This window comes from Neomonachus schauinslandi, chromosome 9 (genome assembly GCF_002201575.2).
Source record: "Neomonachus schauinslandi chromosome 9, ASM220157v2, whole genome shotgun sequence".
Taxonomy (NCBI): Eukaryota; Metazoa; Chordata; class Mammalia; order Carnivora; family Phocidae; genus Neomonachus; species Neomonachus schauinslandi.
Window position 1 is genome coordinate 137,281,759 of NC_058411.1, and position 142,725 is coordinate 137,424,483.

The 142,725-nt window shown below is 47.8% G+C and overlaps 2 protein-coding genes and 1 pseudogene across 4 annotated transcripts; 1 reads left to right on the forward strand and 2 right to left on the reverse strand.

Moving 5' to 3' along the window:
- Positions 1-3,945: 3,945 nt before the first annotated feature.
- On the reverse strand, positions 3,946-18,903 carry LOC110572194 (annotated as a pseudogene).
- On the forward strand, positions 18,685-115,327 carry ABHD2 (abhydrolase domain containing 2, acylglycerol lipase). Of its 3 annotated transcripts, none has more exons than XM_021680662.2 (11): positions 18,685-18,802; positions 42,778-42,878; positions 45,095-45,294; positions 77,253-77,428; positions 80,083-80,250; positions 93,172-93,355; positions 101,837-101,929; positions 104,633-104,743; positions 106,124-106,193; positions 107,691-107,775; positions 109,362-115,327. In XM_021680662.2, exons 3-11 carry the CDS (start codon positions 45,101-45,103, stop codon positions 109,556-109,558), a joined length of 1,278 nt encoding a protein of 425 aa, XP_021536337.1. In that variant the 5' UTR covers positions 18,685-18,802; positions 42,778-42,878; positions 45,095-45,100; the 3' UTR covers positions 109,559-115,327. The 3 variants fall into 3 exon arrangements, with proteins under 3 accessions (XP_021536337.1, XP_021536338.1, XP_044773738.1); XM_021680663.2 differs by lacking the exon at positions 18,685-18,802 and adding an exon at positions 31,674-31,757; XM_044917803.1 differs by lacking the exons at positions 18,685-18,802; positions 42,778-42,878 and having other exon boundaries at positions 44,282-45,294.
- Positions 115,328-121,172: 5,845 nt separating this feature from the next.
- Positions 121,173-130,296, reverse strand: RLBP1 (retinaldehyde binding protein 1). The gene is made up of 7 exons (XM_021680535.1): positions 130,285-130,296; positions 129,886-130,014; positions 128,208-128,412; positions 126,616-126,794; positions 122,856-123,014; positions 121,829-121,939; positions 121,173-121,515 (listed from the first exon to the last, which is right to left on the reverse strand). Exons 1-7 carry the CDS (start codon positions 130,294-130,296, stop codon positions 121,357-121,359), a joined length of 954 nt encoding a protein of 317 aa, XP_021536210.1. The 3' UTR covers positions 121,173-121,356.
- Positions 130,297-142,725: the final 12,429 nt, after the last annotated feature.

Here is a 142,725-nt window from a genome sequence, read left to right on the forward strand (position 1 = left end):
TGGTGACGTGCCCAGCTGTGGTAGTCATCCCTCCTCCGGATGCCTTGCCCTCCGGAAAATGTGGCTGGGCCCTTGTGAGGTCTCAGGACTCAGGGAGTTTGGGCTCTGAATAATAAAGAGGCAAAAGGTCTTGAGAGTCACAACTCTTTCCACTCCAGATTCTGTAGGGCCAAGGAGGGAGGTTTGTTTTGCTTTGTTTTATTAGAGAAGTCTGTTTTGTTAGCCCAGCAGGCGACTTGAGGGGAGGTAAGGCGGAAGGAGTGAGGGGGGCTCCCATGCCCGGGACGCACAGTGCTTCACGGGTTTGCAGGTGATGGAGAACTCACCCAGGTCGTGGCCCCATGGCTCTGAGTCTCCAGACCACCAAGGTAAGCCAAACTACCCATGGCTCCCTGGGCCCTGCACTCTGGGTGACCTGCAATTGTTTTGTGAATGAATTAATTTGTAAATGAGTAAGGAAGAGAGTGCAAGAATCATAGTTCAGGGCAACTCTCTGGTCACATCTACTAAATAAGCTTCCACCTCCTTCACCACGGAATAAGAGAGAATTTCCTTCTCAAAGACCCTGGCCCTAGACTTGGTGGTCTGTTTTGTCTGCTTCCCCTGCAGGGCATTCTGTGGGCAGCCTGGCACCTTACATACACAAACTCACTTTAGGAGGGCCCAGGGAGAGATATTTGTAGTATGGAATTGAAACAGTTTTCAAAATGTGTGTGCGTGTTTTAAGTGTGTCAATTATCAATGGCTCCATGACAAACAGCCTCAAAACTTAGTGGCATGAAACAACCATTTTATTGTGCATTCTGCATGTCAGCAGTTAAGACGGGGCCTAGCAGAGGTGGCTTGGCTCCCTGATGTCTGGGGCCTCCGCTGGGAAGACTGGAAGGCTGGAGGGTGTCTCAGTGGTTGGGGGCTGGAGTCATCTGGAGGTGTCTTCACTCACATGTCCGGCCATTTGATGCTGGCTGTTGGTGGGAACCTCAGCTGGGCTGTCAGCCAGAGAACACCTACACGTGGTCTCTCCATATGGGCTAGTTTGGGCTGGTCGTTGGGATCCAAGAGAAAGTGTCCAGGAAAGCAAAGCACAAGTACATGGCATTTTCATGATCTGGTCTCAGGAGGCACAGAGCATCGCTCCTGCCATAATGTATTGATGGAGGCAGTCATATAGTTGCCCAGGGCCAAGGCGTGGGAGAGTGGCAAGTTTCCAAAAGAACACGTCAACAGGAGTTACTGTGTCCATCTTTGGCAAACACAATCTGCCATGCTTTTGCTTTCTTTTTCTTTAGGTTGCATAATTCACACACAAAGGAGAAAATATAACAGGAATAGTTTAGAACTCTATAATTTTATGTCTCCCTGACCCCCAACCAAAAGCAAGCACTCCCCTAAATTTTGCGTTAATCGTGCTCTTGTTTTCTTTATAATTTTGCCACCCCAAGTTTATTCCTAAATAATATACTCTTCGGCTTTGCCTATTTGCAAATTTGGCAAAAACAGAATCATACAGAGGTCTTCTTGGGTGATATTGCTCATTTGCTTTTGTACCTGGCAGGATGGGCTTAGTTATGCTATGGTTACAAACATCACCAACATCTCAGCGGCTTTACATCTACAAGCACTTACTTCTCACTCATACTACATAGTTGGTGTGGAGTGGCAGCTATTCTGCTCTGGGATCCAGGCTGAAGGAGCAACCTCTGTCTGGAACATGGCTTATCTCAGGGCAGAAGGAAAAGAGAAGATGGTGGGCCAGGGGCTGGCTCTTCAAACTCTGGCTCAGAAGTGACCTGCGTCAGTTCTACTTACGTTCTGTTGGCCGAAGCAAATCACAAGGCTAAGCCTAAAGTCAGTGGGGTTGCAAATATAATCCTTATATAGGTAGGGATCCCAAAGGAAGTAGCCCTGGAGAAACAACAAATATTTTGGATAATAACACAATCTACTCTAGTACTTCCACTGTTCGCAAATATTTGTTTCCCTCTTTTCTGCAAAACAAACTCACTCCTCTCAGGAGACAACTTAAATTCTCATCTAAACATGGCGCCAGACTTTAAGCCCAGCATTTCATGATACATCAGGTCTGGATGTGATTCCTCTGGATCTGGAGATCTAGATCTAAAAGGCCTTATCCATTCCTTTCCATGAACAAAGGAGCAACAGGGATGGAGTAATCCCAATCCATTTAGAAAGGAAAGAATGGGGAACATAGTAGTCACTGGTCTGTGGAAATCTTGAAATTCCCCTGGGCTGCTACCGATCCTGGGTGTAGGGAGTGTTTCTTGATTAGGTCCTAGTCCTGCTCCCAGGGAGAGGGGAGATCCTTAGGCTGTTGTCCTTCATGGCCCTTGGCTCTGACATCTTGGAGGTCCTTCCTGTTCTATATTCTTCCTAAAGAGAGGACTGCGAGGTTTTCCCAACCTGCTTTTTTGTGGAAGATTGTATTAGTATTAAAAACATTAATTGCCCCTCTCTGTGGGTCCCTCACTACTGGAGGCTTTTAAGTGCTCGTCCCATTGATGACAAAGTTGGTAATGTGACTCTCTTGGCCAATGGCATGTGAGCACAAGTGACCAGAGTCACTTCCAAGTAGAAGCTGTATTAGGGTGGCTAAACATCTTGATTTGTCCAGGACTACTCTAATTTTAGGGCTGATGTCTTAGGTCCTAGGAACGCTTAGTCCTGGACAAAATGGGACATTTGGTCATCCTAGCTTTAAGAATCATTCTGTGGTCAACCATTCTCTTTTATCCTTTTCCATGAGGCCAGGAATGTTCTAGTTTTAGAAGTCTCCCATGAGCCTTAGTCACAGAATGAAGAGGAGATGCAGCTGACCTTTATGGACATGTAATGCGAGCAAGAAATAAACCTTTGGGGTTGTGAGCCACTGAGATGTCAGAGTCATTTTTCTGCAGCCTTAGGTGTAACCTAGCTTAAGCTGACTGAGAGAGCATGACACAGTGTTTTTTATATTCACCTATTCATTCATCCATTCACTGTGGATGTCCTGGCAAGCTCTGCCTCATCCTCCCCTCCCTAAGTTTATGCTGAATTTCTCCTTGAAACTCCGGGACTGTTGTGAGTAGGGTTGCCAGAAAAAATTCAGAACACCCAGTTCAATTTGAACTTAAATTGAATTTAAATAATAAACAATAATTTTTTAAGCAATTTTTACCAAATTTAAATTGACCAAATTTACTAAATTTAATTTTTTTTACTAGTAAATACTCTAAATTTAAAATTTTTACTATTTAAAATAATTATAACTAGTATATTCCAAGCAATATTTGGGACATTCTTACACAAAAATTTATTTCCTGTTTCTCTGAGATTCAAATTGTACTGGATGTTCTGTATTTTCACTTGTCAAATCTGGCCAACTTAGGCAACCTTCTGAGGTGCCTTGGAAAAGAATACTCAGAAAATTCCTTCTACAGAGAGGCAACATCATGGAGTGGAATAGTCCCTAAAATTAACTGACCATCAGATTTACCGGGGGTTTCATTTTTTTTTTTTAATTTTTTAAAAAAAAATTTTAAAGATTTTATTTATTCATTTGAGAGAAAGAGATAGCAAGAGAGAGCACAAGCAGGGGGAGAGGGAGAGGTAGGGTCCCCCCCAGCAGGGAGCCCGACACAGGGCTCGATCCCAGGACCCCAGGACCATGACCACCCAGGTGCCCCTACTGGGGGTTTTTAAAGAAGGAACATAGGCATGACCTCAAGCCTAATGAATTTGAACCCTGGGTGGGATACCTAGAGAATTTGTACTTTGTGTGTGTGGTTTTTTAAAAATTCATTTAATTATTTATTTTTAAAGATTTTATTTTTTTTTTAAGTAATTTCTACACCCAATGTGGGGCTTGAACTCATGACCCCGAGATCAAGAGTTACATGCTCTACCGACTGAGCCAGCCAGGCTCCCCTATTTTTTTTTTAAGAGGCTTTAATTCACTTGAATTTTTCTTGGATAAAACTGTGTGGTGGCCACAGGTGGAGCCTGGGTCCTCTGCACGGAGACTCCGGTGTGGGTCTTTACAAGATGTCGGTGAATTCCTGATAGGGAGACTTGGTGAACATTGTCTCTTTCCAGAGGTCAGCGGCGAGAGAGCTGTAGGTCTGGGGAGTGGCACCAGAAGGGGTCTTGGCAAAGCTCCCCAGGGTGGCAGGGCAGCCCGTGGCTGAGGGGTAGCCATCGTCAATACCGGCCATCATCAGTAGCTTCTTGGGCACAGAGATGATGCCAGTGCCCCTGGTATCGGGGATGAGGCTCATCAGCACAGAGCCACAGCAGCTGATCACCTTGCGTGAGCCACGGTGGGGCTTGCCCATCTTGTTCCCCTGGGAGCCTTGCCCACCACACAGGGATGATGGCAAGCTTGGCCACGATGATGGCAGCAGCTACCTCCTTGGAGCACTGAACACCCAGACCAACATAATCTCCGATGGCAACAAACGCCTTGAACCTGGGCCGCTGACCAGCACAAGTCTGCTTCTGCACAGTCTTCGAGACCTCATCCTTGAGGGATGTCCCCGGGAAAGAGTCAGTGATCTCAGATTCCTTGATGGGCAGGAAGAGATCAATCTCCTCCAGGGACCTGATCTTCTTGTCCTTCTTGTCATTGACCCAGCTTGCTGATGGGGAACCGCTCCTGGTCCTCAGCCTTACAGCTCCCAGCTCTGGGCCGAGCCCCACCCCCAGCCAGGGCCCCCCAGCCAGGGCCCCCCCCCCGCCAGGGCCCAAGCACAGCACCAGCGCCTTTGGCCATTTGGTGTTTTCTTGGAGGCAAAGCCGGAATCTGTACCTTTTTTTTTTAAAGTAAGCTCTACGCCCAATGTGGGGCTTGAACTCATGATCCCAAGACCAAGAGTCGCACGCTCTTCCTACTGAGCCAGGCACCTTGAGTATTTGTACTTCAAAACCAAAAGCTCCAGAGTTGATGCTGTTTGTCTGCCACATTTGGGAACTAGAGGTTTAAGGCAATGCTTCTCAAACTCTAATGCATGGATGAAGCACACAGGGGTCTTGCCAAACACAGATTCTGATTCAGGAGGTGTGGGGTGAGGACTGAGGGTCTGCAATTCTAACGGTCCAGAGACCACACCTTGAGAAGCACAGCTCTAGGGGGAGATGTGTAGGCTTCGGAATCAGGCCCACAGGAGTTAAATTCCATCCCAGCAAGTGGGCTGACAGATTCCTTATGTTTGCTCTCCCTCTGACTGTATAATAGAATCACCTGAATGATTTTAAAAAATCAGATGCCAGTGATCAGATTAAACCAGAAAAGCTGGGAGACCCAGAATCACATTTTTACACGTTCCTCAGGTGATTCTGACGTGTAGCCAGGGCGGAGAGTCACTGACACACTTTGAACCATCTCCTCATTCCAACAAGAACACTGTGAGAATTAAGTAAAATAAAGATGTAGGGACACCCGGCTGGCTCAGGTGGAGGAGCACATCACTCTTGATCTCAGGGTTATGAGTTTGAGTTCCATGTTGGGTGTAGAGATCACTTAAAAATAAATAAAAATAAACAACAACAAAAAAACAAGGTGCAAAGGATCTGGCCTGATACAGCCACTCCAGGGGGCTGTGCCAACTACTCCCCTTTTTATCGCTGCTGTCTCTGGGCCTGTCCAAGGCCCACCCTCCCATCCCACCACCACCAAAAATGGCAAACCTCATCTTCTTTGTCATTTTGCTTCTGGACGGTTGCCTCCTCTCACTAGCATCTTTTTTTTTTTTTTTTGATTTTGTTTTTAAGTAATCTCTACACCCAACATGGGGCTCGAACTCACGATCCCGAGATCAAGAGTCACAGGCTCCACACACTGAGCCAGCCAAGCGCCCCTCACTAGTGTCTGAAGTCTGTTTCCTACTGGCTCTTCCCAATGCCTTTTAAAATACTCTGACCACCCCCATCACTCAATCTTGCTGCCATCGTGTTTCCAAGGGGGAAAGGGCTTATTCTGTCTACCCTTGATCCTGTACTTTACCACATAGACACCCAAAGATAAGCAAGAGTGAATAGTCAAACCCAAAGTCCTTTTCTCAGTGACTGTTCTCCTTTAGTTCAACTGAGCAAACATCTTCAATGCCTACTATCACTGGGGTATAAAGATGAGTAAGTCACTATCTTTGACCGCAAGAGGTGGGGTGAAGGGGTAGGAGTGGCTAGGGGCTATTATATAAGTCAATCCTATTGGTGAGATAAGAGCCATGACATAAAGTGTGAACTACATGGGTTCTTGACCTCAGCACCCAACCTTAGCACAGGGCCCTGAGCCTGAATATTTTTTGAATGAATTAATGAATGATTGACTGAATGAATGAACGCCACAGGAAGATGAGGAAAGGCTTTACCCATGAAATGACCCTGTAGCAGAGTCCCAAAGATGAGTCGAGTTTTCCAGGTGAGGTAGTCTATAGGTAGGTATTCCAGATGGAGTCAGAGTTTTGGGAGCAAGAAATAGCATGGCACATTCCAGAAGTGTCGGTGATGTAACTGGTGGACATGGAAGGTGTGAAGCCGAATGGGAGGAGGAAGGCTGGGAGGTAGTTGGAAAGGAGGTAGAGGAGCAGAGAGATGCTGAAGGCCTTCCTGTGCCTCTACGAAGAGTTAGAACGTGGTCACTGGGGAATGGGAAGCTGCTCCTGGGTTTTAGCGAGGGAATCAGGTGAGCAAAGTAGCATTTCAGAAAGACAGCCTGGCAGCAACTGAAGCTACTAGGAGGGGTTGAAACCACTTGGGAGGAGTGTATGGGGGAGAAGAGTAGAGGCCTGAGGACAGACTGCATGGCTGAGTCAGCCGCGGGAAGAAGGGTCTGTAGTGCAGCCTGATGGGGAGGCAGGGGAAAGCAGGGGTGCCTGCCACTAGTCCCAGGCTACCCAGAAGTCAAGTACGGGGGCTGGAAACCAACTGCTAGGTGTGGCAGTGACTGGGGGTCATGGTGACCTGGGCCAGAACTGTGACAGTGGTGCAGTCGGGGGAGAAGCAGTACCTCAGCCATGGGCGCCACAAGAACGTTCCCTCCTCCCTTGGTATCCGTGACCGTGCACCTGAGCTCTCCTCTGTCCATCTTAGTGCAGATACAAACTTAAAAATATGGAACCATGGACATCAATTACTTTGCGGGCACACTGAATGTAAGTTTTCTTCTTTTTAAAAAAAACTTCTTATTTACAGGGTGCCTGGGTGGCTCAGTCGGTGAAGCGTCTGCCTTTGGCTCAGGTCATGATCTCGGGGCCCTGGGATCGAGTCCCACGTCAGACTCCCTGCTCAGTGGGGAGCCTGCTTCTCCCTCTCCCTCTGCCTGCCGCTCCCCCTGCTTGTGCTCTCTCTCTCTCTCTGTCAAATAGGTGAATAAAATCTTTATTTAAAAAAATGTTCAAACATATATGCAAGTAGAGAGAATAGTACAGTGACACCCAGGTAATCACCTCCCACCTTCAACAGTGATCAACTCCTGGCCAATCTGGTTTCATCTCTATACTCACACCCACATTATTTTGAAGCAAATCCCAAATGTCACATCAATTCACTCATAAACATGTCAATATGTACCTCTGAAATATACAGCCATTTAAAAATCATCACAATACAATTAATAGACCTAAAATCAACAATACCTTAATATCTCATCTGAGATGCAATGTGTTCAAAGTCTCTGATGGTTTCATTACTTTTTTTTTCCAGTCTGTCTTAATAAGGATGCTAACAAGTCCCATATGTTGCATTTGGTCAATTTGCCTCTTAAATTTCTTTTAAATGTATAATTTCATGGAATCCCCTCTGCATTTTTCTTTGCATTTTACTCGTTGAAGAGGAAACAGTGCAGCTGTTATCTTGACAGTTCTTTGGTTAAAAGGGTATGTCCTCTAATCATATGGCCTCATTCCCTTCTGCTTTCTTTTGTCTTAGACTTTGTAGTGAAGTATTACCTATCCACAGAAAAGTACATGATCTGTAAGTGTGCGGCTTGGTGAGATTTCATAAATGAACACACCTGTGTAACCACCACCCAGATCAGGAAACAGAACATTACTGGACCCCCTCCTAATGCCCTCTCCTGGTCTCTACTATCCCACAGAGGTGACCTGACTTATTCACACTATAGATTCGTTCTGCCTCAATATAATTAGAATCATGCAACACGGTCTCTGTTGTGACTGGCTTCTTTTGCCCAACATTATGTCCGTGTTGCTGCTTCTAGCTATGGGTTTTTATTTTCACCGTTGTAAAATATTCTATTGAACATGAAGATGCCACAATTTGTGTATCCGTTCTAGTGTTAATGGACATGAGGGCTATTTACAGTCTTAGGCTATTATAAACAGCCCCACCACGAACACTGCCATATGCACGTTTCTTTGGGCGCACACTTGGGAATGAATGTTATGTATGTCCTTGACTGCTTAGGTTTTAATTTGGGCTCTATCGCATACCACCTGTGTGAGCCCATTGGTTCAACTCTCTGGTCTCAGTTTTCTGATCTGTAAAATGAGGGTAATTATCATTAACGCTGTGGCATTACTTCGAGGATTAAATATAAGAAAACATATAAAGTTTTTTAAACCGTGCTTGGCTCTTAGTCAGGGTTAATAAGCATTAGCTCTCATGATTTCCACCTTTCCAGCGGTACCTTCTCAATTTCCCTCACTCCTGCCTGCTAAGAGTTCTGTTCTCCCACATTTAAGGTGACCTGATCTGCTTTTCTCTTTCTCTGGAATTTTCTATTCTCGTAACTTCTGCTATCTTGTGTGTGGGCACCGTTGCGAAGTGTTACACAAAACGTGTGATGGCAAAATTCCTTGTCTACAAATAGAAAGCTCGACCTTTTGCCTACTCTCCAGTCCTACTTTCTTGGTCACAATGCACTATTTGTCCTTTCCCTCGAATAGATCTGTTACCGCCGTCTCAAGAGAGCACATCCTCTTCCATAATAGAATCACCTTGGAATCCTCTCTGACCCTTCCCTTCCCTCCGGGCACCCCAGATTTAATCTGCAGGGAGGTCTTGATGAATCTGGCTGTACCCACACCCACTCTTGTCCTTTTTACTCCCTCTGTCACATTCAGATCTTTATCACTTTCCGTCTGAGCCGGTTCGGTGCCCACCGCTTCTTCCACCTGGCGTCAGTCTCTCCTACTTCTATATTACCCTGAACACTACCTCCAGACTAACTAAAGTACTGCCTCATGATAAATCATCACAACAGGGCGCCTGACTTCTGGAATGGTGGCATGAGTTGCTCCATGAACCTCTCCACAGGGAAACAACAGTAACTGGTGAAAATTAAAAAAAAAAAAAATCAAAACCAAAACCATAACAATTCACAGTCTCTGAAAGCCATCTTAAGAGCACAGAGCAAATTAAGAAATTTTATTCAAGAAAATTCACTAAATCTCGGTGAGAACAGTGAGAGTCAGCGACATTTGAGCCTCAAACCTCTCCTTACCTCTCTCCTGTCCCAGCTCGGCGTGGTGGAAGCTCCACTCTGGGCAGGTGAAGCCAAGAACACAGGGCTCCCTCCTCCCTCGGCTCTCAGTGTCCCCCAGAGAGGCAGGCTGCCAGCATTTCTCATCCCCTCCAGCCTCATGTTGCAAAAGCTCTATTCCAAGCAAGATTGGCTGAGAGGACTGGTGCTCATCGCCTCTACCTTGCTCCCATTCACAGGACATAATCTCTACCCCAGGCATCACAGGTTGAAAATACTGGGGCCTCAATCACCTTTGGCCCCAGCTTGCTCACAGGGTAGATATTCGGGGTGGGGGGAGAGGGGAGGCAAGCCAACAACAGTAGAGTCTATTGCCCTTGTCCAGCACTCTATTCATAAAGCATTGTCGTCGCTCTAAGAGAAGAAGGCCATTGTCCCTGCCCACGCTCCCCATGTTCTGGAGCAGTGGTTTTGCCTAGGAGGAGAAGCAGGCCATAAGAACAGAGAGCTCCAAAGCTCACCCCAAGGAAACTGACTTTATTTGGAATACAGTGTGGGGAACTTCAAGAATAGACTAGTCTCAAAAACAATGGAAATGTTGTTGGTAAACAGCTAAGAGGAGCCTGGGAGCTCCATTTGAGCAAGAAGTTAAACTGCTGACTAGCTAGATGTATACTAGAGAGAACCAGGGAAAGAGACAGTATGGAGAGCCCTCTTGGCTGGAATAAGCCTCGTAGACTACCCCTGGAAAGGGGCCCAGATTTAGTTGGACAAGAGTGTGGAGGAGTTTATGCCCCAGGACAATGTTAAACCCAGTAGAGTAACCAGCCAGCATCTGGGGGAGGCTAACAGCTGGATGTGATACCAAAGGAGGCAGATGGCTTAACAGAGAAATCAGGTAAAGAGACAAAGTCTTGTTGGGTTTTGTTTTGTTTTTCTAGATTTTATTTATTTATTTGAGAGAGAGAGAGCACAAGCAGAGGGAGGGGCAGAAGGAGAAGGAGAAGCAGGCTCCCCACTGAGCTGGGAACCTGACATGGGGATTGATCCCAGGACGCTGAAATCATGACCCAAGCCAAAGTTGGACACTTAACCGACTGAGCCACCCAGGCGCCCCAAGAGACAAAGTCTTGTTAAGACCACTGTCATCCCAGAGACTGGGCACATATCCAAGGCTGTACCCTCTGAGGAGTGACATCAGAGTGCACACTATGAGGGAATTGATTTCACTACAACAGTCAAGCCAAGTCACTGAACAAGTAAGCAAGCAAACAACAACAACAAGCCCCAGAGTAGGGAGGAATCTTTATCCAAAGTTACTTAAAATATCCAGTTTTCAAAGAATACTATGATACATGCCAGGACACAGGAATGTATGACCCATTATACAAGAAAAAAATCAGGTATCAGAAACCGCCTTTGTGAGGGTTCAGATGTCAGACTTAGCAGACAAAGACTTCAAAGCAATTGTTATAAATATGGTCAAAGAAATAGAGGAAACCTTGTTTATTTTTTTTTAAAGATTTTATTTATTTATTTGAGAGAGAGAGAATGAGAGACAGAGAGCATGAGAGGGAGGAGGGTCAGAGGGAGAAGCAGACCCCCCGCTGAGCAGGGAGCCCGATGCGGGACTCGATCCCGGGACTCCAGGATCATGACCTGAGCCGAAGGCAGTTGCCCAACCAACTGAGCCACCCAGGCGCCCCAAAGAAGCATTTGTTCTTTTTTTTTTTTAAAGATTTTATTTATTTATTTGACAGAGAGAGAGATAGCGAGAGCAGGAACACAAGCAGGGGGAGTGGGAGAGGGAGAAGCAGGCTTCCCGCCGAGCAGGGAGCCCAATGTGGGACTCGATCCCAGAGGAAACCTTGTTTAAAGAAGTAAAGAGGGCGCCTGGGTGGCTCAGTTGGTTAAGCCACTGCCTTCGGCTCAGGTCATGATCCTGGAGTCCCGGGATCGAGTCCCGCATCGGGCTCCCTGCTCGGCAGGGAGTCTGCTTCTCCCTCTGACCCTCCTCCCTCTCATGCTCTCTGTCTCTCATTCTCTCTGTCTCAAATAAATAAAAAAAATCTTTAAAAAAAAAAAAAAAAAAAAAAAAAAAAAAAAAAAGAAGTAAAGAGAGGTCTAATGACAGTGTCTCATTAAGGAGAGAATCTCAGTAAAGAGAATTTATAAAAGAACCAATGGAAATTCTGGAGTCAGAAAGTTCAATAACTGAAATGAAAAATTCTTTAAAGGACCCAGAGGGGCAACACAACCTTGAAAAAAGAGAACAAAGTTGGAGGACTCACACTTACCAATTTTTAAAATCTTACCGCAAAAGCTACAGTAATCATGAGAGTGTAATACTGACCTAATGAGAGACATATAGATCAGAGAACTAGAACTGAGAGCCCAGAAGCAAACCCATACATCTCTGGCCAACTGATTTTTGACAAGTGTGACATTCAATAGGAAAAGAAGTGTTTTTCAGTAAATGGTGCTGGACAAACTGGACACTCACATGCACAAGAATGAAGTTGGGCTTCTTCCTCACATGACACAAAAATTAAGTCAAAAGAGATCAGAGACCTAAACGTAAGAGCTAAAACTAGAAAACCCTTAGAAGAAAATACAGGAGTAAATCCTCATGGATCTTGGATTAGGAAAAGCTTTCTTCAGTATGACAACAGAAGCACAAAGAGAAATAGGTAAACTGAACTTCATCAAAATTAAAACTTCAGTGTTTCCAAGGACACCATTAAGAATATGAAAAGACACCTCACAGAATGGGAGCAAGTATCTGCAAATCATGTATCTGATAAAGGACTTGTACCTAGAATATATAAAGAACACTTACAACTCAATTAAAAAGAAAGGAATAAAATATGGATACATGTTACAATGCGGATGAACCTTAAAAACATTATTTTAAGGGGAAAGAAGCCAGTCATAAAAAGACCACATACTGTATGAGTCCATCTACATGACATGTCCAGAATAGGCAAGCCTATCAAGACAGAAAGTAGATGACTGAGTTGTCTAGAGCTGGAGGGCTTGTGTTTGGGGGAAATGGGGAGTGACTTCTAGTGGACAAGGGGACTCTTTTTAGGGTGATAAAAATGTTTTAAAATCGATTGTGGTGATAGTTGCACACTCTGTAAATATATGAAAACCTGTTGAATTGTATACTTTAAATAGGTAAATTACATGTGAATTATATCCCAATAAAACTGTTAAAAAAAATAGTAATAGCAATAGTTATCACTCATAGAGTACAAACAATATACTGAATACTGTAATTAAGCATTTCATGCACATTATGTCATTTTCCAACATTATGAGATGGGCATTATTTTCTTTATTCTATAAATGAAGAAATCGAGACTCATAAAGTCTTAGTTCACTTCCCTGAGAGAACACAACCAATAAATGCCACAGGCTGAATTTAAATTCAGATATTTCCACTTCTAAAGCACATGTTCTTCAATTCCTTCTTATGGCTTAGAAGAAGATAAATCTAACTCCTTTCCATTTCATTCAACAAATGTTACCATCTACTGTGAGCTAGGCCTCATGTTTTTGAAAGCAGGTTGAGATGTATCACAGGTGATCTTGAGAAAAAGCTTAACGTTTCTTATTGTGGTAGAATATACAAAATATAAAGTTTACCCTCTTACCCACTTTTAAATGTACAATCAGTGATATTAAGCACATTCATATCATTGTACAACCATCACCACCCTCCAACGCCAGAACTTTTTCATCCTGCAAAACAGAAACTCTGTACCCTTCACATAACAACCCATTACCCCCCATCCCAGTCCCTGGTAGCCACTATTCTATTTTCTGTCCCCATGAATGTGACTCTCCTAGGTTCCTCCTATAAGTGGAATCATGCAACATTTGTCCTTTTGTGACTGGCTTATTTCACTTAGCGTAATGTCTTCAAGGTTCACTCATGGTAGAGCATGGGTCAGAATTTTCTTCCTTTTGAAGGTTGGACAATATTCCATAATATGCCTATGTTACACTTTGTTTATCCATTCATCCGTCAAAGGACAGTTGGGTTGTTTGCACCTTTTGGCTATTGTGGATAATGCTGCCGTGAATGTGGGTGTACAAATATCTGTTTGAATCAAGTAGCACAGGGAAGAACATTTTAAAGTTTAATAGTTGTGACATTATTTTCATGTAAAGTAGAATAAAATATAACCAGCACATCAAGCCTATAATATCACAGACATTATTGCTCAGGTGTTCAGGGTTTCTCACCTCAGCACTACTGACATTTGGGGCTAGATGACTCTTCGTTGGGGGGGGCTGTCCTGTCCAGCAACACCCCTGGCCTCTACCCACTAAATGCTAGCAGCACTCTCTTTAGTTGTGACAACCAAAAAACACCTCCAGATATTGCCAATGTCCCGGGTTGGGGGTGAACTTGCCCCCAGTTGAGAACCACTGATTTAGTATGAGGCAGAAGAAGGTATGTAATTTAAAAAGTGGGTGAGTTTAATGAAACTATTAATAATAACCAGGTAATAAAGAGATAGGTTCAAAATTATGCAGGTGATATGCAGATGCCTGGAGCACGCTATATACTGTGCTAGGAAGTCCAAATACTCAGGCAGCTGAGATGAGGCCATGAACTCAGATGAAGGCATTAACTGCCATCTATCACGAGCCCTATCTACCTTTTCATCTTCTCTCCTGCCGATTCTCCACTTGGACTCTTCTCCAGATGAAACAACTTGTATTTTTTTTTTTTTAAGATTTTATTTATTTGACAGAGAGAGACACAGCGAGAGAGGGAACACAAGCAGGGGGAGTGGGGGAGAGAGAGAAGCAGGCTTCCCGCAGAGCAGGGAGCCCGATGCGGGGCTCGATCCCAGGACCCTGGGATCATGACCTGAGCCGAAGTCAGACGCTTAACGACTGAGCCACCCAGGCGCCCCGAAACAACTTGTATTTTTCCACTTAAAGGCCTCTGTTTCTGTTGTCCTCACCTGCTGGGAATGCCATCTCATCCCCACCCCAACTTCAAGGCCCAGTTCAAATCTCCAAGAATCTAAAACAGGAGAAATTGTTCCTTCCGCTGCATAATTGTTCACAATGTTGATTGTGCTCTATTGCTTACTGCTCAGTCTTTTTGGTATCTCTTCAAGTATTTGTCCTATATTGAGATGGGACTTTGGCTTATTGTTCTGTCTATCTCATTCGTACTCCATGTCCTGTGCAGTAAAAATATTTACTCTCTTGTTAATTAATTCCATATATGGAAAAATAAAATAGAGATCTCTCGTAGGATGTAAACAGCTTTAAAATAGCTCAATAACATGAAATTATGCAGGAAAGAGTGTGTGATGCACTTATTTAATGTGTCAGTTTTATTGACTCCTTTTGAGTTGATAGCATGAGGAACTCAATTTTTATTACTGTAATTAAGGATGACGTCAAGAAGAGGAATGCATGGTGACTAAGAAGTCATCTTTAGCCAAACACCTGTCTGATACTCTGTATCTGATTATAAGGCTGGAACAGCTTTTTACCCGTGTGTGTGTGAGTGCGTTTTACGAGCATTTTCAATGCTAGGTCCTATGTATGTAAGTACTACCATATCATTTATCATCCAAACTGAGACCATTTGAGATGAAAGGGGGTCACTATTAAAAATTTTCCAGGGCAAGAGGCATAACCCAAGACTCTCCTGGGCATAAAATCACCCTATGCATTTTTTATAGACAACTTCACATGTAGGTTTAAGAAAGCAGCCTAAAACATAAACTTGCTATTCAGCACTGTTTTAAATAGCCAGTGGGAAGCTTTTTCCAATAACAAAACAAGCCAAACCCTTGAATTTCATCATAGTTTGTCCTCATGCAATTACTGCGTACTGGGACTTAGAACTTCAAACAAATTTCATCTCCATTATCAATGAGCAGCTAGCCAGGAAGTCTGGCCATGGAGAACTCTGACCTCCCTTCCTAGACTTCACACAGGCAGCACTGGGTATGAAAAGAATGTAGCAATCTTTGACTCCTGAGAGCTGGTGCTCTCAGGCCCTCTGAAAAATTTCATGAGCATCCAGGCTGCAGTTTTTAGCACTGTTTTTTTCAGCCACATCCTTTTGACTTCCCTCTCACTGATTATGGTGATGAGGTCTAGTCTCAAAAACCTTAACTCAGTCCTGGGAACCCTCTTTTGGTAAGGATATTCTAAAGGAAAAGTTTCACCAGCTGGTAGATATTGCTAGTAAGAAAATCCTGCCGGTGGGGCATCTGGGTAGCTCAGTTGGTTGAGCGTCTGACTCTCGGTTTTGGCCCACGTCATGATCTTGGGGTTGTGGGATTGAGCCCCACGTCTGCTCCACACTCAGTGGGGAGTCTTCTTGAGATTCTCTCTCTCCCTCTCCCCCCACTTGTACGTGCATGCTCACATACACTCACACTCTCAAATTAGTAAATAAATCTTTTAAAAAATAATAATCCTGGGTGCCTGGGTGGTTCAGTTGGTTGAGCGTCTGACTCTTGATTTCAGCTCAGGTCATGATCTCAGTCAGGGTTGTGAGATCGAGCCCCACCTTGGGCTCTGTGTTCAGCTCAGAGTCTGCTTGAGATTCTCTCATTTTCCTTCTGTCCTTCTTCCCACTCACGTGCTCTCTCTCTCTGACATAAATAAAACCTTAAAAAAAAAATAATCCTGCCTGTGTTGGAGGAATGGATAAATGGGAACTTTCCGTACTTTCTACCCAATGTTGCTGTGAATCTGAAACTATTTATTTGTTTATTTATTTAATTTTATTTACTTAATCTCTACACCCAATGTGGGGCTCGAACACACAACCCCAAGATCAAGAATTGCATGCTCTTCCAACTGAGCCAGCCAGCGCCCCGAATCTAAAACTATTTAAAAAAATAAAGTGTATATGAAAACAAACCCTGAATTCTGTGGTCTCCACTTCTGAGGGACTTAAAAAATTATCACCTTAGAGAAAGGTTCTTAAGTGGGCTCATTCTGTGCATTTTTGTTCTTTAGAGGGAGGGGCATAGAGAGAGCAAGAGAGAATTTTAAGCAGGCTCCATGCCCAGCCCAGAGCCAGACCTCACGACCCTGAGATCATGACCTGAGCCATAATCAGGAATCCGAAGCTTAACTAACTGAGCCACCCAGGTGCCCCGCCACCCCCCTGTGCATCTTTCTGAGCCATTGTGATGCAATTGTGTTTTAGAATTCCTGAACTGGATGGATGTCCCTTTCTGGAACTCTTGGCTGAAGCTGTGCCCCTGACGTAGGGGAAAAAATCCATCCAGTAGAGCAATCTACTCCTAACAGCTGCTTTCTGTGGCTCTGAATCAAGCCGGAGAAATCTTCCCGGATCTCAGGAGCCACTTGAATGCCTTGCCAGACCTAACGAGACATCTCAGTCTCCTTTAGCAAACACAAGCAGGAGCAGACCTGTATTGGGCCAGTTTCCCCAGTACGTGTGCAGACATGGCATGACCACCAAGCAGTACTATTTAAAGACACGAGAACTTGGAAAATGAAGCAGAAACAAGTGTGCCTTCATGTGCGTGTGTGTGTGCCCGAGCACCACACACACACACAACTGGCAACAGATCTAAAGCTCTTTTCTGGTAGCCCAAGCTGTGTTAATGCAAGAGTCAGAACCCTGGGGGTCCTACTGAAGCCTGGGTTTTTCTTTTCCAAGCTGGAAGAGAATATAGAGGAATAAATTAGTACTGACGTGTGACTTTTTTTTTTTTTTTTTTTAGGTAAGGTGGCAACTGACTGAAAAATACAGCATTGGCAAAGGATTCTTTCTTCTCCTTCACCCTGGAACACCGTGGGTGTGGGTTCTCTCAAAGGCAGACCCAAAGGGTCTGAGGCTAAATTCAGGCCAAAGAGGTTAGTTCTGTTCACACTCTAGGACTTCCACGCCTTCAGAATGGGGACTGGGCTTCAGGAGTCCTGAAAGATTTTATGCAGTGGTTTCTGGCTCAGTGCTGATCACTCTTCTATGGGTTATTTGGTCATCCTCCATGAAACTTGAGCCACTGGACACTTGGAAGGCTGAGCAGGAGGAGGAAAGTTCCATTTTTCCTTGTCATAGTCCTGAAATGTTCTGGAAAAAATGTAACATTGCTATGAATACCACTTCCCTTCTCTCACTAAATGCTCCTCTCCCATCTCATCCCGTGCTCTCTCTCTTCCAGCCCTACCATGCTCTGGTAGGGTGGCCTTGTCCATCCTTAAAAGGGGTTGCATTTCAAGTCAAGTGTTCTATTCTTGGTAAAGCACATGCCACTGCAAAAGCAGTTTCAGACTCATAGAATTTTAGAACTGGGCCGAGTTCCATGGACTCATGGAGGTGAACGGGTGGGGAACCGGTCTTGATTACATGCCTGCTGAGTGCTTACCACGTTTATTTAAATCTCCTTGTCAACTACTATTGTTACTGCCAGTTGCCAAAGAAATCAGGGTGCATGCAGAAAGGTTAAGTGACTTCCTCAAGACCACGCAACCAGTCTTGAGTCAACAGCAGGTCTGACTCACAGGCTACTTTCCTCCAGCTGCCTCCCACTGGGCTAGGGTCATCTTGAGAGCTGGAAGGGCAGTGGGACAGTGACAGGTGGTCCACACTGCCCGGCATGTCCCCATCACCCTAACCCAGCTGGAAGGAGCCAGAGGCTGTTTTCTCCACATCCTTTCCTCTCCATGCGGCTCGGTGACTCACTCTCCCCCCTCCTCTCTCCCGGTCACGACCGGTGAAGTGCGCTGTATTCTGGGCTACGGGTGAGTTAGTGGGTCGGCCTGGAGCCGGCAGACTCCGCAGCTGACCTACCTAGTGGGCCACCTTTCTCTCAACTTCACAAGACACCTGACCTTACCCAGCCCCCCAAACAAGCTCGCAGTCACAATTACCTCCCTCTCCGCACCCCGCCCCCATCAACATCAAACATGACCCATCCTTTAGCCCCCACCCTTTTCCCCGCCCCCTCCGGGCCGGCCTTATCCAATAGCGTCTCAGCCCACGGGCTAAAGACGTCAAAGCTAACCAATTGTGGAGGGCTTCTTCGCCGACGGTTTCGCCTCCACTCTGAGGAGCAGCTCCACTGACCAATGAGCTACCCGCCGGGTGCAATGAGCTCGCGGGGCTCGTAGAGCAACGGCTGGGCCGCCCAATGAGCGGGCGGGTTCCGTGTCAGGGGCGTGGCAGAAACGGTCGTCAGGGGCGTGGCGGCAGTTGCTTGGGCGGGGCCGGTAGCGGCGGGAGCTGCACTGGCCAGGGGTTCCGGCTGCATTTCCATGAGCGCCGCCGGCAGCCGCGGAGCTGCAGGAACCCGGCTGGGAGCAAGCGGGGCCGCGGTAGTCAACCACGCGCAGGTAAAGCCACGGCTGAGCGAACTCCGCTAAGCCGGGATCGCGCCCGGTATCCGTCGGGCCAAACCCCTAAGCCCCGAGGTCCCCGTCGTGGCTCGGCCCATCGCGCCGCTGCCTGTGCCTGTGATCCTCCCGGGCCTGTCACCTGGCGCCGCAGGGGTCCCGAGGGCCGGCTCGCCCAGTGGCGGGGAGGGAGGCAGCCTAGACCGCAGCGGGTGGGGTACGCCTTTCTGAAAGCCCTTTGTCCCCTCCTACCTCGGGTACCGAGGATGGGGACATCCCTGACTGCGGCCTCCCTGCCGGCCATCCCTCCATCGGTGCTCACTCTTGGGACCTCTGGGGTCTGGGGAAGGGGTCTGCCGACCCAGGCCTGGTGCTAGAGGTCTGGGATCCGCACCTGGAAGGAGAGGGCCGAGGGGCCTGATACAGCTCCGGGTATCCGGGGGCCCTCTGCGTTTCAGGGCTCCGGGGCGCACCAAGGACCCATGGGTTCAAGCTGTAAGGAGGCAGCTTTTGACCCAGTCGGAGACGCGCTTATTGAGCTTGGCCCCACGCCAAGCACTGTTCTAGGCGCTTCGTGGGCTTTACCCACAGAGAGCTGTCCAGCAGTGCAAGCCGCTGTGCCTCGACCTTGGAAGTGTCCAGGCAGAGGCCAGATGACAGCCACCTGTCAGGGATGCTTAGAAAAGCCTCTCAAAGGAGGGCTGCATGACCCACCTGTAAGGCCCTTCTCCACTCACAGATGCACTCTGGGTGACCTTTAATGCCTAGCTTGAGAAGGCTATTTCTGGGGGTCTGTTAGTTGGGAACTGGGTGTTGAATTCACCATAATGAATTTTGTGGTCTCAACTCTGAAGAGTGGGTGTCAGCAAAGAGAATGGAGTATACCAAGAAGATAAGGTTTATTTAGCCATCATGAAACTCTGTAATTAGAACTACCCTGGACTGCATTTCTTGATCTCCCCCAATTCCTCTCTTTTGGTTGCCCCCCTCCTCCAGTGGGTCAGTTTCACCTGCATCCCAGTAACCACATCCAAGGGCAGGTTCCAAGAACAGGCTCAAGAGACCGGGCCTTGGACACTGTAGGTTTGGCACAGTTAATGTGCTCTGCGTCCAGAACTTTTCCAGGGCCGTTTCATTACAACCGCATTAAGTCGAGTCCAAAGGAGAAATCATACAGTACCCCTTTCATTACTCCCTGTCATTTGCCTGAATGGAGAGGACATAGTAATCTTCTGAAGGTCAGGAGGCAGAGAAAGAACCTGAACATAATTTGTTGCTTGTTTCAGGATGAATTAATCTTTGAATAACCAGTTAGAAAGCAGACCAGGTCATAGACTGTGGATGGTCAGCATGGACTTGGGGGCGTTTTAGAGCTGACGATCCCTTAGTTAGAGGTCACCTAATCTGTCTTTTCAATGCACAGGTGAGGAAACTAAGGCCCGCAGAGGTCACAGGGCTGACTGGTCATTGCAGAGCCATGACTAAGGGATGGTCTGTTGACCCTGGAGTTAGCCAGTGCATGACTTGTATTTTACTTGCACTCTCGGTCTATAAATTCTAGAGGGGTCCGGAGAGTTTAGGGCACAGATTTTGGTGTGAGTGCCCGGATTGGAATCCTAGCCTTACTTCTTACAAGCTGTAACCTTGGGCAAGTTAGCTAACCTCTCCATGCATCTGTTTGCTCATCTGTCAAACAGGAATAATGGTGGTACTTAGATTGGAAGGTTGTTTTGAGGATTACATGAGTTACTATATCTGAAGCATTTAGAACGGTGCCTGGCACATAGTAACCACTATCGATTTGCGAAATACGATGTTCTGTTGCCTTTTTATGCCTTTTTTTTTTTCCATATCTACCACGCAGTATTTTCTATCAGGAACTAATTTTTTTTCCTGTCTCCTGCCCCCAATTCATTAACCATATTCCAGATTTCATTGTCGCATAAACGTCTGTGGGGTTTTTTCTAAGTCACACTGCATTTTTAAAAAAATCGTATCATTCATTTTCTCTGTTAGTCCTCTCCTTGTAATTACACTGCTTTTAGGCGACAAATCTCTCTTATTCTCTTTAAAAAGACGGAAAGAAATCCTTCAAAGTGATAAACAAAGTCCCTGATAATACCAGTCTTCACAGCATCCTTCCAAATATTAGTTCCCTCTGTTTGGCCCTCCTGCCCGTTTGTCAGTGTGATGCAGCTTGATTATAAATGGATGAACATTTTTAGATTAAGATTTCATGAGCCACTGTATTAAGTGCTTTTTGGAAGTTCAAGCATCGTGTGTCAAATGCATTTAAGCAAGTTACTTAGTCATTCAAGCAGGGGGAGCACCAGCAGCGCTGCGTTGCCTGGCAGGAACACAAGTGTGTGACTGATTTCTGCTGGTAATGTAGCTTCACTGGTTTTTCTCTTCTCTTCTCGAGCTTGAAATAAACGGGATGGCAAGTACAATGGAACAGCTTTTCCTCTCCCTGTAGTTGGAAAAGTTCCCTTTCTTCTCTTTCTTCTGTTCAGCTTCGTTTCCTTTATTGTCTTCACGGTTTTGATAAACGCCTTCTCTTCGTTTGCCAGCCAGTTCCCTTTGAATTGGAAGATACCTGTCACCTTTATTTGCCGGCAGGAATCCGGTCACCTTTGGCTTTCCCTTCTCTGTTTTTGTGAGTTTTCTAGGATGTACCAAAGATTATCAGATTCATTGATTGGCACCTTCTTTTTTTTTTTTTTAAAGATTTTATTTATATATTTGAAAGAGAGAGGATGAGAGAGAGAGAGAGAGCACATGAGAGGGGGGAGGGTCAGAGGGAGAAGCAGACTCGCTGCTGAGCGGGGAGCCTGATGTGGGACTCGATCCTGGGACTCCGCGATCATGACCTGAGCCGAAGGCGGTCGCTTAACCGACTGAGCCACCCAGGCGCCCCTGGCACCTTCTTAAGAGTTGATTCTGAGTTTTGGGGTTTTGTTTCTGGACATTCTATAGAGCTCAGCCATCTTAGAATAATTGTTTTAGTTTCTTTGTGTGTTAATATGGGCCCCTTTCTCTCTACCTCGCTTTCTTCTCCATAACATCTTGGCGAAAGGCTTCTCGTTTGCTGTTATTCCTTAATTCTTCCACTTAAACCTTTCTCCTGGTCATCTCCAACAGAGCCCACAAAGAGTCTAGTGGTTCCCCTCTGCCCAGAATACAAGATAGTTTTCTTTGGTCCTATGGGAGACAGGGGTGGCATCTGTTTTATTTTTTGCCTAAATCCCGATTCTTTGAAAAACCCTAGCAGGGAGACTTCCAAAGTAATAGAATCTCGTGTGGCAGAATTTCTGCTATGATCTTCTGCTAGCAGTATCCTGGTGTTTATTGCAGTGTGGGTTTTGATTACTCCTTGACCAACTTGAGAGTGTGGATGACTCGAGCATGGGGTGTTGAAGCCTTCCTGTTCCATTTTGGACTAAACTGTCCCCAGGAGCAGAGCCCTAGGGGTTCAGGCTGCCTCTGGATGTGGTCTGGCTTGAGAATTGTATATAGCAGCTTTTCATGTTCCAATCTCTTTGTCCATGCATGGACATTTTTTTTTTTAAGGATTTTATTTATTTATTTGAGAGAGAGAATGAGAGAGAGAGAGCATGAGAGGGGGGAGGGTCAGAGGGAGAAGCAGACTCCCTGCTGAGCAGGGAGCCCGATGCGGGACTCGATCCTGGGACTCCAGGATCATGACCTGAGCTGAAGGCAGTCGCTTAACTGACTGAGCCACCCAGGCGCCCCATGCATGGACATTTTTAACCCCTGTGCTGCTATTTTTGTGTCGACACTGTGTGCATGCTGACATCATCTCCCTGAAGGATCATTTTTCATATCTGCATATTTATTTTTGTTGTCTTTGTTCCAGGGCATCATGTTTTGGGGATTAAACGTTTTCTTTTTATAAAATGGCTGGTGTGGACAGGTGATCGGGCCTGTCGTTATCCATGAAGCTTGGGCACTAGACCCCATTTGCAAGGCCTCCTTTTCCCATCTTTTGTAATAGTGAAGTAGCAGACAGGTGAAGAGCTTACTAGAGAACTGGAACATCGATACCTTGGGTTTCCCTGTTTCTGATTTTCTTTTGTTGCCTTTAAGTAGAGGTTCACTAAGTTCAACAAACAGAGCATCTGGTGTGCACCAGGAAGACAGTTGTGTGTTCCGTTTGCTGCGTAAGGACTGTTTTCTTTTTCCTTTACATTGAACACATTTTTAATGTTTTTAAATCAAATTTTAAAAAATGGGTAATGCATTTGTATGATGAACGAAAACGTTCGAAAGGCACAAAAGGCGAGACAGTAAACACATCTCTGTCCACCCCTGACTCCTGCTACCTACTTCTGTTTCCTTAAGAAACGACCAGCGATACTGATTTCTTCTCCTCCAGGGGTGTTCCATGCACAGCCAGGACATTATACACAGCCATTAGCAAATTCATCATGATTATCCCCTTCCCTTTCACACACATGGTAGCATACTATACATGCTATTTGGAACCTTGCTTTTTTTTTCACTTAATATTTCTTGGCAGTATGGAAAGAGAGCTCTGGTGTTGTTTTTTATGAAGGTGGTCTATTTTAGATGTCTCCTTTCCATTTCTAAGGATGCTAAGAACCAGTCTTACTTAGGCAGCAGCCTCACGTGGAGATCCTAAAGCATTTTGTGGATATTTAGGGGCAACTATGTTTCTTCTCTACATCCCATCACTCTAAGCCTGAGAAGAGGCCAGGTGAGGTGGAGCGCTTCTCTTAAAGGTCATCCTAGGGAGGGAGAATGGGAGCATTGGAGAATGAGGAGCAGTGGACCTTGGGCCCTTCACCTTGCCCTCTGCGCAGAATGTGCTGGAATTTCCAGGGAAAGCTTGCTGTGTTTTCTCTGGTCTCGAGAAGGCTTCTGGCCTTCCTAATACACATTTCAGCACCTCTGTCACATCCAACCCTGGCTCCTGCACCGTGGCGCTGGCTCTGTTGGTCCTCGCCCCAGAGCATCCGGAAGGAACCCCGCACCTCACCACCGGCCTTCCTGTTTGGGTGGCTTTGTTCAGTGCCCCCCCCCACCCCCCCCAGTTTCTCCAGCAAAGACCAGCTCTCCCACCTGCACCTCTGTGAAGCATCTTTCCTAAACCAACATTTGGGAATGTAATTTTAGTTGTTCTTAGGAGTGTTTCCCAAATTCTCTAAACCGTTTTAACCATTTCCAAGGTCTGAACCTGATATGGCCTGGCCAAACTTTCTCTGATGGTGACTCAAAGAAGAGTTTCGGGGTTCTTCATACTTGAATTTTCTATGGCTGCACTTATGTGTTATATAACCGCACGGAATTAAACACGGCCCGTGGTCTTCTGTGGCTCCCAGATCTTGCCTGTTGTTCTGTTTCCCTCTTTTCTTCAAATGTACCTTAATCTTCATCATGCTTTCATTTACCTCTGAGTCTAATTTAGAGTCACCTTCAAACTGAACTGAACCGCTAAGGTCTTAGTCCGCCAGGCTAATCTGGAGTCATTGCTTTCTGATCTTTGCTCAGTGCTGGGTGTCCACATTATCAACCAGTTTGTCAGTCATACCCTAGATACTGTGCTTTGTGATAGGAGAGGGAGGTGGCCTTATCAGTTTTGCCTTTTCCAGTCCCCCCGGGGGTAAAAGAGAGAAGCTTTGAAAATCGCCCCATTTGTGCACAATCAGTCCAAACATCTATTCATGTACTATTCCCTTAGTCATGTCAGAGCATAAAAAACAAAGCAGGAAGTCCAACGTAGGATTGCCAAATTTTCATCTTTTCAGAGAAGGAAATAAAAAAGCCCTGTCACCTCCTCTGTTGCCATCTTTTTATTTATTTGTTTGTTTATTTTTATAAGATTTTATTTATTTTAGAGAGAGAGGATCAAGAGAGGAGGGACAAGCAGACTCTGTGCTGAGCACAGAGCCCGATGCGGGGCTGGATCTCACGACCCTGAGATCGTGACCTGAGCTGAAATCAAGAGTCAGATGCTTAACGGACTGAGCCACCCAGGCGCCCCTTGTTTGTTTATTTTTAAGTAAGTCCTGGGCCCAATGTGGAGCTCGAACTCACGACCTCGAGATCAAGAGTCGCACGCTCCACCGACTGAGCTAGCCAGCCGCCCCTGTTGTTGCCATCTGTCGAGAAAAGATATTTTAACACCAAAAATGTGGGAAGGTCAGTGTCCCAGGATAAAGAGCAACCTTCTAAACAGAACAGATTTAGATTGGTCAAAAGGTTGAGCTGGTGGAGATGGAATCATGGCGTTGTGGGGCGGGCGGCGGGGGGAGGTGGGGGCCGGGGTGCTGAAGAAGAGGATTCTGTTCAAGGAGGTTTCTACTTTTCCGGTTTCCTTAAGCAGTGCCAGCTGGTCTCTTGCTGGGACCCCAGGCCATTCATGCAGCCCAGCTGGCCTAGTTGCAGCATGGTCTGGTGTGGGTTTGTGTCCAGTGTTTTCAGGTGATATGGACCACACAGTGTTGATCCGCAGTTGCAGCACCTTAGAGCGATATGAGCCAATGCACTGGGGGTCTTGATTTGTTGATGTCCAAGGTGTCATGCTGTGGTTCTTAAGGACAAGGAGAGGGGGAGGCTGGGATGGGACCCCAGCCACTCATTGGAATTGAGACCCTCCAGTGTATTTTCACGTCGGTCTTTTGAAGCATATGCTTAAACTTATTAAACTTTCAATTTACTATGTCAGGTGGTGCCTCGTATTATTTCTGAGATAGATTGTGACTTCTCATCTGCATCCCCATGGCACTTTTTGCTCTACTCCAGTAGCACTGTGCCATTCCATCCCAAGTCAAGGATATTTCCTAGAGATTCCTTGGGTTCTTCTTAAATTAAGAACACTCAGACTTTTTGGTTTTCATGTTAACAATAATTGGAAATATTTCAAAAGCCTGTCCTAGATCATTGGGATAACCTCATTATATCTGGGTCCAGCCACACGGCCTCCATGCCCCCCATTTGTGTGTGAATTTCTCATGAGTTGGAGCCAGGTAAACTGCTACAGAGAAAAGTACAGAAGGACTTAGCATGGAGAAGATGAGTAGCATCAGGGGCGGCCAAGGTATAGCGCAGAGCCCTGTGCCGATGAAGGGTGCAGCAGGGCTCCCAGCAGAGAGGAGGGGACCTGAGAATGCAGTTGTCACACGGTGCCTGGTGCTCAGCCACAGGACCTGCCCAGGACGGGGAAGGAACACGGTGCCATGGTTGCGGGATTTCAGGTCTGAAAAATGGTGTCAGGGTCCCCTGGCTGGTTCAGTGGAAGAGCTTGCACCTCTCGATCTCGGAGTCGTGAGTTTGAGCCCCACATGGGGTGTAGAGATTACTTAAAAACAAAGAAACTTAAAAAGTTTCTAAAAAATGGCATCAGCCTCCTTATATTAATGTAGTTAATCTGACCTTTACTGTTTGAATAATATTATTTGTATTTTTTCGTACATTTGTCTTGGTCCCCATCATAGTAAAAGTGCAGAAAGAAATTTATACCGAGTTTTATGTTTGTACATTTTAAGAAATAGTATAATAAATCATAATTGAATAGAAGTAACTCAAATTTAAGAATTGTATAAAAAGCCCTCAGGGGATCTGGCAGGACTTTTTTTTTTTTTCCCCCTCAGAGGGGGGCCGTTTAGCACCTGAGTTTAAAAAACCCCAGCGTAGGAACCCTAAGCTCTGTGGAGCAGAGGTTTTCAGTCATATTTGTGTCATGCGCAGCTCCTTTCTGTGTGCTGAGCACTTTGGAAATATTGAGTTGAAATGAAGAGTTAGTTTGCATCATTGGTGTCCTGCCCTAACAAGAGCCTGTTTGTACATGCGGCTGACGCTAAGTGTCTACACTAATAGAAGGGGGCCCTCCAAAAGTAATTTCTTTCGTTCTTTTGGCTTGTTTAATTTTGGAGTTAACTTTGGAGTTCATTTTCTATTGAGATTTGCATGACCTGCACGCTGTAGTGGGAGCAACCTGCGACTGTTTGCCGTGAGTGTCTATTATTTACCATAATCGTCCCAAGGACAAAGGAGTCTTGACTATCGCTGAAGTTGGGTGTGCACTTGAACCTCAGGGACTATGGGAGACTATTTGTAATGTGGCTAAGTAATCATTCATTCATTCATTAGCTTTGGTTATGGGAATTTGAAAGATATACAGAAATAAAATCATATAGTGAACCCCCATGTACCCATCACCTGTTTCAACAGTGATCAGCTCATGACCCCTCCTGACTCCTCTGTTCTCCTAGCCACTCCCTAGCCCATATTAATTTGGAAGTAGATCCCAAACGTCATGTTGTATCTATAAATATTTCCATGATACCACCTAAAAATAAGGATCCCTTTATTAAACATGATTATAATACTATTCTTACACTTTAAAAAGTAACAGTGATTCTTTACTATAACTATCTAATCAAATTTGAACTATCTGTTCAAATTTCCAATTGTTTTGAAATGTCAGAAATGCTTTTCTTCTTTTTTTAAAGGTTATATTATTATTATTATTATTACTATGAGAGAGAGAGTGCTAGCAGGCAGGGAAGGGACAGAGGGAGAGGGAAAGAGAGAATCCCAAGCAGGCTCCATACCCGACGAGGGGCTCGATCTTCTGACCCTGAGATCATGACCTGAGTCAAAATCAGGAGTCGGATGGACACTCAACCAACTGAGCCACCCAGGTGCTCCTCTTTCTTTTTGATATGACTGGCAGCATTTTGTGCATGTTGTCTTCATCCTTGCTTTGTTCACTTAATGTGGAATGATGTGTTTTAGCAAATTTCCACATGCATTGTGCTTCATCCTATTAACACTCTCAGGTATCTAATTATGACATATTCTCACTAAAAATTGAGGGAAACATAGTATTCTTAGGAGCGTGTGATTGTACTGGAGGCTTTCATTTGTTCAGCAAATATTGATCAAGCCCTCTCTCTGCTGGGCCTCTGCCGTCCAGCCCTTCCGTGGGGCCTGCACACCCTCTTCCCCACCACTGGCCCATGCTTGGCCCCGAGGCCACTATCCATCAATGCCTGCTGAGCTTCCAGGTCCTCACAGCTAGCTCCCTGTGTGGCCTGAACTGTGTTCCCACCGTGGACTTTAGCTTCTCAGCTTCCAGATACCTTGGCTGCCATGCTCTTCTCTATTCTGATCATGTAAATAAAGCAGTCACCCTCTCTTGTCAATGACATTGAAAAATGTGCCCTTCTAAGTAGTAAGATGATGGGAAATGCCAAGTAGCTTATAGCGAAGGATATTTTCCCCAATTTGGAAAACACAGCCCCTTTCTCGGGTCTATCATTAGTATCAGTCATCAGTCTATTTATTGACTCTACATAGAAAGCTGGATGTTGCCAGAGAAATATTATCTTTGTCACCAAAGAGCTTCTAAGAGGAATGCAGATTTTTTTTTAAGGCTCTCTTTGAATGGGAGAGGTCTCAGAGAGCATCCATCGATGGGGCTGGGTACTCAGGATCCACCCAGCTCCACGAAGGGCCTCTGAGATGGATAGGTGCCTTGCCTCTCTCTTTGTATTCCTAGAGCCTTACCCACGGACTGGCACCCACCCTGGGCCTCAGTTTCCTTGCATGCATTAATAATAACTCACAGAACTATTGCGAATACTAAATGAGGTAATGTCTGAGGATGCACTTTGTAAACAGTACATTATATAATCGTCTCTACTGTCAACTTCAGAGCATTTCGTGACATGTTTGAGGAATAACTGAGGTAATGTATTTAAATGACAAGCATTTGATAAACTGTAGGGTTACACAAATAGGCATTTTTCCTATCACCTTGTTCTGCCCCTTCATTTTCAAGATATAGTGACTTCATAGCACCAGCCAGAGCTACTAGTGGGTCCCGAGGTGAGGGTCTTCAAATCCTAACCTGTGGTTTGCAAATTTAATCTTTCCTCTGGGTGGCTGACGAGAGGCTCATGGTCTGGAATGGGGACAGGAGTGTGTACACATGGGACTCACTCGTCCCCCCGGAGGAGATGGTTAGATTGGATTGGTCGTGATCACTCACAGGCAAGTCTGGGAGCTGGACTAACCAGGCTTGACGCCCCGAACATGTGGCTCTGGACTGCGATTCTCCAGCCTTGTTGGATAAAGCCAGCCCCTTCTCTGCCTTCTCTGGTGAGGACACCACTGCCAAGTTATCAGTGTGTTTGCGTTTTTAATTTTTATTGTAATAGCAAGACATTCCTGTTACCCCCATTTCATGGGTAAGGAAACTGAGGTGCAGAGAGATTAAGAGGCTTGCCCAGAGTCACACCGTCAGTAAATGGGACAGTTGCCCTTCAGGCCAGGTCCGTCTGTCCCCAAAGCCTGTGAATCCCTCTACCCTGTTGTGAGTGGCCTCACTATCCCGACATCATGCACACCCACAGAAAGCATCTCGATGAAGTAGAAATCTTTGCAACAACATTTGTTCTGACCTATTTACACAGACTTGTTTCAGATAACATAGATATTTGAGGAGGGATTTTTCCATTTTCCTTAGATGCCAGAAAGGATCCCTATGTTACAATTCCACCAACATTTCGGGGCGCCTGGGTGGCTCAGTGGGTTAGGCGTCTGCCTTCGGCTCAGGTCATGATCCCACGGTCCTGGGATCGAGTCCCGCATCGAGCTTCCTGCTCAGTGGGGAGACTCTTCTCTCTCCCTCTGCTGCTCCCCCTGCTTGTGCTCTCTCTCTCTCTCAAATAAATAAATAAAATCTTAAAAAAAAAGGGCGCTTGGGTGGCTCAGTTGGTTAAGCGACTGCCTTCGGCTCAGGTCATGATCCTGGAGTCCCAGGATCGAGTCCCGCATCGGGCTCCCTGCTCAGCAGGGAGTCTGCTTCTCCCTCTGACCCTCCTCCCTCTCATGCTCTCTGTCTCTCATTCTCTCTCTCTCAAATAAATAAATAAAATCTTTAAAAAAAAAAATCCACCAACATTTCAATCTAGGTTAACCTAGGATTAATTGTATTCAAATTTATATTTTCTGGATTATGTCATAAGCTCATGTGTATTGGAAAATACCATAGACAGTTTTGTTGCATTGGTTGTTTTGGAGGAAGTTAGCAGAAATTTGAGTCTTGTAGTGGTATTTCGGTATTTAGCTGATTGCCAACAATCAATGGGTAGCTTTCTGTCTACCTCTTCTTTAGGTGCCTTTCCTTCCTTCTGCTACCTAAAACAGCCTGTTTGGGCTTTGAATTCTCTTTCTTTATGTGTGAGCAGTTTTTGAAGTAGATTAATTTATAGCTCTTTGGACCTGCTAAGATATGCTTTAGACAAACAAGGGGAAACGGTAAAAGAAATATGGTATCACACAGTAGCTTCTCTGAGTGATGGAAAGGGGGAAACTTTGATTTAGATGGATGGTTATTTGCCTGAACTCCAAAATGTTCTTTAAAATATCCAAAAGCTGCTGACAGCCCAGGTCACATTGAGCTTTTTCTTTTGCTCCACGGTAGTGTGGCCGGTACTCACAAAGACCTGTACCTTTCAGCCTAATGTAGTAATCTCCTCGTGAGACAATTCTGCTCAAGGAATCAGAATGGTGATGCGTTAGGCCTTCCCACAGACTCAGCTAATAAATATGTGCAGAGCGCCCCACTGCGTGCTCAACACCATTACGTTTTTTTTTTAAGATTTTATTTATTTGCGAGAGAGACAATGAGAGAGAGACAGAGAGCATGAGAGGGAGGAGGGTCAGAGGGAGAAGCAGACTCCCTGCTGAGCAGGGAGCCCGATGTGGGACTCGATCCTGGGACTCCAGGATCATGACCCGAGCCGAAGGCAGTCGCTTAACCAACTGAGCCACCCAGTCGCCCCAACACCATTACGTTTAAACTTGTGTAGAATTTACACGAGGATTGAATTAGAAGGGCATGGACCAGAACCCCCAACGGAGACAAAAGGAATATGAATCATTACTTTTATGGAGAGATGAGGCTAGTTATGAAATTTTTTAGTTATGAAAGGGTGTTTGCAAAATGCAAAGATGGGAAATGGTATGATTTTTAGGGCCTTAAGGGGATGGACCCCCAAAATGAAGATTCCTGTATAGTTCAGCAGGTCGTACAAAACTATTTGCATGGTAACATTTTGTGTTAACTATATTTTAAAAAAGAAAAACGATTTGGATGCCATTGAGGGCTTACAGTGATATTCAAATGGCAAATGACAACGCTCGTCCAACGTCCCATGGATCGGGTTACAAATAAAGGCTTCTCACACCTCCTGCCACATGCACCCAGACCCTCCAGCATTCTTGGGCCTTGGCTAGCTCAGCCTGGGAGCCCAGCCTGATGTCTGCACCCCAACCCTGCTTCTCACCTTCTCTCCTGTCCCATCTCTTCCCCTGGGTCCCTAGCTATCTGAGCCCACCTCCTTCCTTCTGCTTCCTTTGTTTGAATTCCTCTAGTATTTGTAGTTGGCACTTTAGGATTCTGTACTTAAAATATGCATGGAGTTGTACTATTTCCCAATTAGAATGAAGCTAATGCCTTTGGTACCCTTGGGGTGCAGGGTGGAAGGTCAGAAGAGGGGTGTGGATTTGCATAACATCCTCCTCAGCCCTGTGGTATTGACACACTTTTGGGGGGGGGGGCAGTTCTGTCCTCTTTACTTAACAAACCACTGCTTTATCCATGAGGGTGCTTCCAATTTATACAGGTAAATCAATTTTTGAGAAATGGGATCACTCTCTTTCCCAGTTATGGAGAAGCAGTTCCCTCATTTCTGATGTAAGAATCTTCCCTGGTGGCTAGTTCCTCCTCTCAGGAGACACGTGTGCATGGGGGAAGCCCAGGGGAGGAGGAACCTCCATAAAGTGAGCTAGTGGCTGAGACACACCTGCCTTATGGTACGCAGTATTGTATAGATTTCTCCTGTGGCGTTGGGTGGAGGTAGACTGAGGTGGACTGCAAGCAGATGCATGGCTGAAACAGGTAAAATACAGGCTGATACAGACAAAAACCAGAGGGGGAGACCGCTGGGATAAGGGGTAGCAGTTGGGACTTGCCCTTGGGCCTTAAAAAAGGCTGAGAAAGCTTGCTTCCCAAGGAGGAGGCAAGACTGGGAGAGGCCTGGAACAACAGTGAGATGTTTGTGTTGGATGAATGAGGAGACAGAACACTTGAGGGTGTGAACCCACTTCTGTCTGTTTATTTCAGAAAGCAATCTATTTAGCAGAGACCTCAAGATATATCAACCCTTTCTGTCTTAGAGCTTTTGAATTTTTATTTTTCTAGCTATTTCAGTGTCATCAGTGAAGGATCTGATAAAGCCAAACTCAGGACAGCCTGGGGGACCAATTCCAGCTCTTCATGTGTTTAAAGTCCCTAGCTATTGCTTTAAAACTAACATTTTTATCATCTTGAAATATTTAATAAGGCAGCTTTCCTCTAAAAAGCTCAAGGCACTTTACAAACTTTATCTTGAGTATATCTGTGGGTATTTCATAACCATAAAGCTTTTTTTTTAACCTACATAATTTCATTAATTACTTCCCCTTAATAACCTGTAATGTTTGTAAAAACCCCCCCCCCTCCTATTTCATAGAAGAAAAAGCAAACTTTCATAAAACTTAGATAATTCACCCAGGGTTGCCCAAAATCATTTGGCAGAATCTGAACTCAAACCCAGATCCTCCGATTCTAAAATCTGTTGTTTGATTATAGCACATGGGCTCCTAGGGTAAACTCCAAAATCCCCAGAGAGGGCAAGTGATCTGCCCAGAGTTGCACAGCACAGCATGTGTAGAGGAGAGAATAACTCCAGATGCCCCTGGAAGCCACTGGTGTGGAGACACAAATGGGATCCCTTCCCTCTTCTCAGAGCCAGAATGGTGGTGGTGACCTAGAGGCTGGGGACGAGGCTCCGTTGAGTGCCCAGAAAGAGCAGGACTGATGGCAGACGCTAGGTAGGGCCTCCATGGAGGTTGGGGCTGGCTTGTTTAGTACCCCCAGGTGGTGATTATCTCACAATATCCTTTCTTTCATTTTTAGCCCACGGGCCTGAGTGTGAGTCCGTCCTTCATATTAGCATTTAACCAGTGGAGTTTATCTTCTAAGACCTGGGCATTTGTCACGTGGAATCCATGTGACCTTTAAGCCTGCTGCCCTAAGCTGGCATGAGGTCCTGTTTCTACTCACAGTGTCCGAGGTACTTATAAGACAGAAATAAGTAAAGCATGCCTTAAAATGCCATGCACATTGTGTACCCTTGCCTCCAGAACCTTCTTGGTCTTGGAAGGGCAAAGAGCCCAGAACCCTTCCTGCTTTCTAGGCCTGGGTTGAAGGGTCTGGTGGCTGAGCCCCGAGAGGAGCTCTTGCCCCCACAACTGACAGAATTCATCATCAGAGAACCCCAGATCCCAGAGGAGCTGGAGGGCTGGCGAGCTAGCCCAGCGGGCAAAGTCTTTCTCCCTTGGGGAGGGGCAGAGGGCTTGACCTGCTGGTCAGGTCTTCTCACACGTCTGCTTCTTGACACTGCGTGATGAAGGGCCAATGCCAGAGGTACCGTGGGCTGCATGTGTGATGCTTTCATTGTGGGGTGTGCCCTCTGTGTCTTAGCCACGTAGCCATGCTCTGCTTTGGCCCCGGGGATCTTGGGAAACCAGAGTGCTCAGAAATGGGGATTCCCAGTTACTTTTATTTTCTCTCTGAGGGTAGCTTGTAAGTGTCCTGTTTTAGCTCTGGGTGAAACTTCCTCTTCAGTGTCAAGGGCTGTGCCAGGCACGAACTAGGGTCTTGCCCTCCCGCCATTTCCTCCAGTCTCCTGGTAGTTTGTTTGCAGACCTAGAAGACTGGGCGGGAGCCGTACTATTCCCAGGACATGCTCAGGAAATTTCTTTTGTGCAGTAAATCTGGAGAGGCTCTTCTCTTCGATTGTACCCTTCTCTTAAAAATTCCAGGAAACTGGGCACTTAGGTTTCTTGGGTTCTGGCAAACTTGAGATTTGCTTTTGATATTACAGAAATTACTTAGAGTGTAAGTTTTTTGTTTTGTTTTGTTTTTTAACTCATGACCCTGAGATCAAGACCTGAGCTGAGATCTAGAGTCAGACGCTTAACCCACCGAGCCACCCAAGCGCCCTACACTATAGGCGTTTTAACACAATGTGTACAGTGATCCAATATCTTCATTAAAGTGCCTGTCCTTTTAGAAAATTCTAGGCTCTCCATAAAGGAAACACCCGGCTTACGATTTTTTTGCTTGTTCTCAGGTAAGGATTGAATGGTTTCTCTGTGGTAGAGAAAACAATTTTGCTGGTGATTTTCCTAAGTGCTTTATTTACCCCTTTGTGTCCAGTGGGAAGCCCAGCACAGTTCCAGCAGGGCTGCTTGCTAAGGGCAGAGGCCAGCCTCCTTTCTGTGTCTGAGTCAGGGCCTGTAAAAGTGCTCAGTTAAATGTGCGTGCTTAACTGTGACTCAATCTCCAGCTATTTTTAGGTTAGTGATTTTCTTTTGGGAAAACTCGTGGGTTAGTAGCCATTCCTGACATTTAAATGTGAGGTTTACATTTGCTCGCATAGGGTAACTTTGCTCTTACTAGGAACTTGGAGGACATTTTCTGAAATTTCAGCAGGTTGAGTATGCGACCCTATGATTTTGTGGAAGACTATGGTTAAATTAAACAGCTAACACACGAAGAGGTGATCTCAAGGCCTGAATTGTGGCCACAACTGAGAACAAAGTGAGCATACATGTATTTAATTATCTGTAGATTCCTCCCCTTCTCTGTACCAAATTGTGTGTGACTTCGGACAGTCCCTTCGTTTTGTAGCACCTGATTTGTAAGAGCTGCTGTGCTAGATCACCAAGGGGCCTTCTCGTCTCCCTCCCCTCGGCGACTTCCCTGGTGCCATCACTGTGTGCTGGTGGCCACCCAGTCTGACTTGCTGAAGGAGATCTAGTCGAGGTCCGCAGTGCTCGATATTCAGAAATAAATAAACTTCTCGTGGCGTCTGTTGGAAACAGGATTGGCCCCGTCATTGCCAGGGCCCTCCATCACTTCAGGCTTGAGGCGGTCACCCTGGGGACTCCTCCAACAGAACCCTCCTGGGGAGAACAGGGAGGCCTGGCACAGCCTGCACATGCCGAGATGGTTCTGTGAGCTGCCGGCAGAGGGGCTCACCCGGGGCACTGAAAGCTCACTGTGAGCGAGAACAGGGCCTGAGGCAGCCCAGCCGTCGGAAGGGCACGGTTCTGGGTAGCCTGGGATGTCCCTTGGCGCCTTCCGGCCCTGCCTCTGACTCGTCCCGGCCCCGTGGCCGTGAGGGCATGGCTGGGCTTTCTCCTAGCATCTGCTCTGCGCTTGTTTCTCTCCTGCTAGGGAGTTGCTTTTCATTTTTATTTATTTATTTATTTTTTCTCTTCTCTAACTGCTGTGACTTCTTTAGGGAAATGGCAGGTAAAGTGGGGGAGAGACTGGCCCTCTTCCTCCCGGCTTTCTCCTCAAAGATATCACATTGCCTCCATCTAGGGTCGACGGCGTTTTTTTCCTAAGCTGCCACCAACAAAGCTAACGGATTGGGGTGACATGAGGTTTTCGTCAGCAGTGTGCTGTGGCCTTCCGCTGTCCTTCTCCTGACACTACTCACGGGGCCATTGTGAGGAGCGGAGCCTGTCCGAGGCTTCCAGTGCTGGCCTAGGGTCTTATTTCAGGGCACTGAAGAGGTGTGTCAGCAGATCCAAGCCAGGCAAGAGTAGGTTTACCTGTTTAAAAAAAAAGAGTAGTTTTACCTACAGGAAGGGGGTGGGGGTGAGGGGACAGCCCTTCGGTGGGAAAGGAGGACCCCCCCCCCCGGCATTAGAGAGACGGCTCCGGGCTGTGCACAGCTGGAACCCCTTTTAGCACAGAAACAAGAACACGTCTTGGAACTGTTAACACAACTTGGTGAAGAACACTTACTATCCAGTGATTCACGAAGTTCAACATGGTTCCCCGGTAGAGGAATCAAGAAGAGTGTGTCCTGGGGGTAATTGCAGACTTGTTAGAGGAGGCCCACCCAGTCAGCCAGCCAGTTACTTTTTGGTGCAGTAACCCCTCACAGTGCCTCTGTGTCAGGTAGGAAAGAATATCTTTTGGGGTAACTTCTGCCAGATGGGGGAGTTTACTAAGGAAAACTGGAGGAGAGCTTAGTAGTGGTGATGGTGCAGCTAATATTTGGGGGCACTTACCGTATCTGAGGAGTGTTATAAAATCCCATCTCTGTATCAACACATTCGGATGAGGCCCAAGGACAAGCTCCGTTAACTGGTGGGGCCAGGATCTGATACTGGGCCAACTCAGTGCAGGGCCTGGACCTAAATGAAATCCCCATCCACACCAAAGTGGAATAGGAAGAGAGAAATTCTTTAGGAGTTTGGTTCGGTTTGGTTTTCCTTACGAGGTTTTCCTTCCTTTACCGTGGGACCCACAGAAGTACCGGAGCTTATTCGTCAGGTCCTCTTGGGTTGCAAGGGAGGGAGACACCCCCTCCCCAGATGTCTCTGTCTCAGGGTTTCCATAAGTCACTGGTACTAGGAGAGGAAAAGGGTGGTCTGACAGCTAAATCACAGAGGCAAAGAAGCCAAGCCAATAAATATTTGTGCACAAAATCCCATTTGTATTGTGTTAATAAGTAACCTGTGACTGTTCATTGTCAGTTAGCTGCTTTGGGTCTGAATTGGCTGGAGCTTGTCTGGGTAACAAGGAACCTTTCAAGAGGACGTGTCAGAGGGTCTCTTCAGCCTGGAAGGACAGAGGTGGGAAATTACTGAGTCATGAGAGGTAATTGGGGCATATTCTCTCACAGTTCTGAGCAAGCCTGAAATCAAGGTATCGTCAAGTGGGTTCCTTCCCGAGGGCTCGGAGGGACAGTCTGTTCCGGGCTTTTGTTCCTAATTTCTCTTGGTTGCTGGCAGTGCTTGGCATTCCTTGTCTCGGTGATGCTCCGCTCCAGTCTCCACTTCCACCTTTAAAAGGTTTTCCCTGCATGTCTGTGTCTCCGTGTCTAAACTTCCCAGCCCTTACAAGGACACCAGTCCTGGGGTTAGGGCCGACTCTAAACAGTGTGACCCCGTCTTAACTTAATTACATCTGCCAAGGACTGATTTCCAAAGGAGGTCACATTCACAGGTCCCAGACAGACGTGAATTTTGGGGGGCGGGGACACTATGCATCCCACACACCATGTAATGAATTTTCCATGTTTGAGGACTCTGCTTGGTTTTTTCTTTCTTTCCTCACTGTAAGTTTTGTATCGTCAGTGAACATTAATATTCTGAGGCTGAAATCATCACTCACCCATGCAGGTGGAAGGAATATGACAGAATCATGGGCATAAATGGCACGGCTGAAAATGTATAACTGTTTAACTTACTTGAAGGAAGAACAAAGATCATGAGGGGTGTCGTTCTTGGGAGTTTTGTTGTTAATGGTCCACAGAGTAAGCTGGGAGGCGGGGGCTGTCTCTTATTACAGAGCACAGAGAGATTTTCCTGTGCTATTTAGCCAAGGACTGCAATTCTATCCCTAGAATCTCAGAAATTTCAAGCCGTAGGAGACCTTTGGCATCATCTGCTTCTAACCTAATCCTCTCGTTTTATGGTTGAGGTCCTTAGGGTTAAGTGACTTATTCAAGGTCACTGGCTAGGAAGGAGCAGAGCGGACGCTAGGACCCAGGTCTTAGAACCCCAAGGCTGGAGCTTCTCCCAGCCCAGGGGCCCCATCTCTCCCTGCATCTGTGTGTCCATCTCAAAATAACACCCTTAGCCATGGGAGAGCAGTGAGAAGCCTGGGCCCTCGCACTGGTGGAAAGACTAGTCAAGCACATCCTAGATAGAGACCTAGGCACTACTGAAAGTTCCTACAGGGGTGGGCATTTTGTGGCCCTTTGCACCTTAGGTTGCCCCGTTAATGTACAGCCGACAGAATTTTAACTATCAATTACAGCATTTTATGAGTAAATGCACTCATAAAATGACCGGTGGGAGAAGGGGAGGTGTGGCTCTCTGGTGCGCAGTGAGCCCAGCCCTAGGTCTTCCTTTCGAGGAGGTGGGGGTGGGGTGGGGGTGGGGCAATGCTTCCTTTCTGTCTTGCACACACCCAGCCCCCCTGCTGTTCTGTGTGCCTTCTTTTCCCCACCTGGGCTGCCTGATGTTCCTATTAACCGGCTTTTGCCTGCCCAGAAAAGGGAGAGGGGGCATATGAAATAGTACAATGGCAGCTTACTTTGTTATGTCTGGAACAAGTTCAGAATATTAATATTTTGTGGCAGGTCAAACCTGGGAAGAGAGAACCCCATAAAATCAAATACTGCAAGATAAATTAAAATGGATGTCAAGGGTTTTGTTCTGAAATTGCCAATTCATTAATGCCTGGTTTTATACATGCACGCACACGCACACACACACGTATATATATGGATTTAATATGTGTATTAAATATGTATTTATATATAATTGATATAAACTGTAAGTGCACATGCACACACTCTCTTTCACACTTACACATGCTTCTTCTAAATCCTATACTCAAGTCCCAGTTGTAAATCTAGCTGCTCCATGAGTCTTTCCCTGCTTAATTTTTTCCTAGACGAATATATTCTTGTCCCCAAGTTTCTGAAGTATAGAGAGCCTTAAGATAAACTTCTTTTCAAACCCTCATGCACTGTTGGTGGGAATGCAAACTGGTGGAGCCACTATGGAAAACAGTATGGAGGTTCCACAAAAAGTTAAAAATGGAACTACCCTACGATCCAGTAATCACACTACTGAGTATTTACCCCCAAAATACAAAAATACTAATTCAAAGGGACACATGCACCCCTTTGTTTACTGCAGCATTATTTACAATAGCCAAGATACGGAAACAGCCCAAATGTCCACCAGTAGATGAATGGATAAAGAACATGTGGTATACATATGCACACACACACACACACACACACACAATGAAATATTACTCAGCCATCAAAAAGAATGAACTCTGGCCACTTGCAACAACATGGAGGGAGCTAGAGAGTATTATGCTAAGCGAAAGGTCAGTCAGAGAAACACAAATACCATATGACTTCGCTCATGTGGAATTTAAGAAACAAAACAAATGAACAAAGGAGAAAAAAAAGAGAGAGACAAACCAAGAAACAGACTCTTAACTGTAGAGACCACACTGATGGTGACCAGCAGGGAGGTGGGCGGCTGGATGGGTGAAATAGGGGATGGGGACGAAGGAGTGCACTTGTCGTGATGAGCACCAGGTGTTGTATGGAAGTGTTGAATCACTATATTGTATACCTGAAACTAATATTACACTGTATGTTAACTATACTGAAATTAAAATAAAAATTTTTAAAAAGGTTAACTTCTTTTCTCCCTAGGTGAAATGAGAATTCGACTTCATTGTGGTCCAATGCAATGTTTAGCGTAGTGCTAGGCACACGGTAGGTTGCCGGGTCCTTGAGCCACTGAAGTTCAAGGGAGGTAGCCCTGGGGACATGCGGTAGAACTGCCCTGCTTCTTGGGACTTCTGGTTCAAGCCTTGGATCAAGGGTGCATCTTTGGACCATAATAATTACAAATCTCTCATAGGATTGCCTTCACTGAACTGAATTCCATTCAAAACTCTTGGTGTTTTTTGAGGGTTGAGGAAATTAATTTTCTACTGCATTTGCTGTTAAAAAACGTTGTAGGAGGACATTGCCTATCACGTCACTCAAGGTCCCCTTATATAAAGTCCCACAAAGGTTTTTGTTTTTGTTTTCTTAGTGATTCTGTGTCAGAATCACTGCTTCCCCTTCTTATCTGTCTTGCTTTGTGGGATAAGAACACAATCACAGTACCTTTCTTTCCACTTTGGAGAACCAGGGGTTTGACTGGGTTTCCCCTCTTTGCTCTTGTAGTCAGAAAGTTCAGGTCCGTTCTAGGCTTACTCACATCCGTAATTGTTGTGTGTGTTGACAGAGGTGTTTTTCTTGTCGATGTTCGTAATACCTTCTTAGATTTTTTTTTTAAGATTTTATTTTTTTATTTGACAGAGAGAGAGAGCACAAGCAGGGGGAGCAGCATGCAGAGGGAGTAGCAGGCTCCCCCCTGAGCAGGGAGCCTGATGCGGGGCTCAATCCCAGGACCCTGGGATCATGACCTGAGCCAAAGGCAGCCACTTAACCGACTGAGCCACCCAGGCACCCCCCCTTCTTAGATTTTATTAGTTGCTATCTTAAGGCTTTTTTCTGAGAACGATATTATTATTATGGATTTTGGAAAAGAGAAAAAAAGAAAAATTACCTATACTCTAATGACCCAGTGATTGTAGCATCCAGAAAGATTTGGTATATAGTATTTCCTTCTGTGTTTTTAGAAATTGCAGACTAGGGGCGCCTGGGTGGCTCAGTCAGTTAAGCATCCATCTCTTGGTTTCAGTTTGGGTTGTGATCTGGGGGTCAAGCCCCACATTGGGCTCCACACTCAGCGTAGAGTCTGCTTGTCCCTCTTCCTCTGCTCCTCTCCCCACTTGCACGCTCTCTCTCTCTCTCTCAAATAAATAAATAAATAATATCTTTTTAAAAAATTGCAGACTAGAAAAGTCTAGAAGTAACAATGGCTTAAACATGCGAGGGATTTTCTCTCCCATAAAAGAAACCCGGAGGTAGGCAGTCTAGGTCTGACATGGTGGCCCCATGAAATCATCAGGGACCCCAGGCTTCTGTCTTTCTACTCTGCCATCCTCTTAATGTGGCTCCTAGAGCAACCTTAAGGTCACTTCATGGCCCAAGATGGCTGCTGGGGTTGCAGTCACATCGTCTGCATTCCTGGGATACATGAAGGGAAAAGGGTGGAAGAAGAGTTAACCTCCTGCCTTTTAAGGAGGCTTCAGAGAAATCAGACCAGCACCTTCAGAATTGGTTAGAATTTAGTCACATGGACTCACCTACCTGCAAGGGCAGCTGGGATCTACAGTTTTTTCCAGTGAGGCAGGCTCATTTTACAGGTCTCTGTTACTAGGGAGAAGGAGAGACTTTTGGGAAGCAGTCAGCCATCTGCCACATTTCTGGGTTGTTCTACATGCATTTCCAGTCAGCATTTTGTTGAAACCTCCTCAAATAGTTTGTGGAGAAAGTCAAGATAGATAAACATCCATGTGAATAACAACAAAACACATCACATCTTATGTACCACTCTGTCTTTCTATAATTTTTTCTGTGAATTTATTATTTATACATATACTGATTAGTGTGTTTTGAATATTCAGTCAGCACAGACTTATCCAGGGCCAGAGGGATCTTAACACAGGTTTCTCCAAGGGTCCCGTATTCGGATGGCCACAGGACCCCCCCCAGCACCATGAATGATTAGGGGGGGGGGGGGGGGGGGTCCAGTGTTGGGGGCCACGATAGGGAGTGGTGGGGACTGTGGCAGCACAGAGATCGCAGGCCCTGTCTGGAGGGGGCAGCTGCCTTTCAGCTCCATATCTTGTTCTCAAGTGAGAACACAAGCTCAGTGTTGCCAAATCTTGTATTTTTTTTTTTCCAAGAGAAACCAGAAATTCAGATTTTTATCTGAAGTCCCCTGGTGTTTATAACTTGGTGGCTAATGAACTTAATTTTTTAAAATGCTAGTCAAACACAATGCAATCCCATGGGCTGCTGATTTAAGATCTTTGGTCTGTTCCATCCTTGTTTTCCAGTTGGCAGCCGAGCCCGGGAAAGGTCAAGTGCCTTGTGATGTGGCTGGAGACTTTGCTCTTTGTTCCTCACCTCAACAAAGCCTGGTCCTCTGTGGCTAATTTGTCTCAGAATATGAAGAAATAATAAAAATTTGAGGTTGAGCAAGACTCCTCTGAAGGTTAATTGAGTCTCCCTTTCAAGTGGCTTTCATTTCCTTTTGAAGTCATTTTGATGTGATGGAATCAGAGAACCCTGGGCTCGGATCCCAGCTCCGCTCTCACCGCTTTGTGACTTTGGGCAAGCCGCTGGTGTCTCCTCTGTCTCTTCTGTCCCTTCGGTTTTCTTTCTTGCCTGCTTTTGTCTCTCTCTCTCTCTCTCTCTTTACTTTTCCTCCTTACAAATAGCACAGCATGGTGGTGAAGAGGAGGGCTTCCGGAGCCAGATAGGAATCCTGGTTTCTCTACCTACTAGATGGGTGGCCTTGGGCAAGTCACTCAAATTTCCTATGCCTCAGTTTCCTCGTCTGTGAAATGGGGATAAGACCAGTACCGACTCCACAGGGTGCAGTAAGGATGGCAGAGGTAAAGTAGCACAGACAGGGCTTGGTGCACATAGGTAGCGCTATATAAATACCAGCTGTCCCCTCCACCCCCACCCCTTTCTGTTTTCTGCTTTGGAGGCCATGCACTTACAGGACAGTGGGCCCGGCTCTGGGTCCCCACTCACAGAGAGCACTTTTAGCTCCTGGCACCCCCAGCGCCCGGCCCCCAGCCCTGACCCAGACCCCTGGCAGGCAGTGTGACTTCCCACTCTGTGCCTTCAGCATTCTTCTGCTCCTGGTGCTGGGCTTCCAAGCCCATCCATGCTCACAGGCTTCTCTCTCTCAGCTCACATTTCACTTGTCACTGCTCGGTGTTTGGGAGACAAGGGATGCATCAACCCACTGCTGTCTTGACCTCAGGCCTTGCTAATAAGTGATCTCCTCGGTCGCCCAGATGATAACACTCAGACGTTGGTGAAGATGACTTTCTAAGATAAAGCGTGAAAGCCGTATGGGTTTGCTTTAGCCAGAGTTCTGAAGGCAGCAGATAACTTGTCCTGGAAACCAAAGAGCCTGTCAGTTTGGGGCTCCACAAAGACGTCCCCAAGCAGGTTTGTTCAGATGGCCAAGCGGCCAAGAGTGTGGCACTCATATTAACAAAAGAAATGGTCTCTCTCCCCAAAGACTTGAAATGAAGAGCGACTTAGACCGTACTGTTAGTTTAATTAAATTGCTTCTTTCTCATCCAATGGAACGTGACCATCCAATCTTTTCAGCTTTTAGGTTAATTTGAATAGGAGATCTGACCCGAGTGGCCCAGCTGTACAACTCTTCAAGGACAGTCAATATTTGCAGTAGAGAGGAAGAAGGGACATAGGTATGTATGGCCCAGACTTTTTTTTGTTTCTCCTCTTCACTTCCCCTTATGTTAGGAAGTAATGAGAGGAAGTGGGGATGGCGGGAGGGACTTCATCTTTTAATTCCATAAAATTTCAATTCTTGACCAACAAGGAAACCTGTAAAACCACCTGCTGCTTTTCTCGGTTGTCTTTCCAACAAAGGGGACGGGAAAGAGTGTGTTACCAGCTTCGTGTCAGAGAGACTTTGGAACTCCTGCTGGACCTTGTTTGGGGCCTTGAAAAATCATATTAATGAACAGCAGCGTTCTGGGTGTTTGTCTGCTGCCGGTTTGACTGGCTTAGGTGGCAGGGCACCCGAGAGGTGGGGGACCAGAGCTGCAGGGGAAACCTGTGGAGCACTTTGGGAGCTGTGTACGTTTTTAGGCCACACGCCCCTTGGAGAACCTGATCAAATCTGCAGATCGTCGATCTCAGGGTCGTGAGATCGAGCCCTGCGTCGGGCTCTGTGCTCAGCGAGGAGTCTGCTTGAGATTCTCTCTCTTCCTCTGCCCCTCCCCAGAGCACATGCTCTCATGTGCTCTCTCTCTCAAATAAATAAATCTTGAAATCTGCAGATCCTTGCCACAGAAAACCACATACACACAAACCTTTACATCTAATTGCAGGGGGTTCCTGGACCCTGGAATCCTGTAGGGAACCCACAGACCCCAAGTGAAGAATCCTGTTTGAAGGGTTTATAAATAGCCAGCCTTTCGGGGACGTGGCCCCAGGAGCGAGGTGACACTTCTCCAGAAGTTAGGTTTTAAGGCAACTTTCGGATCATAAAGGTTCAAAGGTTGATACAGTTGAAAGTGTATTTTGAGTCAAAATCATGTAAGATCCATATTTTAAAATTATTTTCTTGCCCCCATGGTGGAAGGCTAGTTGAGCCCTGATCTTTCATTGCCTTTCCTCACTGAATTGGGACCTCTGTCAGAGGTCATCGGCAGTGTGTTCAGTCCTGTATTTGCCAACGTCACCTTGACCTCAGGGAAGGGTTTCTCGGACCCCTTTGGCCTCCCTGCAGATCTGTAGAGAGTTCACTCGGTCATGCCCCGCACACGTTTTCGGGAGGTTGTTTTGTCTTGCCCATTCTGGCTGCATTGTGGGCCACCAGAGTTCTCGTGCTGACTGTTTTTAGCAGAGGCTACTTGACACCATTCCAGAGAAGCTGTTGCCATAGCTACCTTGGCTGTGAGTTACCATTTTCTCCTTTTTGTTAAGCTCGTGGTTTTCCTGATTTTTAAGGTAACACCTAATGTTCTGCTTTTCTCCTGAGCAGCAAGGAAAAAACTGGATTTTTGTTGCTGTTACTTTTGTTGTTGTTGATGTTTGGAAGGTGTGTGTGTGTGTGTGTGTGTGTGTGTGTGTGTGTGTGTGTGTGTTGTGTATAAGGTAAAGCCACCTCAAAACAAAATATCAGGAGAGCTCCGGGCAAAGCCAGACCTGCATACACGTTTTCTGCACTCCCAATTTTTAATTTTGGTCTGGATTTTGGACTAATGGCTATCGTCAGATACCTTCAGTGGGGAAAGAAATTGCCCGGTTCCATTTCACACTGCCTGAAACCTAGGCTCAAGGATCGCTGCCCCGCTCCGGGGCCGAGTGTGAACTTGACTCCAGCACCGGGGCTGCCCCCTCCCCCCGCCAAACCAGGAGCAGATGGCCGAGTCAGACCCAGCTTGCTTTGTTTCCTCCTCCTCTGGCAGTGGGGGGACCGGGGGGGTCGGTGAGCAGTACCGTCACACCTGTGGACAGTAGCGGTCCCTCCCACATTTCTGTCCCGGGCTGTAAACATGGTGCTTCACAAACACCTGGTGCAGAACCACTCAAGGCTGCCAGCCCACGGAAATCCGTGGGCCACCTCTAGTCCAGCTTGAGCCTCTGGCGGGACTTCTTTCTCCCGCTCCCCAAAGGATGCTATTCTCAACATTTTCTAATTTGCTTCCCTTAGAAGAGCTCATTCGATTTAAAACAAAACAAAACCTGACCCAGTTTATCAGTGCACAAGCCTGTTTGTGATTTGGGTTGTTGCCAGGCCACTGGTGGCCTGAAGACACTGATGGCCATCGCCCTAGGTGGCCCTATGAACATACCCAGATTGTGACTTGTCATCGGCTTTGCCTCTTAGTGTGGTGGGCTCCGCCCCTCCTCAGTGTGCTTCTAACCCTAGCTGTGTGCTTCTGCTCCCCAGATCAAGATGAATGCCATGCTAGAGACCCCCGAGCTCCCGGCCGTGTTTGACGGGGTAAAGCTGGCTGCTGTGGCTGCCGTGTTGTACGTGATCGTCCGCTGTTTGAATCTGAAGAGCCCCACAGCGCCGCCTGACCTCTACTTCCAGGACTCGGGGCTCTCGCGCTTTCTGCTCAAGTCCTGTCCTCTTCTGACCAAAGAGTGAGTAGACCCCACACCCACCGTATGCCCACCCGCTGGTCTGTTTGGCCGGTGCAGTGTGCAGAGAATCTCCACACACTGTGTCCCTGTTGATGTCCTCCGAGTAAATCTGTCTTCCCTCAGGGCTCAGGCCAAGCCTGGGGCATGAAGCATTCCCTGCTCTCCTGGGTCTGAATTCCTTCCACCTTGCTGATTATGGCTCCTGCACTGTTTGTGCCTCTTCAAACGCCGTTCTGAACGGCAGATGCCGTTCTGCCAGGCATGCCTTAAGATGGCAGCTGCTTCTAGAACTGTCTTACTAAACGGTGTCCGCTCAGCATGAGGACTAAACTCAGTGGAGTTTCTCATACTCAGTGGACAGTAATAGGGGCGTTCCCCCTCTCCTGATATAACTTTTCATCCCCTCTAGGGGGTTGGTGACATTGGGTAAATGGTTCTCTTCTCAGAGTGGACAAGTGGGCAGCAGATGCATATGAGAGGTTGGGTTCTTGCTTTGTCTTGTGCGATTGTCTAGTTGATTTTTATGTGCTCTTAGCCAAGGCCAAAGAGCTGCCATCATGGGCTTTGGGTGTTTAGGGTGTTGTGTGGAGTTTTCTTACTTTTAAGAGTGATATCAGGACCCGGAAGTTATTGTGAAGTCGAGAGTGACTCATAAGTCAGTCACGTTGCCTGATACTTGTGGGGAGTGCTGCGTATGGGATAAGTGTCGTCATGTTGACTTTGGAACTGCCCCTCCTGGGGGGGGGCGCTTTATATCACCGTGTGGATAGAGTAGCCCCACAACCGGGCATTAGACCAGGCGTTCTTATTCAGCAGGGTATGCACTGAAAAAGCTCCTCATCTAATAGGGTGCACAGAATCTGTGTGCTTTCCACTTCGGCTGGCATTTTTCTTCATTACTTCATTTAGAGAATTCACTAGTCCTGACTGGCAAGTGACATTTGCACCTATTCTCATATTGAGTGGGACCCAGCTAGACCCAAGTTCCTGGGCTATCTCATTTTTAAAGAAAAAAGTGAAAGTATTGGGTCAATATGTAAGTTAATAACATAGATGAGTGCAAAGTTCTACCCAGCATGGGTTCCTGAGTAGCTAGGGGAAGTCACGGAAAAGCCGCTAATGTCCGGGCTCAGGAAAAACATCATGGATGGTTGATCCCATACTAATTGTTCAAAGTAAAAAAAAAGTTGATTATGGCAGGTTTTTTACCTCTTTTCATGTTTTCCTTTTAAAAAACAACTCAGAAACATTAAATCCAACAGTTCTCTTTGCTCTTTTTCCTCCCTGGCACACTCTCTCCCTGAGCCTAAGATGCTGGTATGGCGCCACGTGACTCTCTTGAGATGGCCGCACCCACTCTCCTGGTGTGGAAGTGTGTCCCTGGCCACAGATCTCCTTGAACCTCGTGGCGGTGTCCACCACTGCACCACCCCTGTCGTTAACCAGTCACCTGCTCCCTCCTGGTGAAACCCAAATTAGGGAAGGGTAGAGATCAGCCTTAGTTACTTAGCTATGGTTTGAGGGTAGTTGCAAAGGGACAAGTTGCCTAGAAACTGTTCCCTTCCAAGACCCATCCCTTTGAGAAGAGGACCAGCCTCCTCTGAGCATGTTGGAACATTACTTAAACAGCTAAATTCTAAACATCCAAGCTCTCTTACTTGAACATGACAAATGATCAAAGGACAAAAGGATTCACTTTTTCCCCTCCATCTTTTAACTAACCTCTTATTTTATTTATTTATTTAAGTAGCCTCCACGCTGGAGCCCAACACGGGGCTCAAACTCACGACCCTGAGCTCAAGACCTGAGCTGAGATCAAGAGTTGGATGTTCAACCAACTGAGCCACCCAGATGCCCCAACTAACCTTTTATTTTTTATTTAGGTTCTAATTTTAGGAATAACTATATCCTCCACTCATGTAGCTTCTCAGCAGAGTATTTTCATGTTACCCTCTTTTGTCCTTGTTCCTGCATTTTAAATTTGTTTCGTATCTCTCGTAGATATTATGCATTTAATCTTCTTAATGACTTTTGAAGTTGTACTGATTTTTCCTCTCATTTTGAGGAAACTTCCCAGGAGCAGAGAGGATGACTAAAACCACTGGTCCCCCTCTTATCCATGGGGAGGTGGACTGACTTCTCAGGGTACAGAGGAGAGAAGTGAGCAGAGAGCAGTAAAGGGTCAGCCCGAGATGAGAGTCTTTAGCAGGACTGGCCCCATAGTGGCCTTCTAATTCCCACGTGACCCTCTTTCTATTTTAATCACTCTGTCGGAAGCCACTGTCCTTGATGTTCTTTCTCTGTGTCACATTTCTGAAACAGCCTCCCATATATCTGAAGCTGAGGGCAGGAAACATGTCTGTTATGGGTAAAAGTGCTTCTCCTGAGACTTTGAAGATTTTTTTTCCTAGAGGAAGCCTGTCTGCAGCCTTCACAAACAATTTTCTGGCCTAGAAAGTTCAGTTAACTGATTTACTGCAAGCTAATGGTGTTACTCAATAACCCTGACTGAAGGCAGCCGGTTATTATGACTTATGTGTGGAATCAGAGCATATCCCCCTGCTGTTCTGGTATAGAAAAAAAAGCCGATGAAAGGTGAAGATTGAAAACATGTTATGAGAATAAAGTTTTTTCTTCCTCCCTTTCTGCATTAAAGTTAGTTTTTGAATCTGTTTTATGATCATCTATCTATCCAAAGATACATTAGAAATGCATCTTTTAATGTCTGGAGGAAAACTTTGCTTACAATGGGATGATGTTTCTCTTGTTCACTTAGCAACAGATCAATATTTACCTAGTGATTCACTTTTTTTGTTCTCAAGAAATGTTTGCTTTCAGTGGAACAGGCGGACTAAAGCTTGGTTCAGAAATTATGAGAACATCTAGATGATGCTACAAATCTCCACTTTTTTCTGAATTAAAAATTTAATGTGTATTCATTTTCTAAAACTGAAAAATAAAGCACATGAAAAGCATCTATAATTCTCCTACTCAGAGATGTATCCCATTATTACTTAGGTGATCATCCCTTTGGGTCTTTTTCTTCTGCAGACTCCCCCTCACCCGCCCAAATCAGGGGTCTATATAGTGTTGGGTGGCGGGCTTTATGCCATGGACATTTGCCCACAATGCTGTGTATGTTCTAACAGTTGATTTTTAACAGCTGCAGAATTCTGTCAACCATTCAAATTTCCTAAAGGCTGTTGGCAGCAGTGGTGTAGAGAAAAAGCCTTGAATTGAAATTTGGACTAGAATGGAAACCCAGGTCTTCTACTTCTAAACTAGCCACAGAAACCTGGACCAAATGACCGCCCTCCTGGCCCTTGGTTTCCTCCAGTGTAAATTGAAACAGGCAGCGCTCCTGTGATGCCCTTTAGCACGAGTAACCTGAGTTAGTACCACTGTTGTCATCAAGCATCAGATAAGTCCACTTAGATGAAGGATCCTGGGGCTGGGGGTTGTGGCTACAGACTAAGGACAAGAACCCAAAGAGAAGGTTTTCTTGTGTATCTGCCCTCTTCGGTTTCCATCCCCCATGTTCTAGGAAGGGCTGTCACTAGCCCCCTTGGACTTTTGTTTTTTTAAGGACTTCTTTTCCCCCCAGTCTTTTTTGTGCATACATGTTTATTATTTAACAAAATTGATTGATACTTATACAAACTGGTGGGCAACTTGAAAATTTCAGTTAGAAACATATCGTGTAAAAAATTCCGCTGATAAATTTAATGCCATTTCATTGTATAAGGCATCATAACATATTTAACCAGTTTCCTATTTTATTGGGTATTTTTTTTTCCATTTTTACCTCTTTGTAATTATAACCATTGCTGTGGTGGATGCATAGATAGATCTGATTGCTTCCTAGAGTAAATTCTTGTTAACATGTTTGCTATAGAAAAAGATGTGCTCGGGCGCCTGGGTGGCTCAGTTGTTAAGCGTCTGCCTTCGGCTCAGGTCATGATCCCAGGGTCCTGGGATCGAGTCCCACATCGGGCTTCCCGCTCTGCGGGAAGCCTGCTTCTCCCTCTCCCTTCCCCCTGCTTGTGTTCCTGCTCTCGCTATGTCTCTTTCTGTTAAATAAATAAAATCTTTAAAAAGAAAAAAAAAAAGAAAAAGATGTGCTCAGTTTAAGGAATTTTACATATATTGCCAAACTGTTTTCCAGAGGGATTTTTACAGGTTATAATCTCAGCAGCATAGTTGGTTTCTCTTTTCTTCATATTTTAGCCTCTGTTTTCTCATCTGCAAAACAGGAATAATGATAGTAATACAATTCTTTCCCACTTCCTAGGCTCGTTGGGAAAACAGATTGCAATAGTATGTGAAAATGGTTTATATAAGGAATTAGAAGCTTGAAGTTCCAAGGTCCTGGTGGGAGTTTTTTCCAGTAACCTGCCATTCTGTGTCTTCCTGTGGCTTCTTTCAGCCCCTCCTGGGGTTGCCCCCTCCACCATTGACTTATTCTGTGCTAGACATCAAGCCAATCACTTTCATTCAGTACAAATAAGAGAGAGAGTCTGAAAAGGTGATATTGTGACCCACTTAACAAGTCAGCTTATGCAATCGCATCTCTTACTGTCTACTTTATCCTTAAAGCTCCACATGCCTTATTAGTTGGAAATAACATCTCCCCTCCCAGATTTTCCAGCCTGCTCTGTGTAAGGCCCGGAAAAACCCAAGGGGTTATGTAATCTAAAGGAGGGGGATGGGTCATTCCCTCTCTTTCTAAATACAATGGGTATTTTGAGCTATCATTTACATAAAGTACAATGCACAAACCTTAAGTATACAGTTGAGGACCTTTTGCATATGTATTCACTTGTGTAACTACCACTCCCTTGGGCTTTTACAGGAGTGTCCTGAGTCACCTCCTTGCCTCTGCCCCACCCATGTGTCACAATACCACTTGAATCGACTTCCTCAAGCAGGCCAGCACCTAACATGCCGCAGGGTGACCCCAACCTACCTGTGGCATTCTCCCATTGCCCACTCAGTGTCTGCCTCCTGAGCTCCTGCCCCGGGCTAGTCCCAGATCCCCTCCTTTCTCTCTCTACCAAAGTGCCTCTTCTCCTGTAAGAAAATCTTAGCATCTATTCTGAGAAACTTTCCCTGATTTCTCCCTTTCCTCTTCAGTCAGAATGAGCCCCTCTTCCTTCTTCCTACCTGTGTGTTTCCCCAGCGTGTACCTTCTGTGTCCATGTAGCACATCCTTCCTTGTTTTGGGGGAATTCGTATCTCTCTTTTCTTCGTCAGTAAAGTAGGTGTATCCCAAATGCAGAGCCACGCTCTTGTTGAGACAGAACAGGATCCCTAGCGCTTCCAGATCTTAAGTATAATGCCATTCTGTCTCTTGTTTTCCATCGACAGGCGTAGATGTGGGATGTGCCCCTTTTGGTGAGTGTCTTGGGTGGCTGGGCAGGAGAAACCACATGGCTGTCTCCTGCTCATGCAGCCAGCCCTGCCCAGGGGTGCAGGCGCTCCAGGAAATCAGGTGTGCCTTTAGCTCTGATGGAATTTTATTTTGGGGGAGGTCACTCACCCTGTTTCTGAAAGAAGATGGATTGTTGTCTCAGTCTTAAATTAAAGCAGGGCAACCCCAGATAGGCATAAAGGCAGTTTGCAGCCTCCACCCTTCCCTTGGGCCTCCTCGAAGTTTCCATCACCAGGTCCTGGTTAGGAAGTGAAGATAGGAAGCAGGTGCCCCATCTCTGGAAGCCTGCTGTTGAAATTTATAGATTCCCTATGGGAACCCAGGCTTCTGGTTTTTCACTCATGAGCAAGCCTGTCGGTGTGGGTCGTGGTCTAGCTAAAGATGAAGGCATTCAGGAGGAGCATGGTAGAGTGCTTAGCTAATAGACCAGCCAAGAAACAGATGGTTGAGATGCTTTCACTGGGCACAAGAGACATCCAGGAGCCCCTGCAGGGTTTGGACAAGGGAAGCAGTGTGATCAAAACCACAGCCACACGTTTGTGGGCCCTTTCTTTCCTGGAGACTAAAACGTACTAGCTTTCTGCTGCAACCAGCTGCCCCCTGTACTCAGAAGAGCTGGGTGTTATTGTTCTCTGTGGGGGGGAAAGTACCTGAGATGTGGGGTTGAGGGCCCTACCCATTCCAAACCGAGCTGAAAGTTGAACATCGTAGCTGCCTCTGCATGCATGGCGCCCTCCCTGCGCATTTCCTCGTTGAGGCTGCTTCAGGTACTCGGAAGAGAATGGCAGAAACATCATGACCTCTTTCATAGACAGTTCATGGGTTTGTGTTCTGGGCTTTTCCCAGTTTCTTCTCACTCACTCACCGGAGTGCAAACTCCAAACAAGAATCCTATTGAACTGTTCTGTTCATTATAATTAGTCCCCATGTTTGGTTTCCTGCCACGAGTCTTGGTTAACCAACATCTGAGGATCTACTCCTCGGATTCCATTGTTGGAGGTGTTAAAGAAGGATGTGTGGGGTTTTTTGGGTTTTTTGTTTGTTTGTTTGTTTTAGAGAGGGTGGAGAGGGGTAGAGGGAGAGAGAGAATCCTAAGCAGGTTCCACGGCCAGTGTGGAGCCCAACACAGGGCTCGATTTCACGACCCTGAGATCATGAGCTGAGCCAAAATCAAGAGTCAGAGGCTTAACCAACTTAGCCACCCAGGTGCCCCAACGAGGATCATTTTTAAAAATTTTTCACTGTAGAAACTTTCCAGAGGCACTTTTTTTTTTTTACTTGGTTTCTGCACAGCTATGCTTCCTAATTATTTCTGAGACAGCAGAGCAGATCAGCTTTTGGTTTTTCTCTCAGACAGTATCAATTCCATCCCTATTGCTTCATACATCTTCTACTTCCTAACAGTAAATATTCATTTTTCTTTTATCTACCCCCAATAAAAGCCTGATTCTATATATAAAGACACTGTATTTGTCACAGATGTGCAAGATACACGATTTTAATATATCAAGGTCGTATTAAATAATTAGAGGGGAGCCTGGGTGACTCAGTCGGTTAAGAGTCCAACTCTTGATTTCAGTTCAGGAATGATCTTAGGGTCATGAGATAAAGCCTCGCGTGGGGTTCTGTACTCAGCTGGGAGTCTGCTTGAGATTCTCTCACTCCAACCCTCCCCCTGCTCGTGCATATTCTCTCTCTCTAAAATAAATAAATAAATAGACAGATAGATAGATAGATAGATAGATAGATAGATAGAAGTACACTCCAGAGAAAAGCACTAATTCAGATCACTCTGATAGTGCAATATATGGAGTTATTAGAGACCCTCCACTCCTTGCATTTTCCTTCCTTGCCTCCTCTGATAAGGTTCTTTGCAGCGATGGTGCCAGGGGAGACGTTAGGGCAAGGGGCTTGGGTACGGACATCTGACGTTTGCAGTCTTCCATAAAACACTGTGTAAACGCAGCTTCGCACATTCCCTTCCAGTCAGATTTGCCGCCCCTAGGCCCCCTCCTGGGTGGAAATTCTGGAGCCAGCGCAACTTATTTATAGTGAGTTCAAGTTGAAAAGAATTTCATTATTTGGGGCTTAAATTCTTCTTAATTCCCTCTTGTTCACAGAGACATTCCAGATTGGATTTAGAGCCTTTCCTCCTTGGCCGAACACTAAAGCTTTCTGCTTTTTATAGGATAAACTCCTAATTGCCAAGTGACTTAATTCCATTGACCTGACGTTACCCATTTTAAGAACTGTGCAAATATTTCCTTAGTTGCTTGTGGTGAACCATTAACAATTGATAAGTCGATCTGTAGCGCTCCCTATGCGCTCCTTCTGTAGGCACCAGACCTTCAGAGCACATTATTGTAAAAGAGCACCTGGAAGATGAAAGACTCAAACTCATCTTTACTGCGACCGATTATTGATGGTCAGCATCAGTCAGGTCACGTTTTCGGGTGACTTCATCTTAAATTTACTTGTGTTTCTAATGAAAGGACCCCAACCCAAACTGTCAAGATGAGAATCACTAAGCCCGGGATACCATCCTCTGTGCCTTTGCTGACCAAACATCCCGGTTTTCCCAGGACTGATAGTTTTCCCAGAACATGGGGCTTTCAATGCTAAAACCAGGGAAGCACCAAACAGGGATGAGTTGGTCCCTCTCCCTGTTACTCACTGTCTTCTGCCATCAGATAGTGAGGTTTTGATAAGTGGGTATGCATTTGGGAGCAGGTGGTTAGTTCACCAGTGGCCAGGTTTAATTTAACTCTTAGATGTTGCCCTCCTGCACTGTCTCTGCCCTAGCCGGTTCACCTATCCAGGGGGCCAGGAGGAAAGTGCTGTCATCCTGGAGGCTACTTGTATTGAATTAAGATGACCAAGCTGAGGCTATGGAGAAATTTATACATTTTCCCTAACCTAGGTAGAGACTATAGTTGCTGCTGCTGCTTCTTTTTTTTTTAAGTAGGCTCCAAACCCAGTGTGGAGCCCAATGTGGGGTTTGAACTCATGACCCGGAGATCAAGACCTGAGCTGAGATCAAGAGTCAGATGCTTACCCGAGTGAGTCACCCAGGCACCCCGAGATTGTAGCTTCTTGTTAGAGACTGTGCCTTCATGCACGAATTGCTAAAAGATCTAAAAGATTCAGAATCCAAACTATTCAAGACTCCCTTGATTTAATTCAGTTGGAAAGAGGCTCATCTCCATGTGCCTTGCCCTCCTTAAAGCAATCGCTTCCAGTTTCCAAAAATTTATGACCAACCCATTGCCCTGTTGTCAGCCTGGGTTTATTCTTCAGGACTCTACTATGTCTTTTAAAAAGCAAAAGAGTCATGTGCTACCCACTGATGCCATCACACAGAGTTAGACCCAGCACCTACAGATGGGCAGATGGGCCTCTGCTCCGAGCAAACCTGTCTCATCGCTGAGTCATCCCCCCTTCCAGTCTTTCCCAGACTAGGATCCAGAGTCCATATTTGTCCACCAATCATCCTTAACTTTACTTAAACTACTTTACTAAACCAAATTCACTTTATAGGACTTGCCAGGGATCAGATCCATTTTGTGGTCCTTCTCACTTGGGCTGAAACTTGGCCCAATATCCAGGAGCAGGAAATGAACCTTATTTTCTAGAAAGTCTAACATTTCTTTTTTTTTTTTAGATTTTTTTTTTTTATTATTTATTTATTTGACAGAGAGAGAGATAGCGAGAGCAGGAACACAAGCAGGGGGAGTGGGAGAGGGAGAAGCAGGCTTCCTGCCGAGCAGGGAGCCCGATGTGGGACTCGATCCCAGGACCCTGGGATCCCGACCTGAGCCGAAGGCAGACGCCCAACGACTGAGCCACCCAGGCGCCCAAGTCTAACATTTCTAAGAGTGGCCACCTTTTATCAGCTTCTCATGTTCTGTTGACCCGGTAAATTCAGTGGTTATCAATTTTGATCTCAAACTGTTCTTTTTCTCTGCCCACTGCCTGGCACATCTCCCTTCATTATGACAGATAATGTACTTCATACTATAGAACAGTATCTGCTTTTTTTAAAAAAATTTTTCTTAAGTGGGCTCTGCTTGGAGCCCAATGCAAGTTTGAACTCATGACCCCGAGATCAAGACCTAAGCCCAAATCAAGAGTCGGATGCTCAACCGACTGAACCACCCAGATGCCCCAGAACAGTATCTACTTTATTGGTAAAATATAATTAAGACAGTAACGTGGACAATGTTTTCTAGAGGGTGAGCGAGTAGGATCACTGCTTCCATGCAGCGCTGTGGGGCTAAGAACTGACTGCAGTTTGCACTTCGTCCTCGTCTGAAGCACAAATGCAGGAAGTCCAGTCCTCCTCAACAGCCTGGAGAATAACTTCCCTGCAGATGGATTCTGTGGGGGGCACGGGGCCTTGGGATCACAGTCTACCAGGTGGCAGAATATTTACTCAAGGCAGGAATTTTCCGAGGTTTCTGAAGGAGATCTGCCCCTCCACAAGATCCTAGGAAACGAAGCTTTTACTGCTACAGAAAGCTGTAATCCTTGACGGATGGATGTTTGGTGTGATTGGGTGTGATGTCCCCCCCTGTGGTCACCCCAGATGACTGTCCACCAGGGCTCTGCGCCCCTCAGAGCTGTTCTGCTGCCCAAGGTGGCTGTCTGCAGTGCAGTGTCACCATGAGCCACGGAAGTGAGTCAGCCCACCCTAAATCTCTGCCCATGCCAAGTTCTAATCATGAAGGGAGGGCTCTCGGTCAGCATGGGTGCACAGCATCAAGCCAGACAGCTTCCCTTCTGAGGCAGCCGTTAAAAGAGGCCGTCACCCAGAGCATTTGGGGAACCATCTCGCCTGGAGGTCAGTGGTTGATCCAGAACCATCTGTGGCCTCCTGGAAGGGGAGAGATCCATGCGAAGCAGCAGGTCACATATCCCCTCCCCGCCCCGCCCCTTTCCGCTGACTACTAATGCTGCTGCCACCACCAGCCTGACATTTCTGTGACTGGTAGCACCAGGTTCTCCTGCTGGCAAGACCCTTGACCTGGTGTTTTCGGCCAGATCACAAAAGTTTGAACACTAATTCCTTACTAGTAGGAACTGAGAAACTGTATATGTTTCTTTTTAATTTGAAATCTGCCAAGCCATAACAGTTGGGACTTTTCGTTCCTTGGCATTTCAATAAAGGAAGATTCCTCTCAGTGAATAAATAGACATACGTATTTTTTGAGCTAGTCAGTTACTCTTCAGTAACCTGCTCTTCCAGTCTGTTCACCGTGTGGCGATCACACTCATCCCCTCTCTCACACACATAATCCTTTTTCTCATATTTCCACCTTCCGTGTCCATCAAAATCCTGTCCGTCCCTCAAGGCCGCCTCACATGCCGGCTCTTCCAGAACTCTCTCGCCCTTACCCTGTGCTGTCCCTGTGGCTCCCACCTAACAACAGGAAGGTAAATGATATCTTTCCATGTGCGTATCTCTCTTCAGGCCAACTCTATTCTGAAAGGCTTAAGGAGAGCGACTATCTCCAAATTTTCTGAATTCTCTATGGCCGCTACGTCGCACACATCGAGCGCACACTAATGTTTGGAGATAGTTTTGGTAGGAACCCATGTGAGGAAGTGTCAGAACGAGCAATTCAGTTAAATGCTAAAGGAGTTTAGAGAAAGAGGGAGAAAGTACTGGGGAGGCTTGGATGTTGAGGTTTTGAGTGACCCTGTGAGATGAGTTGATTGGGAGGAGTGGGGCAATAAGAGAGAAGGTAGAGAGGTCAGCGTGAGCAGGAGCCAGCGGAGTTGATCATTTAAGCAAGCACTTCTGGTAAAAAACGGACTTGGCTCTCCAGGCCAGCACTCCTCATCTACCCACTTTTCTTTCTTTGTCCTGTCAGCCTTCCAGCCAGCCTGCTTGGGTGATGATTTGGCACATTTCCCCCTTGTCACTCGTTTGCCCTGACCCCACAGCCACTCTGCTCCTCCCCCACTGCCCCCAGGTCCATGGATCTTCATTTGGCTGGACTCGGACCATCTCTCTTGTGATTCCTAAAGATCTTTTTGGTGCTCTTTGTGTGGCCTTTGGACCTGCCACTCTCTCTGCCCTTTGCTCACTGTGCCTTGATTCCGTTTGCTTATGTGCTCTTGCCCCATCACCAGCTTGGTCTCCGCAGCTGCTTCCTGGCCAGCTCCTTGCCAAGTCCCTATGTCATGATGTGGCATGCCAAGAGCTGTCTGATTATAGCTGAGAGCCCTAGGTCTTTGGGGGAGAAAGAGGTCAGATCACATGAGCTCTCACATTTCCAGAAAGGAGAAGTTTGGGTTTGAGCCCATGAGCACTTGTGGCATTAGGAAGGAATGGGAATCAGTAGGTGTGGTGGATAATGGGATGTCCTTGGGTGTTGGCAGAGAGGGCTGAATCACAGAGAATGTTAAGATTACTGAGCAGCTGAGAGAAGAATAGATTGGGGAACAGAAATAGAGAAGTCACAGGGGAGCTGCCTTCTTTTTTTTTTTTTAAGATTTTTATTTATTTATTGAGAGAGAGAGAATGATAGAGAGAGAGCATGACAGGGTGGAGGGTCAGAGGGAGAAGCAGACTCCCTGCTAAGCAGGGAGCCCGATGCGGGACTCAATCCTGGGACTCCAGGATCATGACCTGAGCCGAAGGCAGTTGCTTAACCAACTGAGCCACCCAGGCGCCCGGGAAGCTGCCTTCTGAGGGAAAGTGGTTTACTTTTCAGGCGCTCTGTGGGACATGCAGGTGGGCAGGTGTGAATGTGGCAGCAGAGCTCAGGTGTGAGCTGATGGCCAGACGTGCAGGTCCCAGATCAGCCGCCAGCCTGGGAAGGCAGAGAGTGGAGCAAGACTGAGGATTGGTGGCTACGGCAGGTTCGGGTGAGAGGAAGAGCCAGTGAGGGAGCCAGAAACAGGCAGGAAGATAGGTTTGGAGGGCAACCAGGAACCTTGGGTGTCACAGAAGCCAGAGAAGGAAGGCATCAAGCGCAAAAAGTCAGGAAGGGCGAGGGTGGACCAGAGGCCTTTGAGCTGGGCCGGAATGATGAGGGGATCTTGAGGCTGACTGTTCCAAAGTAGGGTGAGGAGAGAAGTCAGCTCAGAGCCACCAAAGAAATGGGTGTGGGAACAAAAGCTAAGGAAGGAAGGAGAAAGACAGACAACCGATTGGCTGAGAAGAAACCCAGACTAGCTGAAGTTGGCACCATGATTGCGAAGGGGCAGGCGAGGTGCCAGGGGGAAGTTAGCCACCCAGAGCCCCAGCTCTGCCCCCCACTGGCCAGGCCACCCCACCCCGCCAAGTCTCTACTTCTTCACTTGTAAAATGGAGGTCATAGTACTTCATAGGTTTGGTATGAGGGTAAGGAGAGACAGCATGTGAAATGATTTAAGCATAGCTGCTATTATCGGAGCTATTTTTATTTATTTTTTAAAGACTTATTTATTTATTTTAGAGAGAGAGTGTGTGTGAGCATGAACAGGGGGGAGGGGCAGAGGGAGAGAGAGAATCTCAAGCAGACTTCCCCCACCCCCGAGCCAGGGAACCCTGACGCGGAGCTCAATCGCAGGACCCTGATGAGATCTTGACCGGAGCCAAAATCAAGAGTCAGACGCTTAACCAGCTGAGCCACCCAGGCACTCCTGGAGCTGTTTTTATCCTAAGAGTATTATTAGCTTGAACATTGGTGAGACCGCCATGGATAAGTGGGTACAGCATATGCCTAGGTACTTTTCGCAAGAGGAAATACTAGGGGGGTGGGGCGAAATGGCAACAAAAGTCACCACCTCCTAAGCTGAACCTCCTCAGTCTGCCTCTCCTCCCCATTCCTTTGCTTCTGGCTCCATCCCTTGTTTGGAATGACGCCATAGCCGCGTCTCTGTTCGCTGCCCCTTCTAGTTCACCTCACAGGCCACTAAGCTACCCTCTGATGCACAAATGTGATGGTGTCATAGCCCTCCTTTAAGCTGCCTGTAGGGTGAGGTCCAGCATCAGCCTGGCTTCTTCTGCTCACGCCTTGTGTTCTAAACACATCAGGTCCCCCTACATTTCTCTCCTGGGTCTCACACTTGCCGATCCTTCCACCTGGGATCCTTCCACACCTTTGCACAACCTTCTTATTTGAGAGCACACAGAAAGCACCTCTTGGAGGAAGGCTCCCTGAACATCCTCCTCCACACCCAGAGTGTGTGCTTCTTCTCTGTTGTCTTACAGCATCTGGGAGTTCCATCACAGAAGCACATTCGTTTGCATTAAGGTTTTCTATTAGTCTGTATCCCATGATAAGTTGTGAAGTAAGTTACTGTTCACAACAACAAGAATAGCAAATACTCTCATGACTTGGGTGGCTACTATCCTTTAGTTGTGAAGGGATCAGGGATCTCAGTATGTTTCCTTTCATCTTCAGATTAAACAATGGATGAACGGCTGTCGTTATTCCTCATCCCACCTCCATGCTCCAGTTTTTAACTAATAAGTAAATGTGACTCAACAAAGTGAATTGACTTGCCCAGAGTCGCAAAGTGTCAGAATTGAGGCTGGACCCTGGTCTCCCGGACCCTGTAGTCTCTGTTCTTTTCCCTGTACCTTGTGTCCTCACTGCCCAGTGTAGGATCTGGCACATAGCAGGTGCTCCAAAAATGTTTGTTGAGTGAATACATGAATACACAGATCCTAAATAAAGGAGTAAAAATGTTGATTCCATTATTATGAATTTAACCCAAAGGAATCATTTAAACACAGGGAAAGCTAGAAGTCTTGATTAAAAGTGGTAGATTGAACACATGTTGATTTTCACCACTTCCTGAATCCCCACCAAAGTGATACTAAAGGGTAAAAAGGCACAAATTCTCAAGAACATAGAGAACGGGAGAGGAGATAGGAGCAGATGGGTGGAAAACAGATGAACGAGCAGAAACTAACTTAGAAGGCCAGAGAAAGCGGAAACCCAAACCCGCAGAATAAGAACCCTACAAGAATTGGGCTGAGTTGAAGGCTCAGGAACCAGAAGCTCCAGGTACCTCTGAGGACGGGGCGTGAAACACATCTGAAAATGTGCAGATTGGAGGAAAGTTCCCCAGTCTCGTCCCCTCTCACACAGCTAGGTGATGACAGGTTAAGAGTGAGAGTGAGGCACCAGGCCATAGAGTCTGTGCATGGAAGGCCGCAGCCATGACCAGGTTCCCCCAGGAGATGGGAGGCTTCGCCTCTGGGGAAACTGACCAGCCCAGGAGAAAAGTCCCAGAGATACTATTATTTGAGGGTCCTCTAACAGAGAGGCTGGAACCCACAGATGGACAGGTCTGCCCATGTAGTCAGCGCACTGTGCATCTGCTTTTTAGCACCTCACCCTGCAGTAGGAGCAGACAACCAGGAGTCGCTGGACAGAGGAGGAAAGCCTTGAACATGAAAGACAGATCGAAAGCAAGCGGAAGAAAGGAAGTGGAGGAAACACAGTGAAATGAGCCAAAGTAAAGAAAACCCGTAATGGGCATACTTGCCATCCGTGTGGCAAGAAGAGACTAAAATTGGAACATTCTGAGAACAGGAGGAGCTTTTGGAGCACAAATGAAGAAGGTCAATAGAGGGATTCAAAGATAAAATTGAGGATCTCTTCCAGAACGTAGAATAAATAGACAAAGGATGGAAAGTGAAAGAGAAATCAGAGGATCAGTCCTAAGAAATCTAATATCCAAATAATAGTAGTTCCGGAAAGAGGCTAGAGAAAGCGGAAGGGAAGAAATTATCAGAGAAGTATCCCCTTGCTGACCCATGAGTGTAGGGCCTGAAACTCCAGATTGGAAGAGCTTCTGAAATCCAGAGAATGAGAAAGACCCAGGGGAGGCACTTGATGACATTTTGGAACCCTGGCAACAAAGCAAGATCGCAAAACTTGCAGAAGGTAAAGACATAGATGGCACATGAGGATCAGGTGTCAGAATGACCCCAAATGTCAACAGCAGACCAGAAGCTGGATGACAGTGGAGCAAGGCCTTCAAAATCCTGAGGTAAAAATGAATTCTAACTTAAAATTCTATACCAGCCAGACTCACCCTAGTGTGAGGGTAAAATAAAGGCATTTTCAGACATGGAGAGTTGCTCTCAAAAGAAGGCTTTTCCCTCCCCCCGCCCCCAATTCATTTTTTCTCAAGAGGCTAGTGAAAGTCATCCAGCCTCCACCAAAGGAAGGAAGGAAGAGTGGCCATGGGGCCCAAGATGCAGGAAGGAGACGAGGGGCCTCACAGGATGGAGGGAGGGCTCCCCAGATTGATTGCCTCATGCCTTTGTGCAGAAACGTAGTGTCGCTCGGAGTTTGGAAATAAGCTGGTGGTTGGTGCGCTCAGCTAATGAGGAAATGCCAAAAGTGAAAACCTGGGGGAAATAAAGAGCTTCACACACACACACAAAAAAGGATACAATACATGACTTAGTTGTGACTAATATTTACATAATCATATGAACACTGAAAATTGCTATAACAAGGTTGAAAAGAGCAGAGGAGGGGACACTGTATGTTCCGGGCGGTGGAAGACGGCCGACAGCTTCCACAGTGGCAAATGCAGGAGGTGACACAGAAACTGGCATGAAAGAGCCAGCAGGCCAAGCCTGGCCTCCAGAAATACGGAGATAAGGATGGGGTGACAAGGACCCTAAAAGACTTGAAAATAGCTGTCTCTCAGAAGCAGGAATTGGGAGTGGAGAAAGGTGAGGCGGCATCTTGTTGGACTCTGGACACAAATGTTGGCAGAAATGAAAAAAAAAATCTAGAAAGAGAAAAACGAAATATGGGGAGAGATATTCCTCCTGGCATTGTTTCAGGTCAGACACACCAGGGGGTTTAAAGGCAGGGCCTACTACTTAATAGATCTTTGGACACTCGGTTTCCTAGTCCATAAATGAAGGGGGGGTTGGTTCCCAACAGTAAGATTGCTGTAAGGGGTAAGTCAGATTAGGTAATGCGCCCATGGAAGGTGCCGCATAGATGTTTGCTCCCTAAACTGTAGCTGATAAGCAGGACAGAATTGTGTGTGGTCATCTAGAACTTAGGATGATGACCATGTGTATGAGGAAACGGACAAAGTGGGGGTATAAGCATAAGACAAAATTACAACATACGTACATATTATTATTAAAACTACGTTAAATCCTCTATTCAAATAGACACAGGTAAAAAGGAAACAAAAAATAGTTTCGTAAAGGTCGTGAGGATTTGGATGAATTTTAATTTTTTTATTTCTTCTAGCTGTTTCAAACTGATACGAAATAAAATCAAGAGGCCTCTGAACATACGTCTCATCCTTCATGGTTTTGAAAGTCCTGTGCAGTTCGTTGCCGGTTATAAGTATAAGCAGTGACGTCAGCCGCTTGCTGCCTTTCGCATTTGTCCTTCACGTGCAAAGAGAGATAGACTTTGCTTTAGCAGAACTTTCTAGAACATGCTTATCTGTGTGGTCTTGTGGCGCTCCGTCTTGTCACGTGGACAAGAATGAAGGTTTGGTGCCTGAGCTGCGGCAAGTCTTCACAAGGATGGAGTTGTTGACTATTTGAGGAAATATTTTTCTGTGTTCTCATGCCGTAGGAGAGGGCGGCCATTTTAACAGAGCTCAACCACAGCCGCCAACAGTGGCTTCTTTCAGTTTCTTTGGAACTGTGTTCCTCTCACTGAAAGCTCCAGAGCGGCTGCATCATTTCCTTCTTTTTACTTTCAGCTCAGGGCTCACCTAGCTCAAGAAGCAGTGGCTGTTTCCCAGAAGTTCCCCAAGCAGCAGAGTGTGTGACCTTGTTCTCTCCTGAGTGTTGGCCTCGCTGTCCGTGGGCTCCCACGCTTATCAGAGGAAATTTATAATCAGCCCGCATATGCCTTGAACCAGTGTTCCCAGTTTTGTGATTATTCCACGCAAAAACAGCACTTATGTACACAATACACACTCACTTATTTCTTTTCCTTTTATTGCACAGAGTAGCATACCATATACATACTCTTGTGCACCTTGCTTTTCTTCATGAAATATCACCGCAGGACTCTTCCACACGAGTGTACGAAGCATATCCACCATGCATGTCTAGGCTGTTTGGTATTCCATAGTGGGGAGCCCTTTGTTTCATTCGTCTGCTGACGGAGGCTTCACTTGTCTCTAGCCTTTTACTTTCACAGTGCTGTAACATAATTTTGCATTTATGTTATGATGCCCACATATCCATATAGGATACACTAGAAGCATCTCTTCCCCCCCACACCTTGCCAACAGAAGGGGTTCTCCTACTTTTTTCTATTTGCCAATCCGATAGGTAAAAAATATTTTCCTGCCATTTGTATTTCCTCTTACGAAAGAGGCTGTGCATCTTTTTTACATTTAAGAACTATTTTTATTTCCATTTCTATGAATTGCCTATTGGGAGCCACCACCCATTTTCCTGATGGTCATTGGTCTTTTTCCCAATCACCTGGGAGAGTTCTTTATGTGCTGAGGAAATTAGCCTTTTGTGGTATGAGTTGCAAATATCTGTTCTCAGTTTGTCCTCTGTCTTTTGATTTTGCGCATGGTGGTATTTGCCATGCAGATTTAAAATATATATATATTTGCATAGTCAAATCTTTTGATCGTTTCTTTCGGCTTCGGGGGTTTCTGTTTTTTCTCAGGAAGGCCTTCATTGTACGATTTTTTTTTTTTAATTCCACACTTTTTTCTAGCACATGTACGGTACTATTCTCTGTTTTGAAATGCTCAGTCTCTCTGGAACGTATCCTGGCACGAAGTGTAGCTCCAACTTAATTTTTCATCAGTGGCTACCCTTTACCCAACACCCTTTATTGAACAGTCCAACTTTACCCCATTTACTGAAATGCCACCTTTTTCTCCTACTACATTTCTTGGATGTATTTAGGCACATTTCCAGGGTGTTCCATTCTGTTGATAATTCCTGAATATATACCGTTCGCAGATTTGTGGTTTTTAAATATGTTTTACTATAGGCAGTGCGGGTGCTGCTAATCCCTCCTCGCTACTCTGCTTTTTCAGGATTTCCTTGGCAGTTATAGCCTGTTCAATTTTCCATATGAACTTGAATGCTCGTTTGATTCCAAATACGATTTTTTTTTTTAACTGTGTATCTGTTAGACTTATAGATAATTTAGGGAGAATTAACATGTTTGTAGAGCTGGGTTTTCCAATGCTAGTTGACTTGTTCCAATCTCTCCAGAGCCCGAAGGAGCCTTACGCAATTTCCTTCTTACCTTCTTGTGATTGTGAACTCCCTGGGAACAGGGATGGAGTCAGGTTTTGAAAGTGGGTTTTTAGTAATGATATCAATAATTACTGACCAAAGAAGCGGTTATTTTTTTTAATCTTTTAAGAACCCCTTTTTTTTCTAATGTCACGGCTTGCCATTTTGTGAATTATTTTCTGCACGTGAAAGAAAAGCAGGACACGTGCTTGATGTTGCATGCCAACATTTTAACTCTTAGACGCCATCTCTTGATTCAAGGGTTTCTAAAGGACATCCCAGGTGGATCTTCCAGGAACTTGACATTTAGAGAGTCTGGGTTTCCCCCACTCGGAATAGTAGCAAACGCAGTGGGACTTTTTGGCTTCCATCTTTCATCCTGCCCAGGCCGGGCACAGATTTTGAGGTGGCCTTGGGCTGAGAAGCGGACAAAAGACAATCGTGGATTGGGCAAAGAGCAGATGGTTGACATCTGTGTGGGTGACAGGAGAGGGGTCTCTGCGGGGGAGACGCAGACAAAACAGAGGTGTTCGTGGGCTGTGCGTCAGCACACGTCCTGCTCGGTCAGCAGGAGCAGGTTTTCCAAATCCATAATTTAGCAACAGGAAGGGTGAGACCAGGAAGGAGCCGGTTCTGGGCAAAGCATGGGTGAGCCGAGCGAGTTTGCACTACGGTCTCCTACTGGCTCTTGGCGGGACTAGCTCTTTCATGGATGGCATTTGTCGGGTGGAACCCTGGATGGAGCCTCTTAATAAGCTCCCAGCCTACTGAAAGCAGTGTCAAGACCAGGTTGAGATAGACAGGAAAGAGGATCGTGCTTTCATCTCCAGGGGTGTGGCCAGTCCTAAGAGCTGTTTGTTTAGCAGAAAGATAATGGGATCAGATGCATATAACTTGGGAATACAATTCTGAGGATTTCTAACTGGTTTTCTTTGAACTTTAGAACTGAGTTTATTTTTCCTTGAAACAGAAGGGTGTGGTTTCTTTTTAAGCAGTTTTATTGTAACTCCTGTGCCTGTCCTAACATTCACGTTTTATAGCTCGCACAGGATACAGGATGGGTCATAGGTGTGCCCCCGCAGCCTGGTGGCCTCCATCCCATGTTTAGAAGCCAGTTCCAGGAACAGAAGATGATTCCTCTCTTGTTTCCTCAGGCCACTTTTGGTCATTTCGGGCAGAAACAAAACATCTCTGCATTGGAATTTTCCTGTGCATCATCCTGCAATTCAGGAATAGAACATCTAGCAACGACAGTGAAAATGTAATGTGTGACATCTGTGAAGAATTATTTGCCTCCAGTGGGGGAAAATGCTGTGTGCAAAGCAGATTTCTGATGAGCCTATTAATGGGTGTTTGGGAAGCTGAATATGCCACATGCCACTTCGAGATGAAAGGCTTGAAGCAAACGATGAAGTCCTTTCCCTGCCTCCCCAGCAGGACTAGGGTGGTGTGTTCACGGTCTGCTCCACATCTGGAGAAGGCCGAGGCCCAGTGGGGTGGGCTCACACAGACCTGCTGGCTTCCGGTCAGCCAGGCTGGATGAGGGCAGAGAGGCCACAAAGGGAACCAGGGCCTGTGGAGAGGAAGCTCTGAAAGGTCAGGATCCAGGATAAGTATGTATAAAATGTCCTCCTGACCTCAAAAGGTTTCTACACCTTCCCTCCCCTGTGTGCACACAAGCATGTACACACACACACACACACACACAGGAAGGCCTGGAGCTCAGTTTTCTGACTTCTGAAGCTGCCACAAAGCTTTGCTTCCTCTGTGCACACCCTCCACCTCCCCCCCCCCACTGATGCTCATCCTAATTAATTTATTCTCCCTCATTAATGTAGGATAAAAAATGCTTCCCCAAATCAGACACCTCTCGCCTTCCCACAGCACCTCCCATCCTCTCTCCTGGGTCTCATTACCTTTGGGGAATATTCAGTATGATTTTATTAACATTCTGGCCTCATCTTAGAAGTAATCAAATGTGAATATTCAAATTAGTTACCCTCCAGATGGATCTCTGGCATGAAAAAACTTCACTAACATTAGGGAGTCGGTTACAATTGTGAAAAACATGTAAAATCAAAGAAATGGTTTTTTGTTTAATGTATGTGAAGAAAACCTAAGAGAAGTTCCAACAAATTCAATTCTCGATTGGGAGGAACATGATTTAATATAACAGTCAGACAAATGATCAGAGAGGAAAAACCAGGCGCAAAGATGTTTGTTACTTTAGCCTCTGGTTGAGGGAGTTGATGTGTCTTGACTGGGGCGCGGTGAGAAAGGCTCTGAACTGAAGCTAGACACCTGTCCTCTAATCCTGACCTTGCAACACAAAGCAAGTCAAGGCTCTGTTTTCCTCGTCTGTACACTGGGGGTGATGTCCTCACTCAGAGCCGTAGTGCGGACTCGGTGAGAGACCGGACTAGTTCAGTACTTGATACAGAGATTGGATGCTCAGAAACGTCCCTGCTCTCTGAGGACCTTAGACTCCCTGTCTTAAGTGAGACTGCTATATCAGAATGCCATAAAATTGGTGACTTAAACAACACATATTTATTTTTCACTGTTGTCGGAGGCTGGAAGGTCCAAGAGAAGGTGCCAGCAGATTCGGTCCCTGGTGAGAGTCCTCTTTCTGGCTTGCAGTTGACTGCCTTCGTGCTGTGGCCACACGTGGCGGAGAGGGAGAGCTCTAGTCTCTCCCCCTCTTCTTATAGGGACACCAGTCTCATCTTGGGGCTCCACTCTCATGACCTCGTCTACACCTGCTTACCTCCCCAAGGTCCCACCTCCACATTCCATCACATTGCGGGGCAGGGCGTCAGCACATGAAAGTTGAAGGGCACAGACATTCAGTCCTCAACGCTCCCCATCATGCACTGAGTTAAACGGGTACTTCTCAGCTGCGTGACTAAGCCTCCCCATCAGATCACCCCATTCTGCCTTTCTGACCCCAGCGCCCACTCCTCCTCCGTGACAGGGGTTGTCTGTGTATTTCTCACGTGCTTCCACCGCCAGATTGTGAACCCTACAAGGGCAGGCACTGTGTCTTGTTAATCTCTGAATTTGATTGACTCAATTTCTAAGAGCCAAAAGAACATACAGGCCGAGGCAGGCCATCCCGATAACAGGTCTTTGGTTTGGTCCCAGATGCCAGCCTAGAGGCCTTTCTGGTCCATGCTGTCGCTCTCAAAACAAATTTCTTGGTCAGAGTTCTTTCTGCTCAGTGGACAGATACTTTTCTTGAAATGGAAAATTTGGTTATCTGTGTGTGGGCTCTGAGCAGAGCAGAGGGCCTTTTGAGATGGGCATTCTCTGTGGCAACTGAGGAAGGGTCCTGAGCTCACGTCTCCTGAACAGTCCTAGCACCTGCCTTGCTCCCTGGCTGGTGCTTGGCACAAAGCCAGCCAAGGACACTATCAGCCACCCGAAAGCGAGGTTCCCAGGACAGTGTAACTCCTCTGCTTTTTGCCCAGTCACTGAAGTGTCCCTTTAGTCTGGGCTTGCAGCAGGAGAGGGAAGCATGAGGAGCAGAGTATAAAATGGCAGACCCGTGTCTGTGGAGTGAGCAGCCTGCATAGGGAACAAAGTCAAGGCCTGTGGACATGTGAGGCTTCCAGTCAAGTGCTGTGTTCACAAATGCTAACATTTTAAAGTCACAAACGCTTGAGAAAAGGGCCATTTTGTTGGGTGACCTTCTAAGCCTCAACTAAGTTCTAGATGAATCCTGCAGATAGATTGTTCGGCGTTGAGGGTTCCTTATTCTGCCCGATGCCTTTGAATTTAGGCAGGGTGCAAATTAAAGAGGAACTTCTTACTACTTTTTTTTTTTTTAACATTACAGTATTACCCTGGTATTCTTTCTAGTATACGGTGGAGTTGCATCCCATGTACTTTTCACATTTGCAGATTCAAACTGTACACCGAGAGAGGGGAACATGCGCGTGCATGCACACATGCACACTCTCATACATTACCGTGTTCGTGCTGGCCCCTCAGCAGGCCTTGCATTTAAAGACACGTTTTTTTGTCCCACAGCACAGCCCTAACCTCAAGCCCCCCGTGCCATCTGTGCTTAATTAGTGCCGCCCCAGCCACCTGCCCAGCCCTGGAGGAGAGCCGCCTGAGCCCCACTTACTGAGACAGTGTGTTTCTTCTTCAGGGATGTTCGGGGCTAGTTGACTATAGTTTGTAGTTTCGCCTTTTAACTTGAGGACCAAGCTGTGGGTGAGACATGACCACACCACACTGCAATGGAGGAAGGGGTCACTCCCAAATGGTCCCCTTCACCATGACCATTGTTGTCTTGTACTTGTGGGAGCCCCAGAACTTGGTCTGAGTGTTTGTCCTTTCTCCTGTTTATTGTCAGCTTCTGGCTTGGAAACCTTATTCATTGTTTCTCAATAAGCAGATCTATATCAGGAACAAATACCAGGGCTCGGGGCACCTGGGTGGCTCAGTCGGTTGAGCGTCCGACTTTTGGTTTTGGCTCAGGTCATGATCTTGGGGTCCTGGGATCGAGGCCCACATCGGGCTCCACGCTCAGCGCCGAGTCTGCTTGTCTCTGTCCTTCCCCCTCTGCTCCTCCCCTTGCTCACACACACTCTCTCTCTCTAATAAATAAATAAAATCTAAAACAACAAAAAAACAAAAACAGGTCTTGCCATGTTGTTGAAAAGTGTCTGGTTGTCAGTGGCCTTAAAAATGGACAACACCAGAATATGCATATGTTTAATTGGATATATTTTTAAAGCTAGAGGCTGGCTGTTGAGTATTTAAGATATGTGAAGTCCCATTTGCATTGGTTCTAGATAACTCAATATTTTTAAAGGATGACTAATGGAGTCATAGGACGGACCTTTTGTAATGACAACATCTACTTGTCCTCATCGTGCCTATTTTCTCATCCAAGTAAGCACTGTGGACACAGTGGGCAAGGACCCAGGGGAAGTCTTAATTCTGCCCTTGGTTGGCATGGTGACCAGGGCCTTGCCATTAACTGTCTGGCCTCCGGGTCCCCATGATAAAATGAGGCTAACAACATCTGCCGTTTCAGATAAATAAAATGTGTTACAGATAAATAAAATGGCAGTTTAATTTATCATGCTCCGTGTTCAAAGAAGGAGGTCAATATATTCATGGTGATAGAGCCACGGTTATTACCTCATACACCCTTGACTTTCTCTGTTCAAGGGCCTGGGGGAACGCCCTTAATGTGCCCACAGTCACTAAAGGAGAGGTCCATGTTTCACTCCAGGTGATGTTTCTGAGCTGTACTAAGATTCCAGAGGCCTTGGCCTTCGCCTGTATCTCATTCTTGCAGATAATTAAAGCATGGTAACTCTTCCCTTGCATTCCCTTTGTCTCCATGAAACCATGAGCCCTCTAATTTCCTTCTTAATAGAGTAAAAGCAAGACTACTCAGGTGACCTCGCTGGAGTTCCTCAGCAAGTGGCCTGCCCAGCCACCCCTCCACAGACCCCGAATGGCCCCTGCATTATAGACCTTCTCCTCTATCCAGCTCCTTACTCTCCAGCTCCTATCATCTTCTTTGTTGGTCCCGAGTCTCTTGCCTTGGTTGGCCCGGGAAGGGGGAACATGTAGGAAGAGAGTATGAACTGAGTTCCAACCACCTGCACTCCCATCGGGAAAAGTCAGGAGGGGCTGAACCCAAGGATATTTAAAATACAATTATTTTCATCAAAGTTAGGCTAACAAATCATTTCAGAGAATATTTTCTGGAACAAATTCTACTGAGACAATTTGATTCCGTGATGATTTTTTTAATATGATACAGTTAAATTTTATCTTCATCAGGTTTGTTTTCCATTTAAATTTTTCTACAAAGCTTGGAATTGGTTTTTTGTCCATCTTATAAGCTACTGACCAAAGCTTCTGCTGTAGCAAGTTCTCTCATGGCTGTTATTCCCAAGTCCCATTCTCTAGGTTAAATTTTGCAAGTCTAAATGCTTTTATGAAAACTGGATTCTAATATTTTTTTGAAGACTGGATTCTTTTGTCAATTTTTAGACAGTGCTAAATTATACCACATGCAGTTTTGACTATTGCCAATTTTATTCCGATTCAGTCCTTTCTACCGACAATAGCCATTGTGAAGTGAACAAGACTGGTTATGTGTATTTATTTATCAACAAATTCATTTTTAAAATTGTGATAAATATTAAAAGTAGAGATGGAAGTAGAGACAGTGGAAGGAAATGGCCTTGAGTCAAAGTAGTAGGGATGTTCAGTATCGCTAGGATGGCTATAACAATTAAAAAAAAAATAACAGAAAAATAACAAAGGTTGGTGAGAATGTGGGAAGACTGGAACCCTCATGTATTGCTGGTGGGAATGTAAAATTGTGCAACCACTATGGAAAAAAGTTTGGAGGTTGCACAAAAAGTGAAGCATAGAATGACCATATGACCCAGAAATTCTGCTCCTAGATATACCCTAAAGAACTGAAAACAGGTATTCAAACAAAAACTTGTATACAAATGTGCACAGCAGCACTGTTCACAATAGCCAACAGGTGGAAACAACCCAATGTCCATCAGCTAATGAATGCATACAGAAAAAGTGGTTGGTGTATGCATATGATGAAATATTATTCAGCCATAGAAAGGAATGAAGTACTGGTCCATGTTAGGACATGGATGAACCTCAAAAACTTTATGCTAAGTGAAAACTCACGAGACAAAAGTCACATATTCAATGATTCCATTTATGTAAAATATCCAGAATATGTAATTCCATAAAACAGGAAGCAGATGAGTGGTTGCCAGGGGCGGTAGGGAGGGGAGAATGAGGAGTGACTGCTTAACACCTATGAGGTCTCCTTTGGGAGCGAAGAAATATTCTGGAACCAGACAGAGGCGATGATTGTGCAGTATTGTGAATGTACCAAATGCCAGGGAGTTGGGAGCTTTAAAATGGTTAATTTCATGTTTTGTGAATTTTACCTCCGAAAAATAGTGGGGCAAAGTGATGGGTGGCACAAAACGTGCTACTTTAAGACGGCAAAGATCACTGACCAGGAGTCATAAAAACTCTACTTTTCTAGATTTCTCCTTTAAAGAAAACAGCACAAACTCTTGTAAGTTTGCTTTCAGAAAGATGGGTGTGTGCGAGAAAAGAGCACTTGAGCAAGTGAGGTGCCCATTTCTGATCTACACTGTGTTATAGGGGAAGCAGATGCTTCAAAGTAAATTTGGGAATTATGGGAAATGCTGAGTTGGGACCAACGTTGGGAACAAGGACAGAAAGAAGAGACTTGGGAGGAATTAGATGGGAACATGATGGTTTGAAGAGGGCTGTGGGATATCAGGGGCACGAAAGCAGCCTCTTGAAGCAAAGACAAGTCTAGCCCAAAACCTGTGGGAAGCATGTGTCACTTTCTGGCTGCCCAGCATCTGTTCTTCCTCTCCAAGGGCACACAAATTTCCTCTTGGGGAAGTCCTTCTCTCCTATTGCATGCAGGTAATAAATCAAGGTGCCCCACCCCCCCTAAATTCCCTTCTTTGAGACACCCCACTCCTGGAGCATGCCTCCTGGGGGTGCCGCTGACTGTGTAAACAGCACATTCATACAGCAGCCCCAATTTCTTTCCTAGAGCTTACCCGCTTCAAGCCTGGTCCTCCAGCCTCTTGTCCATTTGGTGAGCACCCCAGCATAGTCCCTTCTTAAGTTAGTTGGGGTCAGATTGTGTTACTTTAACCCTAGTACCTTGTCTGAAACAAACATAAAATTTTAGCCAAGGAGTAGCTGCTGCTGAGCATCTGGTTCACGGAAAGGGACCTGCATGCGGGGAGAGGGGGCGGGGGGCACAGTCTCAGATGACATATGTGTGCCAGCCCTCTGCCAGTTTGCTAGAGGGCTGCTGGAGAGAATCAGAGGGAATGACAGCTAACTGGATCTGATTGCTATAAAGTAGTTTGATGTCAACCAAAGAACCTGGGTCCCATAGGAAAGAATTGATTGGTCACTCACAGATTGAGGGCAAAGATAAGCAGTAGTCAACTTTTTTTTTTCCAGCTCTTTTGTAAACAGCCCAGCAACCATCTGTCCTTGCTGATGTGAACTCCATCTGCCCGAACGCTGTGTGTGTGTGTATATGGAGGGACATGGGTGGGAGGGGGGTTCCCGATTTTCCCTTGTGGGCTTTCCCATTGGGCAATTCTGTTAGTATAGCCAGGTGTTGCCTACAGATAGGTTCAGAAGATCAGGACATGCCGGCCTCTAGATTTTGTTGTGGTCTAGCTTCTTTCTTAGTAACAATCGTTTATTTATAACAAGCATTTATTAATCACTGGCCACAGCACAACATTGGACAGCCTAGCCTAAGTGTTAGTACAGAAGACATCGCCTCTGCCTTCAGGGAGCTAGGAGTAAAACATGCCCAGATGCTAACTCTAAGAATAGCTTTTTTAAAAAATGTAGAAATGCATGCAAATTCGTATAGTAAAAACAGTATTGCAATGTGAAGCAAGCTATAAAGTTTTACTCTAGGACATAAATGCCTGAATAATAGAGAGATACAGCATGTCTTTTAGTGGGACAAGTAAAAACTGTAAAGATGTCAATTTTCCCCAAGGTAATATATAAGTTTGGTGTGTTAACAATTAGAAATCCCGAAATTTTCATGGAACAAGCTAATCCTGTAGTTCATCTGGAAAATAAAATGCCGAAAATCTGCCAAGAAAATTTTGAAAAGGAAAAGTACAGGCCTGCACTGTCAATACTCGAAATAGTCCAGAAAGTTGTATTAATTAAGCCAGAGTCATATTGGCGCAAGAATAGACAAATAGATCAATGAATCAGAAAAGAAAATATAGAAAAATATCTAAATGTTTAATTGGGAGCTTGGTACATATTAAAGATGACAGTTAAAATCAGTAGGGAAAGGATGAACCATTTATGGTATAGTTAATTAGCTAACTGTCAGGAAAAAATGAACTATCTTTACTTTGCGTCATTTACAAAAATAAACAGATTTAAGGGTAATACATTTTTTTAAAACTATAGGCATAATAGAAGAAAATACTGGGGAATATATTTAAAAAGGGGTGCTAGAATAGCTCTTTTTAAAACAAAATGTAAAACACAAAGGTTTTAATAGAAAAACCTAACAAATTTGGGGCACCAGCCTAGTTCAGTCGGAGGAGCGTATGACTTGATCTCAGGGTCGTGAGTTTGAGCCCCTTGCTGGGTAGAGAGATTACTTTAAAAAAAAAAAAACTTAAAAAAAAAAACTAACAAATTTAACCACAAAATATGAAAGTTATATAATATAAAATTAAAATATACAATAGGGCGCCTGGGTGGCTCAGTTGGTTAAGCAACTGCCTTCGGCTCAGGTCATGATCCTGGAGTCCCGGGATCGAGTCCCGCATCGGGCTCCCTGCTTCTCCCTCTGCCCTCTTCCCTCTCGTGCTCTCTGTCTCTCATTCTCTCTCTCAAATAAATAAATAAAATCTTTAAAAAAAAATAAAATATACGATAAACTGGAGGAAGTCTTTGCAACATATAATAGAAAATGACACGGTGTAGGGGTGATAAGAACAGTACCTATGAATCAATTGGAAAAAGATAAAAAATATAACAGGAAAATGGACAAGGGGCACAACAGTTTACATAAGAAAAATAGGGGGGCGTCTGGGTGGCTCAGTCGTTAAGCGTCTGCCTTCAGCTCAGGTCATGATCCCAGGGTCCTGGGATCGAGCCCCGCATCGGGCTCCCTGCTCAGTGGGAAGCCTGCTTCTCCCTCTCCCACTCCCCCTGCTTGTGTTCCCTCTCTCGCTGTGTCTCTGTCAAATAAATAAATAAAACTTTAAAAAAGAAAAATAGGCATGCCCAGTAAACATATGAATTGGGAAGATGCAAATTCAAATAAGAAACTTGTTTTCCACAGATTGGGTCCATCTTAAGAAACACAAATTGAAGTTAAATGCCCATTTTTTTGCCCATCATGATGGCCAAAATGTGAAAGATTGACAGTGCTAATTACTGATGAAGGTGAGGAAGACAGGTACTTCCGTGCAAAACTGTTGCAAATGTAAATTGGTCCATCTGTTTTGGAAGACAGTTTGATGGTGCTGGGAATTTAAAACACACACAGCGCTCAGTTCTGTGTCTCTAGCCCCCTAGGGGATGCCTCTCGTCACCGGGTAGTCAAGCCCTGGCTCCTTTAGAGCATGGCGCCAGGTTCCCAAGGAGGTAAAGGCAGAAGCTGCTAGGCTTCTCTCTGAAGGGCCAGACCCAGAGTAAAGCCGATGCCTCCATGTACACTTTCCAGCATCTCTTAAGTGCTTATATGTTTATACAAATTTCAAAATATTCTATTGTTTTGGTCCGTATTTTCCTCCTCGACCCAAACCATGTAACCAGTTATACCCATTCTGGTTTTTCGTTTTTTAATTTTTTCGTGTGACCTGTGGATAACTTATATAAACAAATGAAAACACACAGCAAAACTTCGCCCCAGTAAATGCTGTCTAAAAATTCAATTTGGTAAACTCTGGTGTCGTGTTATTGTGAAGTTCACTGAAAATGGCGTTTTATCAGTAGGTGGTATCGTCACAAAATTAAAGATTGGGAAACGCCCACTGTGCACAACTGACCTCACACTGAAGTGAGAAAGTCCCCAAGTGATCCTGAGGCAGTCACGTATTCTCACACACACATGTGCACACACACACGGACCCACGTGCACGGACACGCGCCCACCTCAGGATTTTCTCTGAGAATGGTGCTGGGTGGCCTGGAAAGAGGACAGTAACCAAACACCAATCATGCTATAGTCCAACTCATATTATTAGGGTGCATGTTATTTTTTCTGTGCCTTCTCAGATCTACTATGTGGGTCTGCTCTCTGTTCATCCAGCCGTCCTCCCTTCATACTCAGTGTGTGGAGCGCCCCGGGGATAGACGCAAAGATGGACAAGCCTGGCTCCTGCAGGTGGTGGGGAGGAATGTGCTTGAAAAGAGCCCTCATATCAATCAGGCCCTCTGGATGCCAGGACGGAGCTATGCACAGGGTGCTTTGCCGGGGGGGCACAGCGAAGGGGCAGCTCCCCCAGCAGCCTGATTGGAAGGGAGTCTTGAAAAACAGATAGTAGCTGGGGAGCAGAAAAATTGGGTGTGCAAGGAGAAAAGGAGAGTATTCCAGGCAGAAGCAACAGCTTGAGCAAAGGCTCTTGGGATAAAAATAGCGCAGCAGGAGGCGTACCTCTTTGGAGTGGAGATGGGCCAGTGGCTCAGGTTTATCGGAACTTACACAGAAAGATGTAAGCAGGAAGGGCATGGCGGGCCTCCTAGGCCAACTTAGGACCCGTGCTGTGGAGGGGGATGGCCGGGCTCACGTGTTTTGTTTTCCCTCCATGGGCAGGCGGAGGCCGGAGAGTAGAGGCTGGAGGCCACCTCAGAGAGGTGACATGACCCTGAATCTCGGGGGCAGTATCAGGATGACCACACGTGTCATCATTACATAGGAAATCTGGGACTAGCCAAGAGAAGATTTTATTTTATTCTTTTGTCATTTTCTGACATTATATTGTATTCTAAACAAGATCAGAAGATACGTATATGAAATTTAATTCATGTTTCTTCTGTCCTGTTTAACCTCAGCACATTTCTATTTTTAATTTATATTATAAACAAAATTATCTTTGAATTTTCCTCTGGGAGCAACCAGGAATTTGGTGTCTTGGATCACTTTTCTCCCCCTATGCATAATTTATTGTCTGAAACCCTTTATAAATGCTGTAGCTAAATCTTGTATAATACTGAGTTGTCCAATTGATGTTATTTTTATAGGCTTGCTTTTTGTTGCTGTCATAATCCACTCATCTCTTATAAACGCTTCTCTCTGCCTCCCAAATGCCGTTGCCTTGGCACGAAGATTTGTACCTGTGGTGTCATGCTGGCAAGTGGCTTCATGTCGTAAGGTCTTAAAATAATCTTTCCTCTCCTCCCCACCCTCACCAAGGAAGTTTGCCTGGGAATTGGCTTGCTTAAGGTGATAGCTTCACTTCTCTTAAATTTGTGGAGACTTCCTGAATTAGTAAAAAAAAAAAAAAAAAGTAAATCTGGTTTAATTTAAGGAGGGTTTTTAGGATCAACTGGTATGATAGAAATGATAGGCATGAATTGGGAAATAGGTTAAGGTAAACCCTTAAGAAAATGCTCACCACGGGGCACCTGGGTGGCTCAGTCACTTAAGCCTCTGACTCTTGGTTTCGGCTCAGGTCACGATCTCAGGGTCCTGGGATCGAGCCCCACGTCGGGCTCCCCACTCGGCAGGGAGTCCGCTTCTCCCTCTCCCTCTGCCCCTCCCCCTGCTCTCTCTCTCTCTAAAAATAAATGTTTAAAAAAATGCTTACCACTGTGCTAGAATACAGAGATGAAGGATGGATGTCATTACCATATTTTATGTTCTGTGACTCTAGTTTACATAGAACACAAATCCTGGCCAACCACCAGGCCTGGGCTCAAAGCTGGGCAAGAGAAAACAGTGGCAGTTTCAGGAAATGGGATCATCCTGTGCTGTGGTTGTGAACTATAATCATTTCTTAGTTGTAACAGAGTACCTTGTTTTCCCAGTAATTAACTAGTTTGGGATTTTTGCATTGACTCCCGGGGACCAGAGTCACTCTGTGTTTTCACGAAAGACGGTTGTTAGGGTGGCGTCATGACTTGCTTAGGCTAACAAGCCTTTACCCTTCATTTAGCCCAACAAATATTTACACTGCTCTGCCCTTCCAGCACGTTCTCCAGAGCGTAGAGTGCACCCTGCAACACCCACACAAGGCACTTACAGGCTCTTGGGAGAGCAGCAGGTTTGGTTAACAGGGTAACCACTGTAGCTGGGGCCGGTCTTGTCAGGCGAAGGCAAAGAAGTGAGCATTTACTGAGTGTAGGCAGTGTGCTAACTATTTTATATACATTAGCTCATTTGATAATGAGGCTAACTCTGTCACGTAGCATGTGTTCAAAATGTATTAGTTGCTTTCTTTTTCATCTACATTACAGAAATAACTCATATTGAATTACTTAACACTGTAAATTTGAAATCCTGTCTGTATAAGCATGTTCCAGTGATTTCTAAAGCTAATCTGATACAGGCTGTATTAGTAAATGGGGAAAGGAGGCCAATCATGGCATGGATGTAAGGTAAAGAAAATCCCATATCTACGCTTCGCATGCAGAACTTGTCAGGAAAAGAACTCAAGTAGGTTGAAAGACGTTTGCTCGAAAATGTTTCCATGCATTGTTCAAGGAGGGTGGTGGAAATTGAGCTCTCCTCTCTTGCTTTCTTAGATACATTCCACCATTGATCTGGGGGAAAAGTGGACATATCCAAACCGCCTTGTATGGGAAGATGGGAAGGGTGAGGTCGCCACACCCCTACGGGCACCGCAAGTTCATCACCATGTCCGACGGAGCCACTTCGACCTTTGACCTCTTCGAGCCCTTGGCTGAGCACTGTGTTGGAGGTGAGCTGGCGCAGGAATACGATGGGGCCATCACCTGGAAAGGGGACACTGGGCAGTGAGGGAGCATGGTGTACGCGCTCGTGCTGCCGACTCCGCATCACACCCGGGGGCCGGGAGGAAGCCCGCCGCGGTACCTGTCTCGGGCAGCCCGCAAGGATCCGTGCTGTCACGTGCTTGTCAGTCACCACGTTGGGCCCCTCAGACAGCAATGCTGGATGCAACTGTTAGTCCTCTCAGAAATACAGAAGCTCAGCGTAAGGGGACAAGGGAGAACGTGGAGCCCAGGCCCCTCAGGACCAGGCCTCTGGTTTGATGACAGCAATAGAAGCCAGACTCATCTAAGAGCTTTATAGATACTGTTACCTCAGTTAAGCCTTCCAGCAAGCCTGAGAGGTCGGGACCTTATTGTCCCGACTCTGCCGATGAAGAAACTAAAGCTCAGAGATACGGGAGCGGGTGGTCTTGTCTGTTGGGCAATAGCAGATAGCGGAGGCTCTCGGGCACCCTCTGCGTCGGTTGCCGTGGACAAAAAGACACATTCAGGTCCATTTATGCAGGGCTCTGGGATACCTGTCTGTCAGAAACCACTCCGATCGCTGCCGCTGCTGGAACTCGGCATTGCTCTGTCCAGCCTATATAGTAAGCAGCCGTGATAAAGAGCTTCGCAGTGAGGACTCACGAGCGAGTGGACTTAGGACGGCACCTGCCTCTGACTGCCACTCCTAGCAGAGGAGGACGTGTCTGCTCCATTCTGTAGTGTGCAAGGCACCTAGGTTTGGGGGGGGTTGTGCTTTTTTTGGTAAAGATTTCATCTATTTATTCAGAGAGAGCATGCATGCACAAGGGGTGGGGGAGGGGCAGAGGAAGAGAGAGAATCCTGAGCAGACTCCCCGCTGAGCGTGGAGCCCGATGAGGGGCTCTGTCTCACGACCCTGAGATCATGACCGGAGCCAAAATCAAGAGCCAGACGCCCAACCAACTGAGCCACCCAGGCACCCCAAGGCACCTTGGTTTTTATAGGAGCTCGGTAACTACTTGGGAGGAAATTCCAGTAAACCTGATGTACCTTCCAGTTCTTTACAGTAACCAGCACTGCTGACGAGCTGGTGACAAAGGTTTAGTTGATATTCCCTTTGTCTGGAACACTCATCCCCACACCCCTGCATGGCTGCTTCCTCCTGTCTCAACTCAGGGTCTCAACTCAGATGTCACCTCCTCAGAGGGACGGCCCCTGCCTCCCCTCGCTAGTGCTCCCTTCCCAATAAATCCATCATACCTTCCTGCGTTAGTCCTTCAGAGTACCTGCCACTCCCTCAGTAGGTAATTCATGGTCATGATAAAAAATTCAAAAGGTACCTTTAAGATAATACAGAGAAGGGGCGCCTGGGTGGCTCAGTCGTTAGGCCTCTGCCTTCAGCTCAGGTCATGGTCCCGGGGTCCTGGGATCGAGCTCCGCATCGGGCTCCCTGCTCAGCGGGGAGCCTGCTTCTCCCTCTCCCACTCCCCCTGCTTGTGTTCCCTCTGTCACTGTTGTCTCTCTCTCTCAAATAAATAAAATAAAATCTTTTAAAAAAAAGATAATACAGAGAAAGTATAAGTCTCTCTTCCACTCCTACTCCCCACCCATGCTCTTCCCCAGTGGTACCCACTGTTAGGTTTCTCGTGTATGTTTCCAGAGCTAGTGGATGCATTTCTAAACATAGATGTTTTTTTTCCCTCCATGCAAATGGCAGCATATCATAACCCTTTTCTGCACCTTCCTTTTTTTCCACTTAATACATGTTGGAGAGCTCATCCTATCAGTACATGTAAAGATGTCTCTCATTATTTTGAAGGGCTACATAACATTTCATCCCTTGGATGTGCAATAATTTATTTAGCCAGACCTCTGTTTCTGGGCATTTAGCTTGTGTTCATTCTTTTGCCATTATCACCTGCACTGTACATACCTTGTTCTGCTTACGTACAGGTGTATCTGTAGACAAATACCTGGAAGTAAAATTGCTTGATCAAAGAAGTCTGTGCAAACACTACTTTTTATTTTTCTGCTCATGCATCCTGTCATTCATACAGAAATTAAAAGTAAGGTTTGGAAACTCGTACAGCAGTGTGGCCGAGTAATTTTGTATCTGCTGAATCTAATAATAAAAAATTGAGGGGCGCCTGGGTGGCTCAGTTGGTTAGGCGACTGCCTTTGGCTCAGGTCATGATCCCGGAGTCCTGGGATCGAGTCCCGCATCGGGCTCCCAGCTCAGCGGGGAGCCTGCTTCTCCCTCTGACCCTCTCCCCTCTCATGCTGTTTCTCTCTCTCTCTCTCTCAAATAAATTTTAAAAAAATATATTTAAAAAAATAAAAAATTGAGATTTAAATTGTTTTCATTTCATCTTTCTAGTAATTAATTTTTATCGCATTTTTCAAAATTATCTGTCCATGATCGGAAATTTTAACAACTGACCCTTCACCATAAATAGTTTGAGAGGCACTGATCGGGACAACTCCAGCCAGAAGGGAAAGATGCTTCTTCCCAGAGAATTGAGTAAAAAGATGTATGTCAGGTTCCCTCCTACTGTTTTCTAAGCCAGTGACGTGTCATCGTGGCCATTTATCATCACTACTCATCGGCTATGTTGGGATCTCTTTCTTCACCCTGTAGATGACGTTACCATGGTCATCTGCCCTGGAATTGCCAATCACAGCGAGAAGCAGTACATCCGCACCTTCGTCGACTATGCCCAGAAAAATGGCTACCGGTGCGCCGTGCTCAACCACCTGGGCGCCTTGCCCAACATTGAGCTGACCTCACCGCGCATGTTCACCTACGGTAAGTCCCAGCACGGCCAAGTGGAATCCCCCTTGCTGTTCTCACCACAAGTGTGCTGTTACTTCTGTCCTGCTTTACCTTTCTGAGTTCAGAATTTATGCCCATCTGGAGAGGCAGTGGGGCATGTGGTTATACCAGCAGCCAGGGTGTACTGGACGTTTATGATGCCATGCTTCACATCTGCCTTTCCGATGGGCCCCGGAGCTACCCCCAGCTCATCCTGCCTCCTGGACACAGAGAGTGAAAATCACAGGGGCAGGGCTCCCCCGAGGCCCCCTGCTGGTAGGTAGGTGTCAGAGCAGGGCCAGGAGCCCCATAGCCCATGCCCTGCACCACTGAGCGATCCTGACGCCCATTCCTCAGGACTCTTGTGACTGGCTGGCAAGGGTTGTGATGAGACACATGTGTGGCCGTGGGAAGGGAGTCTGGCACATCAACAACTCATTGAATTCCAAGTTCCTTGAAGAGAGGAACTGGATCTCATCTTGAGACAGATGCTTCTTGCCTTTAATTGAAGTCGTCCCGCATTGGCGAAGGCTCTGTCTTCCAGATTGCCCGTCCTTGATTCTTATTTAAATCTCCCTTCATATTATAGATGCACACATAAATAATAAACACATAAAATATGTGTTTGAATACGCACAAACACTGGGGTTGCTTATAACCAAATAAATTACTGTGCGTTTTAATGGGAAACAACTGAAAATTGCATCTACAATCTCACCATAACTATAATTTCCTATTTGTTTATCTTCCCATTCCTTCATCTGTGTGTACATAGTTTTTATTTAGGTGCAGAGTGTGTATATCTATGGTGACTTAATTTAAATAATCTTATATTCACTAACATAAAGGTGCGTAGTCACTACATTTAATCTTTTTAAGGGCCACGTTGCTGTTATTACTCTGTTATTGTTTATCTAACCATTCCTCTTTGTAGTCCATTTAGCTTATTTACAGTTTTTCAGCATTTTAAATAATGATGCTATAAATATCTTTCGCCTAGAATTTGTTTTTCTCTTTAATGACTACCTTGGGCCGAATTTCCAGGACTAGAATTTCAGAGTCAACATTTGGTATGCCTATTTGTCCATATTGTCAGATTGTCCTCCAGCAAGGTTGTTGCGGTTTATGCTGCTACTGGTGATGTGTAGGGTGCGGGTCGGGGAGCGTGAGCGGGGGCACCTGCTCTGTACCAGGCAGGCTGTCCTGCACCCTACTGCTTCTCCACACTCACTCCCACGACTAAAGACACCATGTTATACACTCTTCTGTTCAACAGTGCAGTTGGTGGCCTGAAGATCCAGATGTACAGACAACTCAGGAACAGGAGAAGAGTGAGCATGTGGGACACGGATCGGATCCAAAAGGCAGAAACAGGCAGAATCTTACAAAAATGAAAACAATGGGGAATGATTATAAGGTCCCACACTTGTATATAAAAATCCGTCTGCACAAGTTGAGGATAGGGAGGCATGGCTTGGCCTCACTCGGGACCCCAGGCAGAGACAGACTTGGGAGTGCTATCTAACTGCATGCACCATCTGCCAAAAACAAGACAAGAAATGCCACCGAGGGCACTTAACATGTGCCCAAACCAGTGCTGATGTCTTACACAGACATAATCCCTTTAATCTGCACAGCAACCAGTGGGACACTTAGTGAAATTGTGATGAAAAGGCAGACAGAGGCACAGAGAGGTTAAGTAATTGGGGCAAGACATAGGTCCAGTAAGCCAATAAGCAGGAGAGCTAAGAGAAGGGCCTGGATCTGGCTGCTCCAGGGTCCAGGATCATCTCAGAGCTAGTAGAAGCGCTGGGTGTGTGTGGTCCAGGTCCCCTGCCTCCAGGAGTGCCGTGCTAGGGGCCGTGGGGAAGGGACACTAGATTGGGAGACATTCACACACAAGCCGGGGGATTGGCTGAAGGAGCAGAGAAGAGTAGGCTCGGTGTGGCACAGAGACAGTCCCTGCCCCCCGCCCTGCCGCTGACTTAACCTCAGTTCCAGATTCTTCAACAGCCCCAAATGGGGGTTACAACTGTACAATTAAACGTGGGTTACTAAGGCCTTAGCAGGTAGCTGAGCACCTCACATATAGTAGCCATCCGTTAAATGTTCAGTTTATTCTTCAAATACTTGAAGATCTGTTCATGCAAGCGAGGGATTAGCCGTGCTCTCTGTGGTCCAGATAAATAAGATACGTTCCATCAGTAAATCATCACACCACAGGGTGATGGGTGAGGCCGCAGCAGAGGGGAACCAGCCTGTCTCTGTAGGGAAGCAGTGGTGTTGCGGAAGGAAGGATTCTTCCAGGAAGAGCATTTGAACTGGGTCCTCAGGGTCCCATGGGTTGGAGCTCCTAAACCGAAGGGAGCGGGCTCCGGGGGAGGACGGCGTGCATAGCTGCCTCTTAAAAGAGTGTGGTATGTCGGGGCTGGTGAGCTGAATCCCAACAAGGAGAATCCACGGGGCGAAGTCAGCCCGTCCAGGGAGAGCTCAGCCCCCCAAGGTTTTCAAAGTCAGTGAACTCTTTCCTTTCATTTGTTGTTACAGTTTGTTTCGTCAGAATTTTAGAAGTAAATGCTTATAGTTTGTTGTACTCCGGTAGTTTTCCAGAAAGGCGGATGACCTAGAAGATACGTTTCCTCTTCAGTTTTTAAAAAAACCTTCCTATTAGAGAAATGTTCAAAATATACAAAAGTAGAGAGAACAGTAAATGAGCACCATTCAGCCTCAACAGTTACTCAATTTATGGCCAATCTCGTTTCATCCACAACCCCCTTCCTGCCCTTTCCTTCCCTTTCGAAGATTATTTTGGAGCTTGTCCCGGAGAGCCCTTCCTTCCATCTGTGACTATTTTAGTGTATGATGCTAAGCTACGCAGACTCTTTGTAAACTGTTTTAGTTCGCTAGGACTGCCCTCACAAAATACCACCATCTGGGTGGCCCAAACTACAGACATTTATCTTCTCACAGTTCCGGAGGCCGGGAGTTCAAGTTCAAGGTGTGGGCAGGCTTGGTTTCTTCTGAGCTTCTCTCCCAGGCTTGTAGGTGACTGTCTTCTTGTCTTGTGCATCCGTGTGTGTGTGTGTGTGTGTCTCCCTCTGTCTGTGTCCTACTCTCCTCTTCTTACAAAGACACCAATCAGGTTGGATTAGAGCACCCTAATGACCCTGTTTTAACTTAATTATTTCTCTAAAGGCCCTTTCTCCAAATACATTCATATTCTGAGGCAGCCGGGGCTAGGACTTCAACATACGAATTGGGGAGGACACGGTTCAGCTCATAAAAGAACATAAGCACAATGCCACCATCACACCTGAGACTCCAGCATTCCTTAATAGCAGTTCAGTTTCCCCAACTGACTTCTTTCTTTGTACTGGATTCAGGATCCAAATCAGTTCCATACGTTGCAGTTCGGGGATAGGTTTCTTAAGCCTCTTTTATTTTGTTATTATTTTTAGTATTACTGTCCCTCCCTCTTTCTTCCCTTCCTCTATTTTTCAGTGGAAAAGGTAAAAGAAAGCAGAGCCATCTTAAGCCCCTTCTGAATCTCCTTCCCTTCACTTTTCATAGAACCCCAACCACGTTGGCCTCGTCCGTGTGGGAGGACTGGGTGTGACATTAAGGGGGCTCGGGTTCCCAGGACATGCAGCACGTCCGCCGACACCAGGCACCGGCCTGAGGGCTGCCGATCATAGGTCTGCCCCAGCTCTGTCTGGACGGCTCTTCTCTGGTCTTGACTTAGCTTCTTCTTGTCGTTTGGGTCTCAGCTAAGATGTCACCTTCTTGGAAGGTCCTTGTCCCCTGCCCTCACCCCCCATTCTCTAATCCCCGGTCTCCCCGAGTCCATTCCATGGGAGCCAGTGGCGTTTGTGCCCAGAAAACTGCTCAGCCCTTAGAAGGTGCTCGCTGCATCAGTGCTGACTGGGGACGGAGGTGAGGGCCGTGATATGACTGTCTGTAAGATGATCTTGGCAAACCACGTCTCAAACCCATGCCCCTGATGGTCATAAGAGCCTTCCCTTGTGCAAGCCACGCTGCTCTTGAGCAGATGGTGGGCTATCAAGTCACCGCGGACACCTCTTTATGGCCATTGGAGACTGATCTTGACCAGAGGAAAACTACAGAGGGTTTTAACAGGAAGCCTTCCATTCTTCTTTTCCTGTTACATGACCCCCCTCAGATCTCTCCGAGAACATCGTAGAGGACCTTTCCCCACGTATCAGACTGACTGTTCCAGACCACATAAGCACCAGTCACTTGCCATTGGACGTCTTGGCTGATGTGATTAGAAATTGTGAAAAACAGATATCTCGCAAACAGAAGACTTTCACATTCTCGTGACTTAGAGTCCTTCATGCTGCCTTTGAAGGATGAAGTCATTAAGGAAAATCCTGCATGACAGCAGTTCCCATGTAGCTCACACTGACTGACGAGGGCCAGGGCACGCTGAGCATGTGCATGAGCTGCTTCGCCTGAACCCCGCTGACATCCGGAGGTGGGTGCTAATGTCCCCACTCCACAGGCTTGCCCGGGGTCCCACCACTCGTAAGTGACAGAACCAGGCTTCAGACTATGTGGTTCTCAACCCCAGTCAGCAGCAGCTCTGGGGTGGTGCACATTTCCTATGCAGGATATTGTTCATGAGGACTAGACAGGAGCAGGGAGGCAGCTGAGCATTTCAAAAGAATTTTCCCCCACTTTGGTGACAGTGGTCATTACTGTTTATATGACTAACGTTTGTTGTGGGGCGGGCACTGTTCTGAGTACTTGATAGGATGTATTAAATGAGCCATTGCCCTTTTACAGATGAGGAACCCGAGGCCCAGCGAGGTTGCGCAACTTGCTCCAGATCACAAAGCTGATGAGCAGGTGGCCCAGGTTTCCCACCCAGACAGTCGAGTCCTGAAGCTCGTGCTTTTGAACAACGGGCTACATCGCCTCTCTATGTGACAGACCGAATCCTGCTGACACTTCTCAGGAGCAAGGAGAGAGTTCCCACCCACTCAGACACATTTTAGGTTGAAGGCAAAAGTGTATCCGGGAGCTTCTCAGAGCCATAGCAGTGGGCCTGGTGGGTTCGGGCTCTGCTCTTTTGTTCATCCAGCATCCGAGGGACATTCGTGGGGCCAGCCCCTGTGAGGAGAACACAGGGGGCGTGCAGAGTACCTGCCGCCTTGATGCTCCCAGGCTGCTTGAGGAGCTGCTTGCCATGGGATGGGGAGGTGGGGAGCACACTCAGAATCAGTGTGAGTTTCTTGGCTGTGTTTGTCTAAAAAGAACGTTGACCAGACCTTGTCCTTTTCAAGAACAGGGACCAGATTTTGGTTTTCAATTCTTATGTGATTTTTTTACATTCGTCTCCTGCAGGTGGTATATCGCTTAGAGACGCTCAGGAAATGTCCGCATAAGGAAAGAGCCTGTGTTTTAGAGTCCAGCAGATGGGGGTTTGCACACCTAGTTCCCCCAGGTTGTTGAGAAAGTTAGCATTAATATAAAAGTGTGTAGCACGGAGTCCAGCAAGTAGCAGTAAATAGCAATGACTTTTTCTGTTTTCCGCTCTGTGTTTTCCGGGAACCGGCTTAGAGGAGAAAAGGCAGACGTTGACGTGAACAGCCAGATGATCTTGCCTCTGCCTCAACCTCATGCAGTTGAGCGCATGTGAACTTTTGCAAGGACCCGTTGAGAAGCTGTGCTTGCCAAGCAGAGAACTCTCTCTGGCTTGAGTGTGCTCTAAGTTATGAACTCCATACAGAGACAGCCAGGCCCTGGCGGTGACCTTGAAGGACGCAGTTCGTGCTTTCTGACTGCCTTGCCCCCCAGGGCTGGGCCTGGGGCTGGGGTCAGCCACCTCCAACTCAATGCTGCTGGCTGCTGGCTACACAGCCAGCTCTGACAGTCACTATGGGCGAGTTGTTTTTATTTTACCAATGCTCTTTTCGCTGTATTTCAGCCTTCTAAAAATTCGTTCATTCTTAAAAATTTTTTTTTCACCACTTGCTGCAGTATAGTTTGTATATATATATATATATATATATCTTTTTTTTTTTGAGAGAGAGAGCGAGCGAGCAGGGGGAAGGCACAGAAGGAGAGGGAGAAAGAGAGAATCTTAATCAGGCTCCACACCCAGCATGGAGCCCAACGCAGGGCTCAATCTCACGACCCTGAGATCATGACCTGAGCCGAAATCAAGAGTTGGATGCTTCACCGGCTGAGCCATCCAGGCGCCCCTATAGTTCATATATTTTTTAAGCTAGAAAATATTAAATATTTCTTTTGTGATGAATTAAATTGGATTAAATGAAATGACATTAGCTGATCTGACCATAAAATAAAATGTGAAACCATTAGGATGACAAGAGTGGAACCCACAAGAGTGAAATTTTTCAGTCTTTTAAATTTCTTATTGAGCTTGGGTACTGTACCAGATCAGACCAAGTACACAACCCTATCACGTGGATGAGAAATAAATAACACTTAAGGGGCACCTGGGTGCCTCAGATGGTTAAGCGTCTGCCTTTGGCTCAGGTCATGATCCCGGGGTCCTGGGATCGAGCCCCGCATCGAGCTCCCTGCTCAGGGGGAAGCCTGCTTCTCCCTCTCCCCTCCCCTTGCTTGTGTTCTCTCTCTGTCTCTCTCTCTGTCAAATAAATAAAATCTTTAATAAAATAAAACAAATAAATAACACTTAAAAATGGTAGAAGAAGTAGAAGTCTTGAAGATTTTTTTGAAGTGTACTTATTCTAAAGAGCCTAATCTTTTTTTTTTTAGATTTATTTTATTTATTTGACAGAGAGAGACATAGCAAGAGAGGGAACACAAGCAGGGGGAGTGGGAGAGGGAGAAGCAGGCTTCCCGCCGAGCAGGGAGCCCGAAGCAGGGCTCGATCCCAGGACCCTGGGATCATGACCTGAGCTGAAGGCAGCCGCTTAACCAACTGAGCCACCCAGGCGCCCCATCTTTAATGGAAATACTATAGCAGTGGACATGTTGGCTGACTGTTTGTTGACTGAATTGATTTTCTAGCCCAGACACTGTTTGGAATATAAGTATTTTTGTCATTGGTAATGCAGGAGACCGGTAAATTAAGGAAGCATTTTGTTTCATCTTTCTGTCTTTGGCTAAATGCCTTATCCTAATCGTCCAGGATTCATGTTCAGAGTAGAGTACAGCTGCGTCCAGTCCACCAGCCAAGGAAAGAACTGGAAACCAGCATCATCCAGCTGTGGTTATTCTGACCTCCGTTTCAAAGATTGCTCTTGAAACTGAGCCAGGTGACAAAGAGACCGTGAGTCCGATCTTGAGGATAAGAGAGAAAATTGAGGATTTTTAAAGTCACTTCTGTATCAGGTGAAAGGAATAAAAACAGCCTGGCATTGGCCCCGACAAGGTGAACAAGTCCTGAGGTCACAAGCCTCTGACCGAACACCGAGCTGGGGCATTGTGACCTTGAACATGGTCTCAAAGATTTAATTGCCTTCCCTAGGGGTTTATACACAGAAGTGGGACCTTCCCTTATTTCTAAAATCCCCCTTGAGGGCGCCTGGGTGGCTCAGTTGGTTAAGCGACTGCCTTCGGCTCAGGTCATGATCCTGGAGTCCCTGGATCGAGTCCCGCATCGGGCTCCCTGCTCGGCAGGGAGTCTGCTTCTCCCTCTCCCACTCCCCCTGCTTGTGTTCCCTCTCTCGCTGTGTCTTTCTCTGTCAAATAAATAAATAAAAAAAAATAAAATAAAATAAAAAAAATAAAATCCCCCTTGAATTTCTGGCATCAGACGTCAAGCTGAGAAGAGGTGTCTGAAATCCCAGCACTGTCTTCTGTGGCTTGGAGGAGGAATTCTGTAATGTCCAGCTGAGTTTAATACTGGAAATTTTGTTTTGTAAACTCTTTTGGAACCACAAGGGAAGGCCAGAAAACTTTGCCTTGCTCAGAAGGCAGCATGTCAGTCTTAGAAGGGAGGGAGGTCCTGTACCTGGGGCGACCCCATAATTTAACATCCCAACTGCATTACTTTTGAGAGTGAAAGAGAACCTTACTAATGACTGCGTCAGAATGACAAACTCCAGGACTCTCCCAGGCAAACTAGGATGTACAGCTACCCTACTTAGCACGCTGTAGAGATCACCCAGGATCCAAGACATCTTGCCGTAAGGAGGTGCAAACAGCAATTTTTAAGGAACTTCTATTTTGTTTTTATACTGCTCAATCAATCTGAAGAACTTTGATCAGATCATGAACATAGATGTTTTGATAAGCTTCTCATATCTACCATTTTAATTGATGCAGACTCAATTTTGAGTCGTATTCATGATTCCAGATTGACAACCACAAGTCGCATGGCCTCTACAACACTTGAGTGTTGTGATGGCAGGACACGGTGGGAAGAGGAGGAAGGAGGAGATGGGTGAAGGGAGAGAGAACGTGACAGTGAAGGTGGTGAATTTGCAGAAGCTCAAGCATCTTGGTAAACCATCTGGCGAGATCATATGCTGGGAGTCACTGCGCGTTGAGATGGTGCCAAGGGGCCAACGTTAGGGAATGTGGGGGGGAGGCAGTTAAATATCCAGAGTAGAACTGTGGAGAAGCAGATTCTGGCTTCCAGCATCAGATCTGGATACTTAACCCGAAGAGGGCGGGGTTAGGTAATTCTGTACGTGCGCAAACGTAGCTAAAAGCGCTCGTTTGTGAAAATCCGTTTCAGAGATAAGGACGAGCCCAGCTCATCTACTGCACAAAGAGGGCTCTCGCTTTATTCCTGCAGCTGTTCTCCTCCTGAGTGACTCAGCAGTGCGGTGGCTTTCACAGCTCTGAGAAACGACAGGGCCTGCTGGCCCCCAGACGCCCGCCGGGAGCCACCTCGTTAGCCTGTCCAGATCATTCTCTTGGCTTACACTTAGTGGGAAAGATATTGAGCTACTTCTTTCCTGTCTGCAGCACAGTCACCACACTCAGACTGGCCAGTGTCATGTGCTTCCGTGCCAGGGGATTCAAACCTCCTCCTTACACTGCCAACACGTGTGACACACCCACCACGTTCCCGGCCCAGGCCTGGCATGGGAAACATAGAGATGACTCAGAGTCTCCATCCACAAGGAGCACCGAGTCTGCATCCCCGTATTCGAGCCCACTTAGTCACGTTAGCGCCACTGGGAACTGGCTTTCATGAAAGTAGCTCTCGGGTAGCCTTAGCCTTATTTTTCTTGAGGGGTGTGAGGCTGAAGAAAAGGTCTTTCCTGTTCTCAGCAGGTTGCCTTTCCAAGATGGCCCTGTGGTACGCATCTCTTCAAAGCCAGGTTAGCGTCTCATGTTTCGTCTTGCCTTTAAAAGCTGCTGCAAGATTAGATACCCAAATCTTGTTACCGGTGCTAATCCCGTAAGGATTAAATACCCAGAGCCTCATTAAAATCCTCCTCATATGAAATAACAGATCGCAGTAGCTTTTAGTAGAACAGTCCAGGGAGCGGCTCCCAGCCACTGAGAGTGTCTGGTAAACTCTCATCAGGTGGAAATCCCAGGAGGACCCAGCACCTAGCAGAAGGCGGATCCTGGCGCTGGGCAAACACCAAAGCCTTGCCTGGGAGAGCAGCTCTTCACACAACACCCAACAGCTTGTCCAGCGTTAGGCAGAGCTGGCCCTTTACCCAGATCAGGTATATTTGGAGTTAATTAAATTGAGGCTCCCCAGGTGCCTACACGATTAGCTGTAATTGCTCCCCAGTAGTGTAGCAAATCTGAGTTTTGTAACTGCCCCAGTGACATCTGAACATCTGCTCTAGGCCTCAAATAATTAGTCTCAAACCTGAGTACAGACAGACGGGTCCAGGAGCGCCCGGCTGGCTCATTCGGTGGAGCACATGACTCTTAATCTCAGGGTTGTGAGTTTGAGCCCCATGCTGGGTGTAAAGATTGCAGAAATAAATCAAACTTAAAAAAAAAAATTTTTTTTTAAATACTATTTAAAAAAAAAAAAAAAGACCGGTCTAAGAGGAATCAGGTGATGAGAAAGCAAAGACTTTTAATAATGAAAAAATAAATCCCTGCAGTACTATTACTTGTGTCGCTTTGTGTTATGAGGCAAAGGACTTGGGTTTGGGGTTAGATGTGGATCCAAAGTCCTGCGCTTCCCGCCCGCTCACTGTGTGAGGTCGGGCAAGTCATTCCATCCCTTTGGATCTGCTTCCTCCGCTGTGTTTACGTTCCCAGGACAGGGCCTGGGGCACAGTGCACCCAGGCTTTCGTCCCTTCATTTAGGTGGTACTGACCCAGTGGCCACCCTGCACCTGGCCCCACAGATGCAGTGGGGAACAAGACCGAGCATGTCTTTACTGTACGGAGCACATCACCTAGTAGAGGTTCCTTCCATATTAGAACAAAACATAGAGTTATAAATAGCCAAGGGATGAATGAAATTAGGCAGAACCCCAAGGAAATAGTGGAAAAGTGAGGATTTTAGTAACAATTTAAAATAAGTCCCTTGATACCCTTTCTGAGGCGAGCAAATGATGTTCCCATCATTAGCTGCACAAACCTCTTCTCCAGCATGAGGGACATGCTGGGTGTCTGGAGCCTAGCTGAAACTGGCCTAAAGGGACTTAAACATATTTTTTTAATTCTTTATTTTCGCCGGGCTTTTTAACTAGCTGGAATTTTATTGAAAAACTGGTGTCTGTACATAATAAAACCATTCCAGGGGGGCGTTTGGTGGATCTGGAGGAGGTGTCTGATTGTGTAGAAACCTGGCTTTGAGGAGATACTCGGAAAGCTGCTACCAGGCCAACAGCCCTGCTGCGGAAACTTCCAAAAGGTGGAGTAGCGCCTCCCTGTGGGAAGGTCGCTTACTGCAGGCGGACAGGAAAGGAGGTCTGTGAAGGGCTGGCCCCCAGGCAGAGAGTAGCTCCAGAAACACCTTTCCCAGATTGTCGGAGCCAGAGCGTTCCCCGTTCCTACATCAGTGGTTCTCAGCCCTGGCTGCACTTCGAAGGCACCTGGAGATCTGGTAAAAGACCAGGCCCCACACCCAGACAATTCGGATTCAATGAGCCGGTGGCGGGGGTGGGGGTGGGAGGGCAGGCATTAGGTATTGGTGTTTTACAAGATCCCTGGGTGATTTTAATGGGCGTCAGATCAATGCAATTGGATTGAAGAACAGTGTTTTGGAGAAAAATCTAGAAACCTAGATTAGCCTTTTTGACTGTTAAGCTACAATGACTTGTTTCAAGTAATTTAAACCATGGTTTACATGGTTTGGGCAGTGTTTACATGGGTGTAAGCGTGTACAAATTCATTGTGCACTCTCCTGAGTGTTATGTCATGCCTTGTCAAATAAAAATTAAAAAGAACAGGGCAGGGGCGCCTGGCCGGCTCAGTCGGTGGAGCGTGCAATACTTGATCTCAGGGTCGTGAGTTCGAGCCCCACGTTGAGGGTAGAGAGGACTTAAAAAAAAAAAAAAAAGAATAGGGCAGATTTCTGTGTATTGTTATACAGTGGCTTCCAAGACATATTGTTAAAAAAAGAAGAAGTAAACAAGGTGCTAAATCTGTGTGCTACCACTGACATTTTTTCAAAGAATATGAGAAATTACCAGTTACCACATCTCTAATGTTACTTGAATTTTGTGCCATATGCATGTTTTACCTATTCAAAAAATATAGGTTCCTGGGCCTGGCCCCCATCTTACTAAATCAGCTCGTCTGGGGGTGAAGCCCGGGGCTGCCCATGTCCAGTGTCCTCCCAGGTGATCCTCTACCCACTGTAGTTTGAGAACCGCCCCCCAACCTGGGGTTGTGCTGGCCCGCCTGAGGCTGTGTCCCTCCATGAAAGGAAGCTGTAAGAGGCGCTTGCCCGAGGCTCAAAAGGCAGCATCCCCCATGGCTTGCTGGTTAGGGAAGAAGCTGTTCAACTCTCATGAGGGACGGCCAGACCTCTGAGCCCCTGCCAAGGTCGGCAGCCTGTTTCCACTGTAAACCCAGTCTCCTCATTGCCGGTCTGTCGTGTGCGTGTGTCTTGCCAACATCCGTAACTTTCCCTGTTAGGTTTTACTTTAAGTTGGCTCCCCGAGGAGCCTGGGGTCGGGTCTCAGAAGGATGTGACAAATCCCTTCACCCGCGGATGGCACTAACCTCCTCCTCTTAGCAAAGCTGCGGAGAGAACACGGCTTCGCAGGCTTCCCAGTGGGACCAACTGAGATCATGCCTCCCAGACAAACAAGGCCCTCTCCGCACAGAGGTCTCCCCTGTGTGTTTCTCAATGAGCCTGCCTCCCTCGGCACTCTGTCCTTACGTCACCAAGGACATTTTATCCTAATCCTGTAGAGCATCCTGGCCGTCCCTCCAGACTGAAGTTTGTCTTTCCTTCCTTCCCCCACGCCGACAAGAAGTTCCCGTAAATAACATCCGCTTGGTTCTTTTCTTGACACCATGAGTCATTGTACACATGGGTATAGCATCCTGTTCTGTAGCCGAAGAAGCTAATCCCAAAGGGTTTTGTGGTTGCTTCTGTATCTGTGTGCGAACGACTGTGCTCACGACGCCCTGGATATCTGTTTTCATTTCCATGTGCCTCTAGACAGGTTTTTCCACAACCCACCTTCAGAGAGTGTTGCACATCTGTGTGATACATGGTCCCTCCCCTCATGGGCACCACTGAGGTTGGGTCTCCTCTTATACAGAGGAGCATCTGGAAACTTCTCTCCAGGTAGCCAAAGAGAAGTGTTTATGCCTGTCTGTGTTTATGCCTCCCTCCCTCCCTCTCTCTCCATACACACCCACACCCATCCACACCCACCCCCCACCCCCCCACACACACTTCTCTCTCTGTTAGCATCTTGGCACGCACTCAGGAACCCTCCAGCTCTCTCTCCAGGGCAGTCATTTTGTTGCTCCTAAAATGACTGAGTGGTCTTACCTCTCTGCCCACAGGCTGCACCTGGGAATTTGGAGCCATGGTAAACTACATCAAGAAGACGTATCCCCAGACCCAGCTGGTCGTCGTGGGCTTCAGCCTGGGTGGTAACATCGTGTGTAAATACTTGGGGGAGACTCAGGCAAACCAAGAGAAGGTCCTGTGCTGCGTCAGCGTGTGCCAGGGGTACAGTGCTCTGAGGTGAGTGACGTCCGCGCCCCACCTCTCCCCTCCCTCGGGTTTTTGTTGAGATGCCCCGGGACACCAGCACACATCTGTGAAGACCAGAGGAAACGCGGTGGCAGACCGAGCAGAAGTGTGTGGGTCCTGGAGTCACCCTGTCTTGCTTTCACGTCATACACTGGAGCTGTCTTACCAGACTCCTTAAGGCCGATCTGCAGCTATATTTGGGGATCAGGTCTGTAACTGAATAAGCCAAAGGCCCCCATAACAGCTGCGGTTTCCCTATGGAGTCTCTGTGAGGTGACTTAACCTGTTCATGCTCCAGGAGTTTTGTAGGACCGTGGGTTTATGGAAGAACTCAAGAGCCAGAATCTGAGAGCTGGGCCTTATGATGGCAGAGCCCTCCTGCCTATGGGAGCGTTGAGTCTCAGATGGCATGGGGAAGGGGTCTCTCGAAACCACTTAATCTGTGCCCTCACCTTCAAGTGTCCATCTCTCATAGACATCCCAGACATTACCACAAAGGAGATGACCTGGCCGATAAAGGTTTACCTCGCCCCTTAGTCTCCTGCCAGCAGAGCCCCACAGGATGAGCCCTAGGAGGGCATTATCGGCTCTGCCTCCTCATCGAGAACAGTGTTGTCCCAGATCTCTCGAGAGTCACCACACACACACACACACACACACACACACACACACACACCCCTTCATTCACACACACCTCTCCAGACTCTTCAAATGCATTCACATTTTTACCCGTACTCCCACTTCACGATAATGTCTTCTATATTTCAAATGGGTATGACCAGTTATTAAAGATCTCTTGAAGAATCCAGAATTGCATAAGAAAGTAAAGAAAGTCTCCCTTATTGAACCAACCTAATGCCAAACAGTCCTTACAGTTAATAAGTGATTCCTGCCCCTTTTTGCCTCACCTATATCTCTCTCTGTAGAGTTTCAACCTCTTTCAGCATTTTCTGAGAGCTAGAGGCTGCCTGTTAGTTCCAGAAATATATATTACTGGAATTTGAAGCCAGCACGTCCAAAGGGCAAATGCGGGCCCAGAATTCAGGCTCTGCCCGTGAGGCATCAAGCTGGCCCAAAAGGAGGATTTAAATGTGCCCAAAAGAAGACTTGAAACACATCCCCGATGGAGCCTTTCCTGGGTTCCGGTTTTCCTCACCTGCACTATGGGGATGATAGTAATGCTAAGTAGTGCCCACCTCAGCGCTGTGGTGAGCATCAAAGCAGCGAATGCGTAGGCAGGACAGGCGTGTAGGAAGTAAGTCGGTGACCGGTAATGATCCTCAGTCTCTGTGATACAAGAAGTGTAGGTTAGGCCAGTGGGTCACAAAGACCAGTCTGGTGAACTGGTGACTGTTTGACTTCATTAAAAATCACTTGGGGGATCATCTTAGAAATAAATTCAGTTTCTTGGGCCCCAGCCCTGGAGATTCGGACTCAAGAATCTGGGGCATGGGCCCAGGAATCTGCATTTGGACGCATTTCACAGGTCACTCCTATTATGTAGCCACATTTAGCAGCCAGTGGGCCTGGGGACCTCAGTGGCCCCTCCAGCTCTGCTGTCACCGGACGAGGTTGGTCCCCTCATCCTCCTGCTGGGAATCCTCCCCTTCAGTCGCCTCTGTGCTCTGGAGAGTCAGCTGAAAGGACTCGTCCCTTTATCTTGGCTTGACTAGAAATATCCAATTCCCAGTTCGTAGCCATTATGTAACCGGGGTTAACCGAAGTCCCACCGTGCCCAGTCGCTGGGAGAGTAAAGGGCCTACCGCAGGATTCAGGGGAGCAGGGCCTGGCATGAGACCCTGCCTGCTCTCACCTGACGAATGGCCCAGTTTTCAGCAAGCCTGCTATCACCTGTAAAATTGGAATCGCTCGGGTCCCTTCCTAAACCCAGTGGTGTGAAATCACTGTGAGCACGGACTTTGTGTTCAGAGAGCACAGCACTTGATAAGTAGGAGGATGCGGGACCAGTTTGTTTTCTTCCCGCACCCCCCCCAAAGCCCAAAATCTTAAGTGACAGCAGCTGCATTTCATTTTGCTGCACGAGCGCCACCTGCCGTTGGCAAGAGAAGGTGAAATGCGTGTTTGGTGAACTCCGGGTGGGAAACAGGGATTCTAGAGTCTGTGAGGCGCTGTCCCCACCACCCCTCTTTGAGACCTCCGAGATCTTCAGACTCCTGATTACCTACTGTCACATCAACCTCGTCCACTGAGGAGAGAAAGAGGCAGCTTTGTCCCCCGACACACTGGAAGGGGTGGGCCCTGGGTATGTGGGCACTGCCCAGGGCTCAGGTGCCCTCAACAGCGTAACCAGACCTACTCACTGAAGGACAGTGCCTTACTTTAAACCAGTGTCACCTTTTTTTCCTGCCAAGGCTTGAGGGCGATGAGCCTTTTCAGCACTGGGATGTGGCAGCCATGCTTCGTTTACGCCGAGGCGGAGCAGGGAGGGCTCACCTGCCTCAGCAGGGGCCGCACGGGAGTCCATGCCACTGGTAAATCTCGCCTAGTTGAGTCCTGGGAACCGCTTGTCAGTGACCCGTCCCCTCCCGCTGGCTTCTCACCCCAGAGCCGACCTGAGGCCCAGAAGCCAGCGCCCGCTTGCCGTAGTTAGCAAAGCCTCGCTGCCGCTAGAGAAGCCCATGTTTGTGATGTGCTGAGCCACCGAAAGGGGGGGCACAGGTCCCCCAGACTTAGCCGCCTTCCCTCAGCACAAACTGCTGCCCGCTAGTCCTGGAAATGTGTGTGGTCAGACTCAGCCTAACTCTGGGTGAATTCATCATCTGAAACTTTGTTATGAAGACTTTTGATTATAAATTCGTCCAGTGAGTGGTGACCAGACAGGAGTGTGAGAGGGAAAAGAAGTGGTACCAGAAGATGACCTGCAGATGAGTCATCCCGTGACTCATTTGGTTCATTCAGCTAGACACCCTTCTGGATAATGGGGACACAGCCGCGAACAAGACAGAAAAATTCCCTGCCCTCATGGGGCTTAAAGAAAAGGGAAGGAAAGCTTTTTTTGGACCGGTTTGAGGTAAAATCAATTCTTCATTCCTAAGGAAGCCCTCAACAATCTTGCATTGCAGAATCTGCCAGCTATAGGAGATAGTCTGCGTCTGAGGACCTCACAGCACTTCCCGTCTATAGAATGATGTTTGCAAAGCAGCAAACCAAGTACATGTCACTAATAGATTACACACTAGGTGGGGCGCCTGTGGGGCTCAGTCTGTTGAGATTTTACTCACGATTTCAGCTCAGGTCCTGATCTCAGGGTCATGGGGTCGAGCCCCACATCTGGCTCTACACTCAGTGTGGCGTCTGTTTGGGATTCTCCCTCTTCCTCTCCCTCTGCCACTCCCCTTCGCTCTCTAATAAACAACTAAATAAATCTTTAAGTAAAATAAAATATTACACACTAGGCATATGGTGCTGAGAAAGTCCTCAGTCCAGTGGGGAGGGATTTGGGAAGGAGGTGAGGGTAGAGAGGTCAGTGGGGTAGGACCCAGGCGGGGAGGAAGAGGGGGACCCTTCGAGGGCAATGGAGAAGTTACCAGATCTCCCTACATCTAGTCCTCCTCCTGGCTGAGTGGGTGTCTGAGCACCGCTGGGTCTTAGCATGGTGTTTTTAAGCAGGCTTTCCTGCTGCAGAGAAGGCCAGGCCCCACGTTTCTGGCCAAATGGTGTGTATATTCTTTCTTTGGCTCTGAATGGGCGACTCCAGACTGTGGATGCATTTATGACAGGAGCAAGGGGCAAGGGCTGCCATTCATACAGTCCTTCTATCCAGTTACCCCTTCATCAAACCTGTGTTTACAGTGGAAGAGCTGTATGACAGTTCTGGCAATCCGTGATTTTGTATCAGAGCCAAGCGAAGGGGGAGAATCCGCTGAGTTTAGACAAAACTCTGTGGGCAGAACTCCAACCTAGGACACAGCTTGGCTTTTCCACCAGTGGGCTGTGAAGCTGACCAAATGGCTTGCCCGTGGCATCTTGGGGATTTTTTGCTTATTGTTTTTATTGCTAATTTTTTTCTATCAGAAAAACGAGGGTGTGTGACAGACCCTTTCACTTAGTAATCACATTCCTATAAAAGTACATCCTAAGGGAAAATATCCTGATCAGGCAGAGAGCAGGTTAGTGGGTGGCCATCCCTACCTTTGTCTGAGCTCCAAGCCCCATCCTGCCCCAAAGCTAGGCGGCAATGAAGGATTCTGGACCCAGTCCCCAGTACAGAGATGGTTTTCTTTTGCCTGTACTCTCAAGCTGACCTCTCTGTCCCAGAGCCCCCTTGCCTGGGTCTCTCAGGTCCAGAGGCTCCACTCTCCTTCCTCCCAAAAGCCACACTGTTCAAGGCTGGTCTTGGTTTTGCCTCCACTACGGTATGACTCTCTTGTAGGGCTAAGCTAGAGATAACCAGCACAGGTCCAGCATGAGAGATAATCGTAAATTATGATCCACAAAATATAGTGGCAAACAAGGAAGATTTTATATTTTAAAAATCAAGAAAATATGTAACATGACTGAATGTATATATTAAAAGTAGTGAGGGGGGCGCCTGGGTGGCTCAGTCAGTTAAGCGTCTGACTCTTGATCTCGGCTCAGGTCTTGATCTCAGGGTCGTGAGTTCAAACCCTGCATTGGGCTCCATGCTGGGCATGAAGCCTACTTAAAAATAATGATAATAAAATAACAAGATGGGGGGAAATGTAGTGAGGAAGGCAACCATGTAAAACTATGATAGTAGGGTGGAGGAAATGGGAAGTCCTACTTTAATGGATATAGACCTTCAGATTTGCAAGATGGAAAAGTTCTGGAGATCTATTACACAACAATGTGAATATACTTAACACTACTGAACTGCATACTTAAAAATGGCTAAGAAGGTTAAAGACTTACGTGTTTTTTACCACCATGATTAAAAATTAAAAAAAAAAAAAAGATTGTAGATGGGCAAAGCCTGGAAGAGAAACTCCCCTCCCCAAATAAAAACAGTTTTCTTACATTGGTGTGGTAACATTCCGGGAAAATACTTAATGTACCGTGATTTTGCAGTTTTGTTAGCATATTACTTTCAAGGTGTGTTTTAATATTGCCTACATCCACACCCTGTAAATTCATCACCTGTCTTAATTTGCAGCACGCCTGCCTTCTTGTTCCTTTCTGGACTGTTAGAGTCACGGACACCTAGTCTCACAGAAACTCTCTCCCACTGTCACCCTCCATGTCTTCTCGAAGACTCCAGAAAAGCGGTTTGGCCACTCTCACAGCCTCTCAGCACTCTGAGATCTTATCTGAGTCAGATTTGAATTCTTTCCCCAGCTCATTCTCTTCTGACTTCAGTTCATTTTAGTCAATGCTTGGTCCGCTCATTGTGCAAAATATGAGTTGGGAAGTTGAGCTTTCTCTGAGCAGCCCCCCAGCGGCATGAAGCGGTTGGCTCAGCTCTTCCTTGCCCTAGTGGATTGCCCTGGACGTGACTATAGATGCCCGTTTCATTTGGACCCTCTTCTAAATGATTTAAAAATCCATCTCCTGGGGCGCCTGGGTGGCTCAGGCGGTTGAGGGTCCAACTCTTGGTTTCGGCTCAGGTCATGATCTCAGGGTCATGAGATTGAGCCCCGCGTGGGGCTCCATGCTCAGTGGGGAGTCTGCTTGGGATTCTTGCTCTGTTCCCTTTACACCTCATGCACATCCCCTTTCCCAGAACCTGAATTTTTTTTTTTTTTTAGATTTTATTTATTTATTTGACAGAGAGAAAGCGCACAAGCAGGGGGAGCGGCAGGCCTGGAGGGAGAGGGAGAGGGAGAGGGAGAGGGAGAAGCAGGCTCCCCGCTGAGCAGGGAGCCTGATGCGGGACTTGATCCCAGGACCCTGAGATCGTGACCTGAGTCAAAGGCAGACGCTTAACAATCTGAGCTGCCCAGGCACCCCGAAACTAAATTATTTTAAAGCAAATCCCAGGCATCATATCATTTCATCTGAAAATACGTCATTAGTTTGCACTAAAAGACTCTAAGGACTTTTTCTTAAATATAACCACAATACCATTATCATACTGAGAAATGAATGATTCCCTAATATCCCATTTCTACTCAGGGTTCAGATTTCCTTGATTGTTTCACAGAAGTTTTTTAATGGTTGGCTTATTCGAATCAGGATCCACGTAATGCCTATACATTGCATTTGTTGATCTGTCTCAGAAGTTTCTTTGAGTCTCTAGATTCCCCTCCGTGATCTCCTTCCATATGTTGTTATTGGTCTTGAAGAAATCAGGCCTTTTAAAAAATATATGGAATGAATGTATTTATAACACATTACTCTTGATTAGGTTTTATTAAGCCAATATAAAATTAAGTTTCAGTTCCATAATTTTATACCCAAAGGTGGTGAAAGCCCCTACATATGCTGAGTGGTAAAGCAGAGATGCTAGGAATCCGTGTCTGCCAGCGCTGAGCGAGATAATGGTTGTAGCATCCTCATCCTGGTCCTCCTTGAGCCCTGGGCCCCCAGGGGTCCCCAGAGCCTTTTAGGGAGTGGCCCCTGTGGTGGTCGTCAATCTCGAGATCCTCTGCAGTGCTGGGGCTTTCATGTCTTACGTGTATGACCAGCCCCCCACCCCACCCCCCTGCTTCCTTCCCTCTGCATCCCCTCTATACGCAGGACATACTAACCAAAACAGTTAGGAAGTCAGCAAGGGCAGAAACAGCCCAGGGCCAAAGAAAGCTGGGACAATGAGACTGTCAGCTCTCTGAGGAAGGGGAGCCTGGGTCCAAGGTCAGAGGATGGGGTGCTGGCAGAGGAAGCAGGTTTTGGTTCGTGGATCGGGTGACTTCCCTCCTCCCTCCTCGCTCAGACCATGAGGCAAGGGTCCAGATCCCTGCCTTAGTCGGGGTCCTGCTCCCGGTGATCTGGCCCATCCTTTCTGTTTCTGCAGTGTTTGGGGGAGCCCCTCGTGCATTTATAGAATGGCCTTTTGACCTTTGAAGGCAGTCTTAGTCTTCCCTCTGAGCCTTAGCCCATGGTTTAGGAGCATGTCACAGACCATGAAAGCCACAAACCCTTTCACTTTTAACCTCCCATTACCTCTTCTTTTTAACCACAATATTACAGGAAATGTTTGCCATTCCAAAACTGAAATGTGGCAGCCTTGGGGAAATGACTTTATAAACTCCCTGGATTTTTCGAAAATACCTGTGAACCACCCACTCCCCTCTTTGGCCATCTGGGATATGAAACCGATGGATGATGTGTGGGAATGGTGACACCCAGATTCATTCCCAGGGCTGGAGCAGGCCTCGAGACTCAGACATCTGCAAAGTGGGGGTTAGCATGGACTCCGTGGCAGCTGTGGGTTCACATGCAGGGAAGAGAACACTGAGTGGGAAGGGCTGATCCAGGGTTGGGGGAGCGGAGGGGGGCAGAGTAGCACATAGCCATTTGCTCACCTGCCACGTGGCCAAGGAACTCTGCCATGCCGGCACATAGAGAAAGTTGCACCTTACTGCCCTGGTGTGACCCGCAGCCGGTCTCTTGACCTCTCTGAGTCCATGGTGGTCTCCTAATCTGGAGTGGGGAGAATATTACCTGCCTAGTACCGCTGCCGGGGTGTCAGGCGATGACCCTCATGTCAGGTAGGCCGAGTCATGCCGACTGCACACACTAGCTCTAGGGGCAAAAAGACTTCAGAACCATCCCCGGCAGCCACGCCCAGAAGGAGTGGATCACCGCTCTACTTCTTCCATTTCCTTGCCCCTTGAATGTTCTAAGGCTAATCGAAAGAGAGCTCAAATGGGGAGCCTGGGTGGCTCAGTCAGTTTAGCTACTGCCTTTGGCTCAGGTCATGATCCCAGGGTTCTGGGATCGAGTCCCGCCCGCATCGGGCTCCCTGCTCAGCAGGGGAGTCTGCTTCTCCCCCTCCCCCTGCTCATGCTCTCTTTCGCTTACTCTCTCTCTTTCAAATAAATAAGTAAAAATCTTAAATAAAAAAAAAAAAACAGCTCAAATGGTATGATTTCCCTTTGCTTCTCAAACAGCAACAAAAGAAGTTCTTTTAGGTTTTTCCCTGCACTGTGCCTCTCCACACCCACCCTCCCCTTACACACTCCCGTTATTAAGCCAGAAAAACCTTCCTGCAGAGTAGGAAGCCGAATAGAGGTGTTCAAGCACGAGTACTGGCAGGTTCTGTGACAAAGAGAAGGCCACCGTGCTGGACGAGGGTGTCGGGACTGTCACCCCCCCAAAGCCTGTGCGGCTAGAGAACTTTCTCGCTGGGCCCTCACGTTCAGCAAGGCTGTTTTGGTGTCTCCATCCGTCTCTACGGAGAGTCTGAGTCCACGCGCAGAAACCCGTGTTTCGGGGTCGGGAGCCGGCGCCGCTTTCTCTGGGGTAGAAGTGCTTCAAGCACCTTGTCCAGGGTGGGAGCGCCCGCGCGTCCCTCCAGGCATGGTCTCTCACTCTGCTCTGCCGTTCTTTCAGGGCCCAGGAGACCTTCATGCAGTGGGATCAGTGCCGACGCTTCTATAACTTCCTCATGGCTGACAACATGAAGAAGATCATCCTCTCGCACAGGTACCAAGCCTCCCACGTTCCCCCAGGAGACAGTTCCTTTCTGAGCTTATTTTCGAGTCACTAAAAGCCAGAACTCTGGTTTCTCCAGAAAAATGTAATGAAGGCAGGGGTGCTTCCAATTCTCTGCCGGCTGCTTTGTGACTTGCTTAGAAACAAACTTGTCCCGAGCTGCCAAATCCACCAGATCGCATCCTGCCTTCATGATTCCCGATATATCCAACACGAGAAACCCTTCTACACCATTCTTTCCCCAGTTGGAGCAATCCTGAGGGTGGCTTGTCATGGTTTAGGAACCTTTCTCCTTGGGCTACTCTTGTGCTGAAGGATCAAGCATCATCATCCTCTGTGGGCTCGTGGGGCTCTGACCAGCAGCTGCAGGACAGGAGTCCAGTTGCTGGGCACCACATAGTGTCCACACTGCCCTGTTCACACCTCTGCATGTTCCCCATGCTCGTCTTGCCTCAGTCCTGCTCAGAATCCTTCCGTGGGGTAGCCTCTGACCACCGCTTAGAGAAGTCAATAAATATTAGCGATGGTTTTATTGTTATGATTGTTATTATGGATACCGTCCCTCCCGCTTCCCCCGCACCTGCCTTCCCTCTAGCTGGACTGGGCCACACGGAGGCTCACGCACCCTCTGGCCCCTCCCACACCACTGGGGCCTTGCCCAGAATGCCCCTCCCATCATGTCTGCCCACACTCTAGGTCCTCCGTGAAGCCAACTCCTCCACCCCCAAGTTGTGTTTCTGTCCCTTCCCCGGTGTGAATCCTGCATCTTGAACTAAACTGTAAAGCACTGGAGGGCCTGGGCTGGTTTTGATTTCCCCCAGAGCTTGGTACATCATGGGCGCTCAAACAATACAATTTTAGGTGGGGGGTTGATGTCATCCTGGGAAAGGCAATCTGACTGAATGATCACCTGCTTATTTATTTCAGTGGTTCAAAGAAAATAGGGTACTGCCCATCCCAGCCAAGCACCCCAGACTGGGCTTCCTGTGGGCAGGGTTCACGGGGAGTCTGGGCAAGGTTGATGCTCGCAGGCTCCTCAGGCTGCCAAGCTGCTGGGTCCTTGTGACGGGTGGGTGGAGGACAGGAGACGTCTGTCCCCTGGGCTCACTGGTTGTAAACTGTCTTCTCTCAGCTCGTGGTGTTTGGGCCCTGAGTCAGGCGTGGCTCAGCTGAGGTTCAGATGGGACTGGAGGTTTGCTGAGGTTCCAGAAGGGACCAAGCCAAGCCTCTGACACCAAGTGCCTCTGTCAGCCTCTCCACACCTCTGGAATGGGAAGCAGTTTCCTCCCAGAGAACGTTTGTTTTGCTACAGGGCCCAGTCTTGCCACTAATTAATTAGTCCAGAAGGTCCAACATGTAATTCTTAACAAATTGAGAGAGTCCTCTGAATGTGTTCTAGGTGTATCTACATTTTTTAAATTTACTACAGACAGCGAAATATTTAGAAATTTTAGGGCCACTTTAAGCTGTGAATTCTAAACTCTGGCTATATAATCTTCCCAATAATCTTTGGGGGGAAAAATGCTAAGGACATGTGTTCCTCTTTGAGAGAGGTTGTGAGTAGATACCAGAACGTTTAGTTTCCATGACGACCTTTCTCACCATTGGGCCAGGCCGCAAACTCAGTCCTACATCAGCTGTGTGCCTGAGACCTCGCAGGGAATGAAAAGTCTAAATGTGCACATTTTGATCCCTACCCTTATCATCATCCTCTCAAGATGGATCTTTTTCTTAAGAGAAATGATGACTCTTCTGAGTATACGTAAGCTTTTGAGCTGACATGTTGGAGAGCCATTGACTTGCCCCAACACTAGATGGGTTTACCGCTGTCTTTCTTGTTAACTGACAAAAACACCTCCTCAAGAGAAAGGGGCAGTGTCAGCTCCAGTGTGAAGACAGGCCCCCACAACCGTAGATGAAGGCCCCCACACAGTTTGGCTGACCACCTCCCACTCACCACAGAGCCCATCCTAAGACCTCCCCTGCAGCGAAGGATTTGTAATACAGTCGACCCTTGAACAATGCGGGTTTGAACTGTGTGGGTCCACCTGTACGTGGCTTTTTCTCAGGCCAGTGCCATAAATGTATTTTCTCTTCCTTATGATTTTCTCAATAACGTTTTTTCTCTAGCTTTCTTTATTGTAGGAATACAGTATATCATACATGTAATATACAAAATATGTGTTAATCGACTATGTTATGGGCGAGGCTTTAGGTCAACAGTAGGATATTAGTAGTTAGGTTTGGGGGGAGTCAGAAGCTCTATATGGATTTTTGACTGTGCCACAAGTTGGTGCCCCTACCCCTATATTGTTCAAGGGTCAACTGTATTCACCTAGGCTCAAACCCAATCTCTGCCTAGCTGCCCCTGAAAAGGAAAAGAAGATCTTGACAATCATCTTTTCGCAGTTATTCAAAAGTCAACATTACCGGCTTATCCTCTGGGACATGCTGAAGGCTGAAGGGATCTATTTCTACCTTGCCCCCCCATATGCCTTCCCAAAGACTCTCTCCTGGCTTGCCTCTGGGCCAGGAAGCAGGCTCTGCTGTCGGTGTTTATCATCCGTTCTTTAAAATATTTTTCAGCTTTACTGAGGTATAATTGACAAAATTGTCAGATGTTTCAAGTGTACAACATGATGAGTTGGTCTATCGTCTGCTTTTTATTCTGTCTACTGTTGTGTCTCATTCTAGGCAAGCTCTTTTTGGAGACCATGTTAAGAAACCCCAGAGCCTGGAGGACACAGACTTGAGCCGCCTCTACACTGCCACATCCCTGATGCAGATCGATGACAACGTGATGAGGTATGCACATGCTTGGGGACGGGGTGCCGGGCGGGAGGCTGCAGGCCAGCACTGCCCAGCGCGAGGGCTTTCTTCGCCTGCTTTAGTGTTAAAGGGTTTTTTTTGTTTTGTTGTTTCTAAAGATTTATTTATTGAGAGAGAGAGAGAGAGCACACGGGGGAGGAGCAGAGGGAGAGGGAGAGAGAAACTCACGCAGACTCCTTGCTGAGCGTGGAGCCCAGCGTGGGGCTTGATCCCACGAACCACGAGATCATGAGCCAAAACCAAGAGTCAGTCGCTTAACCGACTGTGCCGCCCAGGGGCCCCAGGGCTTTTTTTTATTCTTTGAATAAATGTCTGGTGTTTAAAAAGTGAAGATCGCACAGTAAAATCCAGATTTCTAGTTGCTCTTAGAAAACAAGGGGAGGATCTCACCGCTCATTCTGCACTCTTGTGTGGCATAACTGAGCTGGAACTGGGGAGCTGGGGTGTGTACACCCTGCTGTTCATAGTCCTTACCCTACCTGCTGTGCTCTGACCCTGGGGTAGGGATCAGTTGCCACATAATTTGCATTGGCAGGAAAAGGAAATATTTCTTGTACCTGTCCATGTCTCTATCAAAAGTAAAACAAAACAAAACAAAACAAAATAGACCAAGAGGGCTGTCTGCTGCAAGAAAACAGAGCCTCTTTCTTTGGGGGCAAGAAGTCTCTCCTCTGCGTGTCCTATGCAGACCCCGCCCACTTTGTTCCTTTCCCCTTCACCTGTCCGCCCCCTTCAGGCACCTGAGGCTGAGACCCTGACAATGTCCTCTTCCCTGGTACATGTAATTTCTGATTGAGCTTATTGAGCTTAGCCTTAGCTGGAAGAAGCAACTGTTGATCTCTGACCTCGCTGTCAGAATAGAACAAAACCACCAGTCAGAAACCAGAGGCCTTAAGGTGTGTCAGAAAGAGGTTTCCAGAGATCCTCCGGCCTGGGGCTGAGTCGGCTCACTGGTGTCAGAGCTCCAGGCTGAACAGAGCACAGGGCAGAGCCGAGTTGCTGGACTTCCGGGCGGGAACAGGGAGGGTTCTGTTAAGTCTTTCTGACTGCTGCTCCATGAGTTCGCAGAACTGGCAACTTTGAATCTCTGTCTCGCATCCATTACCTGAGACAGGTTTCTTTCCAGTTCACAGGGGTCGGGTTCCTCTGCCAGGAAGAATTCTGTTGAAGAGAAAGTTCTCGTAAATGCCTTTGAATGTCAGTTTCCTAGTGTCCACAGTCCTCTGGTTTTATCCTGACTCGAAGGGTGTTAACATCTGCTCGTAAATACTGTGGATGGCACCTCCTGAGTCACGACTGTGGGCCAGGCACTTAGGCTTTGTCCTTCTCCTTTGCGTGTGTGTGTGTGTGTCGCAGGAAGTTCCACGGCTATAACTCCCTGAAGGAATATTACGAGGAGGAAAGCTGCATGCGGTACTTGCACAGGGTGAGTGGTGGCAGAGCTCGGAGCGAGCAGCCTCTCCCAGTCAGTGGCCCTTCCTCCAGCGAGCACACGTGCACCAAGCACGCTCCCCAACACCCTTGGTGGAAGAATCGGGCTCGGACCCCTGCAGCTGTTGGCTTGGGTTTTGTTTCTGAACCAAACCCTGTCCCTCTGTGACCTCCGTATATTAATCCCAGAGCTGCCCCTCGGTGCAGAGCGGGACCAGTCTGCTCCTACGGCTGTGAAAAAGCCCTGGAAATTGCCGCAACACCCATTTGTCCCTCAGTCTCCCTTTAGCAGTGAAATCTTGCCCCCTTCCTGCCATGGCTCCTCATAGATCTGTGTAGATTTCCTGCAATCTTGGACCCTTGTTTTGGCCCCTGTGCATTTTGTTAGCGTGGTGGCTAGGACTAAACTCAAGGCTCCTGCCATGATCTGGTGAGCGCAGAGGAAAACAGATGTATTTCTGTATCCAAATGAGGAGGAACAGGTCTGTTGACAAGGTAGACTGGCTTATATGAATGCACTTTTCAGCAGCTGCAATCAACTCAGAGTGGATTCGGTGAAGTCTGTGGCCAACCATAAACTCCCCATGTTTTTCACCTGCACCACCACCAAACCGGTCTTTCATCATTCTTTGTACAGGTGCTCCTTTTACTCAAACACAGGACTTCCCATTTATTCCCGTCAGTGTCCACCTGCTGGTTTGGCCCACCGCTCACCCAGTGGAAGCAGGTGATTGTGAATTGCAGTCCTGCCATCTGCCGTATTGGCCACCCCCTCCCCCCACGCTCAGTTAGCATCATCCCCCAGGCTTTGGGCATCTTCCTTTAAGCCACTACAGCCGTTGAGCTGCCTAGAGCCAGTGTTAGAGGCCTCTGGCTCGGCACAACCAGCCCCTGTACTCCCCGGGCCTCAATGTTCAGGAGCGTCTGAGTGCCCCCCCCCATCAGCCTGTCTGCACTAAAAGGAAAAAGCCTGTCTTACTAAAATGGATGTTGACTGCTTCCCAATATCCACCAGCCTCCTCCTGTTTCTCAGCTTCAGATTCCTCTAGAAAGTCTCCCTTGTCTGGAGAGGAGCATATTCCCATTTTTCCTCTCCCACAGCATAAACAGAATGAATAGGTACATAACTCTTCGTAAGGTCATTTTTCTGAAAGGTAGGCTAACCTGAGATACTGTGGAGGATCATCAGAAATATTTTGCCAGGGAGCCCCACTGAGCCCTGCCCTCACTCCCTCAGAGCACGTGGGTCACCTAGAACACCAGGAGCTTTGCTCCTGTGCCCCCCTGCCAGGCAGCCACGAGAGCACATGGTTAGGATTCATGCCGCTGCCCGGGAAGACGGGGCACCCTCAATCCACCCGTGCAGCAAACTGAGTAGCGACCCTCTTCCCTTTGCTTCAAAGACGTGGCCGGTAGTGAATTTGAGCCTTGAATCAATGGCGTCTAAAACAGGGGATCGATCGTTTATTTCTGCCTTACTTTCTTGCTGCAGATCTATGTGCCTCTCATGCTGGTTAACGCAGCTGATGACCCCTTGGTGCACGAAAGCCTCCTAACCATTCCAAAATCTCTTTCAGGTAAGTGTTCCTTCCTGCTGCTCCCTCGGCCACTCAGCACATTGCCCTGGTAAATTCTGTCACCTTCACCCTGCCGTCACCTCCTGAAGGCCAGCTTCTGTGGGGAAGGACATCCCGTGGCAGAGTTCTCATTCAGCCTGGCCTCATAGTCCTGGGGCTGTGATGGGGCCTGGGCAGAGCCTTCTCCTGTCCTATCCTGGTGCCAGAGACGACCATCATTTATATCCACAGCCAAGAGGGGTTTGGGGGAGTCCCCTGGTGTTCTCTGAAATTATCGTGTCAGGCTTAGGGTTCCATTAAGTCTGAGAGTTGGACTTAGATATTTCGGCTTAAAACCTGACATGAAAAGCAAAACAGAAAAGCCAGTTCTACTACCTCTTCTGACAGGCAGCCTCTCCATCTGCTTTGAGGATTAAAAATATAAGTAACTGAGAAAGCAAAGAACGTTGCTCATGGGAATGTCGCTGCGCTTCAGGCCGGCCGGGTCTCGCTGCATGCTGGAGAGGAGCTGAGGGAGGAACGAGAGGGGGGCAGCCGAGGGAAACACTTGGGAATTCCTGCAAGGACACCTTGCGCTGCGATTCAGATCCCCGCCCTCCGTAGCCCTGTGTGGTTACGTCTCCCTTGTAAATATCCAGCGTATTCACCAGAGCAGGGGGGCACTCCTGGTTCTCCCCAACCCCAAGCTGGAGGAGTACATAATACGGCGGGCAGAGCTCGGGGCCCTGCTCCGAGGGGGTGTTGTGTGTGATGCAGGTGTGTTGGATGCTGAAAGCCGGCTCTCGTCAACCCGCTAGCAAACCGTAGGCTCCCTGCGCAAAAGCGACCGGCTCAGCCGCGCTTGGCCGTGAGAGAGGGCAGCCGCGCGGTTTCCTGCCAATGTCCAAAGCAACACCCATAGCTCTCATGCTGTCACGCAGAATTTATGAAATAATAACTGAGAGGGAAGAATAAGGGGGAGCAGACGAGAAAAGGGCCCCGCAGAGCCAGAACCGTGCGTGCCAGGAGGGGCCTCCACTGAATTGACCTTGTTCTCTAGTAAATAATAGCATAAATGCCAGGAATCCCTACTCAAAGCCTGGCCCGCCACCCGTGGCACCTAGCATGGGCATCATCTGGGAGCTTGTTAGAAATGCGAAATCTCAGCTCCTCCTCCGGGCCTATTAAAGCAGAATCTGCATTTTAAGGTGCTATCCCAGTGATTCGGAGGCACGGTGAAATTTGGGGAACATCTGGCTGTATCACTGAAATCACCTGGTCAGCTTTAGCAATACCAGTGCTCGCTCTCTATAATCTATGTCCAAGTTTGAGAACCACTAAGATTTCGAAGTGTTTCTTAAGCTGGTGCCCATTCTGCACCAGAGCCAAGCTGCTGCTCCGGTACTTGCTAGATCCCACCGCCCTGCCCAGCCCACCTAATCTCCCTGCCGCTCTAGTGAACGAAGCTGAGTGGGTAGGAGTCAGATGCCCTCTTGCTGACCTGCACCTGTGGGGAAAGCCTGGGCCACCCCGGCCAGCTCGCTCTGGCCCCTCCGGCCCTGGAGCTAACCAGTCACTGACTCACTCCGCTGCCTTCCCCCCCGCAGAGAAACGGGAGAACGTCATGTTTGTGCTGCCTCTGCACGGGGGCCACCTGGGCTTCTTTGAGGGTTCCGTGCTGTTCCCCGAGCCCCTGACGTGGATGGATAAGCTGGTGGTGGAGTACGCCAATGCCATTTGCCAGTGGGAACGTAACAAGTCCCAGTGCTCTGACACGGAGCAGGTGGAGGCCGAGCTGGAGTGAGGCCTCCCGGACTCTGGCGCGGTCCAGCCGCCTCCCCTGGAACCCGCGTCCCTCACCGGCTGTTTCAGGTCCCCCATCTCCCTCGGTGACCTGGATCTGACCTCACGCCATCAGCGGGGATGACCCACCAGGCACACCTGTGCCGGAGTAGGCCTCCGTCCCTGGGAGCTCCAGGCTATTTTTTGTGCTTAGTTACTGGTTTTCTCCATTGCATTGTTATCCATGGTGACAAGCCACAGGGTTCTCACCCTCCTGTCCACTCTCAGCGTTTGATTGCTTTTAAGCCAATTACATCTAGTTTCCCTATTAAAAATGTGTCTGAACAGCAGTTTTGCTTTGCCAATCAAAAAGGCTTGTCCCCAAGAGCAGGGAAGGATGTATATGCTATTTTGTGGTGGTCGTATGTGTCCTTACGGAGACCCTGGTGAGCCCTCGCCCATCTAGGCCGATGCTGAAGAGGCTGGTCAGCTTGGGAGCGAAGCACCTGGGCCCCCCACGCTGCCGTGTGGCTCCTCACATGGCCAAGAAAGTTCCCCGGAGTCACGAGCCAGGTTCCTCCCTTACAGTCTCCTAAGACAGTCTCCCCACACCTTTGCCAACGATGAGAGTTACCTGGGGCACTTGTTAAAAATTCAGCCTCCCAGGTCCCTCCCCTGGGAGAGGCCCATACAGTGGGTCTGGGAAGGGGTCTGGAGATTTTAATTTTTGACAAGTGCCCCCGGTGATCCTCATCACAGGGCAAATTTGGGAAACACTGTTCTACTGCAGGGCCTTTCAATGAGAAACATCTCGGTAGCTCATTTTATGGAAATGTATGGGTAGACGCGTCCCTTAGCTCCCAGGGGTCTCCAAAGCAGCAGCCCCTGTCGTGTCCAGCTGCCCTGTCGTGGCCACAGTGTGTGATGTCTCGGGAGAGGGCCTGGTGGGGAGGGAAGAGTTTGGGCGACGCCGGACTCTGCCTTTCCCTGGCTGTATGACCCTGGACAAGTCCCTCTGAACTTCCGTTTCTTCACCGATAAAACGGGGGACTTGGACCAGGCGGATGGCCGAGACCATTGCCAGTTCGAATGATCCATGACAAGCTCAGCTTGCTGAGGTTTGAGAGAACATCCCTCCAGGGAAGCCTGGGAGTTACTCTCCTCGTCTACACCTGTGGATGTCATCGTTTGCCTTTTTTTTTTTTTCCCTGTCCCTCATTTTCATAGAAAGAGGTGTTTTGGGTTTTTGGGTTTTTTTAGACATTCAGTGGTAATTTTACTTTTTTAACCCAAGTCTTTCTAGCTCTGGCTTTTGATAACCAAACAATTCGAAAGCTGGATCTGAGTTTGGAGAAAGATCTTTCCAACCGAAAAGGGTGTTATTTTGAAACCAGATTTTTAATTTAATGGCCTATATTTATATTCTGTTAGATCTTTCCAAAGTATGTCTTTTCAAATGAAAATGTTATTCGAGGTTTCAAGTACTCCTTTCCTCCAGTCCTGTGGTACTTGAATATCTAAAAACCCTGCACTTTGAAAAATCAGCAGTTGCTATCTGGAACTAAATGGAACTATGAGTGAAATTGCCTGGATACACTTTTTTCTTTCTTTCTTTTTTTTTTTTTTTAATGTCCTTGCTTCATCTCCTTTGCTCCAGGACAGATAGGATTATAAATAGTGGGTCTGTGTGGATGTTTCAGGGGTAAAGGGAGCCACCTGAGGGCCTGGATGTGCCCCTCACAGCCGCAGGTGGATGTGGTTTGGGTGTCGGTCCAAGTGACTATGACGGTCTGCAACCTGAAGTTGTTTTCTGACAATCACCAGATCATCCTGATCAATACCATGGAGAGCAGCCAGCGTCTCAAAAGATTGAGACTTCCGTGGTCCCCAGCATTTCTTTGTTGTAATCGCTCACACACACCAAATTCGTCATTGTGACTCCCTCCCCCCCCCCCCCCTCCCCCGCGCAACCGTTATTTTTCTGGTGCATTTCCTTTCCATGTTCTTTTAGCACAAATTGGCACTTTATCATCTACCCCCTCGATTTGGAAGCTGGTCCCCTCCCCTCCATTGCTTTTCCCCCCTCCAGCTGTAATCTGGAAGATTCATAGTCCTGTTTCCTACAGACCCTTTGTGCAAGTAGGTAAACAAAGCAGTAACTGAATGGGGCCAAAGCACCATCCCAGGAAGCAAGAGGGGCCTTTGCCTTTGCCTTAGGTCACATCTCTTGATCTGTTTTGACAGAGTAGTGGCCAGGTACCAGCTCCATTCAGGAAGAGAAAAGACAGTCCTGTTGTCGCACCCCGGGGGTTTGGCAGGGGACCAGAAGTCCCTGGGGCCCGATGGAGGAGAGGCTGGGCCTGGGGCCTGGCCTTTGTCACCACACGACCGGAATTTACCCCACAGGACTGTGGGGGCCGCTTCCCAGCTGAAATCTTTCTAGTGTGTGACTCTGAATGGCACTCACATTCCATTTTGGCTCACATGAAATTAACTGAAGTCCTTTGTTCGGGCGTCAGGCTCTCAGGCATGGAAATGAGAATGTGACCGTGGAGGTCTTACAGGAAAATTCTTGTTTGTCCCTGAATGAAAGCCCAGAGGCATTGAATTTACAGAGATGCAAACCTGCCTAATAAACAAGGGAGCGGCATTTTATATGTAGGTCAGCTTTTTCCTTCCTCCAGCTTTCTTTGCTTTTCTTCCTGAAGTCATTCATTCCGGATGATAATGGGAGCGCTCTTGCTATGAAGGTCCTCTTTGGCCTAACACAGGGCCGAATTTTCAGAGAGTGTTCGAATATTTTAAAAATCAGAATAAAGATAGAAGTTGCGTAGACCTAGACAATCCTATCGCAGGGGTTAACACATTAAAAACCAAGGAGGAAAAGCACCCACATTTCTTCTGGCCGTGCTCCCTGCTTCTCAAACAATTTGAAGACCACTAATGAGTAACGGATCCCGGCCAAATGAAGATTATCTAGAAAATGATGTCACGTCCCCTTGATACATTTTGTTAGGAGGAAGTTTAATAGACTTCAGGAAAAGCCCTTCTCTTCCCTGCTGTGATTCCAGAGCAGAATGAAAGCAGGAAGTTGTTTGTTGTCACTAGATTCTTTTAACCTCTCTGCAGCATTATGCACTTGCAGGGGGCCCTGTGACATACCCTAAGAGGGGAAATATGCCTTGAAAGAGGAGCCTTCCTTTCTTGACCCGGTGTTAGGGAGCCAGGGTCCAAGAGACCTGGGTTCTCATCCCAACTGTCTCTAATTCACGTTGGATTGAGGGCAGTCACTTCACCTCACTGAGCCCCAGTGCCCTCACCTTAGACCAGCTTGAAGACCAGTCATCTATTTACACATCTTTTGCCTGAGCATTCCCACCTGCCTTCCATGGCCCTTGCAAGTGGTAGTGGCTCTGTCAAGGCTCCAGCCTCATCTTGGGGGGGACTTGGAGAGAGGGAGCTTCTGCATTAAGCCTTTGCCGGTGAAGACCCCTGATATGACCCAAAGCCCTGTGTCTTTGAGTGGCTTCTCTTTAGAATCTCCATTGCCATCTCAATATCCTTGCTGTCCCGAGGGTGGTCTTGTGACTGGGACAGGTGCTGACCATCGAAATAAGGCGAATGTCCCCAACCTTCCGTGGGACTCAGGCAGAGCGTTGAGATTCACAGTCCTGTTTCCCAGGGCAGAAATCCTTCCCGCTCAGGCTTTCATTCTGAAATCACAATCTTCCTTAAAGCTGAGCCTTCTGGATAGCTGAGCTCCGATGCCTGACATCTGAATGAGGGCTCTCTTTGTAACTGTGTGACTTGAGATCGCCTTTGCCAGCTCCAGAGAAACAATGCGTGGGTTCTTGTTTGTGTTTGCCAGGCAAGCAGATGTCTGAGATGTGGGGGGCTTTTCTTTTCCTGGGCCATCGATTCTTAGAGGCCAAGTAAAGATCCCTGGAACGTCACATGGAGCCCAAAGAACTCAGGGCTTTGTCCTCCAGGCATTTCTCACCGCAGCATGACCCCCCCACCCAGCATCATCTGGCATAGGATGCCCAGCATCATCTGGGCATTGTTCTCTGTGCCCGGAAAGCCTCACCTTGCCCCTAGAGGATCCCCTGGTATTCCAACGATACCGCGGCCCTGGAATTCGAATTCTCGTGCTATGGTAGTTTGAAGCGAAGCCACAGCAAAGCCCAAGAATCTCTTCATGTGGCCTGTGTGCTCTTCGTTAGGCCAGGCACCCCCCACCCCCCAACAGTACGCATGATTCAGAACTGGCCAAATGTTTTGTCGTGTCGTTCCCCCTGCCCCCCCCCAACACCTCTCTTCCTTCTGGGCCTCGCTCTGTTGTTCAAAGCCACTTTGGATTACTTGGAGGCTTCAAAAAGCCATGAAATGTGGCCTGTCTGTGGCATTTAGAGGCCGAGCCATGGAGGAAAAGGTTTTTCCCTCCATTATCTAAGCAGAAGGAAGGACCCCCTTCTTCATAAGCTAGGATTGCTTTTGCCAAATTGCACTCGAAGCTAGGGGCAGGGGAGCGGGCCCCTGCTAGCAGTAGAACTGGGAGGCTATCCAGAACAACCAGCTCCCCCTTGCCTGCCTCTCCGCTGCTGCCCCCCGGATGCCGCAGCCCAGCATCCTCCCCAAGCGGCCTGGGAAGCAGGCTGCAGAGTCCGGCTCGCCAGCCATTCTCAGCCTGCCAGACAGTAGACAGATGCCCCTTCTCGAAGAGTCAGCCTCCCCCCACCCTCCTGAACTGATTTTCCTGGCATGTATGTGGGCAAAGCGTTTGTGTATCTCTAATGAACAGGCTGGAGTCCGTTTCGAACCAGGGGGTAAGTCTTCTACCTTGACTCCGGTCAGTTAGTAATGAAATCTAGAACCTACCTTCTCCCCATCCTGGTCCCCACTAGCCAAGAAATCTATTGCCATAAACTGGGCACAGTCCACTTCTAGCACCTGCAGAGAGACCCTTCATCTCAAAGGCCTGCTCCTTCCCGACCACCCACGCTGAGGAGGCCCCAGTCACTGAGAATAATTGCTGACCCCCTCGGTCCCAGCACCGGCCGCTTCTCCCCCAGACCGGTCCCGGGGACCTGGTCCATCCTGGGGGTAGGACTTAGGTTTTGTCTGGCTTTTGTTTTGGCCTCTTCCGTTTTCCTAAAGCACAAGTCCACGTAGAGTCCTGTCACCTCTCCACACCAGTTCCAGAGATGATGTGGGTCTCTCCCACTGCCTCAGGAAGACCTTCACTGTACCTGAGCTCTGATTTCTGCTGTTGCAGCTGCCTTAGCAACAACGGGCGGGGGGGGGGGGGGGGGGGGGGGGGGGGCCGCGGGGGGGGCGGTTCCATCTCTCCTTTCCCTGGTTGGACTCGCTCAACCACGTTCTTCGGTTGGCAGCTCTGCCTCCAGATTGATTTTTGAGAACCATCACTCTCACATTCCTAATTTTTGTTTGGTTTGGTTTGATTTTCTGAAACATCCGATGCTGCCCTGAAAATCATGTGTTTTTGAGTTTGTGTTCTGAAAGCCTCCATGCTGCCGGATTTTGGCGGCGGAATACAGGATCCTCCAGCACAGGGGCGTATAAGATTTGCAACTAGCAATGCAATTTTTTCTAAATATGAGGATATTTACCTTTATTAAGAAATGATACTAAACAACGGTGTCCTTGATCATTTTATGTTCTCATATTACTTTTGGCTCTGTTTTGATTCTGTGTGGTGGTAAACGAAGATCATTACAAACAAAAACTGTAATTTTGTTATCTTTGATTCAATGGAATTTCTTTACTTAAATAAAAGGCTAAAAATGTGGCGTGGCTGTGTCCTTTGTACAGCGGGAGTTTCTGTCTAAAAAGATTCTTCCTGTGCCGTCACCGAACGTGAGCTTGAAGGAAGCGGGCAAAACCACCAAGTTCTTATCACAAGTGATTTTATCCCAGCCGTACAAGCAATTACCAAAGAAATGACCAGCCCGCAGGTGTCTACACACACCCAACCTCTCCTGGCCAGAAAGCCAGGGCGTGAGATACCGCCAGTAAAATCACCTGCTCTCCAAAGTGAACCTTGTAGATGAAATGCAAGGGGAGACGGAAATGGTAGTTGCCGTGCATGAAAGAATGTTCTTTGAAAAGACTGAGTGAACATCACCTAAATTAAGATTATATTGGGTTGCGGGCGCCTGGGTGGCTCAGTCGGTGAAACGTCTGCCTTCGGCTCAGGTCACGATCTCAGGGTCCTGGGATTGAGCCCCGTGTTGGGCTCCCTGCTCAGCGGAGCCTGCTTCCCCCTCTCCCTCTGTCCCTCCTCCCCCCCACTCGTGCTCACTCTCGCGCACGTTCTCTCTCTCTCTCAGATACATAATAAAAATATATTGGGCTGGAATAATGTATATATTGGGTGGATGGTGGTGGCTCTTTCTCCTTCGTATCTGTCTGAATCCAAGCTAAGGGTCTTCCTGGGCCAGTGACTGGCCCCACCAGGAGTCCATGCTCTCCCATCCAAGAGCTTTGCACATAGTTTTCTTCCCTCCTCGGCTGTGCAAAACCTCTGACAAGCTGAGGGGGGCGGTTAGGGTGTTGGTTTTGGAGGATGTGCTTTAACGTGACCTAAGAATGCCCACGATCCAATTTCACGGTGCATCCCATTCTAGTAAGCAAGCTTCCCCTACTTCCTTTCCCCCGCAAAACAACCAGGTTTTTTTTTTTTAAAGATCTTATTTATTTATTTGAGAGAGAGAATGAGATAGAGCATGAGACGGGGGAGGGTCAGAGGGAGAAGCAGACTCCCCGCCGAGCAGGGAGCCCGATGCGGGACTCGATCCCGGGACTCCGGGATCATGACCTGAGCCGAAGGCAGACGCTTAACCATCTGAGCCACTCAGGCGCCCAAGCGACTGATTCTTGATTTTGGCTCATGATCTTAGTCTTGAGATCCACAGGGAGTCTGCTTGAGATTCTAATTTATTTATTTGAGAGAGAGAATGACAGAGAGAGAGCATGAGAGGGGGGAGGGTCAGAGGGAGAAGCAGACTCCCTGCCGAGCAGGGAGCCCGATGCGGGACTCGATCCCGGGACTCCAGGATCATGACCTGAGCCTAAGGCAGTCGCTGAACCAACTGAGCCACCCAGGCACCCCCCACCAGATTCTCTTGATCCAAGAAAACCAACTTGTAAAGAATACTACCTATGAAAAGTACCATATGGAAGAGATCTCAGGTCCAGGGTCTTGGGTTGGTTGATGCCAGCAGCTTGCCAAGGTGGTCGGCACATTAGCTGAGCCTCTCCCAAGGCAACCCTATAGATCTGTGATCAATGACGTTTACCTACAGTCACTCGCCATCCCATCGGTGCTATATTTTACTATACCTTTCATCAAGAGACCCGTCTGCTCTAGCCCTATGGGGGAGGACTTTCCCATGGTAAGGACCGAACACCTAACTGGATGGCTGTGCACATGTATGACAGCCTTTCTCCTCATTTCTCTCTCGGGTGTCCCCCTGTGAGGGGGTTACCTATATCTGCGTGGTTGGGAAGACATTACAGGCAGTTTGGCCTTGAACTGTGGAACTCTCCCCCAAAGGGGTTAAGGTAAAACCCCCCCTCTCCTTGTGACTATGCACACCCAGAAACTTCCTGCTGTCTACCCCATTTAGAAATGCCCAGTATCTCTACCGAAGACAGTTCGGTTTCCTCTTAAAGTTACTTCCTCCTTTATCTGATGACGGTTGATGAAACGGACCTGGAATAAATGAAGTTCTAATTTCATTGTGCCTCTTCCCCTTCCTACCTACACCTCCCCCAGCCCCAGAAATAAATATCTGATGCAAAGCATGAGGAGTGATAGGGCCGAAGGGATTTGGAACCAGAGTTGCTGGTCAAGGTCCCATCCTAGTCACTTCCCGGCTCTCTGATCCTGAGCAAGATTTAACCTCAGGGGTTTTTTTTGTGGGGCGGGGGGGGGGAGAGGTTGTTTTTTACCTGTAAGATGGGAATAATTATAAGAAGAATGCCTATCTCTGAATACTGAGAGGATCAAATACAAGAATATTTTTCAAAGTGAGAGTGTTATTTTGGGCAGTGGTTTATCTTCGTCCGCTTGGTTCCCACTTATAAATCACTTCCGGGGACAGTGTAGAAACCAGAAGAAAAGAATGTGTGGCCCCAACTGGGGTGTCTTAACTGCTGGGTCCAAGAGGAAAGCTGAGTTGGGCCCGGATATGGTTCTCAAAAACATTCCTGGGCTTGGCAGTGCTGACCAGCCACGTGGATGCATCATCAAATCCTGATCCCAATCTTTTCCTTCCTTAACATGGTCACCTTCAGAAATCAAGTGTACCCGCCAACACATTTCCTGCCTGAAGGCAGGGCAGCTTCTGGGCACAGCTCCCAGGGAAGATTCTGGGACAGATAGCCAGCATCAGCTGCCGCCTCCCCACAGGGGCTTTTGCAGCCCTGTTCCTCTGCCCTCTCGGCTCAGGAGAAAGAGCCAAGTGCAAAGTTTGCTTTTAAATCCTTAGATAATAAAACCAGCCTGAGTGGCTTCCTCCATATGTCAACACACAGGACTTGGCAGCAGTGCATATCTGGACCACCTGGGAAGCTTGGAAAGCGCTTGATGCCCAGGCCTCGCCGTTTTAAAGCTCCCCAGGGAATTCCAGCCCACAGGGATCTCGTTAAACTGAAGATTTGAATTTAGCAGATCTGAGGTGGGGCCTAAAATTTTGCACTGCTAGCAAGCTCCCAAGAGGGACAGACACCACCGTCCCGGGACCCCACTGTTAGTAGTGAGGTTCCTGGGGATCCTGTGAGCTTCTTTCTCGACCCTGCACTGCCGAGTTTGCTGAACACCAAAGCCACACCCACACCATGGGAAGTGGGATTAAAAGATGGTCCAGTTCACCCCTCAGGTGACTCTTCAGCCCTTTTCCTGACTGGCTTAAGACCCGGCCTTCCCTCCTCCAGGAAGCTCTGCAGACCACCAGGTAGTATTAGACTCCTCCGGCATCCCTTAGGGTAAACGAGAGACTGAGCAGTGTGGCCAGTCTCGTTCAAGGCTCTCTGAAGCTGGTGGCCTGTTTCCCTACTGGGACCTCCACTCACACCTTCACAAATTGCCTCTATCTGCTAACTGACAACATCCCCCAAAGGTCCATGAGAGGCTGGCAGAAATGCATCATTGTGACTTCGCAAGCCCTCACTTTGTTCTAATTACTTCTATGTGGCAGAATCCCAGCCTCATCCCAGATGTCTCCAGAAAGAAAGCCGTTCTGGGCAGCAAACGGCTGTCATAAAATTCATGTCTCGTTGTCCCCCTTCCCATACTTGGTGGCTTTCAAAAGAGTATTTTATTGTCCCTCTTCCTCTCTCATGAACGTGGCGGTGGTGGTCACATATAGGAATCCAGCATGTAGGCAGCTGGGATTTTGTGAGGCTGAGCATGGCTGATTTTAACATTAACATTTATGGTCTTCAAACACGTTCTCCCAAAGGGGGCACCACCCTTTCTGGACAGATAGCTGGCCCATCCCCCCACCTCTGGGTCATGCCCCGCTGGTCTCTGCGCCTGGAGGGGCAGTACCAGGGCATGACCGGCAGGGGGCAATGCCAGCCCACAGTCGGAGCTGACTCTCTGGGTCCCAACCCCACAGCCTCTTCCCCGACCAGACCCCGACACTGAGCTGAGGTGCTAGCCCTTGCTGATTGTAGGGGCGACCCCAGCGTCCCATTTGGATCTGAGTGAGAGCCAAAGCCACCCAAAGAGCCTCCTGGTCAGCGTCTGCCTGTGGTTTTCTCCACATCCTGATCTCATTTGTAAATTAGAGCCCCCATCAATCAGAGGGTGGGCCTGGGCTGCATTTACAAGGGCTCCTGGCAGTTCGGGACCAGGGGAAAGATAGAAGTCATTCAAGCGGGATCAGCCTCTGTTTCCCTCAGATTTGGGACACAACTCTCTTGCAAGACAATTAGCAGTATATCCTGAAAGCTTTAAAAATTTCTTTAATTCAGCCTCACCCCCGCCCCCACTCTACCAACAGCTCCACCGTAGGGTCACCAATGCTCCCCATCCTGGCTAAATGCGAGCCTCCGTTCTCTGATCACTTGACCCGTCGTCACCCCTGCAAAGGGGTTCACGCCCTCATACTCGAAATACCTTCTTAGCTCCAGATGTTCTAGGAGATCCCTTGGGGTGCAACCAGAGTACCCTCACTCTTTTAGCCTTAACTACAAGAGTTCCATGTAAGATTTGATTTGGAAAAGGGGACCCTCACCTCCGAAGGGGTTTTGAAGGGTTTGAAGAAAGGGTTTGGGGAAAATCCTCCCTGGTCAAGCCTCTCACCCCTCCACCCACAATAATCTGCTATGATTCTTCCTCCGGCTCAGGAGTCCTATGTAAATATCATTTATGACCATGGACTCTCAGAAGCTACTGGGATGATAAGCATACCCTGCACACCCTAGAAACGAAAGAAAGGATATAAGAAATAAATGCGTGTGTGTGTACATTCACACGTTCACGTACGCACACATACCCACACTGGAAAACAAGAACAAGGACTCTCAGTGGATCAGGAACATTTCTGAAGGAGTGAAAGCAGATGGGATTGGATTAAACCTACAGCCCAGGAAATCGCTGAAGGTCCTGCCCCAAAAAGTGGGCGCAGTACCCAGGGTGTTTCACGCCCACAAGGAGGGGCAAGTGTGGGAAAGCCCTGGGGTGATCACTGGGGTCCTGGGGTACCCAGGCGGGTGCAGCCGGACCAGCTGACCCTCAGCCTCCACACTAGTCAGACTACAGGAACAAGAGTGTGCCCCCAGGTGGGAAAGTCAGTGGCGGATCTTGGGAGAAGCCCCTGGCAATGCCCGCAAGCCCGGTGCCCAGCAGCCAGCTTCAGAGGGGAGAAGCAGGCTCAGCACACAGAGGCCTCTAACGGGGAGTCTCCCCCCCCACACTCAAAAATCGCCAAGCACGGGGCGCCTGGGTGGCTCAGTCATTAAGCGTCTGCCTTCGGCTCAGGTCATGGTCCCAGGGTCCTGGGATCGAGCCCCGCATGGGGCTCCCTGCTCGGTGGGGAGCCTGCTTCTCCCTCTGCCGCTCCCCCTGCTTGTGCTCTCTCTTCTCTGACAAATAAATAATAAAATCTTAAAAAAACAAAACAAAACAAAACACTACCAGTCAAGGCAAGGGGTCTAGAGGAGAGAGCCTTGGGTGGAGAGACCCCTCATAGGACGGGACACAACCGCCACCCTGGAAAGGGGTCCCAGCTCCTGACCACTGCACACATCACACCCCGCCCGACTGAGGGGACAAAACCACTACAAAATGGAGCCACTTCGAGGCCACTTCCACCCCAGAATTCCACGTAAAAAAGCCCCCTCTTGCCTACCGGCCGCCAAAATTGCTGTGTTTGCCAAATCGTTTTATATCCCTCCTCTTTTATCCTTTTATTGTATTTTACTTTGGCAGCGGAGAGACCTTTAAATCAGCCTCCTTGCCTGTTTTCACAGACCCCAAGAGGTAGAACTGCTAGAAAGGAAATCATCGAGAAGCTTAGAGTCTTTGAAACTCAACCCCACACAAGTCACTGTCCTAAGCTTCAGAGGCAGTAGGAATATAACTGTCCCCAATTCTTCGTGTTCAAGGGAATTGCCCCTGCTTTATTGCCCCCCAACTTGGGAGGAGGGTGACACCTGAATTCATCCAAGCTTAAGGGGGTTCAGGGGAACCACAGCCACCTCAGGCAGCCCTTTTCCCAAACTTCTGGGTCCAGGACGGCTGAGGAGAGCCGGGGGTTGCTAACTACAGGTGGATGGCAGGAGACGTCCTCAGAAGGCTGTGTTCTCAGCTTGGCCCCGGGGGCCAAAGAGATGCTCAGCAACGACCTTGCCATCATACTTGGGCAGTGTGCCCCCAAAGTCGGAGGGCAGGATGTCCTCATCAATCTCCTGGAAGAAGCCAGAGAGGTCATCTCCATGGACATAGACCTGCAGGGAAGCCGGGGAGACAGAGCTGAGTGGGGGGGTGCCCTCAGGATGGGGGACGGAGGGGAGGAAAGGGACAGGAGGAGAAAGGCACAGCATGCCCGTCTGCCTGATGGTGTCCGTCTCCACAGTCCTCCGTGTCGTGCTGTCACTCAGCTCAGGACCACGGCACAGAGTCTGAGGAGGGCTCAGGTGGGGTCCCCTCCTCCTCCCACCCTCATCCCCCTTGTCTGGTGAACTCTTTCCTGCTACGGCCACCACTCCCTCACTGGCCAGAGAATTGGTGAGCACCCTCCCTGTGTGACCACGCACTCACCCGTTGGAGCAACTTGTTCTTCAGAAAAGGCTTGACCATGTTGTAGGTGGTGGTGAAGTACCACGGCTGGTGGATGAAGTGGACGGCTTTGAACCGGGCTGGGAAGGAATCCTGCAGTGAGAGAGAGTGCTCCAGCCCATGGCCCCAGTGGCCTCAGAGGCTCCCACTCACTCCCCCACTGCCTCCCCCATGACTTGAGGACACACTTGTCTCATCACATGATTGCCCCAAAGGATAGCCCACTAAAGGTTCCATTCCTGGGCCGGCAACTGGGGAGCCTTGGCTTCACCAAGGCTCCAAACTGCAGGGAGGAAACCCCAGAGGCCATCCCTGCTGATGTGTAACACCTTGCCATTAGGCGAAGTGAGGAAATGAAATGGTAGCCTTGCTTGGTTGTTAGGTGACCAAGCTTTTTCAAACCCACTTGCCTGCTGAGTGGACTGAAAACTATTAGAGACCCCAGGGACACTACTATCATATCTCATTGTCCTTCAACACCCACCGCCCCCCATGACCCCCATCTCCCACCCCTCCTTTCCTAGATATACATAAAGCAGATTTCGGAAGGACTTCTGACACATCAGTATATACAGGAGTGAGCTGTCAGGGACATTAACGATCATCCCTTTCTTGGGACAAACTGGCATTCAAAGAGAAGCACTGTGACATGTGTGGACAGAGAAGGGGATTCCAGGTCAGAAGGTGTAGGTTCAAGTCTGACCTCTTCCACTTTAGAGTTTTATGATCTTGAGAAGTCACTCAAGTCTCTGAGCCTGGGTTTCAAGGTTTGTAAAATGAAGCAGAGAGGAGGAAGGGTCTGCTCTCAAGGAGTTAAGGAATGAATGTGAATGCCTGGCACCCTGTTGATCACCATCCAAGCCTTTGTGGTTGTCATTCCTCATTATGGTGCTAGGTGGTGGTTAGATCTAGGGTCCTGGCGAGCACCATTAAGCAGGGCACCTGGGCCCAGCTTCCCAGCCTCCTGACCTGTGAGAGGCTCCTGCAGGAGAGAGGGCGGAGGCCTCACCTGGAGCATGTCCACCATCTTCCTAAGATCAGAAGCCCGAAGTCCGGCAGCCTGCTGCATGGTAAAGCCCTTGAAGTTCTCGATGATGCAGAAACCATTAATCTGAGTTTCCTCGTTCTCTAGCAGCTTCTCCAGGATGAAACAATATGCCTGCAAGATCTTGGACACAGAGTGGACAGGCTGTAAGACCCAACATGCAAAGATAATTAAGGCTTAAGGTCCTGAGGGGAGAACTAACCAGTACATCCTTTACCGGAGGAAATTTGTCACAGGCTTTAAATGGGGACATTCCACCTCTGTGGATATGTCCCAAGAAAATAACCTTGAATGTCATATCCATGGTTAGATGCTAGGGTGTTTTTCCTTGTACCCTTTTAATAGTAGAAACACTGGGAACAACCTAAATGCCCAATAATAAGGGACTGGTGAAATTATGGTACATTCATGCCATGGAATATTCTGGAGCAGTTAAAATTATATATATACAATGAAATGATACAGGAAAATATTCATTCATGATATATTACTGTAGTGTATGATCCCATTTTTATAAGAAAAAATTGTGTGTAGTGTGCATGTGTGTGCATGTTTCTAGAAAAAGTAGATTGGGGGATGCCTGGGTGGCTCAGTCAGTTGAGGGTCTGCCTTCAGCTTGGGTCCTATCTCGGGGTCCTGGGATCAAGTCCCGTGAGAGGCTCCCTGCTCAGCGGGGAGTCTGCTTCTCCCTCTTACTCTCCCTCTGTGCTCTCCCCATCTCTCAAATAAATAAATAAAATCTTTAAAAAAAAGAAAGTAGATTGGAAGGCTGTCAATGGTAGAAATCTCTGGTAGAATTGTGGATGATTTTTAATTTATTTTCTTTTTGCATTTCCTAATAAGTAGATATCACCATGTAATAAGAAAAGTATTTTTAAATAGTGTTTTTTATAAAAGATTTTATTTTGGGGGGTGGCTCGGTCAGTTAAGCATCTGACTCTTGATCTCAGCTTGGGTCTTGATCTCAGGGTTATGAATTCAAGCCCTGCATTGGGCTCCCCGCCTACTTTAAAAAAAATTTTTTTTATTTTATTTTTTTAAAGATTTTATTTATTTGAGAAAGAGAGAAGAATGAGCAGGAGGGAGAGAGAAACTGAAGCAGGCTCCGCACTGAGTACGGAGCCTGACACGGGGCTCGATCCCACGACCCTGAGATCATGACCTGAGCCAAAACCAAGAGCCAGATGCTTAACTGACTGAGCCACCCAGGTGCCCCTAAAGATTTATTTTTAAGTAATCTCTACACCCAATGTGGGGCTCGAATTCACAACCCCCACGATTAAGAGGTGCATGCTCCACTGACTGAGCCAGCCAGTACCCCAAGAAAAAATATTTTTAAATCTCTCCCACAAACACATACACGCCCCTCAGTCCTAAAGCCAGTATCTTAGTTAGTCTAAGACACCATGCCTGCTCCTAACATCAGGAACAAGATAAGGATGTTCGCTAGCTCTACACCATTTAACCCTCTGTTGGAGGTGTTAGCCAATGCGACCAAGTGTTTTTAAAAAAATGCATAAGTAGAGGGGCGCCTGGGTGACTCAGTCGTTAAGCGTCTGCCTTCGGCTCAGGTCATGATCCCAGGGTCCTGGGATCGAGCCCCACATCGGGCTCCCTGCTCAGCGGGAGGCCTGCTTCTCCCTCTCCCACTCCCCCTGCTTGTGTTCCCTCTCTCACTGTGTATCTCTGTCAAATAAATAAATAAAATCTTAACAAAAAAAATTCATAAGTAGAAAAGGAAAAGAAAAACTGTCTTTTCTATTTACAATAATATGATAGCATTCTTGGAAAACCCAAGGGAATCAATTAAAAAACTACCATAAATAAAAGAATTCAGGATATAAAACTAATATACAAAAACAATAATTTCATATATACCAACAATAACCAATCAGAAGATATAATGGCAGAGAAAACCCCATTTATAGCAACACTTAAGACAAACTTAAGGAAAAATGTGCATAATGTTTATGAGGAAAACTTGAAAAGGCTCCTAAAAGTTCAAAAGTAGGGGGCACTTGGCTGGCTTAGTCAGTAGAGCGTGCGACTCTTGATCTTGGGGTCATGAGTGTGAGCCCCATGTTGGGTGCAGAGATTTCTTTAGCTAATTAATTAATTAAAATAATAAAGGGGCTTCTGGGTGGCTCAGTCATTAAGCATCTGCCTTCGGCTCAGGTCATGATCCCAGGGGCCTGGGATCGAGCCCCGCATCGGGCTCCCTGCTCCGCGGGAAGCCTGCTCCTCCCTCTCCCGCTCCCCCTGCTTGTGTTCCTTCTCTCACTGTGTCTCTCTCTGTCAAATAAATAAATAAAATCTTAAAAATAAATAAATGAATAAATAAATAAATATAAATTTAAAAAATAAAATAATAATAAAAATAAAAGTTCAAAAGTAGGCATGTAAAAGGGACGGTGAGGCGCCCTTCATTCGTGGGTAGTATGGCAGGACAAGATGTTACATTCATAAAGATGCTAATTCCCCCCAAGTTTGTTCCCAATAAAAATACATTTCTCCTGGAGCTAGACAAGTTAATTCTAAAGTCTGTAGGAAAAGGTAGACATAGAAGAATAGCTAGAAAATCCCTGAAGAGGAGTCATAGGACAGAACTAACCTTAACATATTAAACATTCTACACAATCTCTGTAATTAAAACTGTGTGTATTGGAGCATGAATAGACAGAGACTGACGGCACAGAATACAAGTCAGAAATCATCCCAAATGTATATGAAAATAGAGACTGTGATAAAGATGGTATCTCAAGTCACTGGGAAAAAAGATGGACTGCTCAATAAATCATGCTGAGACAACAAGACAGCGTCTTCGAAAGTGGGTCTGTACTTTTTTTTTTTTTTAAGACTTGGAGGCACATGCCAAAGTTCTCCTGAGACCAACCCTAATTCCCCCCACTTAGGGTAGCTCTCTTAAGGGCCTGACAAGCAAAATCACACACATATATAAATGCAGAGACCGAAAAATACAAAAACACTAATTCAAAGGGATACATGTACCGTTATGTTTATTGCAGCATTATCTACGGTAGCCAAGTAATGGAAGCAGCCCAGGTGTCCATGGAGAGATGAATGGATGAAGAAGATGTGGTACACATGTGCAATGGACTATTACTCAGCCATAGAAAGGAATGAAAGCTTGCCATTTGCAATGACATGGAAGGAGCTAGAGAGTATAATGCTAAGTGAAATAAGTCCATCAGAGAAAGACAAACACCATACGATTTCACTCATATGTAGAATTTAAGAAACAAACGAGCAAAAGGGAAAAAAGAGAGAGAGAGAGAGAGGCAAACCAAGAAACAGACGCTTAACTATAGAGAACAAACTGATGGTCACCAGAGGGGAGGTGGGTGGGGCGACGGGTAAATAGGTGATGGGGATTACAGAGTACCCTTATCATGAAGAAAAAAATAAAATCACATGATAAAAAAGAAATCAAATGAATACTCCTCAAGTCATATGGTCAAGCAAATAAATATACACAGAGAACTCAGGCTGCTTAATAGGTTGAAATTTGGGCTTTCCAGAATCTCTCCCAACCCACAGTCCATTAATCCCTGTTCTCTGTGTCGCTCTCAGCTTTCAGCATTCGGCAGGGCTGACCCACGGCCGTCACTGCCACTTGGCAGGGGTACCAGGGAGTAGCCATGTATGGGCCAGTGGGCCCTGCCTGCAAATTCTCCCCTGCCCCGGAAGGTCAGCCCCCACTGACCTCGTCGAAGGTGATTTCTTCGGAGTCCCAGTTCTCAATGTTGAAGAGCATGACCACCCGGCCATACTTGTCCCGAGTGGAAAGGACACCAGGGTAGCCGGCCTCCACGGTGCAGCGGACCGCCTCCAGGGACAGGCTGTCGAAGAGCTCGGGGTACTGCAGCCGGAAGTTCACGTAGCCTGGCGGAGGGGGAGTAGACGAGCCCCTCAGGGAGTCAGCCCCTCGGGGAATGGCACACAGCAAGATTCCAGAGACCTGGCCTCCTGCCTGGCTCCTCCACAAGCGTCCTGTGTGTGACCAAGCTGGGCACAAGCAACCTTTCTGAGCCCCTTGTCTCCTCTTCAAAACACGGTTGGCCTATCTCACCAAACTGCTGCAGTAATCAAATGCGATTCTAGGTATGAACCCGTAGACTGTGCCAACATGAGGTGTAATCCTGAATCTGAGGACGATTATTACTTGTTATTTTCTCTTGCCCACGGGCAGAGGTACAGGCTTCCCAGTTGGGCACAGGGTTAGCTGCGTAGAAAAGACCCCAAGATCAAACCTCAACCCCACGCAGAACCCAAAGGCCCTTCCTGACTCCAGAAGCACTTCTCCCACCCACAAACCCCCCCTCACCTGTCCTGAACAAGTCCCCGCCTCTCGACCACCGAACCCTAGAGGGACCAGGCCCAGGAGAGGTTCTTGGGGAGCATTTGCCTAGGAATGCCACGGACCTCCTCACCGTTCCTACCACCCTCCAGGTATAGCCCCACCCCCATCTCATTTCCTTTGCATTTTTCTTCAGAAGTTCCCTTTGCCCTGGAGCCTTCCTGGCCACTTTACCTAAAACTCCAACCCCTCGGGTCTTTACATCCACCTCCTTTATTTTTTCCTCATTATCCCTTCTTACTACCAAACAGTCTAGGTAATTTTATTTTATTTCTCTGGTTTATTATTCCACAGTTAGCATATGAAGTCCATGAAGGCAGTTCCTGTCTGCTTTGTTCTCTGCTGCATCCTTTGGCCTAAAAGAGTGGTTGGCACAGCGTGGCTGTGAATTCACTTTTGGGGAAGGAAGAAGTAAAAAAAGGAGAATCGTTAGCCTGCAGAGGGCCTGCTGGGACACCCCTTTCTCTCCCCCCCCCCACTAAAGATTGGATTTCCTTAGGAAACCTGTCTTGAGCCAGCCAACAGGCCTAGGCAGTTCTGTCTTCAGGGCTCCTTCCCAGGGCTGGCACCATCTCCAGCCCCACTCTGCATGAGGCTTAGGTACCTGCAGGGCGACAGGCACACACACCCCCCCTTTCCTGCAGCCATGGTCAGCCAAAGCCTAGGCTGGGGTGGGGGTGACTAGAACGCTCTCCAGGACTGGGAGAAAGGGGAGGGGAGCCAGACCTCTAAGAACGCGGAGGCTGTTGAGTTCACACCCTCCATTTTCCAGGTAAGGAGAAGCAGGCTCCGGGTAAGGATAAGGACTCTCACAGGGTAGGGAACGAGTGGGGGGTGGAGGGGACAGCCTCCTCCGTGCCCGGGTGAGAGTCAACGCCACCCTCACCACCTGGGCATCCCAGCCTTCGGGAGGCGGTGCCTCGGGGCGCGGGTCTCACCTCTGAGCAGCTCGTAGGCGCGCCCCACGTGGAACTTCCGCGCGCGGATGAAGCGCAGGAAGAAGGCGCTGTCCCTTCCCTGCACGCGCTCGGCCACCGCCCGGGCCAGCTCGTGCCCGGAGGCCGCTTCGGCCTGCACCAGCTCCTGCAGCTCTCGCACCACCTCCTCCCGGGTCTCTTCCCGCTCGTTCAGCTCGTCCTTGGCCTGGAATGGGGTGGGGTGGAGGCAGCGAGGCCCAGACGGGCGCGCGCGCGCGCGCGCGCGGGTGCGGAGCAGGACGCCCAGGCGAGGAGCCCCTGCCAGTGCCAGCCCGGCCGAGGGGCCGAGGGGCCGAGGCCTTGCCGCTGGGGCCATGGCTCCTCTGCCCCCAAGAGCAGCATCTGCACTGGCAGCCCCTGAGACTGCCGGTTACTTTCGCAGAACATTGGGTCAAACTGCGCATCCTGGGTTTGTTGGCAGGAGACCAACAAAGGGGTCAGCGTTTCTAAGGACAGCGGCTTCCCCTTCCTGGAGCCCTTACGTAGCACTCCGCTAAGGCCTTGAAATACCGAAGGCCGAAACCCACCGCCATGAAGTGAGTATCCACATCCCATTTCTCAGGATGAGCAGACTGAGGCCCCTAGAGGTGAAGGTGACCCAGGCAGGAAGGGGTGGAGCTGGGGCTCACACTCAGGCTGGACTTTCAGTCACTTCTCTCTGCAGCCTCCCAGGCTTGATTCTGATCTTTTCAAAAACAAAGATACCCCGCAGAGGGGCGCCTGGGTGGCTCAGTCGTTGAGCGTCTGCCTTCAGCTCAGATCATGATCCCAGGGTCCTGGGATCGAGCCCCGCATCGGGCTCCCTGCTCGGCGGGAAGCCTGCTTCTCCCTTTCCCACTCCCCTGCTTGTGTTCCCTCTCTCGCTGTGTCTCTCTCTGTCAAATAAATAAAATCTTTAAAAAAACAAAAAAAGATACCCCGCAGACCGCAGGCTGCCCCCTGCCCCAGAGCCTCTTATTCCTCGCCTCGTTTGGGTCTGCAGAACCCTTGCACATGCCTCAGGCAGCTCTCTCCTTGGACAGCAGGAGTTGGGGGGGAAGGCAAAGGAGGGGGACTCAGGTCTGGGGGAACTCAGAGCGCCTTTTCCTTGGCAACAGAGATGCAAGCTAGGAGCCCAGGCTCAGCTCAGGCCAGGACAGCTCTGCCACTTTCTGCAGAGCACAGTCTGATCCTCTCTGAGCTGGTCCAACAACCTTCTTTCAGAGGTACAAAGGGCAAGACCCAGAGAGGGAAAGCTACTTGCTCAAGGTCACACAGCAAGTTGAAAGTTAGGCCTGATTCTAGAACTCAGGCTTCTTGCCTATCCAGTGGGGGCAGCAGCTGGGTTCCTGTTCCCCTGGGCCACTTGCAAACCAGTGTTCCTCATATCTGCCTCTAGTCACCCAGGGGCTCTAGGTCCTGGCATTGATATCTGTTGGTGTTATAGTCTCGGATTAGGCTGGCCTGGATGCTGGTCAGCGCAGTGTTGCTGCCATGGCCCTGACCTCCAGAACGGCCCCTAGAACAGGCCAGTCCATTCGCTCCAGGATATCCTGGAGAGCTGGGGCTGGACCCGTCCTACAGGAGAGAGGATGCTGTCAACATTCCCCCTTGTTCGCCGGCCCCAGCCCGCCCCTCCCTGCACCCAGGGCCACCTCACCTTCTGTAAGGTGTGGCGGGGGAGCTGACTGCACGGGCCAAAGACAGGTCCATGGTCCTTGGTCGTAAGCCGCTCCAGCTGGGCACGGAGCTCTTGTTCCTCTTCAGGGACCACTCGGAACGTGCCCACCTAGGCAGAGAGAAGTCAGGAAAAAGCAGGGAGAGCCCCCCATCAGCTTGAGCAGGCCAGTGCAATGGGCCTGCTCAGACCCTAAACTAGTACTTTTGTCCAAGGTCACTGTTAAGCCTTCTCCCTTTGGGTGGGGTCCCGCACCACAAAGGGATTGTACGGGTGAGTGCCCATAAGGGTCCTGAGCAGACCAAACAATAGAGAAATGGGGAGGGAGAGAAGGAGGAGGGAAGGCAGATGGAGGGGAGACCAGAGCACAGGGGTACTCACGCCCTCTGACATGCTGCCTCTCTGGAAGACTCAGAGTCCTCAGAAAAATAAGGGCCTCACTTCTGTGCTGGCCTCTCCAGGCGGCCTCCTCCCTAGGGCAGGAAGTCAAGGGAGCAGTAGTCTGGACAGACCATTCTCTTATTGTCTCAGAACAATGGATCTCAAACTTTTGAGTGCATAAGAATCACCTGAGGAATCTGGTAGAAATACAGGTGCCTGGGTCCTGCATGCACCCTGTGATTCCGACTCAGGAGGTCTGAACTGGGGCCAGGAATCTGCATTTTAAAGCAGCACCCCCACCCCCACCCCCATCACCACCACGGCCCTGAAGAAAATGATCCTTGGGCTACACTTTGGGAAAGACTCCTTTGAGAAGGAATACACACAAATACAGCAAACCTTAGTTCTTTTTTTTTTTTTAAAGATTTTATTTATTTGAGAGAGAGAGAATGAGAGAGAGAAAGCACATGAGAGGGGGGTAGGGAAGAGGGAGAAGCAGACTCCCCGCTGAGCTGGGAGCCTGATGCGGGACTCGATCCCGGGACTCCAGGATCATGACCTGAGCCGAAGGCAGTCGCTTAACCAACTGAGCCACCCAGGTGCCCCCTTTTTTTTTAAAGATTTTATTTATTTGAGAGAGAGAGAATGAGAGAGAGAAAGCACATGAGAGGGGGTAGGGAAGAGGGAGAAGCAGACTCCCCGCTGAGCAGGGAGCCCGCAAACCTTAGTTCTTTTTTTTTTTTTTTAAAGATTTTATTTATTTATTTGAGAGAGAGAGAACGAGAGAGAGCACATGAGAGGGGGGAGGGTCAGAGGGAGAAGCAGACTCCCCGCCGAGCAGGGAGCCCGATGCGGGACTCGATCCAGGGACTCCAGGATCATGACCTGAGCCGAAGGCAGTCACTCAACCAAGTGAGCCACCCAGGCGCCCCAAACCTTAGTTCTTAAGATGAGTTGGTGCAGCCAGGGAGAACCTAGTTTTGGCCTCCATTCTGAAGTTACATGATCACTGCAGAATAAGGCAATCGCTCCTCCTGTCTGTGGCCCTCCTTCTCCAGCCCGAAGGGGGATCTCGGAAACTTCCCAGCCTAGTGGATGGCCCCTTCTCTGGTGCATTCATTCTCAGGAGGGGTGATGACTAGTTATGTAACCAGAATACCGGGTGTGTGTTCTGTGCTCTGTGATGAGCTAAGTAATTTCAGATGAGTATCTCAGAGCCAGAGCCGGCATTATTCTCCCCATCTTACATGGGAAGGAGCAGACCCCAGGGAGAGTAAGTGACTTGTCCACTGTCGCACAACCAGAAACAGCCAGGGATCAGGCCCGGAGCCCAAGCTGTGACTTCCCATGAGCATCGAGACGCAGCCTCTTGGGGCAAAAGTTGGGCCTGGGTTCAAAGTCTGTCTCTTCCACTTGCAAGCTATGTAATTTAACCTGAGTCTTGGTTGTCCCCTGGAAAAGGGAGGTGGAAGGAGGGTAATGAAGGTTCAATTAAATAACGTGCAGAGAGGCATTGCTTGGCCACCAGAACAAATCTCATCCATTGCCCACATGACAACCTGCTCAACCCACTGAGTATTTTTGGAGACAGCTTTCCTGTAGCCAGATTTTTTTCCTCTCCCCCCTAAACATCCCCACTGCCTTTAAAGGAGCTGTCACCACCCTGCTCCTGTCTCTGACCAGGTTCCCACTTGTCAGTTCTGTCACCTGCTCATTTTTGGAAAGTAACAAAGGTGAGACTTGAACCACCGCTTTGACAGCTAGGGCCAAGACCTCTCCAGGCAAACTCCCTAGGAGAATGGGTGTTACAGAAAACCCTTTAGGGTCAGAGAAACCTGGGTTGGAACCGAGAGTTGTCATTTACCACCCACATGACCTTAGGCAAGTTATTGAACCATTCTGAGCCTCAGTTTCCCCATCTTCAAATTGGGGATAATAACTGTACCTACCAAATAGAGTTGTAATGAAGAGCCTATCATTTCTGTAAGGTACCTAGCACAATGTTTTGCTCTAAAACATGATTTCCCTTCCCTTTCTTAGCATCAGACTGATCATTGCCCTAGTGTGCCCAGAGAGACTGGGAGGATCCCAGAGCCCAGGGAATATCTGAGGATCTCCTAATTCCCTGCCTCTCCCACTCCCCAGCCCCAGCCAGGGCAGGGAACCCACCAACTGGAATCAAATCTAAGCCTTGTCTCTGGCAGGTAGACTTCCAACTGTGTGGACACAGAGACAGACTGAAATACTGATGTGGCCTCCCTCACTTGGGTTTTGCTGGAACAGGAATGGAGAGGCTGACAGAATTGAGCTTAGGCAGGCGAGATAGTGGCGGGACACCCCCAGCCAGTTAAGCAGATCGTTAGGACAAGATCCTAGAGCCTCGAGTTAGAAGGTGAAAGTCAGTACAGCAGTTCTTTTAAAAATATGCCCAATCTAATTAATTTTGAGTTTTTAAAATACTGATTTATGAACTATATACAATGAAAACACATTCACCCCCATTCCGTGGTGAGGCTGTTCCCTGCCATCTAGGGTTGCCAGATAAAATACAGAATGCCCAATCCCGTGTCCATTCCAGATGAACAACAAAGACTTTTGAAGCATAAGTATGTCCCATGCAATATTTGGGACATACTTACACTAAAAAAGTCTTTGTTGTTCATCTGAAATTCACATTTAACTGGGTGCCTTGTATTTTTATTTGCTAAATCTGCCATCAGGTTGATCTAGCAGCACTTGGAGAATGGCCAGTTGGTTTCAGTTTTACAGGCAGCCTGGGATGTGGTCTCCCCACCCCCACCCCCCCAATTCTCATCCCAGTCCTGGGCTCCTTGGCCCAGCCAGACCCCTGCTACTGACTTACCTACGAGCTCTCCTTAGGCCTACCTGGTACCTGCGTCCGCCGTCCTCCTCCTCCTCCTCCTCCTCCTCAGGGAGCCTGGAGGTTGCCTCCACTGGGGGCGTGGTCCAGTCAGCAGGCTGGGATTAGTGTGTCACAAGGAACTTCTCAAGGCCCACAGTTTCCCCGTTAAATCAGGCTTACAGGGAGGCCCAGATTGGGGCAAGCGAAGCACCAGGGGGGCGGGGGGATTGGCCTGGGCCTGGCTGCAGCCACCTCAAAGCCCTCTTTTGTGTGCTTCTGCTCCTGAGTTCCTGCTCAGCCATGTGGAAGCTGGGCAGTGGGGGTGGGATCTGGGCCAGCTCCATTCCCTCCTCCTTGCTCACTCGCTCTCTCTCTCTCTCATTGCAGGGGGGTCTGAGAAAGCACATCGCAGGGTAAGACATGCAAGAGATGGAGGGACATTTTAAATGTGATTGTGGACGCAGTGGTCTTGGTGGCAGATCCAGGCCTGTCACTCTCCCGCCGGGTGTGGTAGATGTCACCTCCGCAGTGAGTGGGGCGCCTTGGATAAGGCGGAGCGGGAAGAGGGCAAGACAGGCTGAGCCGCCTTCTAGGCAGTACGGTGGAGTGATTGGAGCCTGCTTTGGAATCGGGCTGCCCACTTTTAAATCCTAACTCCAGCACCTTCTAGCTGTGAGAATTAACTTGACCACTCTGACTCAGTGTCCTCCTCTGAGAAGCTGGGATGATGGGAGGACAGGCTTGGGGCTTTAGTGAGGATGAAAGTGCTTAGCTCAGTGCCTGACACTTAGTAAGTGTAAATGCGCAGTGAATGCTGACAGTTACCCCAAATGTGCAATTAATATGCATCTGGGTGGAGGGACCCACATTATCCAACCCTCCGTAAGATAAGAAACCCCTCTGCTGCCGCCCCTCAGAAGGTGGCTTCCCAGTCTCCGCTTTGGTATTTCACTGCTGGGGGTGCGGTGGAGGGTGGGCATGGGATGATTTCTCTAGAGTATTCTTTCTCTGGGATTCCAAGGGCAGGGAGCTCCCTGTTTTTACTACTGGATGATCCTCCTTGTTTTAAAACTCATCCTTGGTCTGACCCCCCAGCAGCCTTCTGTAATGTCACCCTCGGTCCTGATTTTGCCTCCCGGGGGTGTCTGGGACAGGTTCAAGATCCTGTGCACAGGACATTCTCCAGAATCCATCCCCAGAAATGCTGTTGGTTTTCCCCCGAAATAGTTCTTGGTTTACAACCGATTCCTACTTGGGTAGATTTGGGATCCCTTCACCCTCTTATGCTCTCTCCAGACATTCTGGGGCTTATGAGAGTGTCACGGAGGGGCCGTCCCTCGGAGCAGCGCCTGACCTCCACTTGTCTCTCTAGACCCCTTCCTCTAGAGCAGACTGTAATGCCTGGGCTTGGATCTTGGGGTGCAGCTAAGTAACCTTAATCTCTTTTCTTCTGACAGCCCCTTTCCTGGGCTCCTGCTCCGGCTGCTGTCTGACTTTATTTCCTCCCAAGTCCTCCCCGGAGCTGGAGAACCCCTCATTTCTATCTTTCTGCTCCCTGAGGGTCTAGTCCTGCACTGCCCACTAGCCAGCCGTAGCTTTTTAGCACATGAAATCGGATAATGGCACCAAAGAATTGTAACTTTAATGAACTTAAATTTAAATGGAAAGGTTGGTACTAGATCCAGTTATTGGAAAACTGTGAAGTATGTTTGGAATAACTTAGATGTGTGCTTCTACTTTTTCAACTATAAATTCTGTGATCACGTATTGAGAGTCCAACGTGAGATGTGCTATAAATATAAGATACCTACTGGATTTTGAAGACTAAGCACAAAAAAGAGCATAAAATTTCTTTTTTTTAATTAAAGATTTGTATTTTTTTATTTTAGAGAGAGCACGCGTGCACGAGCGGAGGGAGGGGCAAAGGGAGAGGGAGACTCTCAAGCAGACCCCCTGCTGAGCACAGAGCCCAACAAGGGGCTTGATCTCAAGACCACTGTGAGATCATGACCTGAGCCGAAATCAAGAGTCAGATGCTTAACCGACTCAGCCACCTAGGCACCCCAGCATAAAATTTATTAAGGATTTTTACATGACTTAATATTCTGAAGTGGTAGTGCTTTGGAGTATATCGGGTTGAAAATATATGAGTTAATTTCACTTGTTTCTTTCTCCTTTTTTTGATGTGGTTATTAGAATATTTAAAATTTTCGGGGCGCCTGGGTGGCTCAGTTGGTTAAGCATCTGCCTTCGGCTCAGGTCATGATCCCAGGGTCCTGGGATTGAGCCCCGCATTGGGCTCCCTGCTCGGCGGGGATCCTGCTTCTCCCTCTCCCTCTGCCTGCAGCTCCCCCTGCTTGTTCTCTCTTTCTGTCTCTCTCAAATAAATAAATAAAATCTTTAAAAAAAAAAACTTTTTTTTTAATTTTCTAATTTTAATGGCTCCCATTGTATTTCTAATGGACAGTGCTGGTCTAAACCTTACTATTCCTTGGAGTGTGGCCTGTAGACCAAGAGCATCAGCATCATCTGGGAGCTTGTTAGAAATGCAGAGTCTCAGGCTCTTCCTCAGAGAAGCTAACTCAGAATCTGCAGGTTAACAAGGACCACCCCCCCCCCCAGTGATTCCTATGCACAGAGAAGTTTGAAAAGCACTGCCCTAGAGTATCTGGCCCTCTCCCCCTCCTGCCTGTGCCCAGCTCACTACCTTGCCTGACCTCTCATGCCCCATCAGCTCTGAGGATTGGTGGGGAAGTAGATTGAGGATTATCCTTACCACCATCCTCATCCTCTTTGGGGCTGGCCAATGGTGAGGTGGGGGGGGGTGCAGGAAGCGGAGAAAGGAGGATGGGGGTGGATTCTAACCTAATTCCAGGCCACGATTGCTCTCATGGGTGTGCTGGACACCTGTAAAATGGTGTTACGGACTGAATTGTGTTCCCCCAAATTTACGTATAGGAATTACTATCCCCTCTCAGAAAGTGACTGTATTTGGAGATAAGGCCTTTAAAGGGTAAGGTAAAATGAGGTCATGGGATAGGCCCTAATCTGACTGGTGTCCTTATATGAAGAGGAAATTTGGACACAGACAGTTACAGAGGGAAGACGATGTGAAGACAGAGGGAGAAGACAGCTATCTACACGCCAAGGAGAGAGGCCTGGGGAGAAACCAGTCCTGCCGATGCCTTGATCTTGGATGCCTAACCTCCAGAACTGTGAGAAAATACATTTCTGTTGTGTAAGTCACTCAGTCTGTAGTACTCTGATACGGCAGCTTTAGCAAACTAACATAGATGTGATTCAGGACTTGTCCCCCGGTGCTTCCAAGAGTGTGAGCTTCGTGGGAGATAAGGGAGGGTGGGTGAGAGCTCCGGAGGAAGGAAGGACAGAAGGCCCAGCATAGTCTCAGTCAAAGCCAGCTGATAGAGTGCCTCGTGAGGAACGCTCCTGTGCACCGAGAACACTTGCAGGTTAAAGACCCAAACAAGGGTGCCTGGGTGGCTCAGTCGTTAAGCGTCTGCCTTCGGCTCAGGTCATGATCCCAGGGTCCTGGGATCGAGTCCCACATCGGGCTCCCTGCTCGGCAAGAGGCCTGCTTCTCCCTCTCTCATTCCCCCTGCTTGTGTTACTGCTCTCTCTATCTCTCTCTCTGTCAAATAAATAAATAAAATCTTTAAAAAAAAAAAAAAAAGACCCAAACAAGAGCTTTTCAGGATGCTAGCAGGCCATGAGGCCCTTTTTAGGGAGCAGAGCTTCCTGTAACATTATTTTCTGCTCACGGTCCTGCCTCTGCCCTCCCCCCCCCCCCCCCCCCCCCCCCCCCGCCCCCAAAAGTCACGTTCATGTCTAGCTCCTGTGCTAGAACAATAGTTCCCTTGTGTGAGGGGGGACGCTGCCCTCATTGGCCCAGACACCTGTGCTGGCCATGTTGGCAGACAACCGCAGGCTCCCTGGCTCTCTCTCCCAGGCTGGAGGCAGGCAGGGAGGGGGCTCGGATTGGCTGTGCCCCCATTCTGTACTGTGACAGGTGCCTTACCTGTGGTCCTTCTAGATGTGAGGTAGAGAGGATCTTCCCCTTTTTTACAGAGTAGGGAGCTGAGAGTCAGAGAGATGGGAGGCCCTGCCCAAAGCCGCACAGTCGGTGGGGAGTGGGGTCCTGGTCATTCTAAAGCCCTTTTACCGTGCAACACGCAGGCTGTGCTCCCTCCTCCAGAAGTGACTGCTCAGGAAAGTCACACCTGCCCCCTGGCTTCTGGGGAAGGTGACATCACCTCACTTTCCTGAGGGCAAGAATCTGGTCACCACCATTCCCTTTTGGCCGGTAATAATTATCCTGGGCTCAAGCCCTCCTTCGGAAAATGGGAAAACCCAGGTCGGGGGACATTCTGCACCTTCCTTACAGTTACACGGTGGGAATGAGGGTGCCTTGACCAGCATGGGCTGCCCCACAGAGCTAAAAAGCTGCAGGTCTCCCGGAGCCATGCTCATTCCCCAAAGAAGGGTCTGCCCTGTGGTCGTGGGGAAGTGCGCAGTGCCAGGGGTGAAAGCAATGAGGATAAATAAAATCTATCGGTATGCTTGTTCAAAGGTTATTTTTGGTGAGGTAAGGTTTAACAATATGAGGAAAAACAAACAGGGTGTATTTCCAAAAAAAACCAGGGACATTCTCATAATGAATCACGGTATAATGACCAAAATCACAAAATGAACATTGATATAATACAATTGGATAATCTACAAACCTTTATTTAAATTCCAGTTAGTTAGCATACAGTGTACTGGGATAATCTACAAGCCTTAATCAAATGTCACCAATTGCGAGAGGCCAGTTTTTAAGGATTACTCCCCCCCCAGCCCCCCGTCCTGTCTTTCAGGCCTCTGAGAAAAAAGAGACCAGTAGGGGAAGGGAGCTAACATTTTTATTTGTTGTGGTTGTTCTGAACTTTTTTTTTTTTTTTTTTTAAGGCTTATTCATTTATTTGAGAGAGAGAAGGAGGAGCAGAGAGAAAGGCAGAGAGAGTCCCAAGCAGATTCCCCCCTCCGAGCTTGGAGCCCGTTGCGGGGCTCGATCTCATAACCCCGAGATCAGGACCTGAGCCAAAACCAAGAGTCAGACACTCAACAAGTTGTACCGCCCCTGGTGCCCTGTTTTGGACTTTTAATCTTCAAATGATTTCAAATTCACAAAAAGCTTTAAAAGTAGTAATATATTTTTAAGTCAAAATCTGGGGTTTGAACTGTTAACATTTCATTGAGATAATTTAAAACTGTATTTTTCTAAGGGTGAGTTCATAATTCTGTACCCATTTAATAAATATTTATGAAGTCACTCTGTGTGTCAGTTTTCTAGACCCTGGGGATACACATAGTAAGCTGTTAAACCTCTACCTCAAATCCTACCAGGTTGGAATTTCTTCAGGGTAGACTCAGCTGGTTCTCCTTAACAATCCTATGAGCTGCCCAGATAGTATTGTCCTTTTTTTTTTTTTTTTTGGCTAATTATCTTCACCATTTTCAAATGTACACTTTAGTAGTATGAAGTATTCATCTTATTGTGAAACAGATCTCCAGAACTTTTTCATCTTGCAAAACTGAAACTTTGTATCTATTAAGCAATAATTCCCTATTTCTCCCTCCTCCCCAGACCCTGGTCAAGCATCATCCTACTTTGTGTTTCTATGAATTTCACTCCTTTTGATACCTCTTATGAGTGGAATCATACAGTACTTTCTTTTTGTGATGGGCTGATTTCACTTAGCATAATGTCCTTTGGGTTCATCCACGTTGTAGTAAGTGACAGATAGCATTTCTTCCTTTTTAAGGCTGAAGATTATTCCTTTGCCTGGATATATCACATTCTGTTTATCCATTCAATGTCCATGAAGACTTGGGTTGTTTCCACCTTTTAGCTTCTGTGAACAATGCTGCTGTGAACACGGGTATACAAATATGTGTTTGAGACCCTGAGTCCAATTCTTCCATATTTAGACCCAAATGTGGGACTGCTGGAGGGAACTAATAGTATGAAGGGTTTCTAAGTGCTAGGCTTTTGATACGTGCTACCTTGATTATTCTCTTAATCAAGTCGCCCTTTAACCCAGGCAACTAGAGCTCTTGGTCTGGGTGGCTGCCTTATTAGCCCCCTTCCTAGATGATGAGATCAAGAATCCTAGAGAGTGTAACCACCAAAACCCACATGCCTTCCTTCAGACCACGCTCTGCGTACCTTCCAAAACATCCCCAAAGTCGCTTCCTTGGCCTATACAGACCGCTTCCTCGGTCCACCCTCTCCAGGGTAGGCGGGCTGGTGTGCACAACTGTAGACCCAAAGGGGAGCCAACAGCAGCTCTAGGGGGGAGGCATGGGGTAGATCTTCATGCAAACATATGAAGCCCCTCACACTGCAAGACCCAGTATCCTGAATGAAAGGGGGCCTCCATTTGTCCTTTTTCTCTGGACTCTTGCAAATATCAGTAGTTATAATGTTACCACACAAATGAGAACTACTGACAAGGTCTGAAGAACATTTAGTTCCACTATTGTAAACCTGGTTTTAATTGGCTGTTTCTTCTAAAGTCAGTGTTATCACCAGCTGCCCAGTGTAGGAATTTAGTTGGTTGAAGCAGATGAATATGATTTGTTGCTTAGTAAGGAAGCCTGCACCAAGGTGGAAAACACTGTTATTCATTTGAGTCCAGTCTTTTCCTTTGCATGTGTAAGGAGAGGGAGAAAAGACACTGAACTGTCAATGCCACTGGGTAGACACTCACACAGGCAGTTCAGTAAGTGCAGCTGGGATGCACGACTGGAGGCTCAAAAAGGCAAATGAGCCTGCTGGATGACACAACCACATACATTTGTGGCTGTATGGCTCAGTCCCATAAGCAGCCGAGAAGGGAGGCTTTGTGGGGAGAAGATGAGGTAAAGTCATCTGTATCCTTGGCAAGCTAAAGGATTCCTTTCAGGGATCATCTTCCAACTCAGCTGCTGTGTTTTAGCCATATATTACAGCTCAGTATTGGGCCAGAAACGTGATAGAAGTAAAAGTTGCTTAAGAAGGGTCATAAGCAAGAAGCAGGCCTGGACAGCTGAGAGGCATTCTTCTCTTCCAGGGGTTGTTTCTTCCAGTACTGGCCAGGTAGACCCATCCCACCCCTGGGGACAGGCGGACGGGGGCGGGGGGGGGGGGGGGCGTAGTGGTGTCAGGCTCCACACTGAATACCTCTGATCTTAGCATTCCTTCACATGCCATTTGTCAAGTCCAAATCTGAAGGCTTCCTCATCACCCTGTCCCCAAACCTGCAGCTTTCCCTGTGCTCCCTGTGTCAGTTCCCTGGCATTATCAACCCACCCCCACCTATCACTCAAGCCTGAATATTCCTCAGCTCCTCCCACATCTCCCCCAAGCCGGTGCACTCTACTCCCTAACCTTTTTCACATGCAGTCAACTCCCTTCCGCCTGTCCCCACTGCAACTACCTATTTCCAGGGCAATTTACCTAAAGGGTCCTGCCTTCAGTCCTCCCCGCCCCCATCATCTCTTTTTAAGTCTCTGCAGTACTCACCTACCAGAGAGATTTTTCTACCATGTGAATACAGTCATGTCCTTCCACTTCTGCTGTTTTTCCATACTACCCCTGATGTGAAAAGGACTTCCAAGCCCCTGCTTTCTCACCCCCACCCCAAGCACCTTCACCTCCCGAACTAGTCAGGGGCTTGCTTGCTTGTTGCTCTCAGGCCCTTTGCCCAAGCTGCTCCTTCAACCTAAAACAGATTCTAGATCTGCCCCTCCATTGCTCTTTGCTCTACTGTCGGTTGTTCAGTTAATAAATATTTACTGAGCATTTACTGCTTTGCCAGACTATGCGCTAAATGCTAAGGTTTTGCAGGGGTAAGAACAAAAAGCCGCCTGGCCACTTGGAGCTTACATCTTGGGGGTTACTGGTACCTCCCATAACGCAAGGAGTGGAACACCTTCATCTGCCTTCCAGGTGCTTCCAATGCAAAGACCTGTAGGTCCCTTGATTCGGCCCATCTCGTGCTCACTCTTTCCCTAACAGTAACCAAGAGGTGTTAACGGGTGAACCCCACGCTCCAGGTACGTTCAGGCCACACTGCGCATGCTCTCTGCGGTCCTGAATGCGAGTTCGCCTGCTGCGCCTCTCCGCGACTGGGAGTGGGAACGTCCGAGGACTCCCGACCCCTTCTGCCTTAATGGTACATCCCACGCGCGTGCGCCCGGGCAGCGGAACTGAGCCGCGGGGGGCGGGGCCTGTAGTGTCCCGTGACGGAAGTGCGGCGGCGTGGGGTTGAGCGGGCTTTTTGGAAGTTGGTTGCGGCGGTGAGGCCGAGGTAACTGTGCGGCGGGGGCGGGGGGCTTCGCTCGCCGCCCGGGCGTAGGGACTCAGCGCCTTAGGGAGGGAGTGGGTCTGTGAGGACTGGAGGACTGCTGTTGCGAGCTGGCGCTCTGGTGTTTTCTCTGGCCTGTCTCCCGCCGCGTCCCTCGGTTTCCGCGGCTCCCTCCTCCCGGGCGGGCCACCCTCTCCGCCCTCCTGTTCCTGCGTCTGAGACATTTCACCCCGTTTCACCTCTGTGGCCCGGTCACGGCCCGCATCGCCAGCCGCTTCGCTTCCAAGTTTGTGTTTACGTGTTGCTCTCGGGGGAGCCCCGGCCCGAAAACCCGCGCGTTTCCGGTCCCTGAGCCGCGCTGGTCTCTGGACGAGAGGTGCTGCGCGCTTCGCAGTCGCCTGGTAGTTCATCTCTGGTTTTCGGCCGAATTTAGCAAATGCACCCGCTGAGATAGATTTTAGCGTGTTCTCCCTCTGGCTGCAAGTCTCTCTCGGTCAGTATGCCCTTTCTGCATTTTCTCGGCCCTCCCCAGCCCCCCCACCCCGCCTAGGCCCTGACGGGGGCGGGGGTAGTAATTAAGAACATGGGATCTTGGGGTCTGGAGCTGAACAGGACTGGGTTTCATTTCTGCCTCTCCTACTACTGGCCTTCTAACCCTTGGGACAATTATGTAATCCCTCCAAATCCCGAAAGATCTTCATCTAAATTGGAACTAATAACACCTACTGCATAGGGTTGGTATGAGGATCAAATTAGTGAATGTAAAGGGCTGGGGCCCAGGGCCTAGGGAATTCCAGTAATTCATTTGTTCAGCCAATATTTATTGGGCACCTATTACAAGGGAGGTACTGGGGACGCCTGGGTGGCTCAGTCGGTTGGGAGTCTGCCTTCCGCTGGGGTCATGATCCCAGAGTCGTGGGAGGGAGTCCCAAGTGGGGCTCCTTGTTCGGCGGGGAGTCTGCTTCTCCCTCTGCCTGCCATTACCCCTGCTTGTGTGCTCTCTCTCTGACAAAATCTTAAAAACAAAAAAACAAGGGAGGTACTGTGATTAAGTACTGGAGGTTCGGTGGTAAACAAGACCAGACATGCCGCCTCCTCCCCCCACCATGGAGTTTATAGTCAAGTGGGAGATACAGTCCTAATCTAGTAATTACAAATGTCACGTTAAAAGTGTAGTGAGGGTAAGAGAAATTACTGTTGCCTTGAAAAGATATAATAGGGGAGTATTTA

Bases quoted from the DNA above. Each gene is read 5' to 3' on its own strand.
- ABHD2 (XM_021680662.2), top strand. From the start codon at position 45,101: ATGAATGCCATGCTAGAGACCCCCGAGCTCCCGGCCGTGTTTGACGGG. The intron at 77,429-80,082 runs GTGAGCTGGCGC...TTCACCCTGTAG, and splicing joins GGCTGAGCACTGTGTTGGAG to ATGACGTTACCATGGTCATC. The intron at 107,776-109,361 runs GTAAGTGTTCCT...TCCCCCCCGCAG, and splicing joins CATTCCAAAATCTCTTTCAG to AGAAACGGGAGAACGTCATG.
- RLBP1 (XM_021680535.1), bottom strand. The intron at 128,413-129,885 runs GTGAGGTGGCCC...ACCCCATTCCAG, and splicing joins CCCGCCACACCTTACAGAAG to GCCAAGGACGAGCTGAACGA. The intron at 121,516-121,828 runs GTGAGTGCGTGG...GCTTCCCTGCAG, and splicing joins AGAACAAGTTGCTCCAACGG to GTCTATGTCCATGGAGATGA.